Source organism: Microtus pennsylvanicus, chromosome 3 (genome assembly GCF_037038515.1).
Source record: "Microtus pennsylvanicus isolate mMicPen1 chromosome 3, mMicPen1.hap1, whole genome shotgun sequence".
Taxonomy (NCBI): domain Eukaryota; kingdom Metazoa; phylum Chordata; class Mammalia; order Rodentia; family Cricetidae; genus Microtus; species Microtus pennsylvanicus.
The window spans coordinates 77,830,607-77,935,774 of record NC_134581.1 but is presented as its reverse complement, the minus strand read 5'-3'; the positions used below and the strand labels follow the sequence as shown (position 1 = coordinate 77,935,774).

The following is a 105,168-nucleotide window of genomic DNA, read 5'->3' as shown; positions in this document are numbered from 1 at the left end:
TGCTGAGCACCTACTAAGCACCTACAATTTACACTATCCTATAGGTGATGCAATAGCCCATCTTTGATCTCCTGCTTGAATCTGAGTGGGGAAACAAGCACACTGAATGCCCGAAAAGTACTTAGGCCTGGGAATTACAGTGCTCTCTTTTCAGAACTGTCGGATAAGGTTTAGAAGGAGCTGGAGAAACCTGGAGGTGGTGGTACACGCCTTTAATCCCAGCACTCGGGAGGCAGAGGCAGGAGGATCTCTGAGTTTGAGGCCAGTCTGGTCTACAGAGCTAGTTCCAGGACAGCTAGGGCTGTTAAACAGAGAAACCCTGTCTCAAAAAAAATAAAATAAAATAAAATAAAAAAGGAGCTGGAAAGGTGGCTTTGCTGCTCTTGCACAGGACTAGGGTTCAATTTCCTGCACCCATTTCAGGCGGCTCACAACTGCCTCTAACTCTAGCTCCGAGGATCTAACGCCCTCTTCTGGCCTCTGGTAGCACCACACATAAGTGCACCCAACGTGCAAACTTTTTTTTTTAACGTTAATTCTACTTGGTCTGCAGCTGGGCCAGTCAAGTCTACGCCTCCTTCCTCATCACAGAATGGGGAGAGTAATGCCTCGCTCGTAGATTATTGTGAAAATGTGAAAGGTTCACATTAACGAGTACATAGAACAATGGGCGGCACATGGAAGGCCCTATAAAAACCATCTATTGTCTTTATTTAATTTTGGAGTATTTCCTCCCCAATACTGGGATTAAATCAGAGGCCCCAAGCATGCGAGACAAATGCTCTGCCACTGAGTTGTATTCTCGGGCCTTTATTTTATCTTGGGACAAATTCTCTCTGGGTCTGAGGCTACTGAGTTCCGAGAAGTATGAGCGTAATGTAGCGGTATGAGCCTGTAATCCCAGCACTTGGGATGCTGAGGCAGGAGACTTGTAAATTAGAGGCTAGCATGTATATTTTGTTTCAAAATTAAAACACACACATATACATGGGGAGGAGTCTGGCTTGTTGATCAAGGCTGACATATCTGGGTGCTAAGGAGCCCAGAAGTAAAGCTCTTTAGAAGAGCTGTATTTAGTCCATGTCTAGGAATTGTAAAGGTTCCCATTTTAGTCGTTTATCTTGCTAACCCTTCAAAAGGAAAGATTACACTCTTCATCTGTTTCCCCAGGACCTCGTATGGGGCAGGTATAACGAATGCTGGTTGAATTATGAAGAGTAAGTCAGTTGGGATGGCTCACCCCTGTAATCCCAGCACTGACGAGGTGGAAGCAGGGAGATCAGGAACTCATGCCGTTCCCAGCAATGTAGAAAATTCAGTGTGGGCTAAAGGAAACCTCCCAAAAAGGAAGAGAAACCAGGACTACTAGGAAACTACATGAGAAACAACAGAGATGACTTTCCAGAGCTTGTTGATCATCTGCATTACTTGGAAAGTGATTTCAAAACACACATACAGACTGCATCTTGAATGCTGTGATTCAGTAGGCCTGATATGGTGCAGGAAGAAGTGTGTTTTAAAATCTGCCTGGGGGGCAAGGCCACAAGTGGAGGGATTGGGACATCAACCCAGCCACAAAACCTTCGACCTAAAGTTTGTCCTGCCTGCAGAGTGTTCTAGGACCAGAGCCTAGCAGAGTCCTCATCAGAGACCAGAGACACTTCATCCAGCAACTGATGGGTGCAGATAAAGAGCCCCACAGTCAAACATTAGGTAGTACTTGAGGAGTTCTGCAGAAGAGGGGGAGAAAGGAGCCAAAGGGGTCAAGGACACTACAAGAAAGCCCACAGAATCAACCAACCTGAACTCATAGGGGCTCACAGAGATTAAACCAACTCCAGAGAACCTGCATAGGACTGGCCTAGGCACTCTACATATCTGTGACAGTTGTGTAGCTCGGTTTTCTTGTGGGACTCGTAACAAAGGGTAAAGGGAGGGACTGTCTCGGACTCCTTTACAGGCTTTTGGGACCCTAATCCTCATACTTGGTTGTCTTGCCCAGTTTTAATACATGGGGGAGGTGCTTAGTCTTACTATAACTTAATATGCCTTGGGAGACCAGCCCTAGGAGGAGAGGATTGGGGTGGGGCTAACAGAGAGGGTGGGGTGGGAGGGTGGGACTGGGAGAAGAGGAGAGAGGGGAAACTGTAGTCAGGGAAAGAAAGAAAGAAAGAAAGAAAGAAAGAAAGAAAGAAAGAAAGAAAGAAAGAAAGAAAGAAAGAAGAGAAAGGAAGGAAGGAAGGAAGGAGAGAAAGGGAGGGAGGGAGGGAGGGAAGAAGGGAGGGAGGGAGGAAGAAGAGAAAGGGAGGGAGGGAGGGAGGAAGAAGAGAAAGGGAGGGAGAGGGGAGGAAGGAAGGAAGGAAGGAAGAAAGAAAAGAAAGAAAGAAAGAAAGAAAGAGAGGGGGGAGGAGAGGGAGGAAGGGGGAGGAAGGGAGGGGGTAGAGGGAGGAAGGGGGGAGGAAGGGAGAGAGAGAGAAAGAGAGAGAGAGAGAGAGAGAGAGAGAGAGAGAGAGAGAGAGAGAGATGTTTAAAAGTGTGTTGAGATAGACCAGATAACAAAGAGTGAAGGCCTAGGAAATGGTGACCATGAAATCTGTGCCACAAAAGGACTCTAAGTAGCTTCAATTCCTTGCTTGTTTTTGCTTCAGCATTTTGTTTTCATTCCAATCTCTTGATCTGGGACTTTCTTCTTGCTGCCTCTATTTCCCACAAATGAACAGACTGTTGAAGACTTAAGGAGGCTACAGGTTCGGGGGTGAGGAAGTGTCTTTCCTTCCAAGGATAATGGACCTTTATACAAAAGGGACTGGGGTTCTGAAATCAAGCCTCATTATTTGAGATGAACTAGTATTGATTTATCTTTTTAAAGATAGTTCATGCATATGGGTGCTTTGCCTGCAAGTATTTCTGTGCACTACATTCATGCAGTGCCCAAAGAAGCCAGAGGATGGAGTCGATTCTCTAGAACTGGAGTTACAGATAGTTATGAGCCAATGTGTGGGGCTGGGAATCAAACCTGGATCCTCTGCAAGAGCAGTCAGTGTTCTTAACCCACTGAGTCATCTCTCCAGGCCCCTAAACTTTATCAATTTATCCTTAGTCAGTCTCTGCTCCACTACTCTTAGAGCAAGCCTAGCACAGAAGCTCTCCATTAACTTCACCACCATGGCAATAACGATCACAGGTGACATTTGTATTGTGTTGTCTTACTGCAAAAGCCATTGTCCCAAGTCCTCTGACGGTGATAATTTATACAGACTGGAGTCTAATTTTAGGTCCAATTTAGAGTTGAAAAATTAAGGCACAGAGCAGTCCAGAAGTTTCCCAAAATGACATGGCCAGTAGAAAGGAGTTCGGCATAAATTCAGACAAAATGATTAGGGAAACATGCTGAAATTTGCTACATGGAGTCAGTGTGGTGGCATAGGACGATTGGGAGAACAAGGCTGTTCTCAGCTACATTATGAGTTATTATCCAGTGTAGGCCAACTGGATCAATTCATAACTGTCCTGTTACGAATTACAGTGTTTTTATCGTACACAGAGATTTCTCTATTTTTATCAAGACTCTGTCTCAAAGAACCCAAAAGCAACATTAATGAAAACAGCTGCTCCGGGTCTCTCCTGCTCTACTGCTGCTGCTGCCATGGCCGCCACTGCTGCTGTTGCCAGCACCGCTGCCACCGCTGCTCCTGCTGCCGCAGTCACTGCTGCTGCCGCCGCCACTGCTGCTGCTCCGAATGGATGGAGGATACCCGAGTTAACTCGCAATAAAGACTCTGCTTTTGCATCAGAGCCAGTCTCATGGCGATATATCAGGGATTCAGACTTCGAGCCTAACAGAACTCAGGTCCTCAGGCTTGGCAGCAAGCACCTTTACCTGCTAAACTACCTTGCAGACCCAGAATGTTTTGTTTTGTTTTGTTTTTAATGGTGTTTTGAACCCCTTTAAAGCCTGCCCAGCAACTCCAGACTGCACACCCCTGCCTCCCAATCTCTGCAACCCTGACTCAATATCCGGGTCTACAACTTAAAAAGACTTCTGCTTTATCAGAGGCCAGGTGGGATCCAGTGACCCCAGGCCCACAACTTCAAAAGAAGACCTCTGCTTTACTGGAGGTCAGGCAGGATCTAGGGACCCCAGCGCTGGCAACAATACTGGAGCCCAGGCTGGTTCTAGGGAACCTAGAACCCTGATCAGATCTAGGGACCTCATTCTGCACCCCCTCCCCTGGGATCCATACCCTAGTGTACAACTTCAAAGGAAGACTTCAGCTTTACAAGAGGTTAGGCTGGATCTAGGGACCCTTAATCCCCAAAATCCCAAAAGGGGCACCTTACTGGACCTGAAGACTTCCTAGTCACAAGAACCCTTGGCCATTTAGGTCAGAAGACCAGAAAGGAAAGAGAAACCAAGGGACAAAACACCCATTCAACAAAGACAAATGCAGGAATCAACACCTAGACCTACAGTCACCCCAAATCCAGATGCCTAAATGCTGTGTAAGAACACAACAACAGAAACAACACTATGGCACCATCAGAGTCCAGCTATCCTACAACAGCAAGATGTGAACAATCCAATACAGCTGAAACACTAGAAAATAATCTTAAAATTACTTTATAAAGATGGTAGGGGTCCTCAAAGAGGATATGCACAAATCCCTTAAAGAAACTGAGGAAACAAATTAACTAACCATCAAAAAAATTGACAAAGAAAAAATTGGAAGAAATCAATAACTAGCTAAAAGAAAGCCAAGAAAAAATAACAAATAAAGGAAACTGTTCAAGACCTGAAAACAGAGACAGAAGCAATCAAAACACACACAGACACAAATGGAGAGAATCCTAAAATTGGAACATCTGGGTGGGTGAACAGGAACTACAGATGCATCACCAATAGAATACAAGAGGTGGAAAGAGAATCTCAGGTGTTGAAGTCACAATAGAGGAAATAGATTCATCACTCAAAGAAAATATTAAGAATAATAGGAATAATAGGAGAAGAAACTGAACTCAAAAACCCAGAACATATTTAATGAAATCATAAAAGAAAATTTTTCTAACCTAAAGAAGAACATATCCTCATCAAAAAACAAAGAAATAATATTAAAAGCAGCAAGGGGAAAAGCCCAAGTAACATATAAAGGCAGACTTATTAGAATTACACCCAACTTCTTAATACATAGCCTAAAATCTAGAAGGGCCTAAATTGATATCTTGCAGACTATAAGAGACCATGGATGCCCACTGAGACTACTATACCCAGCAAACTGTCCATCACCACAGGTAGAGAAAACAAGATATTTTATGACAAAATAAAATTTAAACAATATCTATCACCAAACCCAACCCTACAGAAGGTACTCCAGCTCCAGGAAGTTAATTACACAAAAAACACAGACAATAGATAATCTCACACCTACAAAACCCAAAGAAAGGAAACACACACACACTACCACAACCAACAAAATAACAGGAATTAACAATCATTGGTCATTAATATTATTCAATATCAATGGGCTCAATTCATCAATAAAAAGACACAGGGTAACAGACTGGATACTAAAACAGAATCCCTCAGAATCCCTCATATAATGTTGCATACAAGGAACATATCTCAACACTGAAGATAGACATATAACTCACAGTAAAGGGTTGGAAAAGTATTTTCCAATCAAATGGACCTAAGAAGCATGCTGGTGGAGCTATCCTAATATCTAACAAAATAGACTTCCAACCAAAATTAATCAAAGAGACAGAGGAGTACATTTCATATTCAAAGGAAAAAATTCACCAAGATGATGTCTCACTTTTGAACATCTATGCCCCAAATTCAAGAGCATCCACATTTGTAAAAGAAATATTACTAAAGCTTAAATCACACATAGAACCCCACACAACAATAGTGGGAGACCTTAACACCCCACTCTCACCAATGGACAGGTCATCCAGACAGAAACTAAACAGATCATGAAATCGATGTTATGGCTCAAATGGACCTAACAGATATCTACAGAACATTTTATACGAACACAAAAGAATATACCTTCTTCGCTGCATTGCATAAAATCTTCTTCAAAATTGACCATATACTTGACCACAAAGCAAGTCTCAATAGATACAAAATAAAATTGAAATAACCCCTCTTTATCTTATTAGACCACCATGGATTAAAATTGGATTTCTACTGGGATTTAAAAATGGGGTACAATTCTAAACAGATAATTCCCAATTGAAGACTCTCAAACAACCGAGAAACACTTAAGATGTTCAACGTCCCTTAAACCTGTCACAATGGCTAAGATCAAAAGCACAAGTGACCGCTCAAGCGGGTGAGGATGTGTGTAGTAGCATTTCATTTGTATGTTAACAAATAAAGCTTGCCTGAGAATCAGAAAAGTAAAACAGCCACACTGACCAGCCTTACACAGACCATGCAGCAACGACACACACCTTTAATCCCAGTAGCCACAATGACACACACCTTTAGTCCCCGTAGCCACACTAGCTTTCCACAGAAACCAGGCGGTAGTGGTGCATGCCCTTAATCCCAGAACTAGAGAGGATTATAAAACAGGAGGAGACAGCCCCATGGAGGCTAGGTAACAGGAAGGGTTTAAGGAGAAGAGATTTTATGAGTGGACTGAGGGTGGGTGGGGATGGGAACATGGATGATAGTATGGGTGCGTGGAGAGGGAGAGTACTGAAAGATACTCCTGGAAAGGGGGGGCATTTCTGGGTTGGGTAAAAACCTGGCACAAGGGCATCTATAAGGAAGATCCCAGCTTAGACTCCTAGCAATAGTAGCTACGTAGCCTGAACTGGCCATTGCCTGTGACCAGGTTAGTGTCTAGCTCAACTGTCATCAGAGAGGCTTTATCCAACAACTGATAGAAACAGATGCAGAGACCCACAGTCAAACATTAAGTGGAGTTTGGGGAATCCTGCAGGAGAAAGCATTGTAGGAGCCAGAGGGATCAAAGACATCATAAGGAAACTCATAGACTCTACTAACCTGGTTCATAGGGGCTCACAGAGACCGAACCAACAACCAAAGAGTCTGCATGGAACAGACCTAGGCACTCTGCATATATAGTGACAGTTGTGTAGCTTGGTCCTCTTGTTGGATTTCTAACAGTGGGAACAGGGGTTATCTCTGACTCTTTTACTGGCTTTTGAGACCCTGCTCCCCTACACTGGGTCACCTTACCCAGCTTTAATACATGGGGAGGTGCTTAGTCTTACTGCAACTTGATATGCCATGTTTTGTTGATACTCATGGGAGACCTGCCCTTTCCTAAATGGAGGAGGGATGGATTGGGGATGAGAAAGGGGGGGTGTGGGATGGGGGGAGGGTCTGGAGGAGAGGAGGTAGGGGAAACTGCGTCAGAGGTGTAAAATAAATAAGTAAATAAATGAAAAATTTAAAAATGGTGTTTTTAAGTAGCCAATTGAGTAGCAGTAGGTTTCATACATTTTGTTACATGAACTTAGACTTGGGATCAGGATAAAATTCAACAGTTGGTTGAATGGCCCCCAACATACTTGTGCCGTTTTTGTACCACACATTTAAGTGAAACAGTATTCTCAGCATTGAAGATCATAAAGTCAGAACACTGATCAACTTTGCAAAATTTTGAAAATGCTCTGCATCCTCTAGCGTCAGATATTCAGCCAAGCCTGGTGCGGTGGCACAAACCTCCAGAAACCTCCCAGCACTCAGGAGACAGACGCAAGTGGATCTCTCTGAGTTTGAAGTCAGCCTGATCTACACGGAGAGTTTAAGCTACCTGGGGCTACATAGTGAGAACTTAAATTTAAAAAAAAAAATCAGGGCCAGAGAGATGGCTCAGCGGTTAAGAGCATTGCCTGCTCTTCCAAAGGTCCTGAGTTCAATTCCCAGCAACCACATGGTGGCCCACAACCATCTGTAATGGGGTCTGGTGCTCTCTTCTGGCCTGCAGGCAGACACACAGACAGAATATTGTATATATAATAAATAAATATTTTTTTAAGATATTTGCTTTAAGATTTAAGCTTTTTGTAAAAATAGACAAGCAGATCCATTTCATGAGTATGCAGATTTGATTATGTGTTTTCTAACTGGTAAAATTATATTTACATAGAAGAATTGTCCTAAAATAAAATTCTCTATGATTTTTCTACCAGGAAATGTAAAAATATATATAATGTGGGGTGTCTTATAAGAATTTCTTTCCTGAAAGGGGGTTGTGAGTAGAAAAGCTTACAGTTTTCTAGTTCAGAGAGAAAAAAAGGAATTCCACTTTAAAATTCCTTTTTCTTGCATTTAGCAGTGTTTGAGACAAGATCTCATCCTAGCCCAGGCTTGCCTTGAGCTCACTATTGTAGCCAAGGCTGGCTTGGAACTCCTGATTCCTCTTGCCTCAACTTCCTGTGTTGTGAATACAGGCATGTGCTACTATGTCTGGGTTTAAACCTTTTAAATGCCCTAGTATATGCAAGTAACAATGCTAGCCATTAGAGACAACAGAGAATAAAAGGATCCAGGGGACAGGGGAGTCCCAGAGATATGCCAGAGGATCCTGTGCCCAGACACCTGGGGGCTAGAGGCAGGTTCCCTCACTCAAATCATCCCCTGGTTGGACCCAAAGCTCTTCCTTTGCTTTGGAAGCTGGGCAAAGCTGCGCAGGCCTGTAATCCCAGTACTTGAGAGGCAGGGGCAGAAAGGTCAGCAGCTCAGGATCATCTTGATCTACATAGTGAGTTTCGGGCTAACCTGTGCCACAAGAGGTCCAACAAACACAAAAAATCCGACAGAATCTGAGTCACATTGGAGTACCAGGCCTACTGTAAATATATAAACAGACAGACAGACAGCATGAAATGAGCAGCAGCCACAATCCTTTCCTCTTTCTTTACCTCCCGCACCGGCTCGTGTTGCTCTTAGGTGCTTGTAGATGGCAAAGCAGCTAAAATGAATTTCTATTAAACTTCTTTGGGTTATGAATTCTACAGACTCCTGCAGATATGAATGCTGAATCCATGCCCACCTGCAAATTTGGTTCTGCTCAGCGAATGCCCCAGTCAGTGAGCAGCAGGCGCTATTAGAGGCCAAGCAATTCGGCTACCCTTTTGTATTTATTTTTGAGTCACAGTCTCTCTTTGTAACCCTGTCTGGCCAGGAACTCACTATATCAATCAAGCCAGCCTTTAACTCACAGTGATCCACCTGCCTCCACCATTCTGTCTATTTTTTAGACAAAATGTGGACCAGTGGGTGAAAACCAGAGTTTTGGATGGTGCTAGAGATTGTCTTCAGGTACTTACCTGGGCAGGATGTCAAAGTGGGCATCATTGCAGCAGGAAAGGGTCAGCTCTGATGTCAGTAACACACGTGGATGTGCAGTGATTGACCAGACATGCTTGTATAGCAATATACTTTTTGGGGGCACTTAAATCACTGCTGATGGCTCCTTCTGCTGTCTCTCTGCTACACGTCCAGCCTCCTACATGCACTTTCTTTTTGAAACTGGGCCTCATTATGCTGCAAAGGCTAGTCCAGAATTCCTAGACTCAAGCAACCTTCCTGTGTCTGGTGAAGCCTGTGGGTACACATTAGTGTTCTCAGCTCACCTTTTAACTACATCTTTTTTCTTTCAAAAGTCACCACCACGTGCAGGACTTTCCCCCACTTTATAGCACCAAACAGGAGTCTGAATTTGAGTCCCATTCAAACCCCAGGTACACAGACCCATGTTGATTGGTGGCTAAGTTTTCCATATTGAGGCTGTTATTATTTGCAACAAATGTAAAATTCTGAGATGGCTAATTTTGACTTGAAAGTTGACTGGGTTTTGAGACATGTGGAACATTGGCAAGGCACACCCCTACCTATATAGAGCTATTTCCAGATGAGGTCATGAGGGGTGTGGCCTAAGGAGTGTAATAATCTTCTGAGAGACTCATAATGTGATGGCAATATGGGGAGGGAGGCCCACTTAGGGGAAGGCCTTCGAGGCTATCTAGCCATGATGAGTCCTTCCTGAAAACCTTTTGTTGCTTCTTCTCTGGCGTGCTGAGAATTACTTCCTTCTGTTATGCCCTTCCAGCTATTATGGACATCTCTGAAACCGGAAGCGAAAAGAAATCTTTCCTGCCTCAAGTAGTTCTATCGGGCATTTTGACTGCAGCTATGGAAAAGCAGCACAGATCCCTGCCTTTGTTTTTCCGTACCAACTGTAACACGAAAAGGTCTTTCTTCCCCACAGATCAATATTTACCTCAAGAACTGCCAACTCTTTAAATTTTTATTAAAGATGTGGTGCCTTCCAGGCCCATGATCCTAGCACTTAGGAGATTGAGGCAGGAGGATTGCAATGAGTTTAAGGTCAACCTGGCTAAATAATGAGCTTGAGGCCAGCCTGGGCTACAGAGTGAGACCCTACCTCAAAGCAAAAAAAAAAAAAATATCCTTTCACCAATAAATGTTAACCTAATAAAAAGCTCAATAATAGCTTCTCTATCCTTCAGTGTCTCACTAGGTGGAGATGTCTTCATGAAATAAATAGCGTCATAAAATTATTCTGTTAAACACCTTTTGCTTTCCATTGTATTTAACAACAGTTGAGAAGTTAATATTTAGGATATGCAAGATAGATTTGCCTTGGCCTCCACCTCCTTAAGTGACATGACCTTAAATATTCACCATACTCTCCCTCCTATAAATTGGCGAACAGTCTCTCACTCAGTTCCCAAAGTAGTTCTGTCCCACAGAGTAAAACACTGAGAAGTTCGGGACCCTGTGTCAATAAGGACACCGCCAGCACCCACTTCATGTTCCAAATGGAGCTCCTTTTCCCCACCCCATTTCCATTATCTGCACACACAGAAAGGCACGGAACCCTCCTCAGAGCCGCTTATTAACATGGAATAGTTACGTCATTGCTATACAAATATATTTAGAAACAGATTCCTTTGAGTCTCAACAGTTTCCTGGATATTCAGTCTTTAAAAAACAACAACAACAAAAAAGTTACTAATTCCTGGGATGGCTTCATGTGACAGCTTAACACACAGGCCCACAGAAGGAGACTCCACATATAATGTTCCCCCCAAAGTCAGCAGAGCCCCAGCCCACATGGAAACTCTGTGGAAGTATCCCACACTTTGGTATCCCCCCTCCTTTTCTAATATGAGATAAAATATTACAGAGACATCATCAAAATTCACACCTGAGTTAGACATCTTGCTGGAACATTAAAGAGGAAAGGTCATAGTGCAGAATAGGAAAAGGCTATGTACAAGAGCATGGCCAGTATCTTGGGCATGGCGCTCCCTCCCTCCGTCTCTCTCTCTGTTTGCTCAGTTTTTTGTGCTCAAGAGAAAGGAGATGGGGCAGGACAAGCAGAAACACAGGGAGCAGAGAAAAGACAAGTATTTTTTAACTTGGGTGTATGTGGGCAACAAAGAGAACCTGTGGATGGAAGTATATGACCGGAGGGTAGCTCTGCCATCTCCAGAGAGGAAGGGACTTTGTAGGGCACAAGAATGGAAAAATTTGGTTGTAGAAAAGGGAGCAAGGGCAAAAGAAAATGAGGCAAAACTAGAAACTGTGGTAATTAGACAAAATAAGGCTTTGGTGGAAACATGAGATTTCAGTCTTTCCACAGAATTTGCGATCTGTTCAGGATTGTGGCCGAGGGCAGAGCCAAAACCATGATCTACCATTCTTACAGTTTGGCCTACCGAGCAAATGGCTGTCCCCAGAAGCCAATGGCACACAGCCCTTTCTCCGTAAGATGAAGCCATCAAAAACATTAGAGAAAGAAGGTGGCCATAGGCACGGCAGGCGAGCACGGTAAACTCCCAGCAGGATTATCAAGAGCCTGAGACATCAGCGTGGCCTACGGCGAGGCATCAGTGTGGTCTGCAGTCACAGTTTGGTTCTCTGGAGTCTCTGGATCCCCGAGAAGGCAAGAATGTGGGTTTGCTCTTCAGCAGTGGCCGTTTGTCCCACCCGTTCCCAAGTAGTCTGTCCATTCATGGAAGGCATGACTCCCTGCGTCCTGGTGGGAACAAGGGGCCAGGTGGAACTTGAGGAAGTTTTTGGTCTCAGTGGAGGTAGGTGGGATGATTCCAACGGTACCACGGTCTGGGGAAAAAAAAAGACCAAGCCAGAGTTACAAACCTGATGGGAAGGTGACAGCTACAAGGCAGGTAGAGAGGACCTTAAGGGGTGATGAAAACATTTTGGAATTAGATAACAGTAATGGTTGTACAACCTTGTGAATTTTATGGCGTATGAATCATACCTCAAATATTAAACTACTAATATTATTTGGGTCTCCTGGACCCCAGAAATTCTGACTTCCTAGACTATGAAACATCTGGACAATAGAAGCTACTTGCTGAACTGCCTAGATTTGGACAAATGGATTCCTCTCTTTCTGTAAAGCTCAAGAGTGTAACCTATCACTCAACTTGGTTTGCTCGTATGTTGAAGATAGGGCCTCCAGCTGGGCAGTGGTGTTGCATGCTTTTAATCCCAGCACTTAGGAGGTAGAAACAGGCAAATTTCTGTGAGTTCGAGGACAGTCTTGTCTACAGAGTGAGTTCCAGGACAGATTCCAAAGCTACAGAGAAACCCTCTTTCGAAAAACAAAAACAAACAAACAAACGAAAAGATAGGGTCCATGTTCAAGACAGGCTCCTCCAGATCCTCCTGCCTCAGCCTCCTGCATGCTGAGATTACAGGTGTGTACCACCATGCCCAAATTTGTTTGTTTTTTAAAAAAAGTTATATATATATATATATATATATATATATATATATATATATGCATGCATATGTGTGTGTGTGTGTGTGTGTGTGTGTGTGTGCATCAGTGTGCACACATATGGAGGTCAGAGGACAACCTTGGGTGTTGTCCCCACCTTTTTTGAGATAGGTTCTCTTATTGCCCCAACAGCCTTCTTTGAGACAGGCTCTCTCATTGGCCCGCCCACCTTCACTGAGACAGGTTCTCTCATTGGCCTGGAGCCTAAAGGCCTCTCCCTCTCACTTCCACCCTAGCACTGGGATTCCAAGCACATACTGCCACACCTGGCTTTTTTTTTTTTTTTTTGTATGTCCTTCTAGCAGTCAGATTCAGTCCTCTGCTTTCCAGCAAGCATCTTACCAATGGAACTGTCTCCCTAGCACCACAACCTGCTTCAAATCTGGTGTCTTCTGCACCAGGGAGGATTCTCACGACACCCATCCTAAGAATACTTTTTCCAGGAGTTTATTTGGCTTGTGAGCTAAGACCCGCCAGGGCCTGCCCTGCTGCTTCCCAAGCGGACTTGGGAGCCAGATCTCAGTAGCACTTTTCTCTCTGTGAGCCAGCTGCACCCGAGGGCCAGAGTTGGTCTATGCCTGAGCTCCAGACTCATGTCATAACAACCTGTGGTTCGAGCTCCTGGTGAGGAGCACTCCTGAGTCCAGCCCAGGACCTGGTCCTTTCTCACGTGAGCATTTGGAAATTTCCACCATCAAAGCTGAGGATGGAAATTCTGGCTTTGTTGACATCAGCCCTTGCCAGGACTGCTCGCTGGCTACCGCTTCTTTTTAAAATCCTCACTCCCTGGGGATGCAGTCCAGTCTAGCTCTTCACTCTGCGCACCCCCCCATCACACCTCCACTGTTACCCCATTTCCCATTTCCAGTTCTCATCTATGGCACCGGCCCAACTCCTCACATGCCCCTGAGCCTGCCAGATGCTGCCTCGCTGCCGTCCACTTACCCCGAGGAGTTAAAGCCGGAGGAGGAGTTCATGGCCGCTTTGGAGTTATTTTGAGATGCTGTGGGGCTGCTGGCATGGAGTCCTGAGCCAGGAGACGAAGGCCTGCTGTTGTTCCCGGGGGAACAGGATGACGTTACTGAGGACAAAGAGAGACAAAAACAAGGCCAAAATAATGTTGCTGGGTCTGGGGACCTTTGTGACACAGCCTTTCCAACACATAATTTTCTCTTGGAATCCCCAAAGGGCGCTTTACCAACTCCCTACCTCCCCCCCCCCGCCTGTCTGCCCACCTTCTACCCTGTGAACAGCAAGGCCCACCCATCAGCCCATCCTTGGCGAGGCCTTTATTTCAAGTGCTCTCGGCAGCCCAGGCCCTTAGAGCAGTGTGGCTGGTTCTGTCAGTCCAAGACTTGCCAAAGGCATGGAGGACAGATGCCAAAATCTGCGGGACACGCCCTGGGCGGGAGGGGAGAAGATGATGAAGCTCGGGAAAGGAAGAGGCATGGGGAGAAAGCATGAGGCATACGGGAGAGCAGAGAGGCCACCAGACTATCAGTTCCCTGACTCTACAAAGAAAATGGGCATGGTCCCCTTAAAGGGAACCCAAGCCTTGTCTTGGCCCTGGGCCTGTCCTGACCCACCCTGGAACTCATGGTCATCCTCTGTAAAAGGGCAGGTTTGCACTAAGTAGATATTCTTCTTGTTTGGAATCCCAATATGTGTTTCATGCATAGAGCGCTATATATTTTACTATTCAAACTAAGATTAGAAAGGAAATAAAAAAGTAGATCATGCAGAGATCAGCATATGGGGCTTGGACATATCCTTATCTAGGTCTGTGAAATGCTACGGGTGCTTTGGGAGAAACAGAACCCTGAAAATGTGTTCTGGAAGCCCGTCTTCCTCCAGGTTTTCCATACAATTCACTTTGGAATGTATTATACCCTTGAGTGCTGAGCCATGCTGCAAGTAAAATAAAGACAAGCGTTTGTTTAAACTTTGCTTACCAATATTTTCCAAACTTATGTGACCACAGAACCCTATTCTTCCCAGCCCTTATTTTTAATGTCCTTTGAGACACACTGAGGAAATGCTGACTTAGGTGAAGAGCCTTTTAAGGGTTTTTTGTTTTGCTTTGTTTTGTTTGAGACAGGGTTTCTCAAGGTAGCTCTGGCTGTCATGGAACTTGCTCCATAGACCAGGCTGGCCTTGAACACCTGCCTCTATCTCCCAAGTGCTGGGATTAAAGGTATGCACTACCACACCTAGGTCCTTTCAGTTTTAATATATTATTTAGATTAATCCTGTGTTGTCTGGAAACCTCTGTGGAAGCTCACCTGTTCCAGGCATGGTACTGTGGACAGGAGGGACGGAGAGGGCACCCAGAGATCCTGACGGAGAGACCTGAAAGGCAAGAGAGGCCTGTGAATGTCCATGCTGCGTCCTTCTTCCTTCTGCCAGGACACTGGGTGAAAGGCTGCAGAGAGCAGTTCGCCTTCCTCCGTGACCTCCTACTCCATAATTTTCACCTTGTGCGTCATAGGAAGACCTGTGGACTACATACAGCCATCAGGACCCACTTCTGGCCTGCTGCAGAAGCTCCCTGGTGCTGACACAGACCACTCCCCCTCCTGCTGGTGCCCCTGGCAAAGTTCCTCTGGTACTGCCAGGCTGGAGGTTTGTTCCAGTGCCCCGAGGAGAGATGAGCAAGCCTTTGAGGCCCTTGCTCCGGCAGATGTTGCTGACTGCCTGCTCTATTTCTACTTTGCATGCTTATAATCTCAGTGCTTGGGAGACTGAGGCGAGGGGACTACTATAAGTTCTGAGTCAGCTTGGGATGCATAGCAAGACATTGTCAAGAAAAAAAAAAGCAAGCAGGTAGAGACTTAAAACACCAGAAGGGGCCATTCAGGAGCTAGGGAGATACCTTGGCTCAGTCACTAAAGTGGCTGCCTCTCAATCCCAAGCATGTGAAAACTCAGTTTTAACAGTCACAGCCTGCAATTCCAAGCTGAGGAGGAAAAACAAGAGAATCCCTGGGCTTGCTAGTCAACCAGTGTAGCCAAACCAGGGAGCTCCAGGGTCCGTGAAAGACCCCATCTCAAAAAATAAGATGAAAAGCAATTGAGGAAAATTCGCAATGTTGTCCTCTGCCTTCTCCCCATTCCCATCCACCCCCCCCCCACACACACACATTTAATCTCCCAGTTCAGGAACCTACCCCTCGCTATGATTATCCAAGAGCAGCCTAGGATAAGAAATAATGAGTGGACAGATCTGGGTGTGAGACCTGGCCATGTCACCCACGGTCTGCGTGACTATGAGTAAGCTATCAACCCCAGGGAGGCTTGGTTTTCTCATCTGTGAAACAGCAGCAGCACCTCCCTGATATTTCTTTTAATTAAGATTTAATGAGATAATGTCTATAAAGGTTCCAGCCCTGTGGCTGGCAAAGAGCACCGGCTTGTTAAAGGTTAGCTGCCTTGCTCCCGGAAGAAAAGGGCTGTGGACTGTTGGTTATCTTTAGGTGCTTTCTTAGCGCCACCTTTGAGCTCTGGCCCTCTTACTTTTCTCCTGTTGACCAGGAAGCTCTGACCAGCATTTTCATAGGATATTGATACAGAGACTCCACTTAAGGACCTGCCATCTGCTAGGATCCCAAACAAGTCTGGAACAGCCCCTCCAGCAGGAAGTAGCCTGTTTTCCTAACTAATCAGAACTCCTTCTCGTCTTCTTACCCTTGGGTTTACAATGAACAGGGCCTGGAGGGGTGGAGGCAGTTTGGGAGGGGTGGCAGAGTAGTAAGAGATGCTATCAGTCACCTCCTCTCCTCCTCTCCCAGATGCCACACCCAAGAACCCTGTTGTTTTCAAATAAATAATAGTGTGCACAGTCACTGTGATTGCTTCCTCCACTTCCAGCTAAAGATGGGCTCTGCATATGCAAACATACATATATATGGTCCCTTACTTTAAGCATTGTTTTTACATATGGTAGCAAAACAGTACCAAGATGCTTTGTGTGTGTGTGTGTGTGTGTGTGTGTGTGTGTGTGTGTGTGTGTGTTTTGCTGGGGACTGAGGCAATGGTCTTATATATGCTAAGCCAGGGTTATATATAACATTGAGCTACATATACCTTCCAGCCCCCTTTAAAATTTTATTGTTTATTTCTTAAAAGATTTTATTTTTAATTATGTATACATGTGCTGGTATGTGTGTGGGGGGGTGCATGTGCCTGCAGTGCCCACAAAGGCTAGAAGAGGGCGTCAGATACCCTGGAGCTGGTAGATGGGTGCACAGGAGGGCGCTGGAAACTAAACTCAGGTCCTCTGCAAGAGCAGGATGAACTCTTAACCACGGAGCCATCTCTCCAGTGCCTATTCATTTATTTTTCTGACTTAGCTAGCTCGAGATTGCTTTGTGTCAGAAATAAAAGACATCAGTTTTCATTCCACCAAGACCCGAAGGAAAGACAGGATCAGAAGACACTCCTTCATCCAACCTACATGACATCGGGTGTGGAACTCTTGTCTTCCAGGCGTGATATGACCATTACTATCTAGAGAAGCTTATTTTTTTTAATGATTTATTTAATTTTATTTTGTGTGTACGGGTATATTGCCTGCATGTATGTCAGTGCACCATGGGCATGCCTGGTGCCTGCAAAGACCAGAAGACATCAGAGGATCCCCTGAACAGTTGTGAGTGAGCGGTCATGTGGGTTCTGGGAATTGAACCTGGATTCCTCTGGAAGACAGCTAGTGCTGTTACCTGCTGAACCATCTCTCTAGCCCTAGCCTGTGGTTTTTTAAGCGCATGCCTTCTCACAGGCTCCTCTTTCTGCCTACTAAAGCACTCTTGCTACTTCATGTTCTTCAGGCAAATCATGGGCTCCCCAATGCTGCCCTGCTGACTTTTTAATTTTTTATTTTTAAGACAGGGTTTCTCTGTATAGCCTTGGCTGCCCTGGAACTCACTTTGTAAACAAGGCTGACCTCAAACTCCGAGATCTACCTGCTTCTGCCTCCCAAGTGCTGGGATTAAATTCGCCCAGAGAGTTGAGTGTCTTTTATCTGCATTCCCACAATGCTGCTGTGGGACTCACTAGGCTAGACCTCTCACACACACTTGGTTTTACTTCCTGCATTATCAGTCTCTTCCTTCTCGGTTTCTTCCCTTGATCCTCTTGTTCTCAAATGACTGATGTCACCAGAGGATGGAAGTGAACCTTTCTGTCTTTATACAAATTCCATAACGGAATTCTTCTTACCCAGGACTTCAACAGCCACCTGCTTGTGATAGTCCCAACCCATGGCTCCCTCCCAGCTTCTCTCCTGGCCCCTGTAGCCAATGTCCCAAGCCTCCAGGGGCAGTCCCACTTAAGTGTGCTGCAGGCCTATATCATGATGATGCAAAGAACTGGAGCACTACCTTTCCGCACCCCAAAACCAGCTGGTCCTGTTTGCTGGGTCCACACAGAATGCTACCATTTACCCAGCTGGCCCAGCCGAATGAACACTCTGAGTCATTCCCAGGCTTCCCCTTCCACTGCTCTCCCTGCTCCAAGCCAGCTCTGAGTTTATTAACTGAGGCCTTTTGCTTATATTTTTGTTTGTTTTTGGCGTAGGGCCTCGTGTATTTGCTGAGTATCAGAGTAACTTCTGAGCCACCCCAGGTGTTGAGACTCCACGGTGGTGCTGTAGGTGGAGCCTGGGGCTTCATGCATAGTAGGCAAGCACTCTACCAACTAAACCACACCCATAACCCTTGTTTATCACTTGACACTCTCCTCTCTCCCCTGTCCCATGACCAGTTCAGCCCCACCTTCCAACATTCCTCTACATGGAACCGCCTGAAGTTCCATGAACTTGCTGTGTATTTTTCCCCACCTCGCTGTTCTCACACTTCCCCTGGAGACAGCTCCACCTCACACATACCTGCCACTGTAAACTCAACTCAGGCACTAATGACCTCCCGTGGGGAAGCCTTCCTAGCCACCTTCCCCAAGGTGTGTTAGCGGCTGCTCCTAAGGTCGCTTAGAGAAATGATTCTGCTGTTTGTCTCTTGTTTACTTGTGTGTATCCTCTGCTAGACAATGAGGTCCCCTGGCACTGGGAATAAATGGCATCTACCTCCAGCACTTGGCACAAAGACCAACATAGAGCTGGTCTGTGGATATATAGGAGAAGTCAACAATGTGGGAGTTTTTTATGTAGGTCTTACCCAGCCTGCAACCAGCCTGCTGGAAAACTAGAGGACGTCATTTTATCCAACTTCTCTACCCTTTTACCGCTACCAAAGATAGAAAACTACACCATTAACCATGTCCCATCTCTCCCTAGACGGAGCAGAACACATTCTAATTTCCAATCCTCTGTGTCTCCATAGAACTTGAATCCCATCTCTCCCTAGACAGAACAGGACACATTCTAATTCCCAATCCTCTGTGTCTCCCTAGAACCTCAAGTTATTCTCAGACTTGGCTTTTCCTAGAACACCAGAGGCTAAGATTTAACCCCAGCTAGGTACTGCCTCTCGGGTGCCTACAAAGCACACACAACTTAATATAAATGGTCTCAGATTCTCAGCTATCTTTGTTTCTCAAGCCTGCTCTTTGTTCAGTCTTCCAAATTTATTATTATTATTATTATCATTATCATCATCATCATCATCATCATCATCATCATCATCATCATCATTATTTGGAGACAGGGTCCTTCTAGGTAGTCTTGGCTGTTCTGGAACTCACTATGTACATCATTCTGGTCTCAAACTCACAGAGATCTGCCTGCCTCTGCCTCCCAAGTGCTGGGATTAAAGATGTGTGCTACCATGTCCAGACCAACATTTTTTAAAAGGGCAGTGCCAACAACACGCATCCAGTACTCAGGTAGCTCAGTTGGTAGCATGTTTGCCTAGCATGCAGGAGGCCCTGGGTTCCATATCTAGCACCAGAAAAACCAGGTGTGCTGGTGCATACCTATAATCCCAGCACCTAGGAGATAGAGGTCACCCTCAACTACACAGTGAGCTCAAGGCTTGCTTGGGCTACTTGGAACCCTGTACCATAAAACAAACAAAACAAAACCAAAGCATCTGGGGGAAAACTGTCTGCTTTTGGAATCTGAGCAATTAGCAAATCTTACTGACTTCACAGCTGAAGAACATACAGAGTCCAAGCATTTATTCTTATCACCATGGCTACCACCCTCCACACCTCCTCTGCTCAGTCTGATGGCTGTCTTCTGGCATGTTTCCGGCTTCCCGAGTTATTCTCCACTCAGCAGCCCATGTCAACCAGCTCAGATTTATATATCCAGGCTTTTCCAACACCTTCCTATTCGAGTCAACTGAAGTCCTTTCACTGAACTCCCAAGACCTGAGGTAGTCTAGTTTCTGGTACTTCTCTGAATTCATCGGCCTTCTGATCCTTTTGCATAGACTTCCTTGGTGGTCCCTCCACCTCTTTCCCCTAGATATATACATATTTCATCCCCTTAAAAAATTTAGATTTTCATTCAAATACCACCTAATCAGACAGGGCATCTCTAACCTTCCTGTTAAAAAGGCGAAAACACACATCTTGTTCATGTTGTTGTTTTTTTAACTGTATAACACTTTATTCATGCTACAAATATGTGTGGGCATGTGGGTGACACATAGCATGTGTGAGAGGTCAGAGGTCAACTTTTGGGAATTGGCTGTCTTCTTCCACCATGGGGATCTCAGACATGGAAACTGGATCATCAGGTTGGGCAGCAACCATCTCTACTGGCTGAGCCATCCCAACAGCCCCCCTTCCCTTCCACTCCTCTTTAATCTTCTTATATTATGCGTATTTTATATGTTGTATCTATTTGTTTATTCATGTACTGAATCTCCCCTGCCTACTACCTACCATGCTGTGGTATGGAAGACTCCTGGCCTCCATGTACATGGCCCCCAAGTGTTTGGCCTGTCAGCCAACTCCAAGTCCCTTACCAGCCGGGAGTTGTAGATGGGCGGCTTGATAGGTGTGGCCACAGGGCAGTTGATCCGCTTCTCCTTTTGCCGTCGATTGCAGAACCAGACCCTGACCACCTCCTTCTCCATGGACAACTGCTCTGCGATCATGGAAATCTCTTCTGAGCTGGGTTTAGGGTTCTATAGGGACAAAGGGATAGGGTGTGGTCAGGAGACAGAAACAGGAGCAGAAATTAGAGGTGAGGGTCAGATGTTTCAAACACAAAACATTGAACATATGGGTCAAATGCCTTAGAGTCAGACCAAGGGTGGAATACTGACTTTATCATCTGTGCACTGAGCGTCTTTAGAAATTCCCTTTACCTCTGAGCCCCAGTCTTTCCAGATATGGAGTGAGACTACCTGCCTAACACACAGGACTATGATAAGGGTTACAAGAGAAAGCATGTGTCCACCATGTGCACAGGGCTGGAATGGATGAGCGGATACCAAAGGTTGGTCCCTTCCTGTCCTCCTTCCCTTTGGAGTATTCCCATGGCAAGGCCTCCATGGGTGAATTATGGAGGGGAGGTGGAGTACTTGAGGAAAACCTCCCTCCTAAGTCCTTCCTCATGACCTCTCCCTTCACATCTCTTCCTAGAAAACGAGGAGGCTGGACTGCTCAGGCCCACCAGGTGTGTGGGAGAGCTGCAGGCCGTATGATGTCATGGCTCTGTCCCGCTGACCTGCCACCCAGTCTGAGGCTTGAGCCCCTTTTCCTCATTCTTGTATCCCCCAACTTAAACTATACTGCTCTAAGAAACCCGAAAGATGGGAAACTCAACTCCAGCCATCCTGCTGGCAGGATGCAGCCACGGAATCCCTGAGCCAGACTCAGCGGGGGAGCTGCTCCAGGCCAGCAGAACTAGCAGCCAGGACCTACAAGCCTAGACTGGGTAGTGTTCAGTAACGGAGGCTCTAGGGGAAGCTACACGACAGATCCCATAGAGACTCGCTGTTATCACCTGTATTTCCCCCTTCTCACTCCTCCCCGGCTCCCACGAGGCTCACAGCCCGCAGACACTGCCTCAAGAATATGCTCTTACTATCCTTGAGAAGACTGATTGTTTAGAATCTATGGTTAGAATATCTAATTGAGAACATGGAAAGATTTGAAAACTTTTAATTAAAAAAAATGAACACATGTTTTAGAAATAACTGTAAGAAGCAAAACATTCTAATTGGTGGAACAAAAAGAGGCTTGTGCAGTATAATCACAAGTGTCTAAATGAGCACTAAGAGCAACACTACAATTGCTTTCAGAAGGCACTGGAAGCGGGGGTGGCGGCACAAGCCTATAATCCTAACACTTGGGGGCGGGCACAAAGAAGATTGGCATGAGTCTGAGGCCAGCCTGGGCTACATAGTGTTATATATAGGTCAACCTAGGTAAACTCCAGTGTGAGACCATATCTTTAAAAAGCAAAGACAAGACAGGCAGACAAGAGGCAAAATGAAAACAAAAGGCAATGGGTTGTCTTTCTTTTCTACTTTTCTTCCTATGTTTTCCAAATTGTTAATAATGAACATTGACTGTATTATTTTTTTGTTTTTTGTTTTTTTTTTTTTAAGACAGGGTTTCTCTGTAGCTTTGGGGCCTGTCCTAGAACTAGCTCTTGTAAACCAGGCTGGCCTTGAACTCACAGAAATCTGCCTACCTCTGCCTTCCGGGTGCTGGGATTAAAGGCATGCACCACCACTGCCTGGCAACTGTATTATTTTTTAAGTTAAAAATCTTTTTTAAAAAACTTAGAATTTTTTTTTAATTTAACGTTTATTTATTTGAGAATGGGGCATACACTATGGCAAAGGAGGATGGAGTTCAGGGGGCAACTTGCAGGAACTGGTCCTTCTTCTACCGTGTGGATTCTAGGGACTGACCTCAGGTCATCAGGCTTGGCTACAAGCCCTATTTTGCCCCTTGCTAAGCCATCTTGCCAGCCCTTTATTATACTTTTAAGTTGAGAAGCAAAATTTGTTTCAAAAGAGATGGAGACTTTTACATAATGCCCTGGCTTTCTCTTGTCACCTCAAATGTATACAGAAACACATGCCCTACTGGTATGCTGTGCTTGTTCTTGAATTTTCCAGTGAGAAGAATAATGAGACCCAAATACATGTCAACAAGGAAAAGAGTTTTCTGGAACTCTCGAAGAAAGCATTTCTGGGCTCCTAGAGAAGAGTGACTAGGTTTCCTCCCAAGACAGGTACTTGTGTAGCAGGGGAGAGTAGTGTTTAGCATCTTGCACTGAGCCCAGCTTCCTGCACATGTGGGACCTGCTAACCTACCTGCACAAGACTGGCCCACCCACTCCCACCCTAGGAGGTTGGTTGCTCACGTCTTGAAATCGCTTCTCAAGTGTCAGGCGGATGTTGGTCTCGATGCTGGTCCGTTTTTTCCTCTTCCTGCCAAATACTTCGCTGAGAGTAGGGTAGGAGCTGGGTGTGTTTGCCGAAGGGTCTGATGGGGAGGACTCTGGAGAGAGGAACAAATGAAGCTCAGAGATAGAGATGTGTCGCTGGCCCAGTCTGCTGGAGTAAACCTGAGGTTTCTCAGCCCTTCCCACGGACCCTGCAGGGCTATATTCAGAATTAGCCCTGACCCCAGCAGAGAATCCAGAACAGATGGAGTCCTGCTTCTCCAGGATGCTCTGGGTGAATGTCCCCCAGGGCTCCCACCACAGGTCTCCATGTGTTCGCCGCTACAGTTCAGGGATGCCTAGGCCTCAATGGCCTGTGTGGGTGTGGGGGATGAGGTAGAACTATGAGTCACGTGGTCTGGCCTGTTTTAAAAGATATGACCTTCTGTGCGTACTGAGTGAAACCCGTTTGCTCTGGCACGTAGGAACCTAAGCTATTCTGAAGACATTTGTCCTTGAGTGAAAGGTGGAAGCCAAGGCCACAGGGTGGGGAAAAGTTATAGTAATGATGAACCCGCAAACCCTTTCCCAAAGATACTAGGAGCTTCTATCATTTCTTCTATTTGGATGTTTCAGTAAAAGTTGTCTCGGGAGCACTGTATTTAGGAGGAGGAGGAAGAGGATTCCCACGTATTCTTCTGAGTGAGGGGACTTCCTTAAAGGGACCCAGCCTGGCCACCCAAGCTACTCCTGCCTTTGACACTGGAGTAGTAATTCATAACCTACACTCCTATTCGACAGAGCTTAGCCCTGGAGAGGGGCTTATTCCTTTCCTCTCCACATTGCCCCACACACTTGGCAATGTCTGGAGATACTCTGGGAGGTCTCTCAACTGGGGAGTTGAAGCAGATGCTAGAGTAGGTAGAGATTCAGGCTGCTCACCTCCCACGCCGAGGTCAGCTCCTAAGGATGAACAGTTTCACTCGGTCCAAATGTCAGAAGCCCTACCTTTCACTCTTTCTAGATGCCAAGTTCTGGCCATCATTCCAAATGCCCTGCCAATTTTCTTACCCCCCGAGCTGGATCCTACAAAACCTACTTCCTCATCACCCTTCCTGCTGTCATGCTTTCTGGCCAGTACTCATCACAGCAATTGCCTATCCTGCTCCAGAACAGCCAAATAAAGACCTGAGCTAGGCCCGGGTCTTTTGCCTCGGCGTGACCCTGCAGGGCCCTCTTTGCCATCTTCTGACCTAGACTGATCCCATACAACAATTTGAGTCAGTGGATTAAACTTAACCTCTAAGCTGCTGTCTTGAAATATAGGATAGGTAGCTCTGGGACAAGGGAGAAAAAGAAAGGAGGGAAAGGGAAAGGAAGGGGAGGGGAGGAGAGGAGAGGGGAAGGGAGGGAAGGGGAGGGGAGGGGAGAAGAGAGGAGAGAAGAGAAGAGGAGAGGGGAAGGGAGGGAAGGGGAGGGGAGGGGAGGGGAGAGGAGAGGAGAGAAGAGGAGAGGGGAAGGGAGGGAAGGGGAGGGGAGGAGAGAAGGGAAGGGGAGGGGAGAGGAGGGGAGGGGGGAGAGGAGAGGAGAAGAGAGGAGAGGGGAAGGGAGGAGAGAAGGGAAGGGGAGGGGAGAAGAGGGGAGGGGAGGAGAGAAGGGAAGGGGAGGGGAGGGGAGGAGAGGGGAGAGGAGGGGAGGGGAGAGGAGGAGAGGGGAGGGGAGAGGAGAGGAGAGAGGAGAGAAGAGAAAATGATGAAGGAAGGTCATTGGCTAATAAAGAAACTGCCTTGGCCCATCTGATAGGGCAGAATTTAGATAGGCGGAGTAAACAGAACAGAATGCTGGGAGGAAGAGGAAGTGAGCTCAGAAATCATGCAGCTCCTCTCAGAGCCAGACACGATGAAGCAAGCCGCCAGGTCAGACATGATGAATCTTTCCTGGTAAGCGCACCTAGTAGTGCTACACAGATTATTAGAAATGGGCTAAATTAATACATGAGGATTAGCCTAGAAGAGGCTAGATATAATGGGCCAGGCAGTGTTTAAAAGAATACAGTTTGTATGTTGTTATTTCGGGGCAGAAGCTAGCCAGGCGGCAGGGAGCAGGGCGGCAGGAATGCAGACCACAGCTCCTTCAACAAGAAGAGAAGAGAAGAGAAGAGAAGAGAAGAGAAGAGAAGAGAAGAGAAGAGAAGAGAAGAGAAGCAAGCTGTCCTGTTACAGAGGAGCCACATCTGCCAAAAGACTCCCTCAGTTAAAAAAAAAGGACACATTTTTATCTCTGCTCACCATTCTCCTGGATTTTACCTTTTTGTTCACACCAGGCTCAAAAGGGCATAAAGGAGATTCTATGCCTTGTCTTGGTCAAGCCCCGTCATACACACACGCCTCTAGAATCACCCCTGTGGTGTCTCCTGGGGCCCCTTCCATGCTCATTTCTCCTTTCTCTGCCACCCACCTGCATCATTCAGCCACTTCTCCAGCAGTGGCTTGAGTTTACACATGTTCTTGAAGCTCAGATTGAGGGCCTCGAATCGTGAGATGGTAGTCTGGCTGAAGTCATTGCCATACAGCTTTCCCATTGCCAGTCCCACATCTCCCTGCAAGAGGTATTGAGAGGGAGGAAGGTGAGGGACAGATGTCACTGTTTTGCCTGCATTCTCTATGGCCCCAGGGCTACCACACAGACAGAGCTCTGAACCATGAAGCCCATGACCTCGCACCTTCCCAGGGCTTTTTCTTCTAGGATACAAAACTGTCTTATTTCTTTCCTTATGCTCTGAATGGGCCATGCCCTTGCCTGGCCTTTATTCCTGTCTCTCCCGCGTACAATGTCCTCAGTTTCCTTCCCACTAGCAACCTGTCCACTGTTGGCAGGGAGCAGGATGCCGTGAACACACTCCAAACTGGTGTCAGGACACTCCTGAAGACTGCACTTGGGAAGACCCAGCAGCTGTCACAGAACCCAGTTCTTTCACCCACTGCTCCCAAAGCAAACCTGTGTGAAGCCCAGCTTAATGCGCCTCTGTTTGAAGGTCTTGGCGAACTTCTCCAGCTCCTCCAGGTCACTGGGCTCATCAGTCCCTCCAGGGCCAGGTAGATGTTTGGGCACTGGTAGATGCTGAGGGGCTTCCAGATGGGACTCTAAAGAGGATCCGGACAGCCCAGGGCGCCCAACTGCCTGATAAGGAACACAAGCTGGTGTGAGCCACAGTGTTTCAATAGCCAAGTACAGGCCTCTACTTTTGTTACTAATAGTTCACTTCCAGGGAGCATGCTGAGCCTTATTGCTGCGGTAGAGATTGGCATTTCTATGAATCTGGATCCAACACTGAATGAAGCAGGACGAGGAGGTGGCCTCTTCGGGTGTTGGTCTGTGACTCACTGACTCAGAGTAGGTGACTTCCTCTTGTTAGCTTTCCGCCATAAAAGGAACTGGAAGGGTTGTTTACTACAAGATCTAAGATCTCAGCATGGAATAAATCCCAGCACGGGATAAGGAAAAGGTTATTTGCCTGTTCTTTTCCACAGAGCAAGGTGATAGAGGCACTACAGTCACAGACTGAAGATAGTGGGGGACATCTGGAAATTCAAGATATAGTTATGAGTGTCACTTTTCCTCCTAGAGCAGATGTCTTTTCTTTTTTGCGGGGAGGGGTTTGGTTTTTTTTTTCCAAATATTTATTTATTTATTATGTATACAATATTCTGTTTGCGTGTATGTCTCCAGGCCAGAAGAGGGCACCAGACCTCATTACAGATGGTAGTGAGCCACCATGTGGTTGCTGGGAATTGAACTCAGAACCTTTGGAAGAGCAGGCGATGCTCTTAACCACTGAGCCATCTCTCCAGCCCCCTGGTTTGTTTTTTTGAGACAGGGTTTCTCTGTGGCTTTGGAGCCTGTCCTGGAACTAGCTCTTGTAGATCAGGCTGGCTTTGAACTCACAGAGATCTGCCTGCCTCTGCCTCCCAAGTGCTGGGATTAAAGGCATGTGCCACTATCACCCAGCCTATACCAGTTTTCTTTAATAAGAATGTTATGAGTTTATTTTATGTATCCATTTTGGGGGGGTGGGGTGGAGAAAAGGTCTTGCTATGTTACCCAATCTGACTAGTCCTCACAATCCTCCTGCCTCTGCAATACTAGGTTTACAGATATACACACCACCATTCCTGGAGAGGGTTAAGTTTTAATCAAAGGTGGTTTTGAAAGACTTATTTGTTTTTATTTTATGTGTTTGGGTGGTTTTGCATATATGTGTGTGTATATACATGAATGCATATATGTATGCATGCATGCATGTGTACCCATGGCCTGTGGAAGCAAGAAGGGTGTTTGATCCCCTGGAACTAGATTACTGTGAGTCACTATTTGAATGTTGGGAATGAGCAGAATGCTGGGCCATCTCTCCGGCCCCAAGCAAAGGTTTGTTATTTATTTGTTTTAACTACTGCTATCTCAGCATAACTTGCCAGAAGATATCTCTTCTTTAGTCTGTTTTCATAGGAAAATCAACCATTTAATTTAGGACCACACTGCATTCACACGAGATCAAGAATATATCTAGTTTAAAATATCTATTTTTAAAAAGATTTATTTATGTGTACAGGTGTTTTGTCTGTCTGTGTGTAAATGCACCCCATGTGTGCCTGCGACCCTTGGAGGCCAGAAGAGGGAATCTAATCCCCTAGGAATGGGAGTTCTTACAGATGGTTGTGAGTCTTCATGTGGGTACTGGGAACCAAACCTAGGTCCTCTACAAGAACAGCAAGAGCTCTTAACCCCTGAGCCACTTCTCCAGCCGCTTGATCTAACTATTATTCCACCAAGAAGGAGTGCAGTCTAGATCTGGGGGCCAGGCACTGTGTCTAGCACAGAACTGCGCACTGCAATGAGCAGAAATCCCGTCTCTCCTTCCTGGTTTTCTTTTTTCCTTAGAGGAGCTTCAATCCTCTCTCCTGTTCTGCTTTCCCAGAGATAGGCATCCTTACGAGGAGGAGGAGTCAGTCTTCTAGATTGGAGTGACTAGAGACATCACAGATGGGTCCTGTTTGGCAGGAGATGAGGATGGGAGCAGAGAGAGGCAGCCCAGACCAGATCCCCAGAGAAAAGCTCTGGTCACCCTGGAACACTCCTTTCTGTAAATTCACTTGCTATTGCATTTGACAAGAACTTTGAGCTACACATTCCCCTCCTCCTCCACAATCCCATCAATCGCCCAATTGTATCAGTTTGATGTCCCAGACACCATTCACTTAGCCCTCTCTGTTCTCATTTCTGTGACTGCTGGTCAGTCATCCTACTCCAGGAGAACTCCTTTACTTATTTACTTATAGACAGCCAAGCTGGTTTTCAACAAGTAATTCTCTTGCCTTCGTCTCCCTGGTAGCTAGGACTACAGACAGAAACCTTGGCACCCCAAGTAGAAAGACCTTAATTGTCTTCTAATTGGACTATATTTCACAAGTCTCTTGAGTAGGTCCTGGGTATGCTCTAGGACCTCAATGTCATATAGATCAGTTTCTTTCTTTTTTTTTTTTTTGGTGGACCAATGAGTTTATTAGGGTTGCTTGTAGGAGGGCAGGGATAACATGTATCTTTTAGGGTTGTTCTAGCCATTTGCTCATTTGAGCAACTTAATTTTAATTTTATTTCTCATTATTATTATTTATTATTACTATTATTATTATTATGAGACAGAGTCTCATTATTTATACTCAACTGGCTTGGAATTCCTTTATAGATCAGGTTGCCCTCAGAACACATATCTGCTCCCAAGTGCTGGCATTAAAGACATGTAGCACCAGCCCATTTTTCAATGCTGCACTTTTCTTCTGGCTGCATCCAAGAATGGCATAGTTATGAGAAGTATTATAGATCAATTTCTATAACTATGCCATTCTTGGATGCAGCCAGAAGAAAAGTGCAGCATCCAACTTAGCTGTTCCCACTTCTTTCAACCACTAGGTGGCGCTCTCCTTCTTGCTATTTTCTGTGGACGTTGGGCCTGGGAGATTTTAGACCAAGAGAAGGAATGTTACAAGACTCTGTGGTCAATTCCAGTCATCCCTGGTAGGAACAAATAATGCATCTGACGTCCTGGAGACACCCTGGCATGAGGCTGGCAAGAAACAGACTTTTTATTTTTTTTATTTACTAATTGACAAACAGGTGGTGTGTGTGTGTGATGCTCCAAAGCAAGTTAGCACAGGGCCCTCCTACTTGTCCCCAGCATATACCCATTGGAGAGCATAATCATTTGAAGTGGTCCTGAGGCGAGATACTGTCTTTGCTGTCCTACCCTTCTTGGGGCTTGATGGCATCTGGGTGGAACTTGGAGTGGGGTAGCTTAGCATCCTGAGTAGCAGTAGCTGGCTAAGTTCTTAGAGGGGTGAAGCCAGAACCTGACAGGACTGGAACTGTGTGCCCATAGCAGATATAAGGCCAGTCGGAGAGCCATGTTTTAGTGACAGGGAAACCTACCTCCTTAGGAGTAGCTTGGGGTTTTCCCAGATGCCAACAGGGAGAGAGGCCCTAAGGAGCAAGTGTCCTGCTAAAGAGGCAGGAAGTCTGAGGATCTATGAAGAAGCAGGAGGAGGGGTTGGCAGTTACCTGGGAGGCGAGGCCAGGCCCTGTCTGTGGGAGGAGTAGAGTGCTTTGTTGCTGTGGAAAGGAGAGAAGATTCGGCTGCAGACCTGAGTGACAGGGGAGGGACAAAGGAACAAACAAACAAACAAAACAAAACAAACAAAATCCAGGCCATTTGAAAGACCAGCTGGACATTGAAATCATGTTAACTGCCCCCTCCTCCTGCTCACCTCATCCAGGTCCCACAACCCACATTAAGCCTGACTGAAAGGCCCTGTGGGCACTGCCAGGAATTGCCACATAAAGGTGGAGGCCAACCAGACCCAAAGATAAACAGATGTAAACAGCAGTCCCCAAACCTGTCCTGCCTGCCTGCCTGCCTGCCTGGAGAGCTGCTATTGCTTAGGAGGGTCAGGACAGTCTCCCTGGAATCTGCCCAGAGGGGCAAGGACACAGGAATGACTACAGAGCCCTGGGGGACCAGAGTGTTTCAAACTGTCTGCAAGGGAAAGCAGCTGGGATGTTTAGGCCCACCAGATCTGTAAGAGCAGAGCAAGCAGCTGGTGCCATATTGCTCAGAAGGGCACTGGGTCATTGGTTAGAGGCTCTTAGTGACCCAGTGCCCTTAAATTCATTAAATTCATTGGAAAGAGGCCTGAGAGCAAAGGGAAGGCCAGATGCTGGGGACTTCAAACTCCCTTTGGGCCCTGTAGACTCTACCTACATGTTACCTTGCCTAGGGACCTCCCTCTTCCTCCATCTTCAGGAAAACTGCCAAGAAAAGGCTCTGCCCGCCTGATGACTGTAATCAGTAGCTCTTGTCTTCAGATGGCCAGAGTCAGCAGTTCTCCCTCCTAGCAGGGGGAGGGGAGGGCCCAGAGCAGCAAGACCGACAGTAGGAGCAGGCCATCTCTGCCACTCAGCATAGAGGAGCTCCTAGGCATATCTGCTGTCCCCAGACGGTTCTGGGTCACCGAGGTACCACATTTGCTAGAGCTGACCTTTCTACCCCAAAGGTCAAAAGGTAAGAGAGGTCTTGGAGGAACCTTGGTCTAGGAATGAGGAAGCTGGAGTATTAATTTGCTTACACTGCATTCTGCCTAAGTACCCATCAATAATAACTTTGGGGTGCAGAGCTTTATTTTCTTATTTTTGTAGCAGAAGAAACAAACTTGTAGAGATTATGTAAGTTTTCTAGAGAAGCATAGCCAGTATTTTTTTTTAAGAGTTTCTCTGACTTCAGATTTAGCCTGTTTTTCTGTCCCCTCCATTGTATATGATATGCCAATGCCTGTGAATTCTGTACCTAGGCCATGTTCGCGTCACTTGGAGTCATCTAGAAATAAACTGAACCAATGCTTATCTTCTCTTTCCTAGTCCAGGAGTATGATGGGTGTCAGTTAGCCAAAATAAACACTCAGATGTGTTCCCGTTCATCCTAGCGCTAGTCTGAGATGCCTGGCAAGCTAAGCATAGGGCCTGTGTCTTAGGCAGGTAACCGGAGTGGAGAACAGTTACCTGGACTTCCAAATTCTCCTCTAGAGTATGAGCTATGGAGAGCTTATACTTCCGATAGCATTTTCAGCCCTGTTTGGCAGTGGTGAGTGGAAAGACAAGTGCGGTCATCTAGAACATGGGTCTTAGACTCTTTTGGAACTTTCTAGTAGGTCCACCAGCATGCAATAGGGCTATCAATAGCACAAGTTTACTCTGAGGAATAAGCCAGGAAAACAACTCAACAGACTCCCGGGCATGTTAAGCAATGATACTTAGTGTTATTAAAGCTCTGATGTGTTTGCTCAGAGCTCGGGAGTAATTTCCCTGCCAAAGACAACCAGACCTATTTTCCGTAGCCTGTGGGAGGCACTGCTGTTCCATCCAGACAGAATCATAGCCAGGCCAATGGGAGGGGAAAGGCTCAAAGCAAGCCAGACTTCCAAAGGAATCCCTGGGAGCTAGCTGCTTCTTCCTTGTGTCACCTCCACCCCACCCCCACGCACACCATCCTGCACCTTTAGAGTCGGTTCCTATGAAAATGAAGTCTCAGCAAGAGCCAGAGCAGAGAGGTAAAACAAGGAAGATAAAGAATCTGGAGCCCCCGTACCCACCCGTAGGAACCCCTTCCTAGGTCCCAGGCAGGAAAGCTGGTCTTTTTCAGACAGGATTTCATATAGCTCAGGCTGTCTTCAAACTTGCTGTAGAGCCAAGGATCAGCCTCCTGCCTCCACTTACATGTGTGCTGGGATTAAAGGTGCCACTAGATTTGGTTTTATGTAATGCTGGAGCTCAAACCCAGGGCGTCCTGGATGCTAGGTAAACTTTCTCTCAGATGAGAGCTATTCCCAGCCCCAAGTTAGTTTTCATACCAGAGGGGTGAGCAATTTCTCTACCTACCCCCCATGCCCAGTAAGCAGCAACAGTCCTTTCTAGACTCGGGCTATGACTGTACAAAGCCCAGGGTGCTTACCTTGCTGTCCAGGTGGGGTCTGGGAAAGCAGGAACTGAGATACAGACTGTAAGTGGCCAGGGACTAGCACAAGCTGCTGGAGTGGATGGAGAGAAGCCATGTCCTGTAGGTGGGGAGATGCACAGATGTTATAGATGCACAGATGTTATACAGTCGGGGAACCTGAAGCCTGTTGACCTACAGCTCCTGTAGTGCCTGGGATTGCAAACTCTGGGAGGTTATGAGAGCAGCATCCTTGCTTCATGTTGCCATGCGTCCTCAACACATGGCACACAGTAGCTAGACATTGCGACTATTGCTGGCGCTGCTCCTGCAACCCACCGAGCAGTCCCTGAAGCATATAGTTACTTAACTCTGTCCTAATGTTTTCGTTTGTCCTGACTCCCAGTTGCAGGTGCCCTGAGGACCTACAGTAGGCATTACCCATGTTACACAGGCTTATCTAGAAGTGGTAGCAATCCCAACTGTACATTTTCTTAAACCGTCATGTCACTCGATTATGCTAAAAGCCACTCTTCAATTATTTCTTGTACCCGAGTCTTTCTAGAAAGTACTAGAAGATGGGGCAAAACTATGAGTTATTTTGTTGTTGTTTTATTAGAGACAAGGTCTCGCTCTCTAGCAAGAAAGGCTGCAAACTCACTGCATAGGCCAGGGGGTCCTTGAATTTGCAGCTATTCCTTCTGCCTCAACTTGGCAAGCACTGGGGTTACAGGCATACACTTCCATGCCTGACTTTGTTGTTTTGTTTTGAGACAGGGTCTCTTATTATGTAATGCTAGTTGGCCTGGAGTGTTCTCCATAGTCCAGGCTGGCCTTGAACTCACAGAGATTCACCTGCCTCTGTCTCCTGAGTACTGGGATTAAAGCTGTGCACCATCAAGCTCTGCCCCAGGCTTAGTTTTTAATATTAAACAGAACGTTCATCGCTCTAAGCTTCCCTCACTGCCTCAAGACATACACATGGCGAACCCAGCATCTGGGGGTTCCAGACCCCACAGACCTGAGACCTGCGGCATACACACTTGACACACCTCAAAGAATGAAGGAGGTGACACATGCCAGTCACAGGAATGGCTCAGAAAGTAGATCTTTCTTCTCTGGAAGAACCACAAGATCCCCTGGAAACTTCTATGCTACTGGGCTGAGGCTCACTGCTCTCCAGACACGAGCCCTCCTTGCTAGTTTAGCTTTGTCATATAATCTTGATGGAGGCCGAGTGTGCCCACTGGTGACAGAGAGGGTCTGTCACTACTCAGCATTAATCACCGGAGGCCCTCAGTGTTGCAACATAGCTATTGGATCCTTTTTGTCAAGACTAGCTTTTGGTACTGCAAAAGCAGTGACATGTCCCTTTGTGTCCCTCACCACGTCTCATTTCTGCAAAGGCCTCCTTTGCTTTTAATGGGGGCTCCTTGAATGAATTCACAGGGTATTAAGTATAGAGAGCCAACATTTTGCAGAGGGGCTGGGACAGACTCATCAACCTAGAAAGTATAGCAGGGTCCATGGCACGGGCTGGCACCTACCCCAGACATTTGGTTTCCAGGCATCATGGTGGGCCCTTGGCTCAGGTGGCATGGCCTGTGGGAAAGGGTCTGCTGTAGAGAGTCACCCAGATCCTCTGTCTTAATCTGCAATAGAGGCAGAAGGAGAAGGTGAGTCCTGGACACCCCCAGCTGACAGAAACAGCACTGTGAAGGCTAAAGCAGGAGATGAGTGACAAGTCTGGAAAGAAAGCGGGTAGCTCAGAATCCCCTGGGCTGAAGGCATGGATGGGTCCCAAGAGGATTGATTCTACAGGACCAGTCTGCAAAGCGGACCAGTCTACCAGCAGCACCACCTTGCTGCTGTGTCAGCACACAGTACTTTTCCTCCTTGGAATGAGAAAAACCAGGGTAGCATAGTGACTTCTAAAAAGAAAAGAAAGTTTAGACCTGCTCACCCTTTTGGTATGATGACTTTTAGTGGGTAAAGCACTTGCTCCCAAGGCTGATGATCTGACCTCCATATGTGTGCCATGGCACATGTATACACATACGCACGCACACGCGTGCACACACACACACACACACACACACACACACACACTAAATGTAACTTAAAAGTTTGTAATGAGAAAGCTAACCAGGAATGGTGGTGCATTCTTGTGACGCCAGTGCTTAGGAGGCCGAGGCAGGCCATGAGTTTAAGGCCAGTCTGGGCTAAATAGTGAGTTTTGGGGCTTATATAAGAATTCTTGCCAAGGCTGGAGAGATGGCTCAGTGGTTAAGAGCACTGACTGCTCTTCCAAAGGACCTGGGTTCAATTCCCAGCACCCACATAGCAGTTCACAACTGTCTATAACTCTAAGATCTGAGACCCTCACACAGACATACATACAGGCAAGACACCAATGCACATAAAATAAAAATAAACAAATTATTTTAAAATAAAGAAGAATTCTTGCCTTGGACTTACAGAGCATGAGGAGGGGCACATACAGGAGAATAAGGGACCCCAAAACAGCCATACTGGAAAATCTTTACCCAGCACTGATGACGACTTCCCCACCCCTCCATAGAGTACCCCCTCCAGTTAATTGTCCGTGGTCTGTACACACATAATGGGGTCAGAATTACGACAATTGGCCAGAAGGTACAGAGGGAATGACAGGGATCTTGGGGGAAGGTCTAAAGACCCTTCTCACCCCTACTATGTGGGATCATCAACAGTCAACAGCCTGATCTAGGAGGTCTCTTATAAACAGTCCCAGCTGTTCTGATGACAACAATGGCTGTCATGACTCAAGGATTAGCTTGGAGGACAATATGACCCTGTCACAAACAAACAAAAACTATAAAAACAACCCCGAAACCAAAAAATAATCTTCAGTGCCCAGGTGTAGTGCGTGCACTGCAATCTCAGCAATTGGGAGGGTGAGGCAGGAGGATCATATTTGAACTCAGCCTGGGTGTACACAAAATCAACCAACCAAAACAAACACAGGAACACACAAAAGCTTACTAGAGCAAATGTTTATAAATCCTTTGCTTTTCCACCACTATCAGAATTTCCTTTGAGATGACTAAGATTCTAAATGGTATCCTTAAAACTTCCCACCTCAAAAGAGCAAAACACACGACATCCTTGAATTGGTCTCCAAAGTGTGCTCTTTATTTCTGTATCAATGCCCATCTGGGAGGCCCAGAAGCCTGAAAGCTGCAGGTCAGGGGACTCCGTCTCCTCATCCCTCCTTCCACCTTCCCCATGCCAACTGCATCTGCTGAGGCCCGCTGGGTCGGCATGGTTTTGGTGACAGGGTGGCAGTCTCCCTACGAGCAGAGACGTGCCCTCCATACCGTAGCCTGAGGAACCTTTGGTGGTTTCCAGTTCTTTCCAGTCTCTACCCCCCTTCCATGACACAAGAACCACCCACTCCTGGGTTTCCCAGGAATCTCTGAGAAAGGCAGGAAGTACTGCTTATGCCCCCCCCCCCACACTCCTAAACAATTACTCTCTCGCAAAATTTCAGGAAGTCCACTGGGAGGGAAGCCAAGTGACTTTGAGTGTATACAATATATCGAGGAATGCAGAATCTACACCGCCCCTCAAGAAACTTTGGTGGGACCTTCTGAAATAGACCAGCTGATTTTCTTGACCGATAAAACTCTGGCGCATAAAAGATGCTGGCTTAGAATGTTGTCTCGACCTACACTGGGAATGTGACTAACCCAAGCAAAAGCTGAGAGTCTGAGTTAGACAGATGGGGCATGCTGGCTGCTAGAGGATGAGGCAGGAGCATCTCCAGGATGAGGTTTGTCTAGGTCACATAGGAGATCCTGCCTCAGAAAACAAACAACAAAAATAAATAAATAAACAAACAAACAAATAAATGTATAAACTGAGATTAACATCTGAGCCTGTGCTGAATCCCTATGGAAAATGGATTTTGATCACTAAGGAAAGGATTCTCATTGGCTGACAGAGGAAGGGGCACATAGTGGGAATCTAAAGAATATTGTTTGATTAAAAGACAATAATGGGACCAGAGATATAACTCTGTGGTTAAGAGCACTTGTTGCTCTTCCAGACGACAAGCACCCACATCAGGAGGCTCACCTGTACCTCCAGCTACAGGGGACCCAATGCCGCCTTCTGGCCTACAAGGGTACCTACATACATATGTACACACATACATTTATGTATCAGTAAGCAAATCTTTAAAAATAAATAAATTTACTATTTAAAATAAGACAAAACCTATTCATGAGGAAAACCCTGGACACCAGGCAAGGTGGATCCTGTTTCTCATCATAACCCCGACTCTAACTTCCTATGTGATCTTGAGCAATAGGAGACTTGGTTTATTGGCCACCTGCTACATGTTCCTATGTGGTTTTCTCCCTCTTGGCTCTAAAAGGGAATAGCCAACTCTAATCACGTGCACACATGGTGGACTAGGTAGTTCAGTGACTACCAAGAGACCCCAGAGAAGCCCTGGGCAGACAGCTTGGAGAAAGAGCTGGCTTTTCCAAGCAGGCTTTGCAAATCACTGCCCACACAGAGAAAGATTATTCTGGAACCTTGAAGCAATAGGGAGGAAGGAAAAGAAATGGGTTTGTAGCACTACGCAGACAGAGGGGTTCTGAAAACTCAAAAGGCATGGCATGTGGGTTGGCCTACAGAGTTCCCCTCCCAGTGGCCCCTTAGCTCTCCCATCACACTTGGTACCTCCATCTCAGAGGTGCTGACACCACCTTCCATCGCAGTCCTTAGAGTCTCTACATTGAAATATTTGTTAGCAGGTTTTTAAAGACTAGATAACCAAAACCACCACCACCAAAGCAAATTTCGGTCTGCCATCAGGCACCCCCGTGCCAGAGAGGCTGAGGAGGCAGGATGGAGGAAGGGGGACAGAGGGAGAGCACGGAAACCTGGAGGAGAAATCACACCGGTAGAACCACCCCGGGCAGCCTGGCATAGTTCCAGCGCACAGGCAAGTGGCGGGTTCCTTTCCAGGCTCATTATGCTCGGAAGGGAGAGATAAGCTATGACGGAGCGCAGAAGCATGCGCTTTGCCTCCAACCTGGGTGCTATCTGTTAGGATCGCTGCCAGGTCTTCCTGCAATGCTGAAGTTCAGAAACCAGCACCACCACAAAAGAAAAGGCACCCTTTCATCTGCCTCCTAGATCGATGCCCCCACACTCTCCTGTTTGGGGGGGGGCACGCGCACCTCCCAGTTCAACAAACAAAATACCTGGCTGTCGAACCCTCTCAAGCTGTGGGTTGGGGCTTCTTGGTAACTTTCTCTGTTACTCTTCTGAGATTAATTGGTCTTGTTTTGATTCACCGATCTTTTCAGTCATTCATTTTCCTACAATTCCCCACCCCCTGGGGTAGAAGTGCCGAGTGTAGTTCCCAAAGCAGACAGCCATAAGCAAATAAAAAGACACAGGAAACCAGGCATAGTGGCACACCTCCCGTCCCAGCAGGGAGGCAGAGACAGGCACGTCCCTGAGTTCAAGGCCAGCCTGATCTACACCGAGCCAGTTCCAGGAGAGCCAGGGTTACACAAAGAAACCCTTTCTTGAGAAACCTTTCTTCCCTGGTATGGGAAGCTGGTGTACAGACAGCTACTGCCTCCAGCATGGTTTTTTTTTTTTTTTTGTGGGTTTGTTTTTGTTTTGTTTTGTTGTGTGTGTTTCTTTTTTGATACTCTCAGGGGCTAAAGAACCTAAGAAATTAAGAAATAAAGCCCCCACTAATCCCCACAAAAAATCCCTTTTCACAGCTGTAGAGTGGAAAAGGCTGGAACCTTTCCAGGCCAACTGGGTGTTGGCTGTGGGTCTGTAAGATGAGATAGAGACTTCTGTCGGATCCCATTGACTTCTAAGGTGAGAACCGCAGGCAAATTGGATGAAAACCCAATTTCCCCCATCCTTGTGAAAATCCAACTAAACCCATGGCCTGACTGGAACCACAAAGCTGGTCTCCAGGGTCTCACTGGCAGTTCCTGTTACCTGAGTGGAAAGACTTCTCTGGGTTCTACCTGGGCAAGCTAATCCTGGGGACAGGGTCCGCCACAGTGTGCACTCACGCTGGCCCAGGCCCAGAACATCCTAGCCACTCTAGCAGATGAGGTTTGAGAGTGTAGGATCTCCTCCACCCACGACTCTCTGAAGAAGTATTGCAATGAGTCTTGGGCAGTGACCAGGGAGGTAAAAAGCTATCGTGAGTGATTATCTTTTCTAATCCAAGTGAACTCCCTGACTTCACTACTTTAGAAAGCAGTAGCCTCCTTCTAGAAGGAAGATGCTCCTCCTGAAGAGGTAGAAGCCCTCGCTGGCTTCACTGGCGTCTTCCTTAGCCTGGAGGATGTGGAACCTTCTCATCCCACACAAGTCTAGTGAGCTTAAGACGCAGATACAGATACACAGCCAGCTACCCCCAAACTTCAAGGCTATGGTCTCCTGACCCTCTCCACTATTTCTTCTACCAGAAGACACTAGAAATAGAAAACATCTGAGAAATAAATCACCAGGAATGGGCAAGGTGGTGCCCAGGCCTACGACATACTTGTGCCCTCCCCCTGCGGACAGGTGTACGGTGGAGCTGGGGTCCTTTTCCTTAGCTCCCTCCACAGGACACAGTCACATAACCCACTCAGGGGAAAAACAGTCCAACACTAATGAATATATCACTGGTGATGAAAACGATCAAAGCTGTTGTTCTGGTTGCATAACTCGTTTGTGGAAAGTGTTTCATAAAATATTTCACAAGAAGGCGCGTTTCAAAGCAGAACAGCTCCTAACCTGCCTTCAATTACAGGCAAGGTGGTGCTTTTTTTTTTTTCTCTCTCTCTCTCCTCCTTCTATGCTTCTCCTGAGCAGCAAGGCAAAGTTTCTGTAGCTTATCTATAAAGAGCTGGCAAAGGTGCACCCCACGAAAACATTCTAAAAATATATTCCAAGTAGGAGAATCGGGCAGGCAGGTAACGAATGCATCTCGGGTGAACAGGGCTGAAGGCACCCCATTTGGTGGGTGTTGGCTGAGGCTGGGTTTTGGTAGCCTCCCCTCCTTTTTTTTTTAATTTATCTATTTTTTTTTAATTGTGCTGAGACTGAACCTCACATACTAAGCAAGTGTTCTAGCGTGAGCCACACCCCCAACACGGCTGATTCTACTTGGAAGATCTTTTCTCTCTAGGGTTCCTGGCTTCTCTTTCAGAGCCCAAGGTCCCTGTCCCACTTCGAGGCTTCCAGGAGGTGCCTGCAGAAATAACCTCATCCAGTCCTTGGTCTCTGGTCTCCCCTATGGCAGACTGACTTGACTGTGCCGCTTCTTTTCTTGTGCTAACTGGGGTCATCTCCCTGAGAAAAATCAAACTTTCCCACAACAAAGCCATGGACAAGCAGACACTGGTCCTTTATTTTTATTTGTTGTTGTTTGAAGACAGGGTCTCCTTCGAATGCTGGCCTCTGAATTGGACACATAACAGAGAATGGCCTTGACTTGTACCTCCTAAGTGCTGGGATTGCAAAGTGTGGGCCATCGCGCCAAGTTTGTGTGGGGTCAGGGATGGCACCTGGGGTTTCCTGCACGCTAAGCAGGCACCCTAGCTACTAAGCGAGAGCTTCGTTCTCAGCCCTAGGGTCTTTAAGGAACACAAGCTCTTCCAGAGCCATTTGACAGGTGCTGCCCCCAAAGGCAGCTTTCTGAAGGGAAGATCTGGTGTATTCTGCTTGTGTCTGCTCAAGAAGGGCAAGAGGCTTCTCTTCATGGTTCTGGGTCTCTGGTGGCAGGACACAGGACACGCAGTGCTGGCGCTGAATAGAATGGGGCTGGGCCCTCAGGAAAGACACATACTTGCCGGTGTTTCCTGGGGTCTAGGACATGGGCAATTTTGAGCAGAGTGCTGTGCAGCCTCCTAGGACACCACCACAGAGTACCTATGGATGCTCTCTATGGTACCCTGATACTCTTTGATTCCTGGTTCTCTTGCTGGCTGACCTGATAGACCAGAGGACACAGTGGTCGCTCCAAGTCTTCAGTCAAGTAGAGGTACCACAGGGAGCTCTTGGATGGCTCTGGAGTCTGGAGGGCTGTTTGCTCCTAGATGAGGCAGGAGGCAAGCTGGTGGGAAAAAGTAAGCACAACACTGAGAACTATTTCCTAGCTCAGTGGCATTGCCTGGGAAGGTCAGTGTACAGATGCAGTATGTCCTCACACTGCCCGGGCTGATGCTCACCATGGGAGGAATTTGCTATTCCTATCAGAGCTGAAGTTACTTAAAAATAAAATGCATCCAGGAATCAAGGGCAAGACTGTGAACCAACCAGGGTACCTGCTTCAGGTATATCCACCATTCCTAGGGTACCTGACTCAGGTACATTCACCTTTCCTGGGGTACCTGATTCGGGTACATCCACCTTTCCTGGGGTACCTGACTCGGGTATATCCACTATTCCTGGGTGCCTGACTCTGGCACATTTATTATTCCTGGAGTACCTGACCCGGGTCCATCCACCATTCCCGGGGTACCTAACTCGGGGTACATCCACCATTCCTGGGGTGCCTGACTCGGGTACATCTACCATTCTTGGAGTACCTGACTCAGGTACATCTACCTTTCCTGGGGTGCCTGACTTTTCCTGGGGTGCCTGACCTGGGTACATCCACCATTCCGGGGTACCTGACTGAAGTACATCCACCATTCGCGGGGTGCCTGACTCAGGTACATCTACCATTCTTAGGGTACCTGACTCAGGTACATCTACCTTTCCTGGGGTGCCTGACCTGGGTACATCCACCATTCTGGGGTACCTGACTGAAGTACATCCACCATTCGCGGGGTGCCTGACCCAGGTACATCTACTACTCGCCCTCCATCATCTACTACTAAGCTACTTCTCTCTTTCTTCCTTTTCTTTTTTAAGACAGAATCTCTCTCGAGACCAGCCTGGTCTACAAGAGCTAGTGCCAGGACAGGCTCCAAAGCCACAGAGAAACCCTGTCTCGGAAAAAAAAAAAAAAGACAGAATCTCTCTATGTAGACCAGGCTAACCTGGAATTCAAAGTAATTCTCCTGCCTCAGCCTCCCAGGTGCTGGAATTACACACCAGCCACCACAATCAGTTTTTTGCTTTTGTTTTTCTTATTTATTTTTCTTTCCTTTCCTCCCTCCCTTCCTTTTGATACAGAGTCTCATTATGTAGCCCAGACGATCTCCAGCTCAGTCCTCCAGCAAAAGTCTGAAGTGCTGGGATTATAGGCACGATCATCACACACAGCTTCACTGTCTTTTCAGACCAAGATTATTCCTCCATAAAAGAAGGGAAATAGGCTGGATGTAAACTACTTAAGCAGTTTATCACATATAAAAGAGAGCAGGAATAGGCTTGCACGAGAGTTTTTGTTATTACTGGGCCCCTTTTACAAATGAGAAGACTGAGGGCTTGGCATTCTTAAGAAACTTGTTTAAAGTCACACTGCTGGCAGATAATGGAGTTGCAATTTCAGCCCAAGCCTTTCTGACTCTGAAGCTCCGTAATCCTGACTCACTGTGTGTGATGGAGTCACTGAGGCTCTTTAAGGCATCGGGTGCAGTGTGCCAGCTACACAGCAGGCGTTTGGAAAGTATGACTTCTCTTCCTTCTCCATCAGAGCGGGGAGGAAATGCAAATACCATGGGGGCATGACTCCTGAAGCCCAGACAGGGGAAGCAACCTGCTAAGAGAAGCGCGGGCGGCATTGCATCCAAGCCAGCACCCGAGTCGGGGCTCCTAACTTCCCCACACTCTGTTCAGCTCCCCCTCTGCACTGCTCTGTGGCTCTGCTCCCCATTCTGAATCTCACACTGCTGCCCCCCTTGGCTCCAATAATAACCGAAAGGAGCCCTAACCCTGCTGCCCTAGGGAGGGTTAGCATCAGTCAAGAAATGAGCCCACTTAGCGGGGCGGTGGTGGCGCACTCCCTTAATCCCAGCACCCGGGAGGCAGAGGCAGGAGGATCTCTGTGAGTTTGAGGCCAGCCTGGTGTACAGAGTAAGTTCCAGGACAGGCTCCAAAGCTACACGGAGAATTCCTGTCTCATTCCCTCCCCACCCCAAAAATATTAAAAAAAAATAGAACGCACTCAACTCTTGGCTACAACTCAGGGTGAGGTTTGGTGCAGGTGAAGGGGACCAGCATCCCGCATCCTTGACTCTATATACAACGTCTGGGGCTTAGTATTTGTTTTTCCCTCCTGTGCTGTAGGGCAGAGGTGAAAAAGAAGAAGGTTCAGACTGGCCACCAATGCATTTTGCTGAGAATGTTGCTAACAGTGGTGGGGCGAGATGCGAGTGGGCTTCAAATGAAACTGATGGGGGGGTAGGTATCCTGCCTCTCTGGATACATGCATGTGGACAGCACCAATGCATGCGTATAAAGCGCTCCACAGGCTGTCTCTGACGAAGAAAGAAGGACAGAAACTCGTTTTCGGGTACCTTAAAAATTAATAGCATTTTCAAAAATAAACAAAGATATTCTTACAAGAAATCAGTAAAAGGTGTCTTGTCAAATATTTAATGAGGGAAAGGACTTAAAATTTTTCATTGCATTTATTTATTTAGTGTGTGTGTGTGTGTATGTGTGTGTGTGTGTGTGTGTGTATGTGTGTGTGTGTGTGTGTGTGTGTGTATGTGTGTGTGTGTGTGTGTGTGTGTGTGTGTGTGTGTGTGTGCGTGCAGGCATGCAAATGTGCTAGTCAGTGTCATGGAGAACATCTAGGGTCAGAAAACAGCTTACAGAGGTTGGTTTTTTCCTTTCACTCTGTGGGATTTGGGGGTTGAATTCAGGTCATCAGTTTTGACAGCAAGTACCTTTACCCACTAAATCATCTTTCTTGCTGTTGTTGTTGTTTTGTTTTTTCAAGACAGGGTTTCTCTCTGTAACAGTCCTAGCTAAAACTAGCTCTGTAGACCAGGCTGGTCTTAAACTCACAGAGATCTGCCTGCTTCTGCCTCCCAAGTGCTGGGGTTAAAGGCTTGCGCCACCACTGACCAACTCCATCTCATATTGTTATAACTTTGGTAACGAAAGCTCAGAGAGCACAAACAACACGTCTCATGCCACCAGCTCGGAAGGGCACAATCATACTGACCACTTGGACCCTTGGCCTCCACGCTCATCCTTTCCGTCCTCGTTACCAGGCCTTAAGCAGCTCCAATATCCCTGCTTCCACCTCTCCACCCCTGCAGAGTTTCAAGCGTAGCCTAGAACCTCCATAGGTTTATGTGGCTAGGTTATTGAAAACAAAGTTTCAGCCAGGTTAGGAGGTACAGTATGATACAGTATGTCCATAATCGATCAGAGAGGAGACTAAGGATTAAGGCAGGAGGATCATGAGTTTGAAGGTAAACTGGGTTGAGAAAGGTCTGTTTCAAAAATAAGTAAAATTTCAAAATGAATAGGGCCAGGTATGATGGCACACACTTTAATTACAGCACTCAGGAGGCAGAGGCAAGCACTGAGTTCAAGGGCCAGCCTGGTCTATAGAGAAAGTTCCAGGATAGCAAGAGCTACAGAGAAACCCTGTCTCAAAAGACCAAAACAAGCAAACTAACTAACAAATAAATCTGAATGGGATTTTCTTTGGTATTTTGTGGTGACTTCAAAGCTTGTCCCTAAAAGTCAGAGCACTAGACAAAGTAGGTTTCCCTGATAATTTTCATCTTTTAGAATAGCCTTGTAGTAAAACTAAGGTTCTTGTCTTTCATTTTTTTCTGCTTTGTTTGTTTTGTTTTCAGATCAGCCTGCAGGCCTCATGGCAGCATTCATGGCTATCATCCTGCTATATTTTCCCAATCGCTGGGTTAACAGGCTCATACCACAATACACAGACTTGTCTCTTATGTACCAGTGCCACCAAAATCAAGTGAGATGTCACCAGGTCTGCGCCAGCAGCAGTGCAGAGTAGGTGGTCTTCCATGAGCCAGCCGGAAGTGCGGCTCAGAGCCTTATGCACCATCAGGGTCCCTTCCTAGTGCAGTTTAGTTCAGCGCATCTATGAGGCACCTAGTGGACACCAACAGGAACACAGCGGTGCAGGGATCTTTGAGAAAGTCAACGCCCACAATCAAAACTACAGATGGCAAGCACAGAAAGGGCTGCAGTTGACAACATTGAGGGGAAAGACAGTTAGACAAAAGGAAAGGAAGGAAGCTGGGTGTGGTGGTACACACCTCTAATCCCAGCACTTGAGACAGAGGCCAGAGCAGGGAGAGCTTGAGGCCAGGCTCAGTTACATAGTGAGATGTTATCATACTCCTCTCCCTCCAGTAAAATATGAAGAGAGGAAGAAAGGAAGGCATGGAGGGAAAAAAGGAATGGAGGGAGAGAAAGAGAAGGAATGAGAGGGAGAAGAAATGAGAGGGGCAGGAGGAAGGAGAGAATGGGGGGAGGACGAGACGGGGATGACTTTCAGAAATTCCTTTTTCATAGCCCTGAAGTATGAAAGGGGTTAATAAAGGCAAGAGGGCAAGAGGGGCTTTGAGAGGAGTGGAAGATGCCTGTCCAAAGTCAGAGGTGACAATGGGAACCCCTTTCAGTCCCATTCTGATGCCATGTGGGCTAGAAGCAGTAGGGATCACAGAGAAGACAGACTGGTGGGTGTGTGAAGAGGTCAGAGTGGACTCTGGAGTAGCACATGCTTATAGGGAAGAAAGCGAGGAGGCAGGTGGTGCTGAGGAGAGCACAGGTGTTGGAGAACAAACGGGCAGCTGGTACCCAGCGCCCTATTGCACAAGTCTAGGCTGGGATCCACCAGGGTGTGAAAAAGGCCAAGCAGCAGGCACACATGGAAGAGACAGGACAGAAAGCAGCGAGCCTTTAATGAGATAAAATGTATTTCCAGGGGCTCGGAGCGTAGCTCAGCTGGTAGAAAACTTCCTATCATGCACAAGAGCTCTAGGTTCAGTCCTAGCACTCACTGTATATACACACACACTCACAAACACGTTTAAAACAATTGGAAACCTGTCACTTTGCACTACATCCAGAGTCCGTCTCCCAGCAGTCACCGGGACGTGACCTGTAGACCTGCTCGTAATTTCCACCATGCCCCCAGGTTTACAATACACTCTCAAACCTTATCTTGTCCGCTGCCTTTCGGAATAGTCCCAGGAGACTGCAAAGGCTGGCAGGGATTGGGATTCCCACACTACTGAGGGGAACAACACTCATGAGGAGAGAACACACACACACACACACGCACACGGGTAACATTTGTGAAGAGAAGGGATTTGTCCACAAGATGAGGCTGGTTAGCAGGAGGGCTGTGATCAGAATCTACATCATCTGATTTAGAAATCAACCGCCTTGCAGACACCTAGGTTTCATGGGAAATCTTCCTAAATAAGTGGACTTTTCAAAGTTATTGAAATCTATCCCTTGAAGCTCCAAAACCTTGTTCAGTCTGGGGAGCTATTTATTGGTTTCTGTTTGAATAGAGATCTTGCTAAGAGAAATTATATACATTTCCACATTCCCTTGAAGAGCACCTGAACGCTAATTTAGCCAATGACTCAGAACCATAATTCCAGCTCATTTGGAAAGCAATCATCCCCTCGGGGGTTCCGAGGGCTTCGACCTGCATTGGCCAATACACACCCCATGTAGCCAGACACTTCTTTTTTTCTGCAGGGTGGATCTCTGTTTTTCCGGGACTTTTGCCTCTTTCCTCTTGACTATGTTTTTCTCTGCTACTGTTTGTATGTTTGCTTTTTTTTTTTTTTTTTTTTTTTTTTTAGTTTTTCGAGACAGGGTTTCTCTGTTGTATGTTTGCTTCTAAAAACCCCCTATTCCAGCTCACATTAATTGCTAAGGGCTGGGAAAACTGGATCATTCATTTAAAACCAGACTATGTTAGAACAGTTTCGAGATAGGGTCTCACTAAGCAGCCAGGGTTAGTCTGCAACTCAAGATCTCCCTCCTTCCATTTCACCAGTTCTGAGATTACAGCCAGATGACACCACATCTATGCTCGCCCATTGGGTATAAAACCACGTCTAAGTTTGAGCATCTGAGGAAGGACCTGGCTTGCAGTTCCTATTGTCACCTCTCTTCTCTATACAGAGTAACACAGCTGCCTCTGAATCAACAAGGCAGTGCACACTTGCCTTTGCTACCCCTTGAGTCCTGGGTCTCTCTCTGGCCTGGAGCTTGCCAGGTGGGTTAACCCCAGGGATCCTCCTGTCTCCACCTCCCCTCTCTAGGATTATAAGTGCACGACACACACTCAACCTTTTTTTCTCCACGTATTCTGGGAATCAAATCCAAGTCCTCAAGCTTTGGTAAAGCAAATGCTTCCCTGACGGAGCTATTACCCCAGCCCACCACTGACATTTTAAGTGAAATTCTCCAAGGTTGGGAGCAGCTACCCAACTCGTTATCAAAAGGCTGAGAACATGAGTCAAGAAACTCTCTTTGGGGCATCCAGGTTAGGTGAGAATCCTTTATCTGAAATGCTTCAGACTAGATTTAGAAATTGTTCAGATTTTTAATATTTGCACAAAATAATGGAATGTTCTTAGAAATGGGACCCAAGTCTTATCATAATACCTATTTGTTTCCTATGCACCTTATACACACAGACTGAAGACAATCTGGTAGGATCTTCTTAGTTCACCGGCACTGTGTCAGTAACCAACCATTCAAGGTCAAGTGCGGAATCTTCCACTTACAGGTGTCCTTCTGACACTCAGAAAGGTCTTGGATTTTGAAACATTGTGAATATTCAACTTCTTCACTTCCTAGCCTTGAACCTATGATTATCCTGTCTCTGCCTCCAGAGTGCTAAGATTACAGGTGTAAACTGCCACACCCAAAAGACACCCAACTTGACCCTTAGTGTTCTTACCTATGAAAGGAGATAATTTGGGCATTTCCCTCCAGGGTTAAGGCTATGTGTCTATAAAACCTATTTCAGGGAGAGCTAACCTTGTTGTTGCTACCAAAACTATATACATAAAGCTATTGGTTTTGCACAATGACTATGCAAGAGAACCCAGCTTACTTATGAGGCTTCATTGCTTAGTGACTTACCAAGTAGGTGTGGGAGGCCTGTCTAAGTCCTTTTTTTTTTAACAGTGCCCTAGGAATTGAATCCAAGGCTTCATGAATATTAGGCAAGGGTTCCACCATAGTAATTCTCAAATACAGGAAACGGGGCCTCAGAAGCTAAGTGATTTCTCCAACTCCTACAAAGTGGTAGGGCTGGGATTTGAATCCAGGTTCATGAGATTACATGGCTAAAAAAGTCACGCCAAACCACAGTTACTACATGTGTATGGCAGGGGGGCCAAGGTGAGGGACCAAACAGATGCCGAATTACATGACTCTGGGGGGTCAAGATAGAGTTGTCAAGATTGGTTAACCAAACTGGGTCACCAAACTGGGTGTGGCTTGTAATTGCAGCACTTGGAAAGCAGAGGCAGAAGCACCGCTCTAAGTTTGGGGCCACCCTGGTCTCCATACACAGTGAGTTCCAGGCTACACAATGAGATCCTATCTCAACACTAAAACCAAAGACCATTGGGTCGCTGCCACCAAGATGGTATTCAGTGTCACCCAAGCCATGCCTTCAGTTTTGTGGATGATGATGAAGCATGGATGCACCAAAACTCTACCCGCAGCAGAATCCAATAGAGTTTTCCACAAAGACATCAAGATAAAGAAATTTTAAGACAGGTGGTGGCACATGCCTTTAATCCCAGCACCCAGGAGGCAGAGGCAGGAAGATCTCTGTGCTTTCAAGGCCTGTCTGGTCTACAGAGCAAGTTCCAAAACAGCCAAAGTTACATGGGAAAACCCTTTTGGGGGGGGGGCAGCGGCAGGAGGCGGGGATGACAGGAGGAAGAAAGAAAAAAATTTTAAAAGCTTGAACCTACCCAGGATGGGAGAGTTAACTAGTCGCCATACAGAAGCATGTGGAAACCCTCTACTTAGATTGTTGAAATTAACTGTACCTATTGAGACAGCAGTTTATAGAGGGGGAAGAGAAATGTAAAATTATATTAAAACAATTAGAATATAGTCGTTAACAAAAGTCAAAACTCAGCTGTGTACTGCTAAGAAACAATCTATTAGTCATATTTTTAAATTTAAAAGCAAGTTGCAAAAGAACACATACCATAACATTTATAACATTTATACACATTAAGTATTTTTAAATGCCACAGAAAGGACACATTTTCCTTTCAACTATTTTAAGGGGATCCAAAACCACAGAGAAACCCTGTCTCGAAAAACCAAAAAAAAAAAAAAAAAAAAAACAAAACTATTTTAAGGGGAAAAGTCTTCTAGACGTATGCACGGTGCACTGATCATAGGAATAACTGCCCAGATTCGGCTCAGGACTAAACAGGGGAAAGTCTGTGGGAAAGAGCATAGGAGCTATAGGCACAGTGGTTCTCAATCTGTGGATCGCGACCTCCTTGTGGTCACATATCAGATATTTACATGATAATTCATAACAGTGGCAAAATTACAGTTATGAAAATAATTTTATGGTTGGGGCCACCAAAACATGAGGAAGCATATTAAAGGGTCCCAGCGTTAGGAAGGTTGAGAACCCCTGCATAGGAAAAGCAGCAGGAAACAGGATATATGGAATGGGTTACCAAAGTCAGGGTGTTTGCCTGGGAAGGTGGTGGGGGTTGACTCCTCGCAAAAACCGACGAACTGCGCTGTAAACGGGACCCACTCGGGCCTGGAGCTAAGAGGGCCTGACACCTCACCCCAGAGCACTGAGGTTGGCTCCCTTTTACGCAGTGAGCTGAACACATCCAGAAGAGCTGTGTGTGCTCTTCTAATTGACACAGGCCGTCTCGCACAGATGTGATGTGGGTTCTGCATACCAGAGTCTCCCACGCCCAGGTTTTTAAGGTTCATGACTGGCAATATTGTTTTTCTCTTGATGAATTTCGGTAGGGTTATTTTGCCAAATAAGAATGTTAAGTAGATGGAAAGATGGCTCTGTCTGTAAAGTGTTTACCAGGCAAGCACGGAGACCTGGATTTAAGCCTCAGAACCTGTATAAAAAAGCTTGGCACCTGTTTATAATCCCAGTACTGGGGAGGTAGAGGCAGGCAAATCCCCAGAGATCAAAGGCCAGCCAGTCTAGCTTCAGTGAACTTCAAGCCAAAGCAAGACTCCGTCTCTAGAACTTAAAGTGGACAATGCAAAAGAAATGAGACCCAAAGTTGATCTCTGACCTCTACTCATGTGAGTTCATAGATACATGTGTGTGCGTGCACACACACAGAGACACACAATGCATACACAGGAAGATGTTAAAGTAGTACCACCCGCTTTCATCACTATTTCATTATATAACATAAATATTTCAGCTCCAGTGCAAGCAAAATCTTGACTTATAAGAATGAAATATGTGGGGCTGGAGAGATGGCTCAGAGGTTAAGAGCACTGACTGCTCTTCCAGAGGTCCTGAGTTCAATTCCCAGCAACCACATGGTGGCTTACAGCCATCTATAATGAGACCTGGCACCCCCTTCTGGCTTGCAGGCACATGTGGAAGGAATGCTATACACATAATATAATAAATAAATAAATAAAAATAAAATAGTTTATTCTTTAAAAAAAAAAGAATGGAATATGTCCAGTTTTACAACAGTTCACTTTGTTTTCTATTTTCTACTTTCACTGAAGAGAGCATAAACTGAGGCATGGGATCTTAGACTGGGAATATCCAACAGGACAAGGCACAGGATGGAAGGTGGGAAGAAGAAAGTCCTCATGCCGGGACAGGTAGATCTATGAATCTCTACTGAGGACAGGGGCATCAGCCTCATTGGCACTTTAGGCCTAGGAATCTGGGTGACTCTGTACCCTAGAGTTTCAACCCCAGCCTATGTCCATAGTTGATAAAAAGCCAAACCACCATAATGGTACAGATGTCAAGAATGACCCCATCCCCATCATGTTGTTTCCATTAAAATGGCCAGGACGGCAGGAGACAAAGAAGTCAAACGGCTTCCTAAGGGGTCTTTATAGAGGGCTATTTTGACTTGGGATAGTAGCTGAATGACCAAGCTCACACAGAGTTGGCAGAGTCCTGTTCACACCCTGGGTCCCTAGAGACAGGCCCCAGCACTCAACACCCACTTGGCCAAGAGCTAGGGTGCCTCCACAAACAGCTCCAGGGCCTACCAGCAAGATGTGAAGTTGGGAAATATTTCCCAGAGCTGACTAGAGTGTTTGTTTGCATAAACCCAATAAGCTCGCCTTCCTTGGAAAAGGAGCAAGTTTCGTGGCTCCAAAGGAGAAAAGTCTTTGACAGCAGACAGGCGAGCTACCCAAGGGGAGGGCAGCCATTCACAGCACCCAGGATGGAGGGGAGTAAGAGATCGGCATGTTCCTTCTACTGCCTACCCGTGTAGGAAGCATGCTGTGGCGTGTCCGCATGTATCACATACACATGCACACACACACACTTAAACACACAGGAAGGGAAAGAGTGAGATTAATATGTAACTCACATGCCGTGGCGCACGTCTGGAGGCCAGAGAACAACTTGAAGTCCGTTCCCTCTTCCCATGATGAGGATCTGAGGTTGTAAGGCTTGATGGAAAATGCCCTTTCCTACTGAGTAAGGTAGGATTAAGGGTCCAAACCTCCAAACTTATTAGGAGTTGGGCATGGTGGCACATAGCCATAAATCCCAGAGTTCAGAAGATCAGGAGTTCAAAGCCAGTTACAAAGCAAAGTTGAAGTTAGCCTGTGCTACTTGAGATAGTCTCAAAAACAGTGACGGGGGCTCCAGAAAGGAGTCAGCGGGTGAGTGCTTACTACTCAAGCACAAGGACCTGATTTTAGAACCCTGGTAAAAGCCAGGCCTGATCACATACACCTGTAATCCCAGCTCCGAGGCAGGGATAGAGAGCATTAGAGACAGAGTTGCAATCGACTAGCCTAGCTCCAGGTTCACTGAGAATCTGTGCATCCCAAAAAAATATGGTGGCGAGTAGGGCACAGAATGTACTCTTTTGGCTTCCGTATGCACCTATGGACGATTGTATTTGTGCATACATTGCACACGCACACACACACACACACACACACACACAAATACACAGTAAGGAAAAGTGAGATTATTATGTAACTCACATTTAAGAAGCCCTATTGATGTTTGGGTTCAACTGCGCCCCCTCCCAAAAAAAAAGCATTGTTTTCTGAAAAGATTCAACCTAGCACTTAAACAAATATATTACATGTATTTACTTTGTACATGTGCATGTATGTGTGTGTGTTCAGGAGTGAGTATGTATGAATGTGTGTATGTGTGTGAGTGTTCATGTACCACAGTTCAAATCCAGAGGTCAGAGGATTATCTTTCTACCATGTGTGTCCCAGCGTTGAAGTTCACATTGTCAGTCTTGGCAGCTTTTACTCAATGAGCCATTTTGCCAGTCCCATTTTTTTTTTAAAAGACAGGGTCTCATGTAGCCCAGGTTGGCCTTAAAGTTGCTATATAGCTGAGAATGTCCTTGAACTCCCAACTGCTAGGACTATAGGCTTAGACCACCTGGCTAGTATTTCTTTAATGCAGGCTCTCTAGGTGATGAAAAAATAAGATACCACTTACCAAAGTGATTTATGTAAATATCTCAAAAATCACTCGTTTAGGTGCAGTGAGGCACGCCTGTGTGTTTCAAGATAGCCATCTCTCTCTCCTCATTGCTTAGTAACAGGCTGGGTTGTGCTCATGGACATAGGTAAGGAGACTCGGGGGAGGGCCAGTAGATGGGGAGGCCTAAGCAGAATTGTCAGCTGGGCTCCAGAGCCTGCCCAAGGGCAATCCTGAGAAGAAGGGGCTCATTGGAGGTAGGCTGGTGCAAAAGCAGTGCAATGGAGACCAATCTTGCTTCAGCATTTGAAACTAAGAATATACCCACCAAGAAGAGCATTTATTTTGTGCAGACACTTTCTCCTGGAGTTCATTTCATTATGTTTAATGTTATTATTCCCTTCCATTTTACAGAGGGGAAACCGAGGCTTGGAGCTCACCAGTGCCCTGGTTGCACAGCTCCTGAGCATAGAGCTGAGCAGGGTGCATCCAGGACCTGCGGCTACCACACTGTCCTCTGCAGGGCTGGACTGGAGCTTTCCGTGGCAGTCCGTGTAACCAAATCTAGGGAGCACACAGAGATGCCAGGGCAGGAGAGGGGTCTATAAAGACAAGCAAAACAAGCTCTGACTGGGATCCTCAGGGAATAGGAGTCAGGAGGGTTTGGGGAGGGCTGTGCCATGGGATAAAAGAGGTCAACTGTCCACACACAATTCAGGTACAAGCCACAGAAGCCTAGAGGGCTGTGGGGTGATGAAGATGAAGGCAAGGGTAAGTGGTTGAACGACCTGTGACCACAGCACTAAATGAAGGGGATTAAGTCCCACTATGTCCCTCTACTGCAAGTCCTTTTAGAATTCTATGCCTCAGTTTCCTTATCTATAGCAAAGTCTGAAAGTCTCATTCACACACATTCCCCTCCCCCACCGCCCCAGGATTTTTATTTGTTTGAGACAGGTTGTCTATCACAGGCTGGTTTCCAACTTTCTCTATAGCTGAGGCTAGGCTTGAACTTCTGATCTCAATGCTGGGATCACAAGCATGCACCATCACGCCCTGTTTACCGAGCTACAGCTCCACCGTTTTTTAAGGCACCGTCTCTCACTGTGTAACTCTGGCCTTAAACTCAGAGATGGGCCTGCTCTGTCTCCTCAGTACTGGTATCAAAGGTGTTTGCCAATGCACCTGGCCTCTTACTTTTGTTTAAGGAAGGCTGTTACACCATGGCTTAGGCTGGCCTCTCAGTGATCTTCGTGCCTCAGCCACCAGTGTTAGGTTTACAGGCCTGGCTTTTGCACAGGCTTTCCAGAGGGCAAACCTATTGGTTTAAAGCAGTCTTTTGTAAATAATCAAGCAAGAAACACACAGTGTGAGGTGACCTGGTCTTAGCATAAACAGAGCAAACACAAGTCCGGTTTTATCCCAGGCTTTTTCAGACCCAGGCCAGCTGGCCTTGGTGAGTTCCCGATAGAACATCCCCATTGTCTCAGTGTGTGGGTGCACCCCTCGCGGTCCTGAGTTCCTTGCTCGTGCTCTCTCTCCTTCTGCTCCTGATTTGGACCTTGAGATTTCTGTCCGGTGCTCAGTGGCAATGGGTTTTTGATCCTACTGCACGTACTGGCTTTGTGGGAGCCTAGGCAGTTTGGATGCTCACCTTACTAGACCTGGATGGAGGTGGGTGGTCCTTGGACTTCCCACAGGGCAGGGAACCCTGATTGCTCTTTGGGCTGACGAGGGAGGGGGACTTGATTGGGGAGGGGGAGGGAAATGGGAGGCGGTGGCGGGGAAGAGACAGAAATCTTTAATAAATAAATAAATGCATAATAAAGATTATAATGGTTCATCTCTAAAAAAAAAAAAAAACAGAGCAAACACACTAAAGCCCAGCAGAGGGACCCCAGACCGGTGGAAATAGGAATATTTTCATTTGAAGCTATAATTCCTCAAGAAATATTCTCAAAGAGATACTAGGGTAGTCTCCCAGGAAGCCCTCTGCCTTAGGGCAGAGAGAAAGCCAGGCCCCGCCCCGGGCTTGCGGGCACAACACGAAAACAGGCTCTCCTCCCTGTACCCTTCTCACGAACAGCCCAGGGAAGTGGTAACTCCCAGGGCCAGGGGAACCCTCTCTGGGTGGGAACGCTTCTGCACCCCACCCCTTCACCTGGCAACCATCCATGAGGCAAAGATATGATCTCTGCTTTCCCCACTGGCAAGCCCCAGGCAGGAGAGGTCTGTAGGAGATGGTAGGAGTGAGAAGGTTCTCTCGGTGTGGAAAAGTACAGGTCATCCAGTGAGGGGCTCTGGGTAAGACTCAGCCAGGGCATCACTAGCGGGAGTCTCCTTTCTCTTTGCTCACCCCTGCTTCTCTTTCTCAAACCAGCCTGGTGTGGTGAGAAGTCAGACAGGCCTACCTGGCCGCCGAGGCCCTCCACAGGGAAGTTACGGAACCTCTCTGAGCTGTAGTTTCCCTAGCTCTGTAATAGAAATAGCAACGCTTACCTCACTGGCTGTCGTAAGGATTAAGCAATCTCAAATAAAGTAGAACCTATGGAAAGTGCCGGGTACCCAGCCTCTTAGGCTGGAGCTCAGGCCCTTAGCGAGTCGCTTGACCTCTTCCCCACCTTAAAAATGGAAATCAGTATGAAAAGAATCAACCTCTCTGGGTTGTTATAGGTTTGTTTTGCTTTTTTTTGTGGTGATGGGGCCTAGAGCTTTGTTCACGCTAGGTATAATAATCCCAGCCCAGTGTGAGGTTTTAATGAGCTATACTGTGTACAGTCATTGACTTCTGTAAACTAAAGCTTCAATAAATGGCGTTGACTTCTGTTACTGTTTGGAACCAAAACCGGCTCCTCTTTTAAGACCTCTGTTCCAGAGAGACTGTACAGGAAGGGAGATCGCTAGCCCCACGTGTAGCCTTACGAGCATCTGTGCACATGAAAGGCCACTCACTGACATCTTCCAGGAAAGATCATATCTTTGATGCTTAGAGAATAAGGGAGGCCAGGCAGTAGTGGCGCACATCTTTAATCCCAGCATTCAGGAGGTAGAGGCAGGCAGATCTCTGTGAGTCTGAAGCCAGCCTGGTCTACAAGAGCTAGTTCCAGGACAGGCTCCAACAACCTGGGTAAAGAGAGGTTTCCAGATTGGACCCACAAGTAACCGCAGAACTTCCTAGAGCCTGAACACTCAGACCTAATCGCCTTACTGCACAAAGCCTCTCTGGTGGTTTCTGTGACAAAAATCTGGAGAAGCCTCCTGTTCCTGCCTGCCACTCACTACCCTACCCTCCTCTCTAAAAGGCTTGGTTTACTCAGTACTGAGGGTTCTGGTCAGGCTGTAAATAAGAAACAGCTGTTAACCAGCTTTAGCCCAAAGCATCAAGTATGGCTGGCAAAGGGGGACAAATCACCTCTGCAAAAGCACACGCGTTTATTGTTGCATCCCTGTCCAAGCTTGGGGAAGCTTAGACCAGAAGATGACAGAGCCTTGGGGGAGGGTGGGTAATGGCCTTTCTAGAAGCATCTATAGCCTGACCTACCTGGTCTAAGTCCAGCCAAGAAGAAGAGACACTGGTTTCCTTTTATCGGCAAGTATTAAGGGCTGATGACTATCGGCAGGCTACTGTATGCCAACACTCTCGAGTACTGTATAGATCTGCATTCATTCTTAAGACATCGTGGGAAGTTGACACAGTTACTGATCTCAAGTTTGGATGAGAAAACTAAGTTATAAAGAGGACTCAGTAACCAGGGCAACCTGGCTGGCTGTACCTCTTCATCAAACCACCCTGTGCAAGACAAGCAGAGCATCAGGGCTACAGAACTGTGGACTGGGAGACTCATCGGCCCAGCTTTCAACCTGGATATTGTGTATAGCGTGGCATGGGAAATCCCTTAACCCCTCAATGCTTTGGTTTACTCACCTATAGACTGGGGACGACGCCAACTACCTAACAGGGTTGCTACACATATTAAAAGAAACAATGTTTGTAAAAACACTTCTTATGTGGTGTCTGGAGCATGGTCAAATGCCAATGAATGACACATTATCATACACACGATGGCTGTGGTGGGGAAATCGGTAGAGTCACTTAATCTTGTCGATTATCTTCTGCCTGAAAACTCTGCTCCACCCCTCCCTAGTCACCTAGTTGAGCCAGCTTATTCTTTGCGGAGGTGGCCCTGGCTTACACTCTTTCCATTCAATGACTCTTTTTCTTGACAGAGGATCTGAGATGGGATCTCATATAGCCGAGGCTAACCATCAATTTGCTTTCTTGCAGTGGGTGACCTTGAACTTCTGGCCATCCTGCCTTCACCTCCCAAATTCTGGGAGCTGAGGTGCAGCACCTCCCCAAGCTAGAATGGGAAAGCACCGATAAAACTCGTACACTTTTAGAGAGGTGAAGATTTCTGCTCAACTCTGTTCATAGCAGCATTGTTTGTCATAGCCAGCACCTGGAAACAACCTAAATGCTCCTTGACTGAAGAATGGATAAGGAAAATGTGGTCCATTTACACAACGGAGTACTACACAGCAGAAAAAAAACGACATCTTGAGATTTGCTGGCAAATTAATGGAGCTAGAAAACACCATTTTGAGTGAGGTAACCCAGTCCCAGAAAGACAATTATTATATGTACTCACTCATAAATGGTTTTTAAACATAAAGCAAAGAAAACCAGCCTACAAATCACAATCCCAGAGAACCTAGACAACAATGAGGACCCTAAGAGAGACATACATAGATCTAATGTACATGGGAAGTAGAAAAAGACAATATCTCCTGAGTAAATTGGGAGCATGGGGACCATGGGAGAGGGTTAAAGGGAAGGGGAGAGGCAAGGAGGGGAGCAGAGAACAATGTAGAGCTCAATAAAAAAAATTTTACAAAAAAGAATGTACTCGGGGATATAAACTGCTCATATTAGTCACTGAATCTCTCCAATAAATAAATGTCTTTAAAAATGATGCAAATACAGTGTACTCATAAATAAATTTCTCAAAATTCTTAAATTAAAAAAATAATGTAGTTATGATTTTTTTTAAAAAAAAATGTGTCCTTTTGCCAGCCATGCTTGTACTATGGCCGGAGGGTCAGTATCAGCTGCTCCCTGCCTTGGCAGCAGCCTCAGTACCAAGTGGACTAAGCTTCGCAGACAGCAGGATAATGAGTGGCAAGAAGTACCCAGCATGGTGGCACATGCCTTTAATTCCAACACTTGGGAGGCAGAAGCAGCCAGCTCTCTGAGTTGGGCCAGCCTGGTCTACAGAGTGAGTTTCAGGATAGCAAGGGCTACAGAGAGAAACCCTGCCTCGAAAAAACAAGAGAGAGAGAAACAGATAAGCAGCAGAAGCAACTCTCTAGGTCCTCCAGTGTTATCATCCTGACATTTTTAGGCTAGATAGCAAACTGAGTTCCAGGACACAGAGGCTGTGTTTTATTTCTGGGGAGCCCGTTTCCATGACCAGGGGGAGCCCCCATGCCTCACTACCTATATCTCTATGTATAAGGAAAACAGCCAGAGGTTCATCTGGCTCTGGCTCTTGGCGCAGCAGAAGTGGCATCCTCTTGGCAGGCGGGACAGCTCGTCTGCTGAAGTCCATGGGGTTGTTTTGCTGGCTGTCCTAATGACAGGCGGCTCCACTCAGATTCACTGGGCAGAGTCTGCCTTATAGTTGTGTAGCGCCGCAGGACACGGAGCCAAACAAGAAACATTTGTTCGTGTTACAAACAGCTTTTGCAGTATCTTCAAATGCCCCACGGGACATTTGAGTTGGCAAATGGTTGGTCTTTAATCACAAAATTTACTCCCCAATTCCACCTTGTATGCAAACACAAACTATCTTTTGCCCTTCCTTCCATTTCTTTCTTTCTTCCTTCCTCTCTCTTTGGCAGAGTCTTATGAAGGCAAGGCTGGCTTCAAACTCCATTTGTACCTGAGAATGACCCTAACTTGTGATTCTCCTGGCTATCCCTCCTAAGTGCTCAGATTACAGGTATGCATTGCCATGCCCAGCTCTTTTATAGATTTTGTGTGTGTTTGTGTGTGCGTGTGTGTGTATTCACGTGTGTGCGCATGGGAACTCATCAGACAGCTTCCTCTCTACCTTATCTTTTGAGACAAGGTCTCTCACTGAACCTGTCATTCGTCATTGGCTTGACTAGTGGGGCAGAAAGCTCTGCCCTATGTGTTATATTACATATAAGGGCAACCATGCCCAGATTTTCTACGTGGATTCTGAAGAATCCAAACTCAGGTCCTGGTGCTTAATCAGTTGGCAGTGCACTGACCAGAACTATCTCCCTGGTCCTTTTGCACACTCAACATGCACTTTCCCTGGGTATATATATGCTGCTTTTGGGTTTCTCTCTCTCTCTCTCTCTCTCTCTCTCTCTCTCTCTCTCTCTCTCTCTCCCGCCCCCCCCCCCCGCCCTCCCTCTCTCTCTGGTTTTTCAAGACAGGGTTTCTCTGTATAGCCCTGGATGTCCTGGAACTAGCTCTATAGACCAGGCTAGCCTCGAACTCAGAGATTCACCTGCCTCTCTGTCTTCCAAGTGCTGGGATTAAAGATGTGCACCACCAGCGCACAGATTGTTTTCTTTTTGTTGGTGGTATTATATATCCAACAGGGCTTCACAGAAGCCAAACAGATGCTTTGCCACTAAACTATAAACTCAGGCCCAAATTCCTTTTTAATTAAAAAAATTTTTTTTGGATTGAGAACAGTCATATTCTGTAACAAATTGACTTTAAACTCACTATCCAAACTAGCCTCACACTGGGGGTGACCCCCCCATCCAGCCTCCTGAGAGCTCGCCTCACTCTGGGGTGACCCCCCATCCAGCCTCCTGAGAGCTCGCCTCACTCTGGGGTGACCCCCCATCCAGCCTCCTGAGAGCTCGCCTCACTCTGGGGTGACCCCCCATCCAGCCTCCTGAGAGCTCGCCTCAATCTGGGGTGACCCCCCCATCCAGCCTCCTGAGCGCTCACCTCACACTGGGGTGACCCCCCCATCCAGCCTCCTGAGAGCTCACCTTACACTGGGGTGACCCCCCATCCAGCCTCCTGAGAGCTCACCTCACACTGGGGGTGATCTCCCATCCAGCCTCCTGAGAGCTAGCCTCACACTAGAGGTAACACCCCCATCCAGCCTCCTGAGAGCTCACTCACACTGGAGGTGACCCCCCATCCAGCCTCCTGAGAGCTCGCCTCACACTGGGGTGATCCCCCATTCAAGCCTCCTGAGAACTTGGATTACACGTATGTACAGAATGCCTAGTTCCATGTTGACGAGGACATTTTGGTTTTATATTGTTTGAACTGCCAATGGACGGTTTCAAACCCTGTCCGCATGTGTCTATCACATCCAGAGAGGCGTAAGCATACAGCCATCTCATTAATCCTTTCAGGGGGGTGTCCAAGGATTTGCTTTCTGGAAGTAAATTGTTTTAATTGTAAATTTCCTAGCTTTCTCCTTTTTATTCAAATTAGAGAATTTTGTTAATTTTTGTTTGTTTATCTAGGCAGGGTCTCCCTGTGTAGCTCTGGCTGACTGGAACTCACTCTATAGACCAGGTTGGCCTTGAACTCACAGAGATCCTTCTGCCTCTGCCTTCCAAGTGCTACCACCACCAGGCAAATTTTATTAATTTTTTTTAATATAGGGTCTCACTATGCTGCCCGGTTGCTCTGGAACTTTCTATGTAAACCAGGCTGACTTCAAACTCACAGAGATCTACCTGCCTATGCCTCCCAAGTGCTGGGATTACAGAGGTGAGCCATCATGCTGGGAAATTTTTAAAATTTATAACAATTTCATTTTAAGATTTGAAGGGGGCTTTTCAGAATCCTGTGATGCTGGGTCTGGTGAGGATGTGACTTAGAAAAAAGTGTGTGTGGGTATTCTGCTTGGCTCCAGTGTCTAGTTTTTCTTCTGCCAGACTCTGTGTGGATAATTCTGCAATTCTGGGGTCATCCATCAAAACACTGCTTCCAGTATACTGCTGCCAGTTTCTCTATTTTCCAATGCTTTGCTGACTTGGAGCTGTAGTGGGGGCCAGGGGGAAATATACAATGGTATCCTGTAATCCAATTCTGCTTCACAGAGGTGACAGATTGTGGTTTAGTGGCTCCTCTTCTCCCTTTTATTCCTGATGCTGGGAATTGAACTTGGGGCCTTACGCGTAGTAGGTAAGCACTCTACCACTAGCTGCAGTCCTAGCCCTCTTTTGACTTTATGTTTTGAGACAGGATCGTGCTAAGCTGTCCAGGCCAGTGTTGAACTCCCTCTGTAGCCCAGGGAGGCTCCCATGTGCCTACCACACCTTCTGCCTTAGCCTCTTGAGTAGCTGAATTACATGCCTAGCCCCCTCTCTCTTTTATCCAGACTCATCTTGGCAGAGCCAGCATCCACACAGAAGGACAGTTCTGGAATACTTCAGAATCCCCAGAAAATCAGAGAACCTGTCAGCCTTCATTCTCAGCCCCCTGGGCCATTCACAGGAGCCTCTGTTTCCTTCCAGCAAAGTTGTGTCTGCTCATGGGACTTTTAACTTAGGGGTTCACCCCACGGATGTTACTATACGCAGGCTCCCCTCCTGCTAGACACAGTCCATTTCCCCACAATGCACCGGGAGTGCTTGTGGGCAGGGACCATGCTTCCCACCTTCCCACTCCACAGCACCCAGCCAAGCACAGGTTTGCAGGACTAAGCCAAACCCAGGCAGTTCCTTCCTTTTCTCTTTAAGCTACACTATTCCTGGATGCCCCCTGCGAGGAGCTTCTTCTGCTACCCACAAGCCCTTTCATGCCAGCTGTGGAGACTGGCGTTGCCTGTTTGTCTCCCTTGTGGGCCTCCTTAGAGAAGATTCTCCAGTGCTCTGAGTGCGCAGAGACCTTTCCTTATGCTGAATCTTGCTGATTTTAGAGAAGGTGCCCCATGGAGCCAATTAATTAAATATTACAAGTCAGTCTGTGTCTTAGCAGCCAGAGACAAACTTAGTGCTGTGTAGGGGCACAGCAGGGCAACTGCTCTGTACAATATGACAATGAGGTCAACAGGACACAGGGGAGCCATTTATAGTGTTAGTGGGCCCCAAATACTGCCGCACTCAGACTGACAGGAAACCTCAGGTCACTGATGCCCAGCTTGGAGGACGGGATAAACTTTCCAACTTGCTTCAGACTTTCCTGGTGGCTCACAGAATTAGGGGGCTGTTTACCTTTGTAATTCTGGAGCCTCGGAGATAAAGGCAGAAGGATTCTAGGCCAACCTTGGCTACATAATGAGTACAAGGCTAGCCTAGGCTACATGAGACTTTGTCTCAAACAAAACAGAATAGAAAGCCTCCAAACCATTCAAGGCAGCCTCCATCCCTCTCAGAAGAGCCCTGCTCATCACCTAAGGCTTCCACTGGGTTCCCCTGGGTGCCACCATACCCCCTGTCTAGATTGCATCTTCCCACTTCTTGCCTCCTCAGCGCCCAAAAGCCTTCTCTCTACAATCTTCTTTCTAAGCCAATGCTTTGACGCCTTCACAATCCCCTTCCTTGAGAGGGGGTTCTGCAGTACAAATTTCATCACTTCCTTAACTCGTTCAACTCCCAACCATGGTTGCTTGGTATTGGCTCTCACCAAGGACTACACAGGCCACCATCATTGCTGCCCCCTACTTAGTCTACTCTCCCACCGTTAGACGGGGCTCACCAGTATCTCTGCACACTGTTCCCATCACCACAAAACCGCCCCTGCCTCAGCGTGGCTCTCCTCTACTCCACGTCACCATCCCTTCTTAGACTCATCTACAAGCACCCTGTCTCTAGCCCATCTCTGAGAGCTCCTTCTCCCTTCCTTGAGTGCATCCCTTCATCTCTTCATGGAGCCTGAATCAGGGTAGCCTCAGTCCTGACCCATGTCCAGCTTGGGCTCCAGATCCAAACTTCTCACTAACTATGAGTACCTGTACCTCCGTATCTCATCCCCCCTCCTCCACCCACCGCTGAATGAGCTGGCCCTGGCTCTGCCCTCTTGTCTTTGGATGGCATTCCTACCAGCGCTAAGAGGCCTTAAGGTTACATCTTACTCAGCCTCCTCTTTTTTGGTCTACATCTACCTTGTTGCCCTAACACCCCCTGATCATATCTCAAAGAGGGTTCTCTCAAATCTGAGACTCTTGCCAACCAGTGATGTGCTAGTCACAGAAAAATGCTACAGTCTATGTGTTCAGGATCTTGTGTAGGGGGCACATACTCATGTCACCTTTGAACACCACAACCACCCCATGCAACAGATAACATTATTCTCACCATCTTCCAGATGAGACTGAGCCGCGCAGAGATAGAGGAACATGCCCAAGGTCACACAATCATGGAGCACAGAGCCAGGACTTGAGCCCAGGCAAGGTGGCTCTGATGATACACTCGGCATCTTTGCTGTCTCCTGGTTGTAATCTTGCCCAGCTCTGTCCATTACACCACCATCCCATTTAACCTATCCAGCATCCATTCTCTATCTGTCCTCCTTCTCTTCCTCACCCTTGTGCCCCATCAGTGCTCTTCCCTTGACTGGTATTAGTTGTGTTTGAAATGCCTCGTGAGCCCCTACTCCCTGCAGAAGTTCTGAACTTCATGGCTAGCACACAGAGGTCTTTCTGATTTGGCCCAACCCACAGCTCCGGCTTCATTTTCTGCCAGCTTGTTCCCTGGCCTCTCCAGTTTCCCCAGATTGAGCCCTTTCTCTGCATGAAGTCTTCATACTCACTGTCTTCTATGCCTGGAACACTCTCGACACTTTCTGCCAGTTAAGAGTCCCACTGGTCCTGAGCCACATACTTCCAGGACCCTCATTTCAGAGAGATCCTCAGGCAATATTGCCAAGCTCAGTATCCTCATTCCTTACAGAATTCTCTGATCAGACTGTAATTTCTCTTCTTACAAGGGGCACCCCCTGTCTCACATACAAGAACAACTGATATCCAGGGAACCAGCAGAGGGTAGCAATATGACCTCCTGGGTCTTTCGGCCATTGCTCCAGCATTACAAAGGATTCTTTTCATCGTATAGCCCAAGATTGAAAAGTCTAGAAAGGCTTTCAGGGATCTACTTTTCCTTGAATTCTACAGGTCAGGCTAACTCTTGGCCCCATTTCTTTTATAAGAATATAAATAATAATGACAGCTGAGGTACTGTACTCAGAAGTCAGGGGCAGGAGTCAAAGGTTCAAGGTCATCACCAGCTACTTAGTGACCTTGAAGGCAGAATGAGCCCGAGACTCTGTCTCAAACAAAAGTGGAAGCCCCAGTCCAACTCATTAGTGCTTCCTTAGCACATACATTATAGGAATCTTGGAGACATCATATCCAAACCTCTTCATTTTGTTCATGGGGAAGCTCAGGCTCAAAAGGGAGAAGCCAGCAACTAACAAAGAGCAGGCAACACTGGAGGCCCCTGCTTGCCTCTATCCAGGTATCTGATCTCCTCCAGCTACTTCTCAATCCCATGTGTCTGCCCTAGGACAAAGAGGTGTGCCACAAATTCTATTTGTTCTTAATAATAAAAACTCGGAGTCTTGTTTGTTTGGGGTTTTTTTTTGCTTGTTTGTTTGTTTTGTTTTTAAAGACAGGGTTTCTCTGTAGCTGTCCTGAAACTCATTCTGTAGACCAGGCTGACCTTAAACTCACAGAGATCCGCCTGCCTCTGCCTCCTCAGTGCTGGCATTAAAGGCATGCGCCACCACTGCCCAGCTGCCACTAGGGTTCTTACCTCCGCCAATGCTCAGAGCAAAGGGGCGATCCTGTCCTCAGACTGCATCCTCAGACTGACCGCATCTTCCACACTGACTGCTTCTCAGACTGCTGCCTCTGACTGCACTGAGCTCCTCTCTCCTCCCACTTTATATTCCTCTCTCTACCCAACCATATCACTCCTGTCTCTACTTCCCTAGTACTGGGATTAAAGGCATATGATCTCAAGTGCTGGGATCACCTTTGTGTGAGCTCTGTCTTTTAGACTGGATCAATTTGGAGCAACCCAGGGTAGCCTTGAACTAACAGAGATCTGTCTGCCTCTGTTTTTCTCCCAAGTCTTGGGATTAAAGGTGTGTACCACCACTGCCTGGCCTCTTGTGGTTTAGCTCTGCACTCTGATCTTCAGGCAAGCTTTATTTGTGAAAGCACAAACAAAATCTCACTACAAAGAAGTACTTCTACTACTGGGTCCTTCGCCTGTACCCAACCATCTCCTAAAGATCACTGGTTCGGCGTGGTCATACTTCACACACGGTGGATGAGTCAACACCCCTGAATCATGCAACTTCAGAACTACAGTTCATCCAGCTCCAGACTGCAACTCCCAAGTTGCACCAACTAGCCTGGGGCTTTGCACAGGGGCTGCACCAAGGGCAACAGACTCCTTCACTCTGGGGAAGTCTGACAACACCTTGTTTGTGTCTGAGCACAGCCGCGCTTTCCTCGTGTCCTCTCCCTACTCCCTCTGCCTCCCATTTAGTCATAATGAGGTCATCTGCAGTCTCTGCTCCCAGGCTTCTCCCCAAGGATGCTCTATCTAAATGGAGAGATGCAGAGGAGGATTCAGCAAAGGAACCAAGGGAAAATAAGCGCTAAAATCAGAGGCGTGGGTTCAAATCCTGGCCCAGCCAGTTGACCAACTGCATGACCTTTGTCAAATTGCTTAATCTCTCAGGTCCTTGCTGAAAAAAGGTGGGGCTGCCTGGAAGGCAATTTCCTCACCCGTAGAGTCAGGCTAGCAACACATAATTATCTCCTGGATGCAGTAGGAATGATATGGGATAAAGGGGCCTGCAGCATTGGTGGTCAGTGACGGTGGGCTGCCTTCTCTCGGGATGTACAGGGAAAATAGACGTGACTGCCAAGCAGAGGCAGGAGGGTGCTCTGAGAGTGTGGATATTGAGATCTGACGGCCTTGGAGGGACAGGGGCAGAGAAGAGGAGCCTTGAGAGGCTGTGAACGTGAGCAGAGTCCCAGGGAAGGGTACAATACCTAGGCAGCAAGTCTCTCCCTCCAACCCCCTCCCTAGATTACAACTCTGTCCCATCTTGTTGGGGGCAATTGAGGGTCTAACTCTGCACCTCAAGCTGGGCTCAAACTCATAGTAATAACCCTGTCTCCCACAGCACGAGTGTACCAGGTGGGGGCTCCCATGTCTGCCTGGCTGGAATTTTCTCTCAGATACGAGGAACCTGTCTCCTATTTAGCGCTATTGAGAAAGAAGCTAATTCTGTAGTCTTCACCTCTAGTTGCTCCAGAATTTAATATCCTGCTTAAGCTGGGAGTCCTTCCTCATAGATAACCCAGATCTCTCTTTGATGGGGTCTATGACCCCTGATCTCCAAGGCAGGGGGAGAGTGGTTGGTTTTCATTTGTTGACAAAGTTCTCAGCCTTTCTGATGAACAAAAGTGGATCACTTGCCTGCCTGAGAGGTTTTGGTTTAGGACTCTACCCCCTTTTTAACCATGAAGAATGCTTCTAGAATGAACAGCCTTTTTAGGAAATGTTTATTTATTTATTTATTTATTTATTATGTATACAATATTCTGTCTGTGTGTATGCCTGCAGGCCAGAAGAGGGCACCAGACCCCATTACAGATGGTTGTGAGCCACCATGTGGTTGCCGGGAATTGAACTCAGGACCTTTGGAAGAGCAGGCAATGCTCTTAACCTCTGAGCCATCTCTCCAGCCCCCCTTTTTAGGAGATGTTAATAGTAACTTTGGATTCTATCTTCAGAAAAGAAAACACAGGAATATATGCAATTCCTGGAATGCACATTTGACTCGGTTCCTTCCCAGATTTCTACCCAAGCCTGGACGGGGAGTATCAAAGTATAGGAAAGGAGCCTGGTGATCATCTAAGACCACACACCACACACACACACACACACACACACACACACACACACACATTAACCAGTTAGAGACCGGCAGAAACAGAAGCAAACACCCAGGCTTCCTGGCCTCGTGTCTACCCTTAGCCCCACCCCCCAGCTTCCCTTTATTGGTATCAATCCAGATTTCCGCTCCCCAACACATCCTACCTTACTTCCCCCACTCCCAGGCTTCCCACCAGCTTGTCACCTTGACAACGTCATTTCAACTTTCTCTATACCATTCCCATTGATTTCTCTGCTATTGTTCAACTCCATGTGGCACTTAATGCCCTTCCGAATTAAGTCAAACTTCACCTGCTTTAGGAGCCTTCCGAAGTCCTAAGCTAGTGCTTCCATTTCCCAAGCCTGGTTACACACTCCTGTTTTGAGACAGTTGACTTGCTAGGAGCAAAGGATGACCTTGAATTTCTGATCTTCCTTTGGCCACCAGGCCCAGTTTCCTTGATACTGGGGATGGAACCAAAGGCCTCCATGCTAGGCAAGCACTGTGCCCCCTCCCCTAGGCTGCTTCCCCAGTCCCCAAGTGCTTCTGTCCGAATGCTTCTTTCCCTGCCGTGGCCTCTATCATCTTGCGTTGGGTCAAGCGTTTCTTTGGGAAGAGCCACTTTGTTCCTTGGGGCTCTGCAACTTCCTCTCCATCCTCAGACAGTTCACGCCACAGATCCCCTGAGGCTCAGTCAAGGGCTGAAGCTCAGCAGGTTGTTTTCCCAACTACAGACACTCATCTGAAAGCAGCCTCCCCTGACCAGAGCTCTCTAGAAGGGATGATGGAGAATAATCACCAACAAATGCTATATTTGTCTGACACCCCCAGAATTTATAGGATGAATGTTTTCTGACCCAAGTTCTTACCTGTCGGTTGAAATCTAGGCCATTTCGATCATTTCCTGCAAAGAGAGAACAGATGCATATATATTAGACCCCAGTGCAACCAGAAGAGAGTGAGGGAAGGGAAAAGGATGCTGGGAGGGGAGTCGGTTTGCCTCTGCTGTCTTCCTGTTCATTCAGTTTTCTAGAAACACAGGGGGAAGTCTCCTCCAGAGGAATGAGTAGCCAGGGAGTCACCTTGGGGGTGCCCTGACTTGCCCAAGGTCACACAGCAAGACAGTCCCCCTAGGGATAGACATTTTATCTGACCAACCAGAACTCTGGATCTACCACCTAAAGTTTATGCCCCCCCCCCCCTGCAGGTGTTCTGTCCTTCACTGCTGAGAAGAGGGGACTGACCAGCAGCACTAATACAGACAGGGATTGTCCTAAGGTAACTGAGACAACCAGCCCTGTCCTCTAGGTATTATGATGCCTAAATCACGGTACCCGGGTACCCGTCTGTCTTATCCCTCCATCCCTCCCCCTTAGTCCACTTGTACTTCTTGTTTCCTTCATCATCTTGTTTCCTTCCGTTGTTGTTTTAAAATGATCAGGTGTGACTGGGTGTGGTGGCCCATGTTTTTAATCCCAGCATTTAGGAAGCAGAGGCAACCAGATCTGAGTTCAAGACCAGCCTAGTTTACTAGTGAGTTCCAGAGCTGCACAGAGAAACTCTGTCTTAAAAAAAAAAAAAAAGAGGTCAAGTGTAGTCCAGGCCTATTTCTTTCCTGAGGACGGCTTTGAACTCCTGATCCTCCTCCTCCACCTCCTAAATGCTGGGATTAACAGGTGTGTGCCACCACACCCAACCTTTTCTTTTCTTGACAAAATAAATAAATAAAATAATAAATAAACACATGGTTAACAGAAAAGCTGCTTGGTGCAAGAGCCTAAAATGGCAAGAAGATTTCTCTATAGAGACATAACCACAATTAATATTTGTGGGTATTTGTAGTATCCCTCTTTTTTTTTCAAAATCTTTAGATTTATTTATCTTTATGTAAATTAGTGTTTGGCCTTCATGTATGTCTGTGTGAGGGTGTCAGATCCCCTAGAACTAGAATTATAGACAGTTGTGAGCCGCCATATGGGTGCTGGGAATTGAACCCAGATCCTTTGGAATAACAGCCAGTGCTCTTAACAACTGAGCCATCTCTCCAGCCTCATCCCTCCCTCTTTTTTGAGGCAAGGTCTCTTCTAGCCTTAACTGTCCTCAAACTTGCTATGTAGCTAAGGATAACATTGAACTCATGATCTTCCTGCCTCTACTTCCTTTGTGCTGGGATTCCAGGCATGTACCACCACCCCAGGTTTAAACTATGCTATGAATGGAACCCAGGGCTTTGTGCTTATTAATCAACCACCCTATCACCTGTCCATATCCCAGGGCCATTTTATAGCCTTTCATTCTAACTTTTTTTGTGAATGATTATCATCTGTCTAGACTTTTACCCTTTTTCCAGGGAGCAATTGATACATAATATTCCATTATATAGACATACAGTAATTTGCTTAAATATATACTTATTACTAGATAAATTGCTTCTACTCTTTGTAATTATATCCTTTTTTTTTTTTTGGTTTTTAGAGTCAGGGTTTCTCTGTGTACTTCTGGCTGTGCTGGAACCTGCTTTGTAGGCCAGGCTGGCCTCAAACTCAAGAGATCTGCCTGCCTCTGCCTCCTAAGTGCTGGAATTAAAGGTTGCGCCACCTGACGGTAGTTATATTATTATATTCAGCTATCCCTCAATGAGAGAAGCTGCAATACAACCTTCCTTTGGGCCCCACAGACTATTGACTCCATATGTGTGTGGGGGAAATTAGCATTTATTAAACATTACATTGTACATTCAGCCAACCAGATGGCTCAGTGGGTTAAAGTACCCACTGCCAAGCCTGATAATAATCCAAGTTCATCTCTGGGACCAGCACAACGGAAGGAGAAAACCAACTGCTTCTAGCTGTCCTCTGAGGGACAGAGAGATGCTGCAGCTGTTAAATTACTCTCCCAGAGGACCCATGCTCCATTCCCAGTGGCCACATTGGGCAACTCATAGCCTGCTGATCATTCCAGATCCAGGGAACATGCACACACCTACCCACCCACCCATACACACACAAGTTAATTTTTTTTATTTACTTATTATGTATACAATATTCTGCATGTATGTATGCCTACAGGCCAGAAGAGGGCACCAACCATGTGGTTACCAGGAATTGAACTCAGGACCTTTGGAAGAGCAGGCAATGCTCTTAACCGCTGAGCCATCTCTCCAGCCCCAAGTTAATCTTTAAAAAACAGAAATGCTGTCCTCTGAGCTCCACAGAGTGCTTGTGGCACATGCGTATCCCCCATGAGTGACTAAATTAATGTTAAAGCCTTTTAAAAAGCACTGCTCACTTATATAAGCTGGCGCTGAACTTAGAATATAATAGAATCTCAGAATACTGGTTAAATGAATTAATAAATGCATGGGTCACTGCTTAGCATGGCATCTAACCGTCGCTTGCCCTCTTTTCTGCAGCCCTTTTGTGTTTTGTCTTCTGTGGCTTTCTCCCTCCCTCCCTCCCTCCCTCCCTCCCTCCCTCCCTCCCTCCCTCCCTCCCTCCCTCCCTCCCAGGCGCACTGAGTTCTGTTCAGAACCTTCAAAGGGTCCACATGTTACCACCCCACCTCACAGGGTAACTCAGTCCCTCTCTCCCTCCCTCCTCGGTAAGGCAGAACCCTCTAGTCGTGAGACACACACTGTTTAAATTCCCATTCATCTGTGTGGTTTCTAGTCAATTTCTTGAGACCCTAACACAAATCAGAGGCTTGAGAAATGCCTGAGACATGGCTAGGTGTGGCCATGTCTTCCCCAGCTCCCCTCAGAAGGTACTGGGAGCATGTGGATATCTAGGCTAAAACAAGATACTGTGACCCAACAGAGGCATGAGGTACACGCCTGACGGTTCGTGGCCCACCTCTCCAGATCTGGATGAGGAAGCTGCTTCGTCCTTCACTTCTTTTCTGCGCAAGTCCCAGCTTCCCTCCCAGACTGCCCTGGATCTGTTTGACCTGGCAGCTCTCCCTCCCAGCCTCCAGGAAGCCTGGGAAGTGGCACCTGTGAACTTCAGGCTGTGACCTGGCTTACTGGGACTCGGCTGCTGCCCCAGTGCTCCAGATCGAGATGTCTGGTGAGTTATTCCTGGCTCCCTTTCACAGAGAAGGGAGGTGGTGGTAGTGACGTGCTAAGCATTGGCCCAGGGTCACCAGACTCTTCTTAGGATGCTGGCCATCCCTTCAAGGTGTGGGGCACAGCAGAGCATTCTTGGAAGGAATCCCAGACTTGTCATCAAAGGGCTACAGTCCAGGCCCCAAGCTGTGTGAATTCCTTGGTCAAAACAGGGACCAGCTGAAGTCTCAGGCTTCTCAGTGTTAAACAAAGACTTATAGCATCTCCTCCTTCCCAGAAACACAGAGGCCTGCGTGAGACAAAACTGGAGATTACACAGTTTCCTTTGGGAAGTCCTGATATGTCCTGGGCCATTTTCCCACGGGCAGTACCTGTGTTAGAGACTTTGCCCGTACTGACTGGAACACCCTTCTCTAGCTGGAAAGCATCTGATGAGTGTCCTTCAGGTCCCAGTCAAGTGTCACATCCTCAGCAAGGCAGTCCCAAAGCAAGTGATTTCTCCTCCTGCATCTCCTTTCATTTATATTACTTAGGGTACATGCTATATTCTTCATTTGGTTTTTTTCTCTTTTTCCTTTTTTTTTTCTGGTGGTGTTGTTGGGGGCAGGATTTCATGTATCCCAGGCTGGCCTTGAATGTGGTATATAACCAAAGGTGATCTTGTACTTCCGATTTTCCTGCCTCCACCTCTGGAGAGGATTATAGGCTTGCACTATCATGCCTGATTTATACAGGGCTGGGAATGGAACCCAAGGCTTCCTGCATGCTAGACAAGCACTCTGCTAAATGAGCTACAACCTCAGCCCTATTTACTCTTTTTTTTTTTTTTTGAGGAAGAAACTTACTATATAGTCCAGGCTGTCCTTACACTCATGATCCTCCTGCCTCTGTCTCCTGAGTGCTAGGATTACAGGTGTATACCACCATACCTGACTGTGACAAATTTTTTAGAGTCAGTGGCTTGTGCTTTAGTTTCCCTCGTGAATGCATGAGCTCCTGGAATCCAGGTTTATTATAATCTTTATCTCTGAGCCCTGAGTGCTTAACACAGTTCAATGACTGTCTTAACTAATCTGAGTTACTGAGACTGTTGTTAAAGCTAACCTATCTGCACATAGAATCTCCAGGCATCAGCACCTCTGTAGCCACTTGAGTGCATGCAACACGTGTGCGTGTGCATATGCACACACACACACACACACACACACACACGCACGCAAAACGCACTTCCCTTGCTAAGCCCCAGCTACCTCTGGGAGCCTCTTCTGTCGCTTGCAGAAAAACATAGCAAAGCACATGCAAGCCAGGGACATTCCTTTTAGAGTCTACACTGAAGTAGGATAGCCAAAGAGAAAACCCCTTCCCACGGTCGCTTGGCCTCGGAGAACTCCGGTGAGGACAGGCGTTTGGAATTCTATACAATAAAATTAAATTCTCAACCCAACAGATCTACCCAAGCCAATGTTTGATACACAGAAGTGACCATTAGACTTTAATACACAGCTCAGGCGAGTAAGCAGGATGCACGCTGATTGGATTTGTAAGCGGTTCAGACAGAAGACAATACAAAAAAGTGGGTGACAGGGTTGGCATTAGGAAACATGTTGGTGGGCGCTAATAGAAAACCAAAGTGGGAGGCAGTGCAGGTAAGTTAATGATACAACTCAAAGAGGGGGAGACTGAACCATACAATTAGAAACAGCTTAGATGGAAGTATTTATGTTACGTATTTCTGGGTTTGGGGTTTTTTGTTTTTGTTTTGGAGACAGGGTTTCTCTGTGTAGCCCTGACTGTCCAGGAACTTTGTTTTAGACCAGGCTTGCCTCCAACTCACATAGATCCGCCTGCCTCTACTCTGAGTGCTTGGGTTAAAGGTGTGTGCCACCACGACAGCATGTAACACATTTTCTCTCTTTCTCTTCTCTCTCTCTCTCTCTCTCTCTCTCTCTCTCTCTCTCTCTCTCTCTCTCGCTAGAAAATAGCTCACCAAGTAAAAGCACTGCCTGTGAACTTGAGTTCAATCCTGAAACCTAAAAATCAGCTGTGATGGTGGCAAGTATCTGCTCTGCAGTCCCAGCACTTGATACTGGGATAGGGATGGGGGCGTGGAGCGCTAGCCTGGAGTGAAGAGACAGAAACAATTGAGCCTCTGCCTCTGCAAGTGGAAGGTGAGAACCAACTCTAGAAAGTCAGTCTTCCCACCTCCCGCAATGTGCTGTGGGATGTGTGAGTCGTCCTTCCCGGATCCCATCAGTAATCAATTAGTCAATCACTTTTGAAATCAGTAAACCACTGGTTTATTCTAATTAGGAAATTGTTTTAACAAACAAGCTGGCAATTTGCTTTTCTGTCTAGAGTGGATAGTCAGCCAAAGCGGTCAAATTGCACAGATACACCCCACTTTTACAATTGCTGTTACAATGAGGATCCTGATGAAGTCTTTTGTCAACAAAGCTAATAGCCAGCGTCAAACTGGAACCAAGAATAGAAATAATCACAGCTGATACACCGGGCAATTAAAAACTCAAGTGGCATATTTTAAGACACTTGACCACCAAAACCACCACAGGAATTAAAATGAGGGATTAGTTTTGTTGTGTGTAATAATGCTAATTGGACATGAAAAGGAAACTGTCTTTTATGTTTTAGAGATGCATACTCCCACACTTAGAGTTGAGAATTACAACGTCTATAATTTATAAGAAAATATTCCAGCAACAGGAATGGCCGAAAGTTGACAGCAGCTGAGAGTGATATGGGGGGGGGGGGGGGGCTGATTGTGTTCGCCTCTACCCTTTGTGCTTTTGAAAGGATACACAATAAAAAAAAATACAAAAGTAAATGAAGCTAAATAAAATGAGGCAGAAACGAGTGACTGAAGCAACTGTGACAAAATGCTAGGAAAGAACTCTCCCGCCAAGTCACAGCCCCAGTTTTCGCTCCCTAGATCTCTTGTCTGAAACTTTCTTGCCATGTCCATCTGGAGAAAGGGCTATAGTCAGAATCTAACCAAAAAGCTCTTGGGAACTTCATCTGCTACAGACAGGACACCTCCAGGAACAGATCAGTAGGTCTAATACAAGTATCTCTAGGACACAGAATTGAACCTCAAGTATAGGAAGTATAACGTGTGTAGATCGGGTTGGCCTTAACTTTGTGGCAATTCTCCTGCTTCTGTCCCCAAGTCCTGGTGTGTTACAGGTGTGTGTCACCAAGCCTGGCTTAAGGCTGTGTGAGGAACTATTATTCTCATTTTTGATGATTGGAAGGATTTACCTGTTTAAAAGCCTGTTGTTCATGCTAAGAGTTAAGCTGAAATAGACCTCACTGATTACTCCTTTGGGCCTTGTGTTTCTCTATACTGCTACTTTGCTTGGTAATATTTGTAAAAATGGGCTCGGGAACCCTGGCATGCATAGTGGTTTGTGTCTTTAATCCCAGAACTCAAGAGGCAGAGGCAGGCAAGCCTCTCCATGAGTTTAATGTCAGCCTGGTCTACATAGTGAATTCCTTGAGAGCTCTGTCTCCAAGTGGGGAGGGGGTTTCAGGAGATGACTCTGTAGGTAAAAATTACAAGCCACACAGACCTGACAACCTGAGTTCAATCCCCAGAACCATGTAAGAAGCTGGATGCAATGGTGTGTATCTGTGCTCTAAGCACTCTTATGGCAAGAGGGGGAGGGGTAGGAGGATCGCTGGGGAGCTATTATGCTAGCTAGCCTGGTATATACTACATAGCAGAAGCAAGAAAGGCCTGGTCTCAGCAAGCAAGAAGTGATGTCTGAAAGCCACGTAGAGACCGCTGCCCTCCACATGGACCATGGCACGCACATACATACCCCACAATCAATACATTTTTTAAAAAAAACTTAAAAAGGCATTCCATACCTGATAGCACCATGATAAATCAGTATAAGTTTGGCTAAGCACACATGAATAAAATACCAACTATATCTTTCAAAAACACAGAATATAGGGGGCTGGAGAGATGGCAGTGGTTAAGAGCACTTGTTACTCTGGCAGATGACCTGGGTTCTGTTTCTAGCCCTTATATGGTAGCTCACAACCATCCGTGACTTCAGTTCTAGGTATCTGATGCCCTTTTCTGACTTCAGAGGTCACTAGGCTTGCACATGGTATATATACACATGTGAACATAAAGTACTCATAGACATAAAATAGATAAATCTAAAAAAAAAAATACAGGTAAGGGGCCAGTGTGTTGGCTCGGGAGTTAAAAACCCTTGTCAAGAAGCCTAAGACTTACATTGAATCCCAGGATTTACATGGTGGAAGGAGAGAACCAACTCCTGCAAGTTGACCTTTGGCCTTCACACAAGTGGCAGAGCAAGCATCCCTCTCCCAAATAAATAATTTAAAAAAATTTAAAAAACAGTGAGTTTCTAGGAAATAAAAATAAATTTAAAACTTAAAATAACAATAAAATACAGAGGAGCCGGGTATGGTGATATGGGCCTATATAGTTCCAGCACTTGGGAGGTGGATATAAGAGGACCAAGAATTTAAGGTCAAGCTCAGCTACATGGCAAGTCTGACATACATACACAAACATACACAGAGAGACAGAAAGAGGCAGAGACAGAGACAGAGAGATGAGTTAATTCTTAAACTAATTTTCTCTTGTCCATATGACTAAAAATTTTTTAAATTACTATTATTTTAGTTGTATTGGTATTTGGCCTGTATGTCCGTGTGAGGGAGTTGAATCCAGTGGAACTTGAGTTACAACCAACAGTTGTGAGCTGCCATGCAAGTGCTGGGAATTGAACTCTGGAAGAGCAGCCAGCGCTCTTAACCACTGAACCACCTCTCTAGCTCTGACTAAAAAAAAATTTTTTTTAAGTAAAAGTTGAAAAAAGATTCAATGAGGGGACATCTAAAAGCTGCTGCTGCCGAAACCAGCTGTTCTTTTCTGTCCTTCCCAAAGTCTGGTGTGGAAGAGAAGCAAGCTTAGCCAGATCCATTCAAAGAGAAGAACAAGGGTGTACAGGAAAGCAGGCTTCACCCCGGGGTATAGGGAAATTCTGTTGGAATTATCCACAGGGGAGCCTGTAGTTGCTGTGGCCCTGGAAACACTCAAGCAGACATCACTAACTTATCAAAGGCCGTCAGATGAGCTCTACAGTTCTCTCCATCTCTAAAATCTAAGGATTGGATGCAGTTGATGAAAAGGTATCAGGGCCATTTCTTCCCTCTACCTGGGCCTCTTCAGATGCAGGAAGGCTCACCTGCCTCCTTGCAGTTGCTGTGTACACAAACAGATCAGTAATGGGAGGAAGAAGGAGTGGGAGGGGCAGGGCAGAGAGGGCTCCCAAAGCTTATCCAGAATCTCCTGTATGTGACCCTAAGGATTAATGGGTGACATCTCTGTTAAACTGGAAGGGCCGCCTTCTGGGGTCTCTGTAAGCTTCTTTTAGCTTTTAGTCCTTCTGAATCTCTGCAACAGGAGAGAAGGCAAGAGGTGAGGCAAACTCCCTGGAACCATGGCTCTTGGGCCTGCCAGGAACCCAGGGGAATTGCCCAGGTAGATTTTTAGCTTTAGGGAAGATGAGGTTAATTATTATTTTATTTTACAAATGAGAAGCTGAGTCTCAAACATCCCCGAAACAATCTCCCAACTCTGAAGTTCAAGTTACGTGTAGACATGACAGGAGTGAATTTACAGCCCAGCCCAGCCTGCTTGGGAGACAGTCTACACTGCCAACACAAGTCCACAGGCTTGGCTGATGGGTCGTTGCACCCACAGTGACAGAAGCTTGAAAGTGTTGGTATGGGTTGGGGATGATCTCCGCAGGAAGTCCAAAGCTAGCTCTAGGTCACTGAGCCTAATGTGGTGTGACTTCCCCCACTAGAGCAATTCCACTGTCAACAGCACAAACTCAGAGAACGTCTGAGCATTCATCCAAGGCTCAGCTTAGCTTCCCAATTCTACCATCACCTTGGTCCTACCTGCTATCCAAGACCTCATCTCTACCAAGAAGCTCTCAACAGAGAGGCCACAGTTGAAGGCATTGGGCTGAATAAACATCCTAGCGAACAGACTATAGGAGCTCAAAACAGTGTAAAAGGCACATTGAACTCTAGATTCCCAGGATTCTAGGTAGACTCCCCTTAGGCCAGGATGGTCAAAATATCCAACAGATGAGAAGAAAGCAAAGGGTCGGAATCCAGGAGGTGTGAGTCGGGGGGCAGCTCCTGTTTCTAGCCCTCCGCCCCTTTGCATCTGACGAACAAGAGACAGCAAATGAACTGTGCTGCCTGCCAGGCCTCCCCAGCACCAGGAGACGGGTCCAGGAGAAGGCCTGCCCTCCCACCTCTGAACCGACAGAGCTGACACCCAGACTGATGGGCCTCCTGCTTTGCATGGCTTTGGCAGCAATGGGATGTGATTTTGCCTGGGGAACAATTCTCTGGGTGAGGGAGGTGGAAGCCCATACCAAGAACTGTTCCAGCAGGATTTTTCACTTCTGCCTGGTAAACAATGCAAGGAGCACTCAGCACAGAGATTGGGCCTCTCCCATTTCTGGATGGTTCTCAGCAGCTCTTCTTCCCAATAGAACTCACTAGAACATCCAGTGACACTTAAGGACAACTTGACAACTTGCTGGTACTTCTTAAGCCAGCAACTATGAAGGTAAGCCCTTGGAAAGTTATTCTGAGACATAGACACACACACACACAGACACACACACACACACACACACACACGCGCGCGCGCGCGCGCGCGCGCGCACCAATAAAATAAATAATTCTACCAGTGAACTAGAAAGTATAACCCACCCATTCAAGGTTTTGTCCTCAGAACACATTGTGAATGGGCTGTAGGTTCATTTTCAAAACAGTTTTACATTTCCTGAATTTTCTGAAAATGTTCATCTCCCTTCGATATGAAAATGAAAAGTTTCTAGGGGCTGGAGAGCTGGCTCAGTACTTAAGAGCTCTTCTTGATCCTCTGGAGAACCTAAGTTCAATTCTCAGCACCTACAACAGGCAGCTCACAAACCAAGAGTGATTCCAGGTCCAGGGGGATCTGACTGATACCTTCAGCCTCTGAGGGCACTCATGTTCACATGCACATTCATAAACAGAGACACATATGCATAATTTAAAATAACAAAAACAAAAGTTCCTAATGACATTCCTGCCACGTTCCTTTTAAGAGGAAATACCTAGAACCTAGGGGCAACCCTTGAAGCTGCTTGAAGAGCAGGACCCAGAAGGACCCAAGAAGAACTGTGGGAAGAGGGCTGTCGTAGGAATTAGGAGGGAGGAGGTTCAATTTTCCACTAGTTAAGTATCGCTGGTCCGGTCAGGGTATGGATGGTGATAAAAAGTTCTACACATGCCCATAATCATGGACACTGTGCCTAGGGCAGACATCACTAATGAACCTGAGCACCTTTATCATCTTCCCTAAAATCCATCTCACCACAGTCTTCCAATATCTTAGGAAATATAATCCCCATTCCTTTTCCATTTGGGCTATGGATAGGGATTTCTGGGGCATCCATGCATTGCCCCTGCATCTCTTCTTGATGAAACACTGCTGCTGAAATCATTAATAGAAGGAATCCAATTGGGCTAGATGGTTTAGGACCAAGACGAAAGAGCCTCCTGAGATCAGAAAGGGTCTAGGGTCTCAGTTCCCTGATGCAAGGAAGCAGTACACAGCAACCTAAGATTTCTCATCAAAAGCACACATCAAAGTCTCCTGACCCTGGAAAAATAGTTGAATCTGCATTCAAAGGCAGTTAAATATGCTCTGTGAAGTAAACCTCTATTCTAGTCATACTCAATATGCACATTTCAATGTAGCACACTGACCATGGTTTTTTTTCAATCAGAGGAGACCAGAGAGGCAAGATGTCTGTCCTCTGTGTGTTCATGAGGTCAAACCTGAAACCTGCAGGACAATACAACACCTGCCTGTAATCCCAATACTTTGGAGTTAGAAGTAAGAAGGTCACATGTTCAAGGCCAAACTTGGATACTTAGCAAGTTCTGAGACAGGGTCTAAAACCCAGACTTATCAGTTACAGGTAAGGACACTAAGCCCTAGAGAAAGGCTAATGAATGACTGGCTATCCAAATGCCACCATATTACTGCCAACATAAACTTCATTCGGAATGGCTGAAGTAAGTCAAGTAAGCAAGAAAGAAGCATTAGGTTTTCTAGAATTTTAAATAACATTTGGTCTTGTTGACTCTCCCATCTCTTAGCAGTAGGTGGAAGAGGGCTCTTGCCTCAGGTCCCTCCCTTCTTCTTGCCCCTATTTCCTGAGAGATGGAGACACACTCGAGCTAGGACCAACACAGTCCTCACAAGGGTATGTGCACACACACACACACACACTACATACTACACTTAGCAGTCACTGGAGCATGGTTTTAGCTCTGAAGTCCTGGACCACAGACCAGCTTGATTAGGAGATAGAGTCCATGCTTCTAATTGGCTATTAGGTCACTGCACCCACTGCATGGACACTTTGTCCTCCAGGAATGAATACTAAGAAATGACATTAACTGGCAAGCATTGTTCTAAGTGCTTTACAAACAAACTTTGATCCTCACAGAAGCCTATGAGGTAGATACTATTATTAATCCCATTTTATAGATGAGAAAAATGAGCAGAAAGCCTTTAAATAATGAGCAATGAGTAGTAAGCCTTTAACTAATGACCCCGAGGTCAGAGTTGGCTAGAGAAGCAACAGAGCCCTTCCTGAGCCATTCACATCATTCAAAGAGCCTGGAAAAGACAGGGTGTGCACACCATCCTCGTGGGTTAGCGCTGACCATGGCTAGAGGGAACATTTCGCCACTCTTCACCTGAGGCACAAACACAACCTCAAAGAGGGACATCGCCAGTTTGGGTGGTAGAGTGGGAAAGAGGAGACCAGAATCCAGCTGTCCTCTCATCTTCTTGGGCAAACAAACTACAGAGACTGTTTCTCAGACAATAAAAACTCAGACATGACCAGTCCTGAAGCCCTCAGAGGAACGAAGTTCAGAACCTAGAACTACAATGTGGTGGTCCTGACCCCATGACCTGAGGCCACCAAGAGAGTGTAAGAGGGGATAGAGACCTAGTCTGTCTTCTGGCTGGGTAGTCATAACTTCCACAGGCAGGTTCCCAGGGTCTGGGGAGATGGGAGTTAGGAAGCATTGGGCACGCCTTCCTTTGATAACTTGGAGCCCTTGAGCCAACATTTGCCGGCCAGCTTAACCCCTTTTGTCCACGCTTCCCTCCTCAAGACAACCTTAATCAGCCGCATTTGAATTTCAAATGACCTCTCCCTTCTCCCCCTCCCCACCCCAACGGGCTTTGAGGCAGGGATATGGAAATTTATCCTGCAGTATGGAAATCATCACCCTATGCAAATGATGAGCGGGACCCCATTGTCATAGCAACCTCCCGGTTTCCTCTCCTCTCTGTACCTCTTCTGGGCTCTCAGGTTTGACTTTTTCTATTCTCTTTCCAGCTTGAACAAGGGTGGGGAGCGGACAAGTCCCATGGCTGAGGGCCTTGTTGGAACTGACAGCCGGCAGGTGGGGCATCCAGCCCTGAGGTCACCTGCTGGCTCAGACCTGCCAGGCCACCTGCTCGAGAGCACGCTTGGACCAGGCACACGCAAGCAAGGCCAACCACAGTTTTTTTCTAGGATAAACCAAAGATTGTAGGGGTGAGAGGTGGGGGGTGGGGGGTGGGGGAGAGGTTCTAGACTCTAGGGGATACAATGAACTCCCCAGGAATGGAATCAGGAGTGAGGGGGTGTAGGGGCTCCATTGTTGCAGTGATAGGAGATGAAAGCCCTTGATGGAACCTATATGTAAAATACCATGCAAATGAGCACCTATTATTGTTTGAGTCAACAACAGTATTTCACTGGTGCTTTTTGGGAGATGCCCATAGCTCTGTTTCCCAGGCGCCTGTCTTGGCACAAAGGTCTCCCCTCCCTGCCTTTAACCCATGACCCCTCACAGGTCTCTGGAGAACTCAGGAGGGCACTTTGAACTGCTGGTGGCTGAAGCCCCTAAATATCTAATCTGGACATACTTTAACCCTGCCCTGCTCTGCCCTGGCCACTCAGACTCACATAAGAGAAAGCTGGGATGATTTCGTATAGTCCCCCCCCCCCCATTTAAGTACACTCAGCTCTGAATTGGTCCCTGTGTCCCCAAATCAGAGGCTCACTCCCCCAAAAAGGAATGAGAGAGAAGCTGGGCCTCCTTGTCCCTTTCTGTTCTTGTCCTTGGCAGTGCCCCAGGCCACAGCAAATAGCTTAGAAAGTGGAACTCATTCACAGGTGCTGCCTGAAACTTACCTGTCCCTGCGGCCCCATCCTCATCTGTTTCTAGAGGAGGAGGCGGGTTTTGGAAAAGGATAAAGGCCTAGGTTGCTGCAGTGGCCTGGACACACTGTTCAGTACCTGATCTCCTTGTGTGCTAGAGGCAAGGTGCCACGCATTTCATGAATATACTGATGCCTTGTCTCCTACCGGAGACCCAACATCATCCACCATGTCCGCCATCTCTGGATCAAGGCCTTAGGAAGATGTGCCCAGGTTCCGGTGTATCCAGCTCAAGGGAGTCAAAGACAAGAGATATCCTTCTACCAAACACAAACTGTTTCTAGGCAGTGCACCAACTGGCCAAGGCTTATCTGCATACGTCTGTGGTCAGGTACAGACTGAAAGAGTGAGATCTTAGAAAGGCTAGTGGCACACCAGGAGCTTCCTGTCGACCTGGAGCTCTTTCAATGTTGCTGGAAGCAGTCTTAGGTCAGACCCTAGGGTCTCACTCAATCCCATCACAACCACACTGCGGGCCTGAATCTGTGACAGACTGGAAAAACAATGGTCCTCCCTCTGGGATTGTTTGGGACACAGGAATATACTCAGAGGCAAGGAAGGAAAGCCAGGCGATAAAGACAGCTCACACTTGCCTGCCTATGTCCTCAACCTGCCCCCTGTCATGCTGGAAAAGAAGGAAGCCATTTCCTTAAATAGACTTCCAAGAGAAAGAGATAGTGGTGTAGGTAGGACTTTTGGTTGGGTTTGTAGCCTTGGCTACCCCTGCAGGTTGGGCTGGGAACCCACAGATGAGCAGCTATAGCTGGAAATCATCAGGGCATAGGTACAAGCTACCTCTGTGGCTGTTCTATTTGCTATGGTTCTCCAAGGGCTGGAGATCAATAGGCTACTCTCCTGGGACCTTCAGCAAATAGAGTCGCAGTTGGAAGCCTGGTGGTGAATCACTTCTAATTTCCCTGTCACACGGAAATAAGGTGAGATGGAAGCCACTCTGAAGTTAGTCAAAACTAAACTACAGCACAAGGGTTGCACATAAGAGATTTTGTTTGTTTGTTTTGTTATTTTTTGAGACATGGTTTCTCTGTAGCGTTGGAGCCTGTCCTGGAACTAGCTCTTGTAGACCAGGCTGACCTCGAACTCACAGAGATCCGCCTGCCTCTGCCTCCTGAGTGTTGGGATTAAAGGTGTGTGCCACCACCACCCAGCTTGTATGTGAGGGATAGTAAGAACTTCAGACACTTCAATTCCTATATGAACAAGGAACCAAGAAAAAGGAGAAAGTTTGACTTTTTGTTTGTATGTTTCTTGAGACAAGGGTTTCTCTGTGTAGCCCTGTTTTCCTGGAACTCTGTAGACCAGGTTGGTCTTGAACTCACAGAGATTTACCTGTCTCTGCCTCCCGAGTGTGGGGATTAAAGGTGTGTGCCACCACTACCCTGTGGGTTTGGCTTTCCTTAGGGATGGTCACCAAGTGACCAACAAGGAGACTAGGTACTTTCATTAACAGGGAGCTCATTTCCAAGGATGGGTTTGAATGTTTACAAAGGGCGCAAGGTGCACAGTAAGAGGTGCTCTCAGAAACTTGATACTGTCAGGAACCCATCCTGGTTCTGCAGAAGTGAGGGATGGATCTGAGGCAGACTGAGGATCAGTCCTAGAGACCAGCTACACCCTCTCATTGTTTTATTTTTGCAGATCACCCCCTCCCCCACCCCATCCCATCACAAGGAAGCTGAAGTCTCCGGCACTTTCCCCACATCTCGGTAATAGCACGTTTCCTAATTACAACCGTATGATAGATGGTGTTTTTGTGGTGGTGTGTCCTTTTCAAGCAGTTCACACCCACTCTTATTTAGTCATAAACAGGCAGGACGTGTGTGCACACGCGCTCACACACGAGTCTCCTTAGAACAGGTGTCAAGAGGAGCCTCTTTCTTTACACACAGTCCCAGAGTCTTACTTGACCCTAAAGCACCTCTGGGTTCCTCCTGTCCTTCCAGCCTTTGAAAGACCACTTTACATAGGAACTGAAAGCTACCTTCATCTCCCAAAACTTCCCTCCTAGACTTTCCTGGAACCCCGCCTCTTGGTGGCAATCCTCAGCTTAGTTCCTCAGGAACTCGGGAGGGTGGATATCTGTGAGTTTCAGGAAGGAGCAGACCCTTACCCAAGAGGGAATTAGTTAGACCTTGGGCATCACTACTCTTTCTCAAAGGTCTGAGGAGACCACAAATCTCTCTGTGCCTTGTTGGTCCTTCCCTGGATAGACATGCCCATCTTGTTTAAAGTCACACTGGAAGTTCTTTGGGCCACCAGACAACTGAGTCTTCTGGGTGGTTCTAGACTGCAGACTGATGTTAGTCATTCAGTCTCACAGATAAGACAAGGATGTCTCAACTGGGAGGAATGAACAACAAAGCCCAGTACCCTCCCTCCCCGCTAGTATGATGAACACTGGTTCCCAAAAGAGGTGGGGGAGGGAGTTCTTTCCCAGGCTAGACCCTCACCATTCACCAACAGAAGCAGCTGACCCTCCTCTTTCCCTCTGGTCCCCAGTAAGCTGGCTATTCTTATGTCAATTTGACACAAGCTAGAGCCATCTGTAAGGAGGGAGCCTCAACTAAGAAAAGCCTTCCATAAGATCCAGCTGCAAAGTATTTTCTTTATTGGTGATTGATGGGAGAGGTCCCAGCCCATTATGGGTGGGGTCATTCCTGGGCTGGTAGTCCTGTGTTCTATAAGAAAACAGGATGAGCAAAACCACATGAAGAAGCCAGGAGGCAGCACTTCTCCACAGCCTCGGCATCAGCTCTTGCCTCCTGCTCCTGCACTGTTTGAGTTCCTGTCCTGACATCCTTCCATAATGAACATCAATATGGACATTTAAGCTAAAAATCAAAAAAACAAAACCCCTCTCCTCCTCTCCTCACCCTGCCTTTGTTTTCATTGCAGCAGCAGAAGCCCTAACTAAGACACCCAGCAAAGACTCTTTGGCTCCAGGCAGGGCTTTGTGTCTTGGGTTGGACCAAAGTTTCTTCTGGTCCTCCAAGACCTCCTTTCATCATCCAGACACCTGCTATGATGCTGCCCCTCCTCTGGGTTCCCATAGTGGGCGGGTCTTGGTCTTCCCACTAGCATCTATGGGTAGAAAGTCACTAGAAAAGTCCAAACTAGCTGGGTGGTGGTGGTGCTCACCTTTAATCCCAGCACTCAGGAGGCAGAGGCAGATGGATCTCTGTGAGTTTGAGGCTAGCCTGGTCTACAGGGCTAGTTCCAGGACAGCTAGGGCTGTTACACAGAGAAACCCTGTCTCAAAAAGCAAGGAAAAAAGGAAGGAAGGAAGAAAGGAAGGAAGGAAGGAGGGAGGGAGGGAGGGAGGGAGGGAGGGAGGGAGGGAAGGAAGGAAGGAAGGAAGGAAGGAAGGAAGGAAGGAAGGAAGGTCCAAACTTCAGCCTGTCATGTGCTGGGTAAGGGACCTTGGGGAACCTGAGATAACATCCTTTCTCATCCCCAACTTCAATTTTTCCACCTGCAAAGTGGGACAATGGCACCCATTCTCAGTGTCTTCGGTCCAAAATGTGTTCACAGCTCATGAACAGACCCCAGAATCACTGCTATCCACAGCACCAGGAATCCTTGTCCTTGAAGGAAAACTCCATGGCGGCAGGGACTCCAGAGCCCAGCCTAGGCTGCTGTGTGGAGGTCACAGACCGTGGTCATGGGACTGCTGGCTAGGCCAGAGAATAGGAAGGAAGGCAGTAAGAGAAGCAGTGCTGACTGAGGAGACTCGGGAGGAAGGGGCTGTAAGCCGGCGCTCAACTCCCTGGGAAACTTTCATGCAGCCGAGAAAGGTGCACACAGAGGGGAAAGCATACTGGAAGAGACCTTAAGCATCGGCCTTCCCAGGCAATCTAGTTCAAAGTCTTCTCTTGTAAAGAGGAGACTAAAGATCCATGGAGGAATGCTGGCCAAATACGCAGGTAGAGACGAGATGAGAACCTGGTGGTAGCTTCCAAACACATTAATTTTCCATTCTTAGCCACAATTTCCTTGTTGGGGGAAATAGGGCTGAACACCTCTATGTTTATTGTAAGACTTAAATGAGATGATGTCCATAAAGCTTTTCATGTGGCCGGGCAGGAGGAGGCATATGCCACAACGGGCTTTCCTTCCTGCTGAAATCATGGCTTTGCCTTTCCTCTTTCGTGTTTGAGGCTACAAGTGATCAGCATGGCCAAAAGCCCCAAAGGCCAGCTGTGCTGGTGTCACCGGAGGGCTTTTGAAACATGGGTAAGGTTATATTTTTGTTTATTTTTTAAAATTTATTTTATGTGTGGATGTTTTGTCTGCATGTGTGTATGCACCGTGCATACACGCTTGGTGCCCTCAGAAGAAGGCGGCATAGGATCCTTGGGACTGGCGTTTCCTATGGTTGTGAAGCACCGTGTGGGTGTTGGGAATTGAACTCAAGTCCTCCGGAAGAGCCGCCAGTACTCTTAACCACTGCACCATCCTCTCCAGCTCCAGTAAGACTGTATTTTTATTCAATTGTTTTGTTGAGAAGAGGAGATGAGAATCTGAGGCAGAGAGTCTGCCTGAAGTACAGGCCTGCTGAGCTATGTGAGTTTCAGACCAGTCTGGTTGCCTCAAAAACAAACAGACAGACAGACAGACAGACGGCTTGGTAAAGTGCTTGCCACATAAGCATCAGGACCTGAATTCAATCCCCGGAACCGCCATAATAAAACATTGTGGCGTGCTCTTGTAATCCCAGAGCTGGAACAGAGATGCAAGACAGGAAGAGCCTAGGGACTTGCTGGCTAGCTTAGCCCAGCCGATTAAGCAAACCAGTGAGAGACCCTATATTAAAACAAGGTGGTTAGTAGCTGAGGAAAGATGTGTCCTCTGGGCTCCATGTGCATGCATTTGCAAGGGTGCACACATGGCTAGGGGTATAGCTCAGTGGTAGAGCATTTGCTTCGAACGTCTGATACTCTAGGTTCAACCCCCAGTGCTGCAAAATGAATAAAACAGAGTGAAGGCAAAATAGCAGCAGGGAGAAAGTAATAGGAATAACGAAAAGTCAATAGCTGGATGCAGAGGAGGTAGGCTTTAGTGCCTGCTGCGGAGGGGAGTTGGGGGGGAGGGGGTATGTGGAGACAGGAGTTCCAGAGTCTTCCTTGGTTGCCAGCAAAAAAGAGAATCTGAGGTCCTGAGCATTTTGCAGAAAAGGGGGGAGTATGAATTGCCCTGCAGGTCCAAGAAAGCACTCCAAAGATTCCTGCCAACTCAGAGTGAACCGGACAACTCACTTCCTTTTCCCAGCTCCCAGCCCTAATGCCCTAGGGATTTCACACAACACTGTGGGTGCTCTCCAGTACACAGGGCTTTTTCTAGGTCATCTTTGCTTATAGTTCCTTTAAAACCCAGAGGCAAACCACCCATTAACTCAGCCCCTGCTGGGGAGGTGAATGTGTCTTTTAAAATTTCAAAGGAAACCATTAAACTTAGTTGGTAACCATTGTAACTGGTAACAAGCTTTCCATTCCACGGGTTTCATTCCACGGGTTTAAAAAAAAAGGGGGGGGGGTCAGAATGACTTTCCAGGAAGTTTGCTTACTTTAATTAGCTACTTTTTTTTTTTCTTACCCTTAATTTAGGATCACCTAAGCATTAATCCTACCATCGAGCTAAGCCCTGAAGGGCAGATGGGAGGGCAGAAAACCTCCGGGAGATGGAAGGCATCACTATCTCTCTCGGGAGTAGAGGACCCATGTAAAATCTCTTCTTGATTGGCAAGCAGAGCAAAACCAACTTCTGGAACTGACCCACTTGCTCCAGTGAAGGGGAAAGGGAACCCCAGGCACCTGTGGCCCTTTGCAGTACTACCCAGGGTTACAGAGTCATGGTGGTGATAAGGGCTGGAGAGACAGCAGCTCTCGCGCTGTGGTTAAGAGCCCTTGCTGTTCTTACTGAGAACCTAACACCCAAACTCTAGCTCCAGGGGATCTGACACCTTCTTCTGACCTCTGACCTCCACAGGCACTTTTCATTGCACTTTCTGTGCTGTAAAAAGACAGTGGTAGCTCGAAGCTCGGTGGCACACGCCTTTAATCCCAGCACTCTGTGAGTCCAAGTAGTACGCGTACAATTATGGAACAGCCTGAGCTGCAGAGTGAGACCTTGTCTCAAATAAAACAAAAACAAGATAGTGGTATAGACGTTAGCCCTCGGCTGGCTATCTACCCTCTAAGACAACATCCATTTTCTCTTGTCACTTAGTGAAAAGGATAAATGATTAAATCAGATAACTAGTAAGTGGCTCCGTTCGTAGGCATTTTCTTGGCCATGTGGAGGGAGAGGCAGGAACTCAGTCTGTAGCCCAGGCTGGCCTGGAACTCCTTACAGTCAGAACTAGAGTGTTGGTTACAGAAAATCAGCATCCTGCCTCGCGTGTTGGCCCCCTCTTTATCCCAGGTCTGTTTGATTTGAAACCATGCCCTTCAAACGTCTACCTCCTAAAGAGGCAAAGAGTCAGGAGAGGTTGTCAGCATGTCAGGATGCCTCCAACAGTCCCAGTTTATCCCTGGATGTCCTCTCCCTTCATCCTCCTGGTACACAGTTCCCCTAGTCCCACATAGGAGATTAGAATTTCCCCAAGCAGCACATAGCACACTGACTTCCTGGCCTCCTCCCGCAGTTGAAGCCTCACCTTCCTTCTCATTGTCGGGGTTCGGGTGTCTCATTCTGACTCCTCACACTGACCCCTACCTTGGTCAGAATAACTAACAGCAAAGCCTGGCTCTGTCGATAAGGGTGGTCTTTCTTTGTGGACACTGCTCAACTGTGTCCTGCCCAACGGAGCCTGGGGAAACAGAGTTGTTTCCAGGAAAAAAACAGTTTCCCTAGAACCACTGCTCTAAACTCCATTTTTCTCCAGGGGAGATTATTAGTACAGGCACAGCCCCCAGCAACCGTCAACAGAGCTCATCTCGGCTTTTTGAGATTGAAGGAAATTTAGAATGAGATCACCCTTTTCCACCAACCTTAGTAACACATATGACACCAGCAAGCTGACCGAAGTCAGACTTGATGATGACGCAGGCCTGGAATCCCAGCTGAAGCTAAGACAGGAAGATTGTAAGTTGGGGGCCAGCCTGAGCTGCAAAGCAAGTTCAAGGACAACTTAGCAAAACACCATAGATAGATAGATAGATAGATAGATAGATAGATAGATAGATAGATAGATAGATAGATAGATAATAGTAAATAAGGAGGGACATAGCTCAATTGTAGAGTGCTTGGTCACTATGCATAAGTACTTAAGTTCAATCACCAATATGGTGGGGCGAACAACACCCTGAGAAATGCGTGCACTTAGTCCATACTCTTTAGTCCAGCTGTTCTATACAAAGCAGAACATAAGGACTGTAGCTCTACACCATTGCTACCCAAACAAATGACACTGTATCAATGTTAAACTAAAGAGCAGAAGAATCTGTAGCAAGTGGATTCTGAAGACCAGCCTCTGCCCACACTCCCTCCTCAGCTCTCCTGTCACTCTTTTAGCTTCAAGAACTAGAATGTTCCAGAACAGTTAAAAGATTTTAGTTTTCGAGGACATCGATTCCTTCCCCTTCTCCCTTCTGTGTCTCTAATGATCCAGATGAAACACTAATTGGGGCCTTGTTGGGAGGCTATTAAAGTTATCTTCCTGGTTATCTTCCTTCAAGTTCTTTTTAATTACGCTGCATTTTCAAACCAAGGGTTGGGCTATGGTGGAAACAAGTGAGAAGAAAGAAACATCTCAATTCTTTCCTGACTCCTTTCTTCTCGTCACAAGGCAAAGTCATGCCCAGGCACCAATCCCTCTCGGAGCTCACACACTGGCTACGCACAGAACATTCAGAAGGCCAACGCTTGTACACAGACCCGTTTGCTTAGTTCTTTACGAAAGACTGTTAAGAACCTGGGTGGAAGCCGGGTGCGGTGGCGCATGCCTTTGATCCCAGCACTCAAAGGGAGAAACCAGTAGATCTCTGTAAGTTCGAGGCCCGTCTAGGGCAATTCTAGGACAGCCAGGACTGCACAGAGAAACCCTATCTCGAAAAAACAACCAAACAGAAAAAGAACCACGGATGGAAGACCCTGGTCTGCATCTACTAAAGACAGGTTCTCTTTGGAGCTGGCAATACAGCCAGTTGTTTCTCTGTTAGAATGGCACATCAAGGCATGGATCGTAGCCTACTGAGATGGCTCAGCGGAAAAAAGGTGCTTGCTGTGCAAGCCTCAGGACTTGAGTTCCATCCCCAGAACCTGCATAGAGGCAGAAGAAATTCTGCAAAGTTGTCCTCTGACAGCCTCTCATGCACACATGGCATGTGCACCCATGCATACATATTATAAACACATAATAATAAAATAAAAATAAAGTCTTTTTAAAAATGAAACATATGCTTATACCAGCTTCCTAGGAGGCTGAGGCAGGAGGATCTCAGGTTTGAGGCCAGCCTGCATTACATGGTGAGTTTCAGAGCAGTCTGGTTGATTTAGCAAACCCTTGTCTCAAAATAAAATTAAAGAGCTGGAATATGGCTCAGTAAAAGAGCATTTGCTTATCATAGCAAAGCTCTGGGTTTAATGTGCTTGTGCATGTGCGCACGCTCACACAAGTGCACATGCATGCACGTACACACACACATCACAGGATACAGTGGTAGAATGCTGCTTGCTTAGCATGTGCAAAGCCCTGGGTTTGATGTCCAACACTGCAAGTCTCTCCCTGATAAATTTTTGTCCTTTGTTCCCAAGGCTCTGGCTCCTTCCTGGCTATTAAGGTCAATATCTATTACTCCAAGGCCCCAGAGTCAGGCCCTGGGATCTCCAGACAAGTCCCTCAGGGACCAAGATCCAGCTTTGGGATCTGAAACTCTGAGCAAGAAGCAACATCACAGTGCTGGGCAGTGTCTCCTAACCACACACCCCCAGAAGAGAGCACCTTACCTGACTCCACCTGGCTGAAGGTGCTGTGGGCATCCGTTGAATCTGCAACATCCCCACTCATCTTGATCTCTGCAAGGAAAACACGACTGATTTTAATAGCAGGTCACCATTTTTCTTGCTGTGACATAGGTGACTTTAACTAAACAGCGAGGATGAATGTGTAATTACCGCAACCATCAGACTTTCAAATTCCTGATTCCTGAACACACAGCCACTAGAATATTCATCAGTCTGGAGGTGCAAATCCCCTCCTCCTGGGCTAGTTTCCTAGCCTGACCTTTCCTCCATTTCTCCACAGCTACTGCAGTCTCTCATCGTCTGCCTCAACCATCACCACCCTTCCATCGCCTGGACGTAGTGAATAAAATTTAACAAGAATAAGGACCTAGAAGCTGCCCATCCCCACCCTTAATTTCTTTTGGAATTGGGGGAATGCATTTTCTTAAAATTTCATAGAAATCCGGGTGGCACATGCTTTTAAGCCCAGCACTCAGGAGGCTAGGTCAAGAAGATCACAACTTCCAGGCCAGCCTTGAACTTAACAGAGGAAGACATTGTCTTAAAAATAATAAAACAGTGATAAATACAAATCAAACAATACTCTTCCATTTCCCATTCTATATAACAAGGCTACCCAAGAAGGTAAGCATACTTTAACCAAAGTTTGCCCCTCTTACCTTTCTATCCCCAATTCAGCTGTCTGGTTCTCAGAGGGTCGTGCACTGCCTGGGGAATCAAATCCTACCTGCTAGCGACCCTTTTCAGAGATCTTGCCCTTTGAGGCTCCTTCCCTTCCCTCTTTTTCCTCCAAACTGCTCAGTTGAGAAAGCAAACCTGCGCAAGGTCCCATGTCAGTGTCCGAGTTCTGCTGCTCTGGCCTCTCCTTTCTGCTCCATTGCAATAAATTAAACATTTACCCATAACAGAAGGCTGCCACCACCTAAGAGTCCCTAAATCTCCTCCCTGGTCAGCTGAGGGACAGAAAGAGGCAACTTTGAACTAGCTCTCTCAGCTCCTCTCCTTATTAAACCGTCCAAATCTGGCCATTTAAGACAGAGAATATTTTATTCAAATTGTATGGACTCCCCCCCCCCCCACCGCACCCTCTTCTCTGGGGCAGCACTTTAACTCTTTCAAACCAGATAAAGTCTTGGTGAGTTCATTTGCATATGATGCTCCTCAGCCAATCCCAGTCAAGGAGGCAGCCTTAATTTGCATCAGGTAATCAGGCTGTTGGCACTGTAGACATTGGAGGTCTGGAGATGATCAGGATGAGGGAAAAGAGTGGACCTCTGCCCCAGGAAAAGAGGAGAGAAAGCGCCAGCCCTTTCTTTTTGGTATGGCACTAATGTGTGTAGTTCTTAAATCTATTTACGGCTCTGTAAGGAAGTAACTGTGGTGCCAGGCAAAGCAGCGATGCAGACACCAGCAAATGTACCAGAAGTAGGGGAAGAAATAAGGCCACCCTAGGAGTCCCTATGGTTTTGAGGACACTGCTTAAAGAAGGAAGACACCCAGGTATATAGTAAGAGCTCGGTAGGGTCTTCCTAGACAGCCTTGCTGCACTGGGGAGGGGGTCATGAAGTCTCAGGAACACCCCCTCTGCTCTGCATTTGGGCGGCTTCCCTTGAACCTTAGCTTTTCTTGCTGCAGATGTTCATTTTCCAGACAGTAGTATATGCATGCGTATTCAGAACTGGCAGGGGCCTCTGTTCATTTGCAACTCCTGGGAAAATGGGCTTCACTTTGTCCCAGCTTGGAGCTGGGTAAAGCCTAACATCCATCTGTCCCCCACACTTCACCGCTGAAGTGCAGAGAAAAAGCCCCAAACCAGAGCCTGCTGGGAAGTCTCGGGAGGGAAAGTCTCTCCCTCTGCTGGTTTTGAACCTGCTTTAGCAGAGCCACACACAAGTCAGGACTTCAGAGTGCAGGTTTTGGCAGCAGACAAACCAGAGTGTATGCCAATGCCATCATTAAGTAGCCAGGGGACCTTAGCTACAAATGGGAGTGTGAAGTTTCTCCCCCAGAACCAGGGATGCTGAACACACCTCCCAGGGGCATGGACAAGATTTAATGAGATGATGAACGGGAGTGAAGGGTGCCTACTAAATCGCATTGCCTTAGACACGAAGTTCCAGTCCCCTTTTGCATCCTGGTCATGCCCCTTCCTTATCCCTTCCCGATTCTCTGGGAAATCTATGGCTTTCAGTCTTGCGTCTCTATAACTGTCCTTCACCAAGGAAGCCACTAGAATTCTCTAGATTCCACATCAAAGGAAAACTGCTCATGGGGACAGGAAAAGCTTGAGGGACAGCGAAAACATGAAGACAATCAGAGTTACTAAATCAACTTATTCCAAACTCCGGACATTTAAACAGATAACATGGTGTGTGTGCACTACTAAGAATAGAATCAGGGTCCTACTTCTGCTACCATTGAGATATACCCAGAGCTCTCCTTATTTTGAGGCAGGGTCTCAATGTTGCCCAGGCTAGCCTTGAACTCACTCTAGGTCATGCAGGACTTGAACTTATGCTCTTCCTGTTTTAGCCTTCCAGGACTAGCTGGGAATACATGCCTGCACCATGAGGATTGGCTGAAACAGGTAGCTTTTTGAGCTGAGCCTTATTCTGTTGCCCGTCACCCCAACTTTCCTCCAACACCCATTTCCTCCAACCACCAGGAAGTCTCTCCCTTGTCCTTTAAATAAACTTGGAACTTAGTCTTAATCGTGTCCAAAAGTTATTTCTAAAGACATCCAAGTCCGCTCATGTTGCCTTGACCTGGTGACAGCCTGACTCTCCAGGTGGGGGAGGGGGGAGGGGCTTCGTGAGGGGCAGGATGAGCTAACCTGGAAACCTTCTCCCTCCATCAGTCCCCAGCAAGCTCAGATGCTAAGAACCTGTTCTTGTTGGGTAGGAGGCTGATGCTGATGGGTGGGACGAATCCTTGGGTCTCAGCCTAAAAATGGGCCAACACCGAAACTCCCTGAGACGTTGGCAGTAACCCTTCACCTGTCCGACAGCACCGCCGGGGGTGAGTGAGAGAGGTGTGGGGTGGGGCCAGCTCGACTATGTTCTTATCTTAGTCTGTCTGAGTCGGCTCTCTGCCACCCTCCCTTCCCTGAGGAGGCTCAGCTGCTGAGTGTAAGCGCCCAGATACCTCAAGTAGACCCCAATCTGCCTCATCTAGCACTGTCACAGAGTGAAGATGACCTGGCTTTCCTGAGGCCTGGTCAGAAGTAGTTCCCCTAGTTGGTATCTAGAAACACAAGCACCCAAAGGCAGTGCTCTCTTGAGGTGGGCACAGGCAGTGTCCTCCTGAGTCCAGGCTATTCTGAGCAAATGGGAGCCCCACCCCTCTCTACTGTTCTCCCTATTCCTGTCCTTGGTTCTTTTCTCAAACACTTGCTTTTGTGGCTCCCTCCACAAGGGGGCCTTCCTAGGACCCTCCAGTGCCACTTCTGAGCCAGTCAAGGCTCCAACTATTCTGCTGTAGACTTATTTTCTTCTCCCTCCCTCTGACAGGCCTTTTGACGGGAATAGCATTCCTGAGCTCCAGCTAGCACAGGTCTCAGACACTCGGTCTCCCTCCCCCATTTGACAGTGAGAAACAGAAAGACCCACAAGGCCAGACACAGGGACCCTCTGGCTAACTACACCACCTCTCTCCCTTCCTAGCTGATTGGTTCTTGTCCATCCCTTGAGGCTTGAGCGCAGGAAGCCCCTCTCTATCTGAGAACTCCCACGCTACTTGCTCAGATCTCCAGGCTCCGCAATGAAAGGTTCTATAAGAACACAGCGTGGAGGCTGTGGCACACCGGAATCAGAGTTTGTCCCCAGGCTCTCACAATTATGAAGCCCTCTGAAAAGGGATCCAGGAGCAAGTCTATGTCCATGCTAGGGGACGGCTATCATCCTCCTTCCACACTGATACTACTCCAGGAAACCAACCAGGAGGCTTCCTTAAGGGCCTGGAGTTGGGAATTCCAGGGGACATTTAAGGGACAGCAGAATATAGGATTACTATGGAGGGACTAAAGGAAAGAGGAGCTAGGCTTAAGAGACCTACCCAGGGGAAGAGACTATAATGAGACAATCCAAAGAAAGAAGGGGATCCCTCCCTCCACACACACAGCAGGGACCACACAAAAAAGACCTACAAAGACCTCAAAAGCTTGGCATAGTGGCTTATGCCTGTACTCCAAGAACTGGGGAAGCTGAGGCAAAAAAAAATTAATTTGAGCTTGAGATAAACCTGAGCTATGTGGCAAGATCTTGTCTCAAAAATGACATCACCAGGCAGTGGTGGCGCACACCTTTAATCCCAGCACTTGGGAGGCAGAGGCAGGCAGATCTCTGTGAGTTTGAGGCCAGCCTGGTCTACAAGAGCTAGTTCCAGGACAGGCTCCAAAGCTACAGAGAAATCCTGTCTCAAACCAAAAACAAACAAACGAAACAAAACTAAACAAACAATAATGAAGCTAAGAAAGTAAGCACAGCACAGAAAACTCCAAACCCAGAGAACCTTGGCTATGTCACTAAGAGGTGAGCACACACCACAGAGGGGCCAAGACATCATGAGTGACATGGAGGAAGACCAACAACCTGGGGGAACTGGCAAAAGAATATGGCAAGCCAACCTTTAAGACAATTGGAGAGGTAAATCAGGCAATGAGCACAAAGAATGGTGAACCCCCATCTGGAGGAAGCACCCCACTTTGGGGTGCGTTCAGCACACTCTGCTCACAGCAATGCCGAGCAGCGGGGGTGTATGGGTCTCTGAGAAGCATCAACGAGGGGCTAGCATGGGTGGAGGGCCTTGGCCTTCTCTTCCCAACCTCTCCCTTCCTGCTCTCCACCAGGTCTTCCCAGCTCCCAGGCTGCTCCCCTACCAGGATCCAGCTGTTCCACCTCCTCCCACTTCCCCAGGCAGAACCTCCGGTAGGACAGGGAGGTGGAAACCCCCCAGGAAGTCCCTGATCTTGGTTCTAAAGAACTCCCCACTTTCTACTGAGCTACCTTTGGCTAAGACGATTTCCCATTTGAACACTGGCCTTCCTGATAGGAAATGAGGGATGAAATGCCTCCCCCAGAGGCCCTGTCCCCAGCTACTTTCAGTTCCGCTGTAGCACTTTGGATCTGAGAATTTTTTCAGACACTGGACGACACCCAGTTGGATGGCTCCTTCAGCCTCACCTAGTCCTTCCTGGCAAATCCTGGGGCACCAGGCACTGGGTGCCAGCATCTTTCTGCCAGCTACCCTTGCACTTAGCCCTGCTGGGAAGTGAACTAGGAATCATGGGCCCCTGGGGCCCCCACTGATACCTGTTTCCGGGAACGGTGGGAGACAGGAAGATCTAGCTTGTTTCGCTTTGTGCGGTGGGTCAGAAGATCTGCTTTCTTCCTCCTCCTCCCCACCTCCCTGCTCTCTAGAGCAATTAACATAATCTCTGCAGCAACCTGACATCCTAAAGAAAAATTACTTGGTTCCTGCACTGTGTATGACAGAGGTAAGGGGCTAGGCTTTGAGTAGCTAACTTAGGTCCAGCTTTTTTTTTTTTTCACTTTGATTCTGCTCCTTGCTCAACACCTCAAGCAGCTAATCAGAACATCAGTCCTCCCCACCTCAACCCACATCACCAAGTCCAACCCTTTAGCTTAGTAGCATCCTTAGCCCAGCTGTGAATGGAAGGATCAGAGAATGATGATGGGTCCTGGTCTCTCCACACCCGCCTCTCATTTGTCCATTCCTGGCCTTTTCGTTTCCAGGACTCCTATTCCTCCGGAAAGGAGGTCGTGAGATATCGTGCTCAGAGGTGTCTATCACCATCCCCTCTGGGATACAGGCTTACTATACACTGAACCCATAGCGCAGATGGATAACGTGAGTGGACACACCTGCAACACATCCAGACACATCTGGAACACGTGTGGCCCAAGACGTTCCTTGGGGTTTGCTCCACCAATTCTCCCAGCACACGCTGGGGACAGTCAGATACTCCCGACACACACAAACACATGCTTGCACAAGTCCTAATCAATGGACGATCCTGTGGCGTGGCATCTGCCCCAGGTGCGCCTTTGGTTTTGCTCCGCCCTACTAGCATTTCCCCTAGGCACCCCCCATGCCCACTTTGCCTGCATTTCACACAGGTGCCCGGACACCAAACACGCAGCATGTGGATACATGTATGCACTCCCAGGTCCACACCCTAACTGAATGAGTGAACCACCCATCTGCAAGCTCCTGGGACTCCAGCACTTCAGCACACCCAAGGCCCACGCACTGTCTAACTTCCCAGATCTAAGGTTTCTGGAACTTCATGCACCTCGTTATTGTTCTCCAAGGTTTCATATTCCAAACTTGCCTCTTTTACTCCCTCCCTGCCCCCAACATCTACCTATCCTCACCCGCCCAAAAGGGCCCGCTATCCACATCGCCCTCTCCTGGCCGCCGGGGAGTTAGCCCCTCACAGTGCCTCGAGCGGTGCAATGGTGTCCTTGTCCTTGGTCCCTTTCCACACGCGCGCGCGCGGTGACACCTGTCGGAGTTCACTCCCTCCGCCCCTCACCTGTGTGCATGGGTTCCAGATTCACCATCCTGCCCCAGGCGGGGCCAAAACCAGCGCCCCCCCAGGTCCCTCGCGGCTGCCCCAGCCTGGCCCCCGGAGAAGCCAGGGTCTCCTTCCTCCCGCCCTTTGCCGCCGCAGCTGCCGCCACTGCGGGAGCCGCTGCCACCTCAGTCGCGCGCTCAGCTGCTCCGGCTGGGGCAGCACTCCGCGACCAGGTTTAGCACACTCCCCAGGTGAGCACGCGGCACGGGGCGGGGGCCTCGGCCACGCCTCCTGGCAGGGCCCCCGCGCTTGGCCTTGAGCCCATGCAAAACAGCGATTTGCATACATGGAGCTGGGGGCCAGGAGAGGGGTGTCGAGGTGCTGCCGGGGCGGGTCCCGGCCCTGAGGAACACCTGTCTGTCGAGACCCCGCCTGGCAGTCCCTCCCCATCACGCCCTCAGCTGCTCAGACTACTGGGGTAGCTTGACCTTTTGGGGAACCCCAGGTTTCTGCCTGGTTGGACTCAAGAAAAGTAAACAGTGCTACGGAGTATCCGTGAGAGTCTGGAGAAGCTAAGGGGATGCTGCGAATGGTCTTACAATCCTCCTTTCCAACCGTTTACCACCCCTGTGGCTTGGGTCGTACTGTTCACCTCCCTGACCTCATTTTAAGCATCTGTAAAACGGGGCCTGTGCTAATAACTGGTATCTATCAGGGCTAAGCAGGCGACCAAACAGGGCTGGTTCCCCGTGGCTTACCCTCGTCAGTGTAAGCTCTAGATTGCAGCAGCTTCTCCTCACCCTTTCTATTTTTTTTTTTTTTTTGGTTTTTCGAGACAGGGTTTCTCTGTGGCTTTGGAGCCTGTCCTGGAACTAGCTCTGTAGACCAGGCTGGTCTCGAACTCACAGAGATCCGCCTACCTCTGCCTCCCGAGTGCTGGGATTAAAGGCGTGCGCCACCATCGCCCGGCTTTTTTCTTTTTTTGTCACCCTTTCTAGATAGGCAGACCTGCCCCTTCCCTGCTGTCACCCACTCCGGTCCCAGGCTATGAGAGAGAAGGACGTGGCTAATATTCACCAATGCCAGCACCTGTTCTTAAATTCACCTTCCTGGGACTGGAAATGAATTATCCAAAGCCCGTAATTCCCCAGCGCTGGAGCCCAAACTCCGATTCCAGGGCACCCTGCAGGGGTAGAAGACTTCTTACTCTTCAGATGTTAATTAGTGACTCTGGCTCAGGAAACGTCCAGCCAGCTCAGAAAGCCACGCGTAGACAGGAGGGCAGAGCCACACTTCCCATTTCCTCTTCAGATAGGATCCCCACTGCCCTGGTTCCAGGCCATTTCCCAGGCTGGCTTTGGGCTTTTCTGCCTCTAGACCTTTTATATAATGTCCTTTCCTCCTGGGATTTCCATTCATGACACCCCAAGTTTACTGTGCTTCCACTCTTGACTGGGCAGGGTACTGAGAAACGTTAAAAGCATCTCTAATGCCATTATCATTATTATTTTGAATTGCCACAGGTTCCAAATCAAGATGTTTCCATGCGTAAAGCAAGCTCTGAGCTATATTCCCAGACTGTCTGTTCTGGTTTTGAGATAGAGTCACCTTATGTAGTCTAGGCCTTTAAGTTCCTGAATTTAGCATGTATTAAACCTTGTGAATAGTACCATTATTTATTTATTTCCCCCTGGGTCTTTCTGTGTAGCCCTGACTGTCCCAGAACACACTCTATAGACCAGGCTGGCCTCCAACTCACAGAGATCTGCCTGCCTCTGCCTCCTGAGTGCTGGGATTAAAGGTGTGTGCCACCACACCCTGAAGTACCACGATTTCTATTTCACAGATGGGAACACTGAGGCTTAAGGAATTTAACCTGCCATGTCACATAGCCCATACCACCAAGAACAGAAACTTTTTGTTCTCCAGTGAATGATTCAAATGCCCCCTCTCTTTGCAGCTGGAAGGGAGAAGGAGATGCTCCCCCCTCTGTTTTTACCCCCTGCATTGGGCATCATGCATCATGCAAGCAAGATGCTGGAGATAGAGCTTCCTGGCCTGTGTGAAGGAGGGTGGTGTGGGCCCTTCTTAGCTCACTTCTTAGGTTTTTATTTGTTTGCTGCTTTGTTTCCCGACTGGATGCTTCGTTCTGTTGTCTTCAGGTCCTGGAACAATGCTGGACACACCAGACATCAGTGCCAAGTAGAGGAGATGGGAGGGCATAAGCGAGTCTTCAGGGCTGGGCAAACTGCCTGTCCTAGTCAAACCCCCCTGCCTTTCCTGGCAAGAAGGAAGGGACTTTCTTTTTCTTTCTTCTGCTCTTGGAAAGAGATCAGCAAGGGCTTTTGGAGGTCTGAGTGACCCTGGAAGTCTCACTTAGGACATTCTCAGCCTGTCCCTTTCTTCCTTACCCCTGTCCTTTCCTTATTTGGCTTCTTCCCTGTGCTCAAGGTCTAATCTGCCGCACTCGTCTGCCAGCATCCCAGAGAAGCCCTTGCTCCAAGTCTGTCGTGTGCTCCTGAGTCCCAGCTCCCTATTTGTATATATTTGCATGGCCCTGTGCGCTCAGGGTCTGGCTCACCACTATCTAGGATCTGTTGCTGGTTTGCTTTTCCCCCAACTGTAATCTTGTTGATTTTTTTCTGCACTTTAGTATTCCAGAAGTCAGAGAAGTTTATATCTGCCAATGTCCACGAACTACCTAGGATTCTGGGATTGGGTTGTGTGTATGTGTGCTTGTGTTTGTGTGTGTGTGTGTGTGTGTGTGTGTGTATGTGTGTGTGTGTTAGTGGGGTGGGCAGTTTATAAAGTTCTCTGGGAGGGAAGCACTGAGGAGGAGACAGGATCTTGGGAGTTCACTGTTGGAAGCAAAGCTTAAAAGTTCCAGAGATTTGGAGGGAGGGAGATAAGATGGGGAGGGAGTGAAGTTGACAAATATCATTTTAGCTATTGTTCATCTCTTTACTTATCAATTAGTAGTATGTGCTTCCCTAGTATGGAGAACTGTGCTCTATGTTGAATATATGACATCTTTGTGTTCGTGTGTTCCTGTGCATGCATGTGTGTGCACACCGATGCGTGCATGCGTGGGTGTGTATGGGTGTGCACGTAGGCTAGAGGAACCTCAAGGATCATTATTTATTGACCTATTCCTTAATAGACCCTATTTCTTGGGTCAGGACCTATCATTTCCCTGACTTGGAACTGCAGGAGAGGCTAGCTGGCCAGTGGGATTACATAGACTCTGGAGATGGAATTTGGGCCCTTGTGCTTGCAAAATAAGCATTTCCCCCACCAAGCTATGTCTCCAGGCCCCACAGGGCATCTTTTTTGTTTCTTTGTCCATTGAATTTTAAGTCCATTGTCATTTAGATGAAAAGTTATTAGCCCCTACTTATAGATGAGAAAACTGAGATTCAGGGAGATTAATACAACCAGTAGATGGTAAGGTTAGGGTTTAGATTCAGGCCTACCAGTCCGGCACTGGCGTCTGTGTGTGTGTGTGTGTGTGTGTGTGTGTGAGAGAGAGAGAGAGAGAGAGAGAGAGAGAGAGAGAGAGAGAGAGAGCGCACACGCGCATGCATGATGTGTGGGCCAAGGAGGAGAGCTAGACCACTCTATTCTCTCCCTTGTGATCTTGCTTGATAATTGTTTCAATTAGATGGAGTGGATTGAGACCCCCCCTTCCCAACACAGCTGCATGAAAACCTGCTTTGAGCTTGGGCCTGGTGAGCAACATCCCCCCCCAGGCTTAATCCTCCTGCCTCTCTGTCAGCAGGAGAGAAACCACAGAGAAGAGGTTGAGATAGGAGGCTGCCTGGAGGTTTAAAGGGGGACAGAGGAAAGAGAGAAAGAAGGAAGGGCAGGAAAATTCAATGCCTTTGGACATCAAAAGAGTTGTATGCAAATGACATGTAAATACAATGCAAATTGCCTCTCCCTCCCTTTGCCCTCTCCTTAGAGCTAGAGGAACCATTCAGAGAGTAGCCCAAGTTGGACGTTGTGGTTGTGAAACGGGGACGTCTCTGACCCTTCCCTGAGTCCTTTTGGTGTGACATCTGTCCCCTTCTTGCCTGCAGCTCTAGTGGCAGCAGAAGCCACTAGATTAGCTTCTCTTGCTTCAAGGCCAGAGACTGGGGTCTAACTTCCTCTTTCCAACACTTGAGCTGGAAGCATGAGACTCCTGAGAGGGGCTGAGATGGGGGTGAGGGTGGCCACCCCAGCCTTGTTTTCTCCCCAGAGGGAAAAGTGGCCTTCTTGGCAGCTGGCCTGTCAAGCACTCCCGTTTCCTGTCTTGTCAGCTGGATTGAGTTGTCAGGGCTGGGAGAAGGGTGGAGAGCAAGGCATCCTGGAAGGCCACCAAGCAACAAGTCCCTTCTAGCTTTTTCCTTCTGCCAGATGAGCTCCAGGGCCCCTAGCATGGGGCTGTTGACTGGGGTGGTGGGGAATCTCTCTCCCTTCTCTCTCTGGCTTAAATTCATCAAAGCCAGCAAATTCAAGCTCCGCTCCCCCACCTCACAGAAAAACAGAAGGAAGGAAGGTAGAGGCCGGGAAGGACTTCCAAGCCTGTTTCGAATAACACCGCTGAGTAAATGTGATGGTACCACTGCCGAGAGGCAGATTGCAGGAGACAGACAGAGGGCACAGTGCCAAGGTGACAAAGCCAGAGGTGTCTTGGGAACCAGGATAAAAGCAGCTGCGCCTGAGGAGTGGACAGGAAAGGACACGGGACACGCAGAACCATGCTCTGCCCTGATGTCCCCGATGCTGACTTACCTGTGCCCCTCTCTCAGCCTCCCCAGCCTCCTGACAGCTTCTAGCCCTCCCCCATGTCATCATAGAAATTCATAGCTCATTTTGCTCTTGAAGGTTTAGAATAATAGATTGAATATGCCATTCCCAATCAGCTTTTGACCTTGAGCCCGGGAGGTGAACCCTAACCACACCTCCCTCTAGCCTGGTTCAGCCACTTTTTTCTTGACTCTGGAAGACCAGGTGGTGATGGTTCAGGACACCTGCACTCTGAGAGCAAGTTTAGGCCCAGCGCGCCCTCTTGTGGAAGTTGGGGGTGTAATCTCTGCCTATAAAATTCCAGAAATGGACCCCACTGTGTCTAGGGCACCACCATCGGTCAGGACCCGACCCCAGCTCCAGGCGAGCAGAGATACTGATGCTGTGTGGTTTTCAAGTCCTCAAACCCTTCCATACATCACTATGGATCCAAGATTGATCAAAACAGAGACAATTTGGGTTGGGGGGGATGTTTCTCCCCTACTGTCCTCTAAAGCTATCCGTCACTGTGGTTACCCTGAACCCACTCATGGAGGCGTTAGAGGTCAGCCATGCATCCATAGCTGTATCAAACACCCACCAGAGCCACATACTAGCCCAGGAACTCGAGACGTTACAGGTACTGGCCTCCTCTGCAAGCTCCCAGTCTCTTAAAGCCTATGGATCACAACAGATGAGTCCTTCATCCTGAAGTATAGGGCCTAAAAGGAAAATATAGGTTTGTCATGAAGCTCCCTTGGAACGAGGTGTACCCTTCTGGGATCTGGCAGGAAACCTCAAGAAGGGCTTCTCATAGGTAAGGACTCTAAGCTAAGATGGGTGAGCCCAGGAATAGACAGCAAAGGCCAGAGTAGTCGATGGAAGGTAGAGAGAGTTACAAGCAGCTCTCGTGGGGGCAGTGACCAAGTGCAGGGGGTGGAAAGGCTTGGGAGTGGGGTGATGGGGTGCTGGAATACAGTCAATCAGCCCTTCCTAGGCAGAGGAGAAGGGCCTGGCTTCAGGGATGGCTCAGCTGACTGAAGCCCAGCCTAGCCTGAGAACTCCTGAGTTAGGAGCTTGTAGGAAGGAGACTGCTGTTAAGAAGTCTGTCCTGAAATGTGGTCCATTTACACAATGGAGTACCACACAGCAGAAGAAAATAATGACATCTTGAAATCTGCAGGCAAATGGGTGGATCTAGAAAACGTCATTTTGAGTGAGGTAACCCAGACCCAGAAAGACAATTATCATATGTACTCACTCATAAGTGGTTTTTAAACATAAAGCAAATCACAATCCCAGAGAATCTAGACAACAATGAGGACCGTAAGAGAGACATACATGGATCTAATGTACATGGGAAGTAGAAAAAGACAAGATCTCCTGAGTAAATTGGGAGTATGGGGACCATAGGAGAGGGTTGAAGGGGAGGGGAGAGGAATGGAGGGGAGCAGAGGAAAATGTAGAGCTCAATAAAAATCAATTAAAAAAAAAGTCTGTTCTGTAATCTCAGTCCTTGAGAGTCTAAGACAGGAGGATTGCTTTGAATTCAAAGCCAACCTGGGCTACACAGTGAGTTCTGTTCAGCTTTGCCACAGGGCGAGACCCTGTCTATAAAATAACAAGTCCGGCAAGGTAGTGTGCTCCTTTAATCTTAGCACTAGGATCTTTGTGAGTTCGAGGCTAGCCTGGTCTATACAGAGTGTTCCAAGACAACCAGGAAGACACTGAGAGAACCTGTCTCATATAAATAAATAAATAAATAAATAAATAAATAAATAATAACAAAGCAAACAAAAACAAAAAATCAAAAAAGTGCATTTGTTTGCTGAAGCAGCACAGCAGGGCTAGGTGGCAAAGACCAATGCATACTTGGTGTGGTTTCAGCTTTTCTTTTAGGAGAGGAAAAGTTGAATGGTTCTAGCTGAAAGGTAAGAGGTAGGAAAGAGAAGTGGAGAGAAAGCGAAGGGGCAATCTGCCCACGTGGAGAAGCTACTGAGGAATCAGGGAGGGGCTGGAGGCTTCTACTTCCTGTAAGAAGAGGGGGAGGGAGGCAGGGGTGGACTATCTCTGTCTCTCTCTGCTTTTCAAGCCCTGATATGCAACAGAAGCCAGAGCCAGACAGCGAAACCATCAGTCCATAAGATAAAGCCACCACTCCTGAAGATCAAAGGTCAACCTTGCTCAGCCGAGCCTAGGTTCTGGGGCGGTCTTTCCTTTCTGGACTTGCTTTTCACTTACTCTGTCCTCTTCCCTTCTATGGCCATCCTCCAAGGTCCCAAGCTGGGACTATGGTGTTTATCAGCAGGGAGTAGAACCAACTGGGCTTGCCTTTTGTGAAGCTGTGGCTTATTTACAGGGTGCCAGCAGGTCTAAGGGGACCTGGCTGTCCTGGAAGTCACTATATAGCCCAGCATGGCCTTGAGGTTACGGTACGTGGTGGTCGTACCTCAGCCTTCAAATGCTAGGATTATAGCATGTGCCATTGTCCCCAGCACCTAATGAAGCTTTTTTTTTTTTTTTTTTTGGTTTGCTTTGGTTTTTCAAGATAGGGTTTCTCTGTAGCTTTGGAGCCTGTCTTTGGAACTAGCTTTGTAGACCAGACTGGCCTCCAACTCACAGAGCTCTGCCTGCCTCTGCCTCCCTAGTGCTGGTATCAAAGGCTTGTGCCACCACTGCCCAGTAAAGCTTTGGTTCTTAAAGGGACCCTTGCCTACTTTATTTGAGACGTTTCTTCCTACAGACCCAGGTCCTATGAAGACTCTGAAGCAGAGACCCCTCAACTGTGGGGCCCCTAATTCCTCTACTTCAGATCTTCCAGGGCTGTGGAAAGGAAGCCTGGAAAACCTGCAAGAAGGTTCTGAGGCTTTTGATGCTGCAGGGGGAAGGGTGTGGCTGGTGTGAGCTTTTCCCTCTGAGGCAGAGGTACCCAGCAGTTCAGACTTCTGCTCTCCTTGGAGCCTTCTCACTTCATAAAAAGGGGACCAGTCAGGATCCTGTTCTGCCAACTCTGATCTCAGCTTCACTGTGTATCTTGTGTCCCTTGTGCTCCTCTTCCTCTTTTGTCCAGTGGCTACCACCAGAGGGCACTGCTCCTACACTTTAGATTTCTGCCCCCATCTCTCCCCCCAAAACCTGGACCCTCTTTTGTAGGTGAACCAAGTTCTTTTTTTAAAGTAATTTTATTTTTTTAAATTCATTTTTAATTTTAATGTGTGTTAGTATTTGCCCTGCATGTATGTCTGTGTGAGGGAGTCAGATCTACTAGAACTTGTGTTACAGACAGTTGTAAGCTGCCATGTGGATGCTGGGAGTTGAACCCCGCTCCTCTGGAAGAGCAGCCAGTGCTCTTAACCACTGAGACACATTTCTCCAGCCCCAAGAGCTATGTTCTTGAAGGCTCTAGTTGGTCAGTCAGATAAACCTTGTTGTCTTAGACAGCATTCTATTGCTGTGAAGAGACACCGTGACCATGGCAACTCTTATAAAAAAAAAACACTTAATTGAGGTTGACTTACAGTTTCAAAGGTTTAGCCCACTGTCATCATGGTAGGCATGCGTCTATGCAGATAGACCTATTGGAGAAGTAGCTGAGAGTTCTATATCCGGATCCACAGGCAGCAGGAAGTGAGAGAAACCAAGACTTTTGAAACCCCAAAGCCCACCCCCACCAGTTACACACTTCTTCCAACAAGCTGCATCTGCTATGGCAAGGCCACACCTCCTAATCCCTCTCAAGCAATACCACTCCTTGACCAAGCATTCAAATATATGTACCTGTGGGGGCCATTCCCATTCAAACCACCATACCCATTCTTGTTGCAAGGAGGGCCTGCTTGTTCATCCAGGCTGTCTGGCTAGCTTAGCCCCGAAATAATCACACAGAAACTGTATTAATTAAATCACCGCTTCACCCTTTAGCTCTAGTTTCTTATTGGCTAATTCTAACATCTTAATTTAACCCATTTCTATTAATCTGTGTATTGCCACGTGGCAGTGGCTTACTGGGTAAAATTCCCAGCATCTTGTCTCCTGCAGATCCATGGTGTCTCTCTCTGACTCTTTCCTTCTCCCAGCATTCAGTTCTGTCTTCCCTGCCCACCTAAATTCTGCTCTATCAACAGGCCCAAAGCAGTTTCTTTATTAACCAATGAGAGCAACACAAAGACAGAAGGACCTCCTACACCACATTCTGGTTCTTTTTGTGTTGTTTCTTTCTTGTTTTGTTGACAAAAAGTTAGTGTTGAACATCCTATCCCCCTGCCTCCACTTTACAAGGGCTAGGATTACAGGTGTGACACTATGCCTGACTCAGCTGGTCACTGACCTTGGGCAAGCCACTCAATTCTATATGTGAGTTACTCCTCTCTGATCCTACAAGCACCCAGTGGAATAGCTGACACAGAGACACTTCTGTTGTTTTGTTTTATCAAACAATATCTTGCTATGTAGCCCAGGCTAGCCTCAAGCTCTCAGTTCTTGAGACTCAGGTCTCTGAGTGCTGTGACCACAGGTCTGAGTCCCCACACCTTGCTAGAAAGGTTCTTTGTAAACACTGAAGTGTCACAGAGGAATGGCTGTGGATGAAATCACCTCTTCCAGGGGCTGTCACAGAACTTCCCAGGGCAGCATGATGGTTTGAATGAAAACGACACCCCAGAGGCTCACATATTTGATTCTTGGTTCCCATTTGGTTGACTGTTGGGCGGGACTAGGAGGTGTGGCTTTGTTGGAGGAGAT

The 105,168-nt window shown here is 47.3% G+C and overlaps 1 protein-coding gene across 2 annotated transcripts; it reads right to left on the bottom strand.

Annotated features, from left to right (window-relative positions):
- Positions 1 to 10,922: 10,922 nt before the first annotated feature.
- Pou2f3 (POU class 2 homeobox 3) lies at positions 10,923 to 95,704 on the bottom strand. 2 transcript variants are annotated; one of them, XM_075967817.1, is made up of 13 exons: positions 95,677 to 95,704; positions 89,103 to 89,171; positions 66,575 to 66,609; positions 33,695 to 33,818; positions 32,185 to 32,289; positions 29,742 to 29,824; positions 26,127 to 26,309; positions 25,587 to 25,728; positions 23,109 to 23,245; positions 20,749 to 20,910; positions 15,104 to 15,170; positions 13,767 to 13,902; positions 10,923 to 12,136 (listed from the first exon to the last, which is right to left on the bottom strand). In XM_075967817.1, the coding sequence occupies exons 1-13, from the start codon at positions 95,702 to 95,704 to the stop codon at positions 12,097 to 12,099; spliced, it is 1,311 nt and encodes a 436-aa protein (XP_075823932.1). In that variant the 3' UTR covers positions 10,923 to 12,096. The 2 variants fall into 2 exon arrangements, with proteins under 2 accessions (XP_075823932.1, XP_075823933.1); XM_075967818.1 differs by having other exon boundaries at positions 32,185 to 32,287; positions 33,714 to 33,818.
- Positions 95,705 to 105,168: the final 9,464 nt, after the last annotated feature.

What these genes read in the sequence shown, in the direction of transcription:
- Pou2f3 (XM_075967817.1), bottom strand. Translation starts at nt 95,704, where the DNA reads ATGGTGAATCTGGAACCCATGCACACAG. An exon ending in GACCCCACCTGGACAGCAAG is followed by an intron (nt 29,825 to 32,184) that starts GTAAGCACCCTG and finishes CCTGTCACTCAG; the next exon opens with GTCTGCAGCCGAATCTTCTC. An exon ending in TTAAGCTGGGCTTCACACAG is followed by an intron (nt 25,729 to 26,126) that starts GTTTGCTTTGGG and finishes TACCTCTTGCAG; the next exon opens with GGAGATGTGGGACTGGCAAT.